At 41.5% G+C, this 144,179-nt stretch overlaps 4 protein-coding genes across 7 annotated transcripts; 1 reads left to right on the plus strand and 3 right to left on the minus strand.

Moving 5' to 3' along the window:
• Positions 1–884: 884 nt before the first annotated feature.
• Positions 885–62,916, minus strand: LOC139442966 (uncharacterized). Of its 3 annotated transcripts, none has more exons than XM_071223889.1 (5): positions 62,541–62,916; positions 22,817–23,830; positions 12,290–12,339; positions 9,779–9,919; positions 885–1,717 (listed from the first exon to the last, which is right to left on the minus strand). In XM_071223889.1, exons 2-5 carry the CDS (start codon positions 23,478–23,480, stop codon positions 1,655–1,657), a joined length of 918 nt encoding a protein of 305 aa, XP_071079990.1. In that variant the 5' UTR covers positions 23,481–23,830; positions 62,541–62,916; the 3' UTR covers positions 885–1,654. The 3 variants fall into 3 exon arrangements, with proteins under 3 accessions (XP_071079990.1, XP_071079991.1, XP_071079992.1); XM_071223890.1 differs by lacking the exon at positions 62,541–62,916 and adding an exon at positions 36,269–36,513; XM_071223891.1 differs by lacking the exon at positions 62,541–62,916 and adding an exon at positions 35,552–35,809.
• On the minus strand, positions 56,008–60,705 carry LOC139443605 (uro-adherence factor A-like). The gene is made up of 2 exons (XM_071224565.1): positions 60,589–60,705; positions 56,008–57,117 (listed from the first exon to the last, which is right to left on the minus strand). The coding sequence occupies exons 1-2, from the start codon at positions 60,703–60,705 to the stop codon at positions 56,008–56,010; spliced, it is 1,227 nt and encodes a 408-aa protein (XP_071080666.1).
• Positions 62,917–73,356: 10,440 nt separating the features above from the next.
• On the plus strand, positions 73,357–77,090 carry LOC139442489 (nuclear nucleic acid-binding protein C1D-like). The gene is made up of 5 exons (XM_071223298.1): positions 73,357–73,573; positions 74,654–74,720; positions 75,199–75,254; positions 75,442–75,586; positions 75,968–77,090. Exons 1-5 carry the CDS (start codon positions 73,436–73,438, stop codon positions 76,072–76,074), a joined length of 513 nt encoding a protein of 170 aa, XP_071079399.1. The 5' UTR covers positions 73,357–73,435; the 3' UTR covers positions 76,075–77,090.
• Positions 77,091–77,832: 742 nt separating this feature from the next.
• LOC139442042 (cilia- and flagella-associated protein 36-like) lies at positions 77,833–104,580 on the minus strand. Of its 2 annotated transcripts, none has more exons than XM_071222821.1 (9): positions 104,463–104,580; positions 102,875–102,939; positions 101,552–101,662; positions 99,300–99,514; positions 96,640–96,781; positions 96,285–96,413; positions 91,572–91,823; positions 90,537–90,810; positions 77,833–81,819 (listed from the first exon to the last, which is right to left on the minus strand). In XM_071222821.1, the coding sequence occupies exons 1-9, from the start codon at positions 104,566–104,568 to the stop codon at positions 81,806–81,808; spliced, it is 1,308 nt and encodes a 435-aa protein (XP_071078922.1). In that variant the 5' UTR covers positions 104,569–104,580; the 3' UTR covers positions 77,833–81,805. The 2 variants fall into 2 exon arrangements, with proteins under 2 accessions (XP_071078922.1, XP_071078921.1); XM_071222820.1 differs by lacking the exon at positions 77,833–81,819 and adding an exon at positions 83,959–87,048 and having other exon boundaries at positions 104,463–104,569.
• Positions 104,581–144,179: the final 39,599 nt, after the last annotated feature.

Raw genomic sequence — 144,179 nt, forward strand, 5'->3', positions numbered from 1 at the left:
GGCAAGATGTGTTACTTGTCAGTGTATAGTTTGTCGGGATATATGTTTTTGCTGGGATTAATTAAAATGATACATTGTCCCAGATAAATGAAATTCAGGCTTAAAGTTTTAAGTTGAAATATTATCCGGTTTTGCAGCTGAATTATTATCTAATCGTGACACAAAGTCTTAGCACCCCTCTCCGCCACACCCACACCCCACCACCACCGCCCCACTCACACCCACACCCACACCCAACCACCGACTGACCCGAGAATATCAAATACCCCGGCCCTTAGATATTACTTAGCAAACATTGACTCTCCCATGTTCACGCATATACTGCGTGACACGAGAGCTAATGAATGATATACCAAAATGAAGAACAGTACTGCAATGGTGACAATGTTGGAGGAACATGCACGTTCAACGACGTCATTGTAGAAAGGTGGCATATCAACCGAGAAACTGACACATTTAATTACAAAACAATATTCCAAGTAACAAACAATATCATAGTTCACACACAATATTTAAAGTTACATAATAATCTTTCTGGAAGATCTGAAAAATGATTTGCAGCGATTGGAATAATGTCAACGATTAAACCTTTTGGTCTTGTTAATACATTGTAGATGTTTTCACAAAAAATGCAATCCATATAAGGTATCATAAACGTAGATGACCAACAACACTATATATGAACAGCTAGCTTGTTGAATACGTTGTATCCTCTGCACAGACACTCGTGCAGTGACCCGCAAAATACAAATTGTAAATATATCTCGCAGTTTTGTACAATTGTCAACGGTGGTATTGTTTTGAAGACGTAGAAAACAATGTATTATCGTGACTTACGCTTCGGAATAAATGGTTTAGAATCATAAATACACTCAGACGTCATCGATCCTGAGTTCATTTATAAACTGTTTGATCTTCACTTTTCGAAGGTCCAAACACTTGGATGTTTCGCAATACAACGTATAATTTTATGGAATCTACTTTCGCCTTTGTGAATGATTATCTGGGATGATGGGACTGAAGTCACAAGACGTGTTGCTGCTCATTTGGTAGTATTCGCAAGGTGTTTCGTCATTTATGAATGACGTCAAAATCGCCGTCATCTCTGACGTCATATATATTGTGATGTCACAGACTGCTTGCAAGATGCTGATGGCGTAACATTATCTGGGGTGCGATGCAAACAGCAAATCGTTAGCAAGCGATGTCCAGCGATTCTCCTTACAACGGGGAGCAAACGTTCAGCCGCTTACAATCGCGCCAATCGTTGTCTGAAGTTGCTTCGATCTCAACCAAAATGGCGGCTGACGGAAGCTTGAGTTTGACAGCGGAACAAGAAATTCTTGACTGGATCAACTGGGAAATGGGCAAATACTTCTTCAAAGTAGTCATCTGTAGTCATACATTCACCTATGCTTGTATCACGTTCTTCATTAGGGCAAGGTAACCAAGCGGAAGTCAGTCGCGCCGCCATTTTGAAACAGTGCGCATGCGATTGGAAGTATTGCAGACCCCGGATGAGCATTGCTTTTGCTTACACTAAGCGATTCGTGGCTTGCAACGTGCTCCTGGACACTTGACCTTGCATCACATCGAAGAGTCCGTGATACAGATCCTCGGAGCCATCTTTATGCGTGACGTCATATAAGGCCTATCAAAACTCGTCATCAGACGACTGGTCTAGGAGCATGATGTCATCTGGTCGGGAAACGCTTGGCTGTGGACATAAAATATAAAGCCCTTTGTGTAATTCTGATCAGTAAATAATTCAAATACATAAATACTGAAGACATTGATTGTACATAGAACCGTGTTTGCGGTAGTCATGCCAATATCTCCGGCGATGACTCCTGATACACGTGTGAATGGAAGTAATTATAGGGCTGGAACATTTTCTTTGTTCACTAATCTGATTGCAGGAGGGGGGACAACTGCCGTCAAGCGTGTTCATTATAATGGGTCAATGTTAAATATTTGGCCTTATTTCCACGTAAGTTCAATAATATCTCTCTGCAATTGTTTCATTACCTCAAACATTTTGGGCCGGAACGGAGATTAATACAAAGTAACACATAAACGATGAAACTAGATCTGGTCGTAGCAACAGATCAATACAAGGGAATCAATAACGATATAATAGCTCTTTGGCTGCGTTCATAGTCATCCCCATGCATGAGTGAATATTAAGTGTTCCTGGTGATGGTCGATACACGAGAAGGGATGGACAGTCGATGGAGCGGGATGTGGGTGATATGGAGCTGGATGTTGGACACAGAAATGATGGAAGAACACGACAGGATGAAGGAGGCAAAGATGGGGTTGGGTGCTGGTCACGGGTGGGTTGGAAGCAAGGATGGGAAGGAAGGCGAGCGAATTGTGGGGTTGGGAGTTAGATGGGGGAGAGGAAAGGGTCAAGGATGGGAGGGATGGCGAGTAAAGAGTGGGGTTGACAGTTGGCCTGTGGGGAGAAGAAGAACAATGATGGAAGGGATGGCGAACCAGGGGTGGGGCTGGGAGTTAGATGGGGGAGAGGTAAGGGTCAAGGATGAGAGGGATGGCGAGCAAAGATAGGGGTTGGCAGTTGGCCTGTGGGGAGAAGAAGAACAGTGATGGAAGGGATGGCGAACCAGGGATGGGGTTGGGAGTTGGTGTGGGGAGAGGAAAGGGTCAAGGATGGGAAGGGATGGCGACACAAGGGCGGGGCTAAGAGTTGGATGGGGTAGAGAAGAAGAACAATGATGGGAGTAATTGCGAGCCAAGGGTCGGGCTAAGAGTTGGAAAGAGGAGGGTGGGTGGGGGAGAGGAGGGGGTCAAGGGTGGTAGGGACGGCGAGTCAGGGGTGGGGTTTTGAGTTGGACAGGGGAGAAGAGAGGGACATGGAAAGGGGTGGCGGAGAGGAGAGATGTGAGCGAAGGTGGGGTTGGGAACAATGATGGGAGGGATGGCGAGCCAGGGTGGGACTGATAGTTGGCCAGGGGAGAGGGTGGAGTTGAGCCAAAGGTGGAGTTGAGCGTTGGGTGGGGGAGAGGAGGGGGTCAAGGGTCGGAGAGATGGCGAGCCAGGGATGGGGTTGGGCATTGGAAAGGGGAGAGGAGGAGAGAGGAGAGGAGAGAGGGGGGTGGGATGCGGACGCAAGGCAGGGATGTGTCACAGGAGTAGTGATAAAGAAAGAAGCGTCGTAAAATATGCACTACATGTACATAAAATCGACTCTCCACAGCAGCATCGACCTGCGTGTTGTCAAGGAGTGAGTGAGTTGGTTTTAACGCCGCTTTTAACAGTATTCCTGTTAGATTACGGAGTGTCAACTTAATGTGGGAGGAAAGGCCGAAGTGATGCAGGTCTGAGATGCTTACGACTTCGGTGATGTAATGTAAAAATCACTATCTGTTAATTCTGCAAGTAGAATCAACGAGTCTCTTCTATGGAAAAATGGATTCAAGTGATTTCTCCGACTTAAAACCATGTTAAGGTTGATATTTAATTTCTCTTTTGCATAACGACATATATACTCAGATAAACACCCATCGTGTGCAAGTCTTACCCACTTTATGCTATGTATCTATGTAAACAATAATCAATGTCGTATGTTGCCTTCCAAATCTCCCCGGAGAGCGGAAGATCCGCGGTTCGATCCCCGGCCGCATCATACCAAAAGACGTTAAAAGATGGTACTTGTTGTTACCCTGTCTGGCGCTCGGCATTAAGGGGATAAAACAAGGACTGGTCGGCTCGGAGTCAGTATACTGTGTCTGAGTGGGGTATTCATGTTAAACTGCGGCATGGTATCTCAGTGAGCTAGCACTATAAATCGTCATCAGTCCGGACTAGTACAAGCAGCCACACAAACACACACACGTACATGCACGTCGCTATGTAAGTGCAATAATCTTGGACGCGACGTTGAACCCCATTTCCCCTCACCTCACCTACAAATCATGCGTTTCATCGTGACTGTGTGAATATGAAAAATATTAGCGAAAAACATGTGGTCCATAATTTGAAATATATTTTTTCCTATTTAATGGTTAATAACACCGATATTCAATCAATAATTATTAGACTAAAGTTTGAAAGTGAAACGCGCATATGAATTATGCCGAATTAGACAAGGTGGGTGCAGATATACCGAGGTGAGTGAGTGAGTGAGTGCCTGACTGGATGACTGAGTGAGTATGGTAGTACGTCGCTTTTAGCAATATTCCAGCAATATCACGGCGGGGGACCTCACACATTGTATCCATGTGGGGAATCGAACCCGGGTCTTCGGCCTGACGAGCGAACTCTTTAACCTCTAGGCTACCCCACCGGGACGAATAGAAGAATGGATGGATTTGGCGGACAGAAAACGAAGATGGTTGCATCTGCTGGAGTGTAGAGGCGTTGGTGTCAAAGGCGACACATAGCATTTCATACAGATCACGTCAAAGTCACGTCAAATTGTCGTCACATTACCAATGATCGGGCAATCATTTCCGATGTGCTTCCTTTACGATGTGGTGAATAGCTATTGCGTCCTATCAGGTATTCCCTCAATGACAGTTCGCTCTTAATAAGTGAAGTTATATACTTACTGGTATCCTGTCTGGAGAACGAATGTCTTCACTGCCCATGCGCGGTATTATTGAGATGTGTACTCAGTCTGAAGCAGTTTTATGCTTCTGTTTATAGATCCGGGTGAGACTATATCCGCAGCTTCCCCCCACTCCCCCCGCCTCAAACACTCCGGGTATCCGGGGCTAACAGTGTCAAGCGAAATGAGTGTGTGTACGACAAAAAAACGTCACGATGCTCATGGCAACAGTTTGTCTGTCTGCTTCATATACGCCGTATACCTGAAATATTGCTGACAGTAATCATAAAACAGGCTTTACTGATTCGTTTAAGTATTTCATAAAATCACGCCAAATATCATGTCCTTCTCTTAACTGTAACGAGACTATTCTCATAAAATTGGCGGCTACAGTGTTCCGAGGGTCAGATTCGGGGATTTCGCGTCACCGTACCCCGATTAAAGTGTCTCGGGGGTCAGGCTCGGTGATTGCGCATCATCGTACCACGATTAAAGTGTTACGGGGGTCAGGTTCGGTGATAAAGTGTCATCGTACCCCGATTAAAGTGTTTCTGGGGTCAGGTTCGGTGATTGAGTATCATCGTACCCCGATTAAAGTGTTTCGGAGGTCAGATTCGGGGATTTCGCGTCACCGTGCCCCGATTAAAGTATTTCGGGGTCAGGCTCGGTGATTGAGTGTCATCGTACCCCGATTAAAGTGTTTCGAGGGTCAGATTCGGGGATTTCGCGTCACCGTGCCCCGATTAAAGTGTTTCTGGGGTCAGGCTCGGTGATTGAGTGTCATCGTACCCCGATTAAAGTGTTTCGAAGGTCAGATTCGGGGATTTCGCGTCACGGTACCCCGATCAAAGTGTCTTGGGGGTCAGGCTCGGTGATTGAGTGTCATCGTATCCCGATTAAAGTGTTTCGGAGGTCAGATTCGGGGATTTCGCGTCACCGTGCCCCGATTAAAGTGTTTCGGGGTCAGGCTCGGTGATTGAGTGTCATCGTACCCCGATTAAAGTGTTTCGGGATCAAGTTCGGGGATTGCGCGTTACCGTACACCGATTAAAGTGTTTCGGGTGTCAGGCTCGATGATTGTGCGTCACCGTACCCCGATTAAAGTGTTTCGGGGGTCAAGTTCGGGGATTTCGCGACATCGTACCCCGATTAAAGTGTTTCGGGTGTCAGGCTCCATGATTGTGCGTCACCGTACCCCAATTAAAGTGTTTCTGGGGTCAGGTTCGGTGATTGAGCGTCACCGTACCCCAATTAAAGTGTTTGGGGTGTCAGGCTCGGTGATTGTGCGTCACCGTACCCCGATTAAAGTGTTTCGGGTGTCAGGCTCCATGATTGTGCGTCACCGTACCCCGATTAAAGTGTTTCGGGTGTCAGGTTCGGTGATTGTGCGTCACCGTACCCCGATTAAAGTGTTTGGGGTGTCAGGCTCGGTGATTGTGCGTCACCGTACCCCGATTAAAGTGTTTCGGGTGTCAGGCTCCATGATTGTGCGTCACCGTACCCCGATTAAAGTGTTTCGGGTGTCAGGTTCGGTGATTGTGCGTCACCGTACCCCAATTAAAGTGTTTCGGGTGTCAGGCTCGGTGATTGTGCGTCACCGTACCCCGATTAAAGTGTTTCGGGTGTCAGGCTCCATGATTGTGCGTCACCATACCCCGATTAAAGTGTTTCGGGGGTCAGGCACGGTGATTGTGCGTCACCGTACCCCGATTAAAGTGTTTGGGGTGTCAGGCTCGGTGATTGTGCGTCACCGTAACCCGATTAAAGTGTTTCGGGGGTCAGGCACGGTGATTGCGCGTCACCGTACCCTGACGACGTCATATGTTGCCCTGAACCACTGCTGTGACTCAGCTACTTGCCGCAGGGACAACTTGCATATTGCTGAGTGTTGCGTTAAACAACATTCGAACACTCACTTGGTGCCGATACTTGAACAGTGATTAATCAATACAGCACCAAGAGTGCGCATGCACGTAACATTATCCCTGACGTCAGATTAGGGAGATTAGGGCATAAAAACCAATAGCAAAGTGACAGTTTTACAAATGCATTTGCCCTTGACATGCGATGCATAGCTTCTGTACTCGCCTCTTGGGGTCTCCGAATTTCATATTGATTTATCAAAAACTTGCCTTCATGGGCCACGTTTTGTATCCAAACGTCGAATTTAAAACGTCAATGGTGAATTATGGCGTAAGGAAAGCAACAAAATCCCGTTTACTTTGTGATACGACTGTTTTCTTATTCCTTAATGTCCTATTATCTATCAGTGCGCAGTAAAACGTCAATGTAACGTCGACAGAAAACCCTTGCATGTTTGATCAACATCATTGTGTCAAATATCGAAATGTTATATTCCATTCGTCGACATTAAACATGAATTCTCAAGATTACGCGTTCAGGGAATTCTATCCACTTCGAGTGGAAACATGTGCGATATGTTATTTTTATTCTATGACATAACTAGATGTGACGTCAATGGGACGAAGACAGCTGACATGGAAGGAATACTACTGACTTTGGAATATATTTTTGCAACATATGGAGAACACATGTAATTTAATGTAAACTTATAGATCTGTATAATGGCAATACTATCCCACTCGGTACCTATCCGTAGAGGTGATTTATAAATCCATCACTCCAACTAGTTTATATCAAAAGAAAATATCTTGTCTCATTTGCCAATTATTTTAAAAGTTGCTTTATGTCTAAGGGAGTAGAAATACCGCTAAGTGACAGTCGAATGAGAATAATTGGGTATGGACCAGTATTGCAGCGATAAACGCCGCCTGGATAAGATGACATGCCAGCAGTCAGGTCACACCTGATCCCCACATTAGACAACTCTGGAGGCAATGAAAGATCGCTAAGGCCCTACTTTGAAGGAAGTCTCAAAATAGACAGTAGCGCACCAGCATGCATTGTATACTCTTCATGGGGGAGCGGTCGTGTTGACTGTTCAGGTGTTTGACAACGTCAACCTCACAAAGAATATAACATGTTTTGGGAATTTTTTTAAATGTCCCAACGAGAACGCTTTGCTACTAAGTGTTTTGGTGTCCAACTGCTTGCCTCCTGATGCTAACATGAGAGAGAGAGAAGGAGAGAGAGAGAAGGAGAGAGAGAGAGAGAGAGGTAGGAGGGAGAGAGAGGGAGAGATAGATAGAGAGAGAGAGAGCTCCCTTAACTTTTGGGGACACAAATATGTAATATGCTACTTATTTATTGAACTTGTGTGAGTTTTCACTGATTTCCCAGGTAGTTCTGTACGTACCGATTTCTGGGTTCACTCTCGCTTTTCACTAGACCTGAGCACAAGTTATAATTTCGTTGACAAACTTGCTAATTGAAGGTTTTCATTGCGACTTTTATGACATAATGTTCTTGCAAAACCCTTCTGTTCTTTGGACTTTAGTTAATATAATAGTCAACGCCAAAGAGTAACCAGTCTTGAAGATCCGCCGAACGAGATTCCAGTGGTGAAGGTTACACGAATGGATCACTGAAAATCATTGGTGACACCAGGTGTTCGCGAAAAGGGAAAGGGTGTCCTGCCCTATCTATAGCTAACCTTACTTTGAGTACAAAGTAACGGGAAGGCCAGAACAGTGTTCTAAGTCTGTTTCGAGCTCGACTAAGCTGTACATCCATATCAATGTTACGTAAATGCCTTTCCTACAATCAGCCAATGTGGTCACGTTGCTGTTCAATATATATAACACGTTAACGCAAGTGAATAACCAGTCGCCGAAACAGACGGGAGTAAAAGACGGAATAGAAGTGCAAATTATCTGAATGTATCACCGAGTATCAACACCCTTCTCGTGAACTTTATGTCAGTAATTTACCTCTTATCTAAATTAGGTTGCTGCTACATCTACCGCTTCTTATCCTGTCAGAATATAGCTTGGCTAGGTAATCAGATTACAGACCATCACACCATCTCATTAATAACCCTCCAGCTCTATAGTGTTTTTTTTCAGTTTATAATAATAACGTCTTATGGCGACGCAGATAACACAGTGACTGCTTGGCGCTTCTCTCGGTTTGGGAAAGGTATACGTATAGAAGAGGATTTTTCTGACATTCATGTTCTTTTACGTCACAGGTCATTACGTTAAAGCAACAAAATAACTACCATTTCACCATTGTCAAATTCTGTTACATAAGTTACAGCAATGTAAGGCCAAAATAGAAACAGAAAATGTTTTTTTGGCATCGGGGCTTCACATTCAATCCTGCGCGTCAGTCCATTGCCAATGAAAACATATTTTTCAAATTCCCTATATCAACGTCAGAGAATATCCAGTGTCCATTTTGAACAGATTCTATTGGGATTAAAAGGGATTATTAGTGGTAAAAATTATAAGATTAGATCACTGAAAATCAGTGATGACACCAGGTGTCAGTTACCTGTATTTACCTGTAACAATGTCCCCTTGTGCCAGTTACCTGTATTTACCTGTAACAATGTCCCCTTGTGCCAAACACCTGTATTTACCTGTAACAATGTCCCCTTGTGTCTTCCACCTGTATTTACCTGTAACAATGTCCTCTTGCGTCAGTCACCTGTATTTACCTGTAACAATGTCCACTTGCGTCAGTCACCTGTATTTACCTGTAACAATGTCCCCTTGTGTCATCCACCTGTATTTACTTGTAACAATGTCCCTTGCGTCAGTCACCTGTATTTACCTGTAACAATGTCCCCTTGTGCCAAACACCTGTATTTACCTGTAACAATGTCCCCTTGTGTCAGTCACCTGTATTTACCTGTAAAAATGTCCCCTTGTGTCAGTCACCTGTATTTACCTGTAACAATGTCCCCTTGTTTCAGTCACCTGTATTTACCTTTAACAATGTCCCCTTGTGTCAGTCACCTGTATTTACCTGTAACAATGTCCCCTTGTGTCAGTCACCTGTATTTACCTGTAAAAATGTCCCCTTGTGTCAGTCACCTGTATTTACTTGTAACAATGTCCCCTTGTGCCAATCACCTGTATTTACCTGTAACAATGTCCCCTTGTGTCAGTCACCTGTATTTACCTGTAACAATGTCCCCTTGTTTCAGTCACCTGTATTTACCTGTAACAATGTCCCCTTGAGTCAGTCACCTGTATTTACCTGTAACAATGTCCCCGTGTGTCAGGCACCTGTGTGTACCTGTAGCAATGTCCCCTTGTGCCAGTCACCTGTATTTACCTGTAACAATGTCCTCGGGTTCCTCTCAGCCACCTTCCTCCTGCGACACACACGTGTGGCGTACGCCGTGACGATAATGAGCATGGCACCAGTTATCCCCACGCCGATCGGGATGAGAACGCTCACCAAGTATTTCTTGTCCTGGTGGAAATTAAAGCAGTAATGAATGACAACGTCCAGATAGAGAGGGGCCTATTTGGGAGAAGGGCACTTATAGGAGTGCTCCAGAAAGCTGAGACGACAACATCGTGATGATGGAGGCGCGGCAGTGGGGGCCATTACTGTGTTCCTTATAAAACATATTATATTGTACATGGCACTGGCCTACATCTGTCGGGACACATCATCATGAACAACAGCATCACGGGAGACGTCCACTACGCCGATATAGTAGAAGGTGAAGGGGGCAGCTAGAGTCTTTGCGCCAGATCCAACTCCACCATGTGCCATGTGTAATATACATATGTATTAAACCTATTAAACCAAAAGCTTGTATCAGCAAAGGTACAAATACGTAAGTCCAATGCAAGTTTATTTCTAAGTGTTGGATCTATGACTTGATGTAAGCTTGATGTCAAAATGTTAAATCTGTGTCAAAATGACGGATCTTTGTCAAAATATTGGATCTATGGTTTGAAAATTATTTATTTAAGGTCTACGTGTTAGGTCAATGATATGTAGGTTACGTGTTAGGTCAATGATATGTAGGTTAGATACATGGTCTAATAATTGTACCTTGGTTCAGAACGTGGTTATAATCAATGTTGGATCTATGGCTGGTATGTTAGTTATATGATCCGTTAGATGTACGATCTGTTATATATGGTATGTAAAAAGTATGTACATTTGAGGTCAAATGTTTGTTAGATAATGACCTGTAAATTAATCTATGTGTGTTAGATCAAACGATCTGTCTCATAATATGCTATGCAAATAGACCCATGTTTGTTAGATATATGATCTGTTGGAAATATGGTATCTAAATTGATTTCTGTATGATAAATATGCGATCTGTAAATTGATATCTCTGTGTTAGCAATATTATAAGTAAATGGTCTACGTTCTAAATATGACGTATGTAGTCTGAATGTCCGATCTATAGTCTGTATGGCAAAACTATGGTCTGAATGTCATGTATATCAAAATAGACAGTGACATGTTCGGTGTTTTTTCGGCGTGACTTGTAAGGATATAACCACTAAGCTCTCCCACCGCCCCTCTTTCATTCAAGGACTTAAACCAAGATCTGGTGTTTGCAATATATGTGTGAATTGGCTGACTGTGTGCAATCATGCCACGATGTCTAGTATCGTTGTCTTTCCAATCACCAATCACTGCTCTGCCATAGATATGACTGAAGTACTGTTGACTACTGCGGCGTCAAACAACATTCACCCCGTCACCCAATCACGTACGTGATAGTAGGCTGGGAGGCGTACAGAAATCGTCCAGACTCGTGTTTCTAAAAGCAATAACGATACATGTAGGCTTGTTATACTTTGTGTTCCAATGGAAGACATCCGTGTTGGTCGATGCATTGCTATGATCACTAACCAGGAAACCATACCTCGGTCATCCACATTCAGACAACACTCTGGGGGTATATAATTACTTGTGTCTGATCTTGCAACAAGATTCACCTTTTCAGGTACACGCAGTAGCCATTATTGGAACAACTAGACGACGTGCGGACGTCACAATATGGCCGCTTCTTCAGATATATCAGCTGATACGTTTAACGTGGGCTGTTTCCAACAATAAACTGATCACGGGGATGTGCTTGTTGCGCTCATATCGCAGTAGCAGCTCCTTCGCGCGGCAATTACTTCCAAGACAGGAGAACATTATATTAGATAGAGCAGATGTATTAATTGTGTCCGGCGGCGGTGATCGTTGACTGCGCTCTGTGGAGATTGTAAGTTGACGCTGCTGGGAACATACATCCGACTGGCTATATGCCGAATTCCCTTTCTAATAGAAGAAACAGAATACGCCATTTTACATAACTAATTGGTGACATGGCATGTGGTCCGGGAAACCAGTCTCGCAGCACTCTTAATTACAAGAGAAATAAAGATGTGCCGGGAATCAGAGCTGACGAAAGAAACCTAATTGTGAACGCGACAGAGGTTGGTATCCGTTGAAACTAGACAGCCTGACGCTCCGTTTGGGGGTTGAGGATGCGATATAAGGAGGGATGGGTGAGGCAAGGGGTGGGTGGAGACAAGGCGATAATGACACAAGCTGAGATAGACACACGGAGAACGACAAAGAGGAGGTGAAGGAGACAGGAGTTCTATATGCAGGAGACAGCAGATACGTGTGGTCAGAGTGCCCTTGGGGTGTCATGGGCGGCCATTGAGATGATCGTGATAAGATTTATGATGGGAGTCCTGACTTTTCATGTGCTTCATCTTCTACTTAATGATGTATTAATAGGAGCGGGAAGATGCAGGAGCAAGGTGTATGGTCTCAGTTAGTAATCTTGTGACAATCAAATTTGTTTCTTACCCGCCATAGAACACTTCCAAAAGGTCCGTCATCAAAGTCTAGAGGATCAGCTGAAATAAGAAAGTCATCATTATACTTCCTAAAACAACATGGAAACAGTAACGACTCCGAAACATCCTGAATGTTCTCTTCGGCCATTTAAATGAGGGACTAAATGGATGTCAGCCATTCAGTCAGTATTTCAGCCACATAGCAAAGATGAATGGCTGTTCTGCTTACAGATGTATAGTTTCAGAGCAAACATTCTGTTTCATGTTTTTTTTAAAAAAGAATGGTCCTTGCAAGTATATACCTCCTTGTGTCAAATAGATGTCGACATACAACTTTTCAGGTCGATTCTACAAATCAGTCATGTATTGATTTTCATTCTGGGTTCATTGGAATTCATTGAACCTTTCTGAGAGTTAGGGCCAAACTGACTTAACTGCAATGAATTTGAACTTTGAACTTACACAAACTGAAAGTCTATTCTTATATTTTTTATATTTTTATTTCGTACTTCGAATGATGTTTATATATAAAATTTCATTTGGTAAGTGTGACCCATGTTTACACTGACGGTAATGCAACAACCAGTTGTATGGCGGGGGGATAGGTTCCCCAAACCGTGCGAACGTTTGCATGGCCAACATGCGCCACATTAACAACAGATATTATTAGTTGTGGTGTCTTCAGTTGCCGTATTCGGTGTCATATTACGTTAGCAGGAAAATATTGAGCGAGGCGTCAGCGATTAGCGTTTGTTATCATTGATAATTTGGCCGATCATTTAAAGATTTTTGTTGAGATGTGTTGAATGCGGTTCGAAGTTAATTAATAGATTGTTGCATCAAAATGGCCGTCGGATCAAGGTGACTGGTGAGATTTTCAAAGTTGTCAATGATCACGTGGCGATTACTGTTTGTCATCGTTGATAATTTTACCGATTATATAAAAGGGCTTATTAAGATGCGTCGAATGCGTGCTGAAGTAAATTAAAAGATTCTTGCAAAGTGTTGTTAACTGTCGTTGTCAGTCGAGTCACTGAGTGTAGTTAGAAGGTGCATTTTCTTCAGAAGGATAGATCGTAGCTGGAATATTCGATCATGGACATGCAGTCTGACATTTCCAATGTATGCAAAACAGTTCAAGATAAAAGTGTTATATAGTCAGAAACAAATGTTCTGTGTTTATTCATGCTGGAGAATGCCTTGGGGTTTCCCCGGGAACGCGATCGTCCGCTGGTGATGACGTTATTTAAAAAATACAGTCTCGTTCAAAATACCGTCCCGTCAAAATGTAATTATTACGCTTACGAAAGATAGTTTCCTGATCATCTGACGAGAATAACGTCAATGGATAAAACATATATCCTGGAAACTCAAATATTAAAAAAAAATATTGTCATTGTGTACGACTTTCGTCTTTCAGACGAACAGTAATTTCAAAATCATTTAAAAGGGAAATCAGTTTAAAATAGCCTTTTTGCTTATACACTGATTTTATCCGGACAATGATCTAGTTCGACAATGATACGGATGGGGCGAGATGAGATGGGTTTCAACGTCGCATTCAAGATTGTTGCACTTCTAGTGCGACGTGTCTGTACGTGTGTGTGTGGCTGCTTGTGCGAGTTCAGCCTAAGTTTAACACGAACACCCCACCCAAACACGTTACACTGACTCCAAACTGACCATTCCTTGTTATCTCCCCTTAATGCTGACGCCACCAGGCAGAGTAACAACAAGTACCAATGGTTAACCTCTTTTGGTATGATGCGGCCGGACAATATCACATAGAAACAAGCCATGTCCAGCAATATCACTGCGGGGTACACCAGAAATGGGCTTCACACATTGTACCAATGTCGGGAATCGAACCTGGGTGCTCGGCGTGATGATCGAACACTGTAACCACTTGGCTACCCGACCGTCCTCTCTCAAAATCGAAAAAAGTAACGAAAATCTGCTTATACTATTTTCAAAAGTAAAATTCATGGAAGGAATGTCATAATGTTTTTGGGGGTTATTTTTTTTCTAACTGATAAAGTGTCAAATGTATTTTATTGTTTTATTAGCGTTTATATATGCAATGGGTAGATATAGTTTTTATATTGCTGACGAAGAATACAATATTGCTCATTCTAGGCCACCCAGATATAGTGTGATGCGGCTGCTTGTGACACAAAGTCCCATTCATCCACTCATAGGATCAACGTCTTGCTGCCTCGCTCTCTCTTCTAGCAAGTTAAGCTCCTAGGATCCCAGTAGACGAGAACAGTCTCCAGGATGAGGCTGTGTGTTATAGCGATCAATGTACTGATGATTGTTATCTCGCTGACACAGTCGCGAATATTAGTATTCCTACATAATTCAATTTTTCTGGTAGATTTGCACAGCAAATGTGGTTACCTCTGTCGAAATCATGAAATATCCAAAGCGATATTGGCTGATCGATCGTGGAATGAGAATGTTATAGAGTGTTGGGGTGGCCATCGGGGCTGATTTGTGCGACTACAGGGCTGTGGATGCGAGTCCCTTTATGTGATGATTGAAGAGCCACACTGATAGGATCGGATCAAGTCCAGGCACTCTCATCACACAAACATCTTTGAAGTAGTAAAGACAAGATTTCTGTAATTAAAAGATGTGAACTGTGTTTGGACATCTCCCTTGTTTGTTTAAGGCTGGTAACCACAATGATTGAATTGGCTTCCAACACAGACAAGGACCCCTTCCAATCTCGTTGGTTCATCTTGCAGGCCAAGACCCCTGGCTTTCCACCATAGACAAATATCAACTTCCAACTCGCTGGTTTCGCCTTGCAGGCCAAAACCCCTGGCTTTCGTACATAGACAATGATCCTCTACATAACTCGCTGGCTTCGTCTGGCAGTCCAAGACCAAAGGCTTATAATTGACTGCCGTGGTGCACGTAGCTGGCGCACGTCATTTACTGTAATCCTAGAAATAATGTACACGGGTTTAACGATAATATCCTGCATTCGGAGTGAAACATTGTTATAAAACTGTCTGATAGTTAACTGCAATCTAGCATCTACCTTGAATCTGTTAACATTATGTTGATCTGTCTCTGGGGATGCTAAGTCTAACTTCGGTGTGGGGAATTGTTAGCATGCCTCTCACGTTTTATTTAGATCTGGGGAATTGTCATTTAACCGCAACAACACATCTAATTTGGGATCTGGTGAATTGCTGTATATCTGAAACCTCACATCTGACTTAAGTTTGTACTCGTTGCCCTGAGCAACCGTCCTCGACATTCCGACTAGATGTTTTAGCCCTGGGGCCTCAGGATCAGACACCTCGCTGTTCAACATTAGTACAATTCGAGATGTTCATTCCTACGGCTTTTGATGTTAGATTCTGTGTCTTGTCTGACTGTGTTTATTCATGGTTCCACAACAGGTGGTTGGTGCCATGATAAAGTACTATGACAAAGACTGTCATGCTGCAGCTCCACGTCAGAGGTTGCCATGCTGGAGCTCCACGGCAGAGGTTGTCATGCTGGAGCTCCACGGCAGAGGTTGTCATGCTGCAGCTCCACGGCAGAGGTTGCCATGCTGGAGCTCCACGATATATGTTCTCATTCTTCCGCTCCACGTCAGAGGTTGTCATGCTGGAGATCCACGATATATGTTCTCATTCTTCCGCTCCACGTCAGAGGTTGTCATGCAGAAGCTGTAAGATATATGTTCTCATTCATCTGCCCCACGTCAGAGGTTGTCATGCTTGAGCTCCACGATATATGTTCTCATTCATCTGCTCCACGTCAGAGGTTGTCATGCTTGAGCTCCACGATATATGTTCTCATTCTTCCGCTCCACGTCAGAGGTTGTCATGCTGCAGCTCCACGTCAGAGGTTGTCATGCTGGAGCTCCATGATATATGTTCTCATTCATCTGCTCCACGCCAGAGGTTGTCATGCTTGAGCTCCACGATATATGTTCTCATTCTTCCGCTCCACGTCAGAGGTTGTCATGCTGGAGCTCCATGATATATGTTCTCCCGCTCCCGCTCCACGTCAAAGGTTGTCATGCTGGAACTGCACGATATATGTTCTCATTCTTCCGCTCCACGTCAGAGGTTGTCATACTGCAGCTCCACGATATATGTTCTCATTTATCGGCTCCACGTCAGAGGTGGTCATGCTGGAGCTGCAAGATATATGTTCTCATTCTTCCGCTCCACGTCAGAGGTTGTCATGATGCAGCTCCACGGCAGAGGTTGTCATGCTGGAGCTCCACAGCAGAGGTTGGCATGCTGGAGCTCCACGATATATGTTCTCATTCTTCCGCTCCACGTCAAAGGTTGTCATGCTGGAGCTCCACGATATATGTTCTCATTCTTCCGCTCCACGTCAGAGGTTGTCATGCTGGAGCTCCACGATATATGTTCTCATTCTTCCGCTCCACGTCAGAGGTTGTCATGCTGGAGCTCCATGATACATGTTCTCATTCTTCCGCTCCACGTCAGAGGTTGTCATGCTTGAGCTCCACGATATATGTTCTCATTCTTCCGCTCCACGTCAGAGGTTGTCATGCTGGAGCTGCAAGATATATGTTCTCATTCTTCCGCTCCACCTCAGAGATTGCCATGCTGGAGCTCCACGATATATGTTCTCATTCTTCCGCTCCACGTCAGAGGTTATCATGCTGGAGCTGCAAGTTATATGTTCTCACTCTCCCGCTCCACGTCAGAGGTTGTCATGCTGGAGCTGCAAGATATATATTCTCATTCTTCCGCTCCACCTCAGAGATTGCCATGCTGGAGCTCCACGATATATGTTTTCATTCTTCCGCTCCACGTCAGAGGTTATCATGCTGGAGCTGCAAGTTATATGTTCTCACTCTCCCGCTCCACGTCAGAGGTTGTCATGCTGGAGCTGCACGATATATATTCTCATTCTTCCGCTCCACCTCAGAGATTGCCATGCTGGAGCTCCACGATATATGTTCTCATTCTTCCGCTCCACGTCAGAGGTTATCATGCTGGAGCTGCAAGTTATATGTTCTCACTCTCCCGCTCCACGTCAGAGGTTGTCATGCTGGAGCTGCAAGTTATATATTCTCATTCTTCCGCTCCACCTCAGAGATTGCCATGCTGGAGCTCCACGATATATGTTCTCATTCTTCCGCTCCACGTCAGAGGTTATCATGCTGGAGCTGCAAGTTATATGTTCTCACTCTCCCGCTCCACTTCAAAGGTTGTCATGCTGGAGCTCCACGATATATGTTCTCATTCTTCCGCTCCACGTCAGAGGTTGTCATGATGCAGCTCCACGGCAGAGGTTGTCATGCTGGAGCTCCACAGCAGAGGTTGGCATGCTGGAGCTCCACGATATATGTTCTCATTCTTCCGCTCCACGTCAAAGGTTATCATGCTGGAGCTCCACGATATATATTCTCATTCTTCCGCTCCACGTCAGAGGTTGTCATGCTGGAGCTCCACGATATATGTTCTCATTCTTCCGCTCCACGTCAGAGGTTGTCATGCTGGAGCTCCATGATACATGTTCTCATTCTTCCGCTCCACGTCAGAGGTTGTCATGCTTGAGCTCCACGATATATGTTCTCATTCTTCCGCTCCACGTCAGAGGTTGTCATGCTGGAGCTGCAAGATATATGTTCTCATTCTTCCGCTCCACCTCAGAGATTGCCATGCTGGAGCTCCACGATATATGTTCTCATTCTTCCGCTCCACGTCAAAGGTTGTCATGCTGGAGCTGCAAGTTATATGTTCTCACTCTCCCGCTCCACGTCAGAGGTTGTCATGCTGGAGCTGCAAGATATATATTCTCATTCTTCCGCTCCACCTCAGAGATTGCCATGCTGGAGCTCCACGATATATGTTCTCATTCTTCCGCTCCACGTCAGAGGTTATCATGCTGGAGCTGCAAGTTATATGTTCTCACTCTCCCGCTCCACGTCAGAGGTTGTCATGCTGGAGCTGCAAGATATATATTCTCATTCTTCCGCTCCACCTCAGAGATTGCCACGCTGGAGCTCCACGATATATGTTCTCATTCTTCCGCTCCACGTCAGAGGTTATCATGCTGGAGCTGCAAGTTATATGTTCTCACTCTCCCGCTCCACGTCAGAGGTTGTCATGCTGGAGCTGCAAGATATATATTCTCATTCTTCCGCTCCACCTCAGAGATTGCCATGCTGGAGCTCCACGATATATGTTCTCATTCTTCCGCTCCACGTCAGAGGTTATCATGCTGGAGCTGCAAGTTATATGTTCTCACTCTCCCGCTCCACGTCAAAGGTTGTCATGCTGGAGCTCCACGATATATGTTCTCATTCTTCCGCTCCACGTCAGAGGTTGTCTTGCTGCAGCTCCACGATATATGTTCTCATTTATCGGCTCCACGTCAGAGGTGGTCATGCTGGAGCTGCAAGATATATGTTCTCATTCTTCCGCTCCACGTCAGAGGTTGTCATGCTGGAGCTCCACGATATATGTTCTCATTTATCGGCTCCACGTCAGAGGTTGTCATGCTGGAGCTGCAAGATATGTGTTCTCATTCTTCCGCTCCACCTCAAACTGTGGGGTCAGGCAACACGCATGGCTAGAACTGTGGAGTCAGAGAACAAGCATGGCAAGAACTTTTGGGTCATGGAACAAGAATGGAAGGAACTGTGGGGTCAGGGAACAAGCATGGCAAGAGCTGTGGGGTCAGGGAACAAGCATGGCAAGAGCTGTGGGGTCAGGGAACAAGCATGGCAAGAGCTGTGGGGTCAGGGAACAAGCATGGCAAGAGCTGTGGGGTCAGGGAACAAGCATGGAAGGAACTGTGGGGTCGTGGAACAAGCATGGAAAGAACTGTGGGGTCAGAGAACAAGCATGGCAAGAACTGTGGGGTCAGGGAACAAGCATGGCAAGAACTGTGGGGTCAGAGAACAAGCATGGAAGGAACTGTGGGGTCGTGGAACAAGCATGGCAAGAACTGTGGGGTCGTGGAACAAGCATGGCAAGAACTGTGGGGTCAGGGAACAAGCATGGAAGGAACTGTGGGGTCAGGGAACAAGCATGGAAAGAACTGTGGGGTCAGAGAACAAGCATGGCAAGAACTGTGGGGTCAGAGAACAGGCATGGCAAGAACTGTGGGGTCAGAGAACAAGCATGGAAGGAACTGTGGGGTCGTGGAACAAGCATGGAAGGAACTGTGGGGTCGTGGAACAAGCATGGCAAGAACTGTGGGGTCAGGGAACAAGCATGGAAGGAACTGTGGGGTCGTGGAACAAGCATGGCAAGAACTGTGGGGTCGTGGAACAAGCATGGCAAGAACTGTGGGGTCAGGGAACAAGCATGGAAGGAACTGTGGGGTCGTGGAACAAGCATGGCAAGAACTGTGGGGTCAGGGAACAAGCATGGAAGGAACTGTGGGGTCGTGGAACAAGCATGGCAAGAACTGTGGGGTCGTGGAACAAGCATGGAAGGAACTGTGGGGTCAGGGAACAAGCATGGAAAGAACTGTGGGGTCAGGGAACAAGCATGGAAGGAACTGTGGGGTCAGGGAACAAGCATGGAAAGAACTGTGGAGTCAGGGAACAAGCATGGAAGGAACTGTGGGGTCATGGAACAAGCATAGAAAGAACTGTGGGGTCAGAGAACAGGCATGGCAAGAACTGTTGGGTCATGGAACAAGAATGGCATGAACTGTGGGGTCAGAGAACAAGCATGGCAAGAACTGTGGAGTCAGGGAACAAGCATGGAAGGAACTGTGGGGTCAGGGAACAAGCATGGAAGAAACTGCAGGTTCAGGGAACACTCATGGCAAGAATGGCAAGAACGGCAGGCTCAGGGAACAATCATGGCAAGAACTGTCGGGTCGAGAAACAACCATTGCAAGACCTGTGGGGACAGGTAACAAGCGTGCCAAGAACTGTGGGGTCGGGGAACAAACATTGCAAGACCTGTGGGGTCAGGGAACAAGCATGCCAATACCTGTGGGGTCGGGGAACAAGCATGGCGGAACAATCATGACAAGAAGTTACGGAACCATCATGGTTCGAACGATCGAGTTACGGAACAAGGATGGCAAGAACTGTCGGGTAACGGAACAAGCATTGCAAGAACTGTCGGGTAACGGAACAAGCATCACCGGAGGATACGGATCCACGAGGGGCAGGACTCTCTCATTAGCGAACTGCGGCGATGAGGCTTGCCTGACTACGAAATGAACACGGGATTAGTAGACGTGGCATGCAGCAACCCTCCATAGCATCCCACTATAGACTTCCAAACAACAGCGTGGCCCTAATTGATGGCTATCTCAGCGGAGGAGCAATTTCCACTTAATTAGGGCATTTAAGTTACTGGCACATTTTTCTCGTATCAGTTTGATGAGATGTCCCATCGGTTTCATTCCACAGAAGAATGAGGTCAATAACACTGGCAGACTGATCAATCAGCAGTGTGTGTTGATATGGGTCTGTTAATACACGTATATCCCAACAACCAGGACCACGTCGGCACCTCCACTAAGTGAACAGAAATCTTCACGCATTAGCCTCCCCTTCTATATTTAACCATTGTTCATCTCAAAGTTCCAGCTACATGCTAAGTGTTCCTATTGCCCTCTATCCCCAGATTCCGATTATCCCAACTCTAAGCTACATGTTTAGATTATCCCCTATCCCCAGATTCCGATTATCCCAGCTGTAAGCTACGTGTTCATATTATCCTCCATCCCAAGATTCCGACTATCCCAAAGTCCCAACTGTAACCTACGTGGTCATATTATCCTCTATCCCAAGATTCCGACTATCTCAAAGTCCCAACTGTAAGCTACGTGTTCATATAATCCTCCATCCCAAGATTCCGACTATCCCAAAGTCCCAACTGTAAGCTACGTGTTCATATAATCCTCCATCCCAAGATTCCGACTATCCCAAAGTCCCAGCTGTAAGCTACGTGTTCATATTATCCTATCTTCCGCACTACTGTCGGGTGTATCTTCCGCCTGATTAAACAGTGCGCATCAACCACTTTAAAGGCACCTTCTTCGACGCTACTGTCTGGGATGAGGTTGTTATCAGTCCCTGTACACATTACACGAACATGCACTGATATTCATGAGTTGGTACCCGAGAAGATCCGGGTTAGAAGTGATGTTCAGAAACCCATGCTTGTCGTAGGAGGCCACAGACAGGATCGCTGACTTGGTTGATGCATGTCATCATATCTCAATTGCGTAGGTCAATGCTCATGATGCCAATCACTGGATTGTCTGGTCCAGACTCGATGGTTTACAAACCGACGTCATATAGCTGGCATATTGCTCAGTGTGGCGTTCAGCAACAAACAAATAAACAAATTTCATACAAACATATTTTTTTAGATTTCCATTTGTAATAGGATTCAGACAACAGGCATGATGATTAGTTAAAATCTTTTTTCCCCAATCTTTGAATTCCAAACTGTAATGTTTCGAAGTTTATACTTACTCCTTAATCAGGTGGATGAAGGAGTAAGTTTAGGGGCCGAAACTTTGCATGTCTCATAAGAAAGGAAATTGACATCCCTTTGTGTTTTACCTCTAATTGCCATTCAAAGACAAGTAAAGTGGCATTCATAAAATATTCCTCCAGGAATCATTGGAACTTTAGGAATGGTGCGTATTCGCCTGAACTCGAAATATCGACTTTACCGAATTATATTTTATTCCCAAACCGCAGATTTTAGCATTATTTTCCAAATGAATATGGATGTAAATATGTCTAGAGCACATCGTATCTTATCAAAGCAGAGAACGTAATGGATTTATTCGGTATTACGCGTTTTGCCATACAACTGATTCACAGCAATACAAACATGAATATAAAACGTTAACATCAGATAATAACCAGTTTTGATTATCCACCAAAACACATTCCATTGGATGTAAAAGGAAAATCATATGAATGGATAACTGAAAATCAGTGATGACAACCCCCCCCCCCCCCCCCCCCCCCCCCCCCAGCACCCGGTAATCAAACAGCAGACACGATAGAGTGTTTACTGATTTTGTTAAAAATAAAAACGATATGATAATGTTCAGTTACGTCTACTGTGTACAAGTGCAGATATTCTGTTACATGTAAAGGATCATCTTGCATCTTGCGTGTCCACTACCCTGAATCGAAACCTGAAGACTTTGATAAAAAGGCTAATGGACGCTCTTGCCTCGGGAAAATGGTAAAGGACCGACCATTTGATATTTTGGGGTTTGGATTTTGTATAGAGACTAGATATTGTATCAGATACAGCTGCAAACACAGACATCTTTTTAATTAAAACCATGAGCCGAAATATTTTTTTCTAAAACACATTTCAATGATGTAATTTTTGTGCCAACAATTGTTTTTCAACAGTCTGAAGCACAATTATTTTCTTCAAGAATTTTCAGGGACATTTATTTTTAGAGATAATATCACAGCCCTACTACCCCCTATCCCTATCCCCATCCCCAAGAATATCACATGGTCGGTCCCTGACTAAACACTTTCTTTTATTTTAAATATGTAAATATAAATTCTTACCTAAACTATTGGGCGTGGCATGTCCTACCCGGAGATGCTGCATGAACCCCGTGAAGTGTCGTACCAAATACTCGTACTGCGCTTTTGTCATATGAGGCCGTGGTTTCTTGGTCCTGGTGACTGGATTGTCTTTCTTTGCTTGTGACGTTAAATTGGTAGTAGTTGAATTTTCATAAAATAGGTCAAAAGATTCTGTAGTTGCGTTGTGACTTACACTGGAACTGTTATCAATATTTGGCTTGCTTTCTGTAATATTTGTATTGGAAACTTCTTTTGATGTTGTTTCTGTCATCATCCTTGATGTTGTTGCTGGTGACGTTTCCGCTGTCGTCGTCGATGTCGTTACTGTTGTATTGTGGTCGTTGGTGTACACCCTTGTGTCATTTACTTCAATATCAACATCACTCATATTCCCTGAACAGTTGGTGCATGCGATTTCAATCTCTGATTCATTCCCATTAATGGTTTTGTCTGGATGCTTAATAGTCCTCTCATCAGCAGCTGTGACAAAATTGTCATGTGAGGAAGTCGATGTTGTTGTATTATCCCACATCGTGACGTTCCCAGCGGAGGCAACGTCCCAGTGCACGTGTACATGAAGGACCACTACCAGCAACACCGCCACCCAATGTCCTCTGAACAACTGCATCCCAAGATTCTTCATTCGTGCAATCTGGTCACACAATTATGTACAATAGATAGCTTGCATATATCAGTAGGTGATGGTTCACACCTCCTTGTCCTAGGCCGAAAGATCACCTTTTTAATGTCGATCTCTCTTGCTTTCGTGGACCAAAGGATCACCTGTAGATCAATCTTGCTTTCGTGAACTGAAGGATCACCTACATAATGTTGACCACAATCACGTCTGTTCTAGACCAAAGCATGACTAACTTGGTGTTTTGAAAAACGAAGACCGCTTGTGTGGCGTTTCCTTGCAACACAATATCGCTTACACGAGGCTGCTCTAGAAACAGACATCAGTACAAGTTCCTTCACACACAAGAAGCGACCCTGGAAGAACAAAAGACACTTTTGCTACAGAGATGAAAAAAATGCGTGTTTAAAATGACAACTATTCTATTGAACAGAAGTAGAAAAATGCAAATCAAAAAACGAACGCTGTTTGTCCTCGGGGATAGAACTAGGTTGTGTATAGATACTGATAATTGATATCCTTATATGGATGACAGCAAGATACTGTCCGCGTATATATAATTATGGTGTACCAAGTACACATGAATGGGGATATATATTTTATCAGATTTAAGATGCCTTTAAAAACATGAATGTAAAAAGATGCTGTCGACGTGTTTTTTTTACTGAAAGGTTCCTCTCCACGAGGGTGAAACCAAGATGCCTTATGTATCTCTCAAAACTCACCGTTCACATAACAACAAGGCTTCTTTACCATATGATCCTGAATAATGTCCACTTTACCGTTAAATATTATGGCAAACAGTTCCGTTACTTGGGTGATACAAGAAGTTGACCACACTGATAGTTGAAAAACGGCTCATAAACGATCAAAGAAGTCCTTTATAATAAGTCAGTCCATTAACATTCCTCAGGCTTGTTGGTGCAGGGATGCTATGGGTGAGTGAGTATGGTTTTACGCCGCTTTAGTAATATTCCATCAATATCATGACGGACACTCCTGAAATGGGCTTCACATATTGTACCCAAATGGGGAATCGAACCCGGGTCTTCGGCGTGACGTGTGACCACTTCAACCACTCGGCTACTCGACCAGCTGTGAGAGCTGGTTTACTGGGTATTTCATAACAAGTAAGGCCACTCCTCTTTAGCCGTGGAAGATATCTTACAACCGCTCATTACAACACATCAACGTGGCGTCAGCTATCAGCCGCACAACAAATCACACAACACAGACAGGTGCGCGGCAACAGGACTAAATGAAATTGCCGGATAAACTTCAGTCATCTGACAGTTGGCAGTCCTTTTATCCATGTAGGGCATCTTGCCGCAACCCAAAGAAATGATGGGGATACATTGCCTTTTATTGGCAGTGGCAGGAAGGGGGTTGGTGTAGAATCGATAACAGCACATATACCGAAATGAGAGGCATATTATATGTGACTGGTGAAAGCACAAGAAGAGTACTTGATGAAACAGGCGCTATCGGTATAAACGTGATATGGTAGAGTTGATCTCATCATCCTAAAGAACATTAGAGGTGATAAAGGTTCCCATCGGTAGTAAATCACGAGCACGTTTTAAACTGATTTGATACCCCGCAGTGTTCAAACTGATTCACGGTTCAAATTAAATGAGGATGTCACTTTCTGATAGTCATGTTTTACGTTTGGTTCAGTCGATTAGTTTTGTGTGATATAAAGTGTAGTCGTGCTATTCAGTGAACCTGAACATAATCTTGTAGAACATTGGGATTGATATCTGAATGTCATTTGCACTTTGGGCATATGAAGCTCGTTTCCAAAGGTCGAGATCGCGAAAATGTGAGATCGCGAGAATGTCCCTTACAGTATTCCATTGTCTTCTGTCCATGACCTAATTGGAGCATGCAAACAACTACAAATAACGCATGCGGTGTGAGCCTTGAAGACGATCAGTTACTGAAATGTCCACAGCGTCTGAGAAAAACCCAACACATTTGTTGTCAGTATATTTGAAATATTATGCACATATACCAAACTGTCAAATTAATCACATTCTGAATGATCAGACAAGCACCAGCACTGGTTGTTTTTTTATCATCTACAACTGCCGGCAGGAAAATATACATACGTAGGCTTGGTTATATAAGCGTGTTTCTTATGACTGGCTGTAGTTAACGAAACAGGTATTATTAGAGTTGATTTAAAACAGCTGTGCGCCAACATTGGTATTGCAACATTGCGATTCTTCTTATTATTCAAAGTTTCCGAAAGGACTTGCATTGTGCATTTCATTGTCAAATAATGCCTAGATGATAAAAAATAATAATATTAAAATTGTCAAAACAAGAAAACAACATGTCTAGATAATCAGATTCCCGAAACTGCCGAAACAGTGAAGTATGGGGACGTCTTATGATGTGAATCTAATGGTACTATGTTTGTTTGTTGTTTAAAGGGCAAATAAAGTGAACAGAATGATTCCATGTTTTTGCAAATATCAGTTTTCCTAGATACATTACGTCAATTTCTGAGAGAGAGAAAAATTCATAAGATTCGTAGAAAATATTGACATGTCCAAGCGAAAGTCATGAAATCACACGCTACGCAATCGGCTTCAAAAACAAACCTATTTGCAGCGGGGACAACCGTTTTCATAGGCTGTTATGCTTGCCGCGTTTGTTTATCTCGTGATTATTAGCCGTTATACATATACAAATGTACTGTTTCTTCTATTTCTGTCAATACATTGTTGTATGTGTGACACGACCCTTGAGCTTGACGTTGTGAACACTAATGATGGGAAAACATCAGATGCCATCAGCCCTAATTCCATAAAAATGAATTCTGTCAGGGATTAATCCCCTGAGTGAAAAACTGAAGGCATATTCAGTGATTTTGCTAAGGTGATGTAAGTTGTGGACGCGGTAATCAAATGGATGAGCAGACAAAAAAGACGTGTATTACAAAATCCGAGGCAGAAACAGTCAGGCTGGGCGTCGGCTTAATCGTCATGATAGTATCTGTTAAAATTGCTCAGCGCGTCAAACACCGGGAACCCGTTTTAACCCCAGTTAGGCGATTCCTCCCGGTGGCGGACTATTTGGTTTCGGGAACGATTTCGCCTGTCGTATTTTATCGTCTCTTTTACGCTATTTCCGTTTTCCAAATTTAATTTTGGTCAAGCATTTGTATTTCAGTATGCAAAGCTGCTATGTTGACTTAACTTGCCCTCTAACGCCGTACTATAGTCAAGCTATATGACAATGGTCTGCAGACAATCGTGTCTGGACCAAGCAATCAAGTGACTGATATCATGAGTATCAATCTATGCAATTGAGTCAGCGAGTCTGACGTCCCGATCCCGTCAGTCGCCTGTTACGACAAGCATGGGTTGCTGAAGACCGGTTCTAATCCGGATCTTCATGAGTGAGTGAGTGAGTTGGGTTTAACGCCGCTTTTAACATTATTCCAGTTATATCACGGCGTGTCAGCTTAATGTGGGAGGAAAGCCCGAAGTGATGCAGGTCTCAGACGTTTACCACTTCGGTGAAACCCACGAGCACGGGTATGGTGCTGACAAGCCTAGAAACATAATTGGGGCGAACCGGATCTTCATGAAGAAAGGCATGTGGGTGATTTAGATTTACGTCGCTTTGGGCAGGAGATGGGCTTGGTGCATCACAGGGATCATGATAAGGAGAAGTTTGATTCGAATCTGCTATCATCGAATCCCTGCACACACAAGGGACGCAATTATTGGCAATAATGGAAGGGGGCGGTCGGGTAGCCTGGTGGTTAAAGCGTTCGCTCGTCACGCCGAAGACCCGGGTTCGATTCCCAACATGGGTACAATGTGTGAAGCCCATTTCTGGTGTCCCCCGCCGTGATATTGCTGGAATATTGCTAAAAGCGGCGTAAGACCATACTCACTCACTCACTCACTATAATGAAAGGAGTTTTGTCATGATATGTACGGACATGACTATTCATCTTCATAAGTATTTATATGACATCTTCAGACATGAATAACGCAATGACATACCCAGACATGGGTAATGAAATATGAAACATCAATGCAACAGTCTTGATTATCCGCCGAAACAGATTCCAACTGGCGTAAAGGACAAAATAACTGTGAAAACTATATGAATAGATGACTGAAAATCAGTGATGACACAGGTGTTCGCGAAAAGGGTAAGCATGTCCTGCTGCACCTGTAGCACCGGCCAGTCACACAATTTGTATCAGAAACGTAACTATGTATTTATTGCCTTGGGCTGCCTGTAAACAAACCAAGACATCTCAAGACACGGTAACAACAGGACATGTATGTCATGAGTAGAGGCCCGTAATGACATGGCATCAAGAGAGTTTGAAAGTTATTTGTGTTTCAAGAACGTGCATTTATTTCGATACACTTTACAGAGCAGAAATTCTGCGAACCAGCGTGCTAGACCCTGGAGGCAGCGCAACCTCGCATGTCAATGGTGTTACCACATGGTGTCAATAGTCATGCGAATGTGCAGCTAAACATTGTTCAAAGGACAGAGAGCGTTGTGTTGGTGTAGCCTACACGGTTTAGCCCCAAAGGGCAGATAGGGTTATGTTGTTGAAGCCTACTCGGTTTAGCCCCAAAGGGTAGATAGCGTTGTGTTGGTGTAGCCTACACGGTTTAGCCCCAAAGGGAAGATAGGGTTATGTTGTTGTAGCCTACCCGGTTTAACCCCAAAGGGGCGACAGCTTTGTGTTGTTGTAGCCTACCCGGTTTAACCCCAAAGGGGCGACAGCTTTGTGTTGTTGTAGCCTACCCGGTTTAACCCCAAAGGGGCGACAGCTTTGTGTTGTTGTAGCCTAGTACCCAGTTTAACCCCAAAGGGTAGATAGCGTTATGTTGTTGTAGCCTACCCAGTTTAACCCAAAGGGTAGATAGCATTGTGTTGTTGTAGCTTACCCAGTTTAACCCCAAAGAGACGATAGCGTTGTGTTGTTGTAGCTTACCCAGTTTAACCCCAAAGGGTAGATAGCGTTGTGTTGTTGTAGCCTAGTGCCCAGTTTAACCCCAGAGGGTGGATAGCAATGTGTTGGTGTAGCCTACATGGTTTAACCCCAAAGGGGCGACAGCTTTGTGTTGTTGTAGCCTACATGGTTTAACCCCAAAGGGTAGATAGCGTTGTGTTGGTGTAACCTACTCGATTTAACCCCAAAGGGACGGTGGCGTTGTGTTGTTGTAGCCTCTCGGTTTAACCCAAGAGAGACGATAGCGTTGTGTTGTTGTAGCCTACCCGATTTAAACACAAGGGACGATAGCGTTGTGTTGATGTAGCCTACTCGGTTTAACCCAAAGGACCATATTTGTGTAGCGTAGCCAAAGTACCGTCATATGTTAGTGGTGATGTTGTAGAGTTGTCGTGTCACCCTCGTTGATGTGGTGGTGTTCAAGTCGTCGTGCCGACTGATAGTGTGTAATCCATTCCTTGATCTAGGATATGTCAGGCCGGGAATGACTGCGTATAATGTATTGCTGGGGCTGGCCGTTTCTGAGACGTGTGGCTGGCGAGTTGAGCCCACACATACGTGTTGCAACAGGAAGTCAGAAGGTTGGAGTCGCAATATCCACTAATATCCGGGTTATTGGAAGAAAAACTTACATCTTGTGTATGTCTGACATAAAAAAGGCTACAATCCGCCGATGTGATGCCCCAACTGTGACTGGAGTCGGGTTAATGGAAAACAATAGGAAGTGCCGTGTGCTGTTGTGTAATTGGATTTTTTAATGTGTGTAAAAGGAAGGTGTTTGTGACAAGTCTAAGGAAAAAACTCGAGGTTGTTCTTTATGCTCTTGGAGTTATTTAATGTAAGATCTACGAAAAGGCTTCTGTAATGTCACTTCGACAGTGTCTCTTACGATATATCTAATGCATACATAATGTCCATCCTCTATATCTCCAGGACGCCCATTTCAGTAAAGCTACACTAACCCCTGGTTCCATACCCGAGGTTCTCGCGATCTCAAGTTACCTGCCATTGATATTCATGAACATTTTATCGACCAATCAAACGTCGAGTTAAGGAAAAGGGAAAAGGGTAAGTGGTGGACATGAAGAAATCCTTTTCATCAAACAGATTTTGTAGTTTTGCGTTTAAGTCAGTTTTTAAATGTTGAATTTCTCGCAAACGTGTTGACCGTCATGTTGTTGAAATCGCCAACCCAACAATGGGGCTGGTTTGAAACTCCCATTCTGATCGGTCCCGTTAGGCTGAGTAGAGTAGCAATTGCCGATTACACGAGAAAATATTGTTACAAAAGTCGATAATTTGATACCAGATGATACTTCTACGTAGAATATATTTCTTGGATAAACGTATCATCCACGTAGATGATACTGGTAAATTCTTTTTCGACTGTGACACTAATGCGCTTCCATATTGTTATTTTAAGTTGTGCTTTGAACTTTATAAACCAAGGGATTTAATCGAAAACGTCCAAAGCGTCCAGAAATGCATGAAATGCCAAGTGTAAATACACACACCACATAGTCAGCTTTGTTTAACTTGTACCCCGTTGACATGCACAACATGTACTACAGTAATTTTATTTTAACTATACATACGAGTACGTGTGTATATGTACATTTACTATGCGTTCACACGAAAATCGACTTAGGTGTGTAAATAAAGTATGTAAATTGTGTAAGGCACAAATATACGTCAGTCTGTTTACGACTTTCAACACAAAACACGTTGCTTTCCAATCAAAGTTGAATGAGAAGAGAGTTACTTCACCGAAAATTGAAGCAACATTCGTTCGATTTAATTTGTACACAAAGTTTTGACCCTTTGAAACCAAAAGAAAACACCGTCCGCTCAACTCTGTATATACGCATAAAAGTTGGCAACTGTTGACAATTTGTTTGGTGTTGGCAAAAGAACAGATATTAATTAGATCATCCTCTTATGTTGACATAAACGTTCACATTGCAACATATACACATGGTGCAGATTTATATTTACATTTGCACCTGCTCTAGAGATGATGCAAATTTGCTCCTGGTGTAAATATCAACACTAGAGTAACGCGTTCACATGACAAGTATACTCACGTATGTATTTCTACACACGTATGCACATATACACACATATGTATAGAGGCTCATGTGAACGAATATTATCCATAGACATATGAATGCATAAATGTGTAAATGAATCGTATACGTCAATGTAGCTTCTTAAACCAAGTTTCAAGGATCTTAAGAATGGTTGTACGCGAGGATCAAATGTTGCAGGAACTCTACACTCACGTCTAAATAAACAATAACTTGAAATAGCATAGTATGGATCACTTAAAATTAGCAATGACACCATATGTATAGAATTCTAGAAGGGTGATTGTCGCGTTGTCGCCTTGACAAAAACAAGCAAAAATGTCAAACTTCACCAAGGCGCGCACGGCGACAATGTCCCCCCTAGGATTCCATACTATGCACATGTGGGTAAGCACCGGTAGCACCGGTAGCATGTCTTGACATTACAATATTACTGCGGTCTAGAATCACAAAGACAATTAAACACCAATAAACCTCGGGGTTTAAGGTTATATGGTGAAATCATTTCAGTCTGATGATCGGAATCAAAGAGTCGTGATGTTTGGTTCTGTCGAGCGATAAATGAACTTGAATGGCAGCAAACTACATAGATACTTCTTGAAGACCTCATTATAGAAGAAACACTCGACTAGCAGTTACTTTCCCCTAGAAATAAACAAATTAACCTTGACCCAACGTTTGTGTGGGGATTTCTGGTCAGTTTAGGTCCGAAGACGTCATCATAGAAAAAATACCCACAAGACTAGCAGCTCGTTTCCCCATGAAATAAACATTAACTGTCACCCAACGTTTGTGTGGAACTTCCTGGTCAGTTTAGGTCCGAAGACGTCATCATAGAAAAAACAATAGACTAGCAGTTCATGTCCCTGTAAAATAAACATTAACTTTGACCCAACGTTTGTGTGGGAATTGTTGTCAGTGTAGATCCGATGTCGTCATTACAGAGGTGAGGTGAGGTGAAATTGGGTTTAACGTCGCGTCCAAGATTATTGCATTTATATAGCGACGTACATGCACGTGTGTGTGTGTGTGTGGCGGCTTGTACTAGACCGGACTGATGCCGATTTATAGTGCTAGCCCACTGAGATACCATGCCGCAGTTTAACATGAATACCCCACTCAGACACAGTATACTGACTCCGAGCCGACCAGTCCTTCCTTTAACCCTTTAATGCCGAGCGCCAGACAAGGTAACAACAAGTACCATCTTTTAACGTCTTTTGGTATGACGCGGCCGGGGATGGAACCCGTCATTACAGAACACACACAAGACGAACAGCTCATTTTCCCTATGAAATAAACATTAACTTGACCCAACGTTTGTGTGGAAATTCAGTCAGTTTAGGTCCGAAGACGTCATCATAGAAAACACAATACAGTAGACTAGCAGTTCATTTCCCTGTGAAATAAACATTCACTTTGCCCCAACGTTTGTGTGGGTATTCCGGATCAGTGTGGGTCCGAAGTCGTCCAACACGAGGATCAGGTTGTGGGGTCATGTGACATGGCTGATTGCGTGTCATGGTTGATAGATTTGCCTGATCCAGATTAAATTATTTACAGTGAGTGAGTGAGTTGGATTTTAACGCCGCTTTGAACAGTATTTCAGAAATATCATGGCATGTCAGCAAAATGTGGGAATAAAACCCATGTGATGCAGGTCTCCGACGTTTACTATTTTGGTGAAGCCCACTCGGGTATGGTGCTGAAAGTATTTACAGGCCTAATTGGGATAGTGTTTACTGTTGCGTTAAACCCCATTCACTGACTTGAACATTTGATGCCTGTTGTGTACATGCTGTACCTGATAACACCTTATCTATATATCATCGCAACATCCCCAGATGATAGCTGCCCATGTACAGCGTCTGCCTCAGCAAGCAATGCGTGTACTGGACGTCGAACACGGCCGTTTAATATGTTGATAGACGCCTAGACCAGTACACACAGTTCCTAGGGGAACCCTTTAACTACAAACGAGATCTTGTCGAGATCAGAGAACCCAAACCTCCAACCACTCTTCTGACGATTGCTGCAAGTCACCTGCGCGCAGACAACACTCTCTGACAAATGGCCCTCCTCCACATAGCTGCCCAAACCTACAAACTAAAGGTTTTACTCAAAGGCCGTGTATTTACCCCATGCTTCAAAACCCACATGCACCTGGAGTCTGCATTTCTTCCGAACGAGATCAAACAAACCCGATCAACTAAGACGGGCAATGCTTTGATATTTGAGACAGTAAAGACAGATGTAATCCATTGATGCCGTCTGCAGTCAATTCCCTTGGCGCCTGGATGCTAAACGATGATTATTCCTGTGTAGGAAATACTTACTTGATGTATATGCATTTCAGTTCGCTAGTTGGTAGTTAAAAGCAAGCGCATATGTTTATGACAAAGTAAGGGCCGGCGTCCTGAAGACTGATATTTAAACCAAAATTAAAAGCTTCCCATTCTGTGCAAAAGTAGAACATGTAGTAACGTCCTTCCCTGCAGGAAATATAGGAACATGTAGTAATGTCCTTCCCTGCATAAAAATATAGGAACATGTAGTAATGTCCTTCACTGCATGAAATATAGGAACATGTAGTTATGTCCTTCCCTGCAGGAAATATAGGAACATGTAGTAACTCCCTTCCCTGCAGGGAATATAGGAAAATGTCGTAACGTCCTTCCCTGCAGGAAATATACGCACATGTAGTAACGTCCTTCCCTGAAGAAAATTAAGGGAACATGTAGTATCGTCCTTCCCTGGTGGATATATAGGAACGCGTAGTGACGTCCTTCCCTGCAGGGAATATAGGAACATGTAGTAACGCCCTTCCCCACAGGAATATAGGAACATGTTGTAACTCCTTTCCCTGCAGGAAATAATGAAACATGTAGTAACATCTTTCCCACGGGAATATATGAACATGTAGTTACTCCCTTCCCTGCAGGAAATAATAAAACATGTAGTAACGTCCTTCCCCACAGGAATGTAGGAACATGTAGTAACTCCCTTCCCTGCAGGAAATAATAAAACATGTGGTAACGTCCTTCCCCACAGGAATATAGGAACATGTTGTAACTCCCTTCCCTGAAGGAAATAATAAAACATGTGGTAACGTCCTTCCCCACAGGAATATAGGAACATGTAGTAACTCCCTTCCCTGCAGGAAATAATAAAACATGTAGTAACGTCCTTCCCCAAAGCAATATAGGAACATGTGGTAACTCCCTTCCCTACAGGAAATGATAAAACATGTAGTAACGTCCTTCCCCACAGGAATATAAGAACATGTAGTAACTCCCTTCCCTGAAGGAAATAATAAAACATGTAGTAACGTCCTTCCCAAAAGAAATATAGGAACATGTAGTAACTCCCTTCCCTGAAGGAAATAATAAAATATGTAGTAACGTCCTTCCCCACAGGAATCTAGGAACATGTAGTAACTCCCTTCCCTGCAGGAATTAATAAAACATGTAGTAACGTCCTTCCCCGAAGGAAATAATAAAACATGTAGTAACGTCCTTCCCCAAAGAAATATAGGAACATGTAGTAACTCCATTCCCTGCAGAAAATTATAAAACATGTAGTAACGTGCTTCCTCACAGGAATATAGGAACATGTGGTAACTCCCTTCCCTGCAGGAAATAATAAAACATGTAGTAACGTCCTTCCCCACAGGAATATAGGAACATGTAGTAACTCCATTCCCTGAAGGAAATAATAAAACATGTGGTAACGTCCTTCCCCACAGGAATATAGGAACATGTTGTAACTCCCTTCCCTGCAGGAAATAATAAAACATGTGGTAACGTCCTTCCCCACAGGAATATAGGAACATGTAGTAACTCCCTTCCCTGCAGGAAATAATAAAACATGTAGTAACTCCCTTCCCCGAAGGAAATAATAAAACATGTAGTAACGTCCTTCCCAAAAGGAATATAGGAACATTTAGTAACTCCCTTCCCCGAAGGAAATAATAAAAAATGTAGTAACGTACTTCCCAAAAGGAATACAGGAACATGTAGTAACTCCCTTCCCTGAAGGAAATAATAAAATATGTGGTAACGTCCTTCCTCACAGGAATATAGGAACCTGTAGTAACTCCCTTCCCTGAAGGAAATAATAAAACATGTAGTAACTCCCTACCCCGAAGGAAATAATAAAACATGTAGTAACGTCCTTCCCAAAAGGAATATAGGAACATTTAGTAACTCCCTTCCCTGAAGGAAATAATAAAACATGTAGTAACTCCCTTCCCCGAAGGAAATAATAAAACATGTAGTAACGTCCTTCCCAAAAGGAATATAGGAACATGTAGTAACTCCATTCCCTGAAGGAAATAATAAAACATGTGGTAACGTCCTTCCCCACAGGAATCTAGGAACATGTAGTAACTCCCTTCCCTGCGGGAAATAATAAAACATGTAGTAACGTCCTTCCCCATAGGAATATAGGAACATGTGGTAACTCAATTCCCTGCAGGAAATAATAAAACATGTAGTAACGTCCTTACCCACAGGAATATAGGAACATGTAGTAACGTCATACACTACAGGAAATTAAGGAACATACAGTAACGTCCTACCCCACATGTAGTAACGGTCTACCTTGTGGGAAAGAAAGAAACATGTAATTGTGTCCTACCCTGTAGTCCTGGAACGTATGTTATGTGATATTGATGTGAAAAAGGCATAAATCGGTTTCTTGCTATTATATCCTGGTTAACATACCGTCTCAGGTGCAGCCAACATACCTCCTGAATAACCCTGCTCTCATCCTCGGTACCCTAGGGTATGATGAGTTGACCGTGTCGCGATCGAACCCCGGGTTGACAGGGGCATATATCAAGTAGAATTGTTACATTCGAGGTAATGTGATTCGGGAATAAACAGTCCGTAATTCCAACAATACATAGCAACACAGACATGCCGAATTCAAGGAATTGAGGTCTGACAAAGATTGAAAGAAACCAACCTGAAGGCACGAATACTACTTACTGGCACCAAACACCGCTCACTGTAGAAACAACCTCATTCCCGCTAAGCTATCAATGGCATGAGGCTTCGCTGTTACATCACATTAAAGCCGCCAGTGTTGTCGAGCGTCTCAAGGTTGAGTTACCACTCTCTACATGGCAAGGGGACTCCTCGGGCTTCAGTGTCCCAGATAAACAGGCACCTCTCCTCGCAATGTGTCAGCGGCTGCCAGGAAGTTCAACTCCCCCCGATATCTACATTGATTTGCGACTAATGATCTAGTACCACCTCTCCGCTCTACTACACACGGTGAATGGCTCTCCCCTAAACGTTGAACTGTTGTTACCGTGTGCACAAACGTTCGTTCTGGCAGTGATTGTTTCTATAGCCATATAATAAATAATCTCTTACAGAGGAAGTTCGTGGGTTTCACTGACAAGCGCGGTAGATTCTAGTACGGGGGTGCTCGGTAGATTCAGGTATGAATACCGCGGTACCGCCACCGAATAGCAGAGTAGCTAGTACAAGTACAAGTACCGTGGTACCTTCCATTTCCTGGTAGACTCGAGTACCAGTGGTACTATGAGTACCGAAGTACCTAAGTACACCGCCAATCCTAAAGTACCATCAAAAGAATTCGAAACGAATAACGATACAATTAAACATCTATTGAATGTTGTACATCTGAAAGTACGCGATATAATGTGGTATCAATATTAGACAGAGTGATTATATTACCTGGTGACTGTCATCTCTCAGTCGCTTGCTGTGACCCGGGGTGCGCTATCGAACTCAAACTGGACAGGCCCTCGTGGAGCACACACGCTGGACAAGGAGTCTCTAATCAGGGGTGGTCTATGGCTGGAGTGCCTCTCACGAAGGGGTCTGTTGAGCCAGCTGACCAATAGAAGGACAATTAAGCCTCTCTCTCCCGGACAGGTTAGTCGTCTCACAAAGCTGAGACCATGCTCAAATACGGCCAGTCTTACTGCCATCGATCACGGAATCCAACTAATCTTTTACGGAAGGTTTCGTTTCCTCAAGTGCGATTAGTTTGTTGAAGCACTTAAAGGCGAGGATTGTTAGGTGTTTTAGCCGGGGGAACGTTGCGAATGGTAACCGTACGTGGAGGAGAAGGGCCCAGTTACTGGCTGCTAGGGGTACAAGGGTGCCATGGGAACAGTCAGTATCTGTTTTGAGTCGAACAAAAGAATATGAGGACGTGTTTTGCAGAAACCTCGAAAACACACCATAACCTGTTCTGCATAAGGGATTTGGAAATGAGGAAATGTTAATACGTAGAACGCCATTAATGCCGACCATCTGTGACAGGCAGTGGGGTAACCCAACGGTTGAAGTATGCGCTCGTCACTCACGCTGCAGATGCTGTCAATTTCACATGACCTCACAGCGCTGCCTTCCATGTTATAATGTATGCACTCCCATTTTCTGTGGGTGAAGGTTTTTGTAGTACTGATAGTGGTAGTAGTTTCTAGTTTTATAGATAAATTAGGTTAAGTTTATTTCGACAACAGAGACTGATAACAGTCTTCTAGATCATTGTACGTTCTGTGATTGTCATTGTCAAATGACTGACAATATACGTCAACACCAGATAAAAACCAGTCTCGATTTCCCAACGATATGAGAACAAACCAGACACCCATGTGATGGATCCGAAAATCAAGTTACACCATAGCGCATTTACTATTTGTTTTAAAAACTTACAACAACATGCTTATCTTGAATTGTATCCTTTGTGTACACGTGCATATATTCTGCTGCTTGTAATTAAAGAAAAAACTTTTAAGAAATATGTTTAATATGCAACATATTGGGGCAGTTTTAATGTCTCGGCGCAAACATTTCTTTTGTAGTTGACTCCGCATGATAAATACTTGCTACTGAGCTTAATATGTAACTCGGGTTTCCAGTCAACCAACAGAAAAGTCGAATTAAATATAAAACATCAACACGATAGAACAACCAGTCTTGATTATCCAACGAAACAGATTCCATTGGGTGTAAAAGGCAAAATTGTAAACAAATACACGCGCAACTTCGAAAAGCAAACCGATGCAAAGTGCGAAGTTTCCCTGGACAGAACAGGTCAAGGGATTCCTGGTATTCGCGAATACAGACGTTTGAATGATGTGTGGTAGAGAAGTGCTGATTCGTCCCTGGGCGCTGAGGCATGAGGTACTTTAATAACTTCGGCTCTGTGAAGAGGAAGGCTTCCACCACACTATACAGACCACTGTAGGCGATTTGGACAGCCCAACCCTGAGCAAGACATCCATCAGTCCCTGGCTTTTGTCGTTCAGTTGGGAGATTCGCTTCGGCAATAAACACCCATGACTGAGATAAACCAGTCGGCAAGGACGGGTAAGAGTGATTGCTTGAAGAAAACCATCATACTCATAGCACACTGGAGTTTTATGTACACAGAACACTTGCCTCTTCCCGGCTGTGTGCCGGCACTATAAAGTATTACTACTGCCTCTTCTGCATATCAACAGAGATATATACATAGAAGGAGTGAATAGTCGAAGTCAATAAACTATCAGATAGAGCCAGTTCTGTGTACACAGAGAGTGTGAATAGCTGAAGTATATAAACTGTCAGATAGAGCTGTTTTGCGTACATACAGGGCGTGAATAGCTGAAGTTTTAAACAGTCAGATAGATAGAGGTTATCACGCGAGTGTGTTTGGGGATGGTAAATATCCTGCATCAGGAATAAACATTGTATTTAGTGAGCCTTGGCGAGCTAAATACATAGTGTTTATTCCTAATACAGGATATTTACCATTCCCAAACACACAAGCGTGATAACCCCTTCATCATAGAATGTCATTCTTTAATTCTGTGCTTCAAAATCGATTTCCCTCTCTCACATACATTACCGAAACGTTGGGAGTTTTCCTGGAATGCGCGCATTAATATTTATTACGTCACAAGGTAAGTGATGTGTCAGTCGGACAGTGACAGTAGCCTTAGTCTTATACAGTGGCGAAGCAGCATATACGCAAAACAACAATTGTTTTTATTTGCCTTTCGCGGCAATCCATCGGTCTGTCCGCTAGAGTAACTGCCCTTTGTCAAAGGACTATGAGACGTCACGGCCACGGTCAGACGTTGTTGACAGTCGGTCTGTCCTATCATAGCGTTAAAAAGTGTAGTCAGATGTACACACAGCGACAAAACGAAACAAGGTAACATATTTCGGCCAAATCAAACTATTTTAATTTGTGGAGAAGGTTTCAAGCCGCAGAGGTCTACAAGCACAGATATTGCTACTGATCCCGTTTGGCTAGGCCTCATGCCCTCGCAATATTATTTCGAAATTTATATCTCTGAAGTTGCCAAAACTTATAAAATGCCTTAGCTACGTCACAGTTAGACACTGATTTTCAGTAAATTAGACTGTTCTTTTGATAATGATAGCAATTATCCCCAGATTCCCGATGGTTAATTCTGACTCGATCGCCGAATGACGAGGGCGACGCCATGTTTGTTTTTAAACAGTGAAAGTAGTCCCTACTTGACCTTTGATATTTGCATCTCTATCCGCATATGACCCCAACGGATGTCGTTTTTATCCGTTGGCTTTATCCTGCCGAGAAATCTACCTATTATATGATAAAACAATTTCTGTGTACATAGAGGGCGCTAACAGCTGAAATATCTAACTTAATGTGTAACTTGTATGTGTACAAGGAGGCTGTAAGTAGCTGAAGTAGTTTGCATCGAGATACGACAACCAGAAAACAAAAACAGAATATTTTTAAAACTATAAACCTGAATGTTTTTGTTGTTGAGAAAAACACTTTGCAAGAATGTAAGTTTTGTCGCAGGCAATTTCTTTCTTTTTCAACAAAGTGAAGCATAATTTTCTAAAAATCGGAAACAATTTATATCAAATGGTCGGTCCCTAATGGGGGACAGACACCTCTTCCTGATACGTGTGTGAACATCTATGAACATCTTCTCCTGAGTAACAGTCTTGTCAGTGTGTGCTGTGGGCACCATGTGTTCCGGTGGGATTGTCTCCGGTGAACCTCTAGACTGCCAAGTTTGACACATGCTGCAACTCTCCATAGAGTGGGCGAGTCAGTCGCTGCTGGTTATGTCGTGTCAGGTTGTCCTGACAGAACTGAAGTAAATCTTAATTTGCAAGGGCGTTGCAAGCATAGCGCTTCATCTAACCATATTTCACAGATTATTTCATCAACCAATGCTACTCACAGACGCTGCTGCTCATCTACCCGATTTCAAACAGACCACTTCATCTACCCGTCTTGCACATAGGACACTTCATTCACCCGATTTCAAACAGACCACTTCATCTACCCGTCTTGCACATAGGACACTTCATTTACACGATTTCAAACAGACCACTTCATCTACCCGTCTTGCACATAGGACACTTCATTTACCCGATTTCAAACAGACCATTTCATCTACCCGTCTTGCACATAGGACATTTCATTTACCCGATTTCAAACAGACCACTTCATCTACCCGTATTGCACATAGGACACTTCATTTACCCGATTTCAAACAGACCACTTCATCTACCCGTCTTGCACATAGGACACTTCAGTTACCCGATTTCAAACAGACCACTTCATCTACCCGTCTTGCACATAGGACACTTCATTTACCCGATTTCAAACAGACCACTTCATCTACCCGTCTTGCACATAGGACACTTCAGTTACCCGATTTCAAACAGACAACTTCATTTACCCGTCTTGCACATAGGACACTTCAGTTACCCGATTTCAAACAGACAACTTCATCTTCCTGTCTTGCACATAGGACACTTCAGTTACCCGATTTCAAACAGACCACTTCATCTACCCATTTTGCACATACGCCGTTTCATCTACCCAAGTTGCACACAGACCAACGCTGCATACATACAGACCGCTTTATCTATCCGAATTACACACAGACCTCTTCATCTACCCGTGTTGTACACAGACCCATCTATCTATCCATGCTGCACACAAATCACTTAATCAAGCCGTGTACCTATCTCACAGACCACGTCACAGCACACAGACCACAGGAAAGTCCTGACTCTTACTGGTGGTATACTGTGTGTTCTAGAGAAACATATAGTCTATGAAATCTTTTATTACACAATCAAAAACAATATTAAAATTAAAACAAATAATTTTCCTGATGCTGATTTCAAAGAGTTGGGTAGACTTTCTATATATATATAGTAATAATTAAATAAGTGGGGTAAGATTGAACACAGTTTTGATTGGCTAGCGCTTTCAACTCATCTCATCAGGCCATAACTGACCACTTCATCTACCCGTATATATGTATTGGTAAATAAATGGTAAAATAAAAAATAAATATATTCCTCCGTCATGATGTAGGGATATGTATTTACTGACTTTCACAGACAGCACGCAGTAGGTCCGGACTCACTCACAGCAGTATGTTATGCTTAGCTGGTTGTAAAACACCCAATCACGTGCATGTATCTCCACGTCTCGTCGGGACAGCACGTAGATTTATCTCTAAAACTCGCTGTCACATCACGTGCACACATCTCCAAGTCTCGCTGTCACATCACGTGCACACATCCCCAAGTCTCGCTGTCACATCACGTGTACACATCTCCAAGTCTCGCTGTCACATCACGTGTACACATCTCCAAGTCTCGCTGTCACATCACGTGTACACATCTCCAAGTCTCGCTGTCACATCACGTGCACACATCCCCAAGTCTCGCTGTCACATCACGTGTACACATCTCCAAGTCTCGCTGTCACATCACGTGTACACATCTCCAAGTCTCGCTGTCACATCACGTGCACACATCTCCAAGTCTCGCTGTCACATCACGTGCTCTCATCTCCTAGTCTCGCTGTCACATCACGTGCACACATCTCCAAGTCTCGCTGTCAAATCACGTTCTCTCATCCCCAAGTCTCGATCTTACATCACGTGCACACATCTACAAATCTCGCTCTCACATCACGTGCACTCATCTCCAAATCTCGCTATGATGTCATCACTGGAAACAAATCGGGGCAGTAACACTGATCAGATGAGACAACTTTTGTAACAGTACTGACGGTGATATCAATAATGTTCGAAAGTATCGACAATTTAATTTGAATCAAATTTTGAAATGGAGTGCGATCACTTGAAACAACTCTGTGCTTAACGGATCAAAAAATAATGACATGAACTATTTGCCTCTTGCCGAGATTAGAAATAGATTTCCTCCTGGTATTTTTCACTGTAAAGGGTTGGCACAAAGAACGAGCGTGGATGTTTTTCTCCGCTGTCTCCTTCCAACGGTGTGCGTTTAGCAGGGGTGTAGATACTTAGCCTAAAATAACAAACTTGCTGTGTACGTAATCACGTCTCTAGACAAGAACTATCGGATTTTTAAAGACATGCCGCAATCTCAAGGTTGAACTGACAAAAAATGTTTGATTTCAATCTGTGTTTTCCCTTGGGGAAGAGTAACCGCGCACTATTTCTGTCAGTAATCTGGGACAAATTGAATGCGAAAACATCCTCCAGTGGCTGCGCAGGTCAGAAGAGGTGGCTGCTGTGGTCGAAACAGCCTGTTTGGCAGTAGGATGGCGTACCACACCGGCAGCAACGTTCCGTGAAGTTATCACCACAGCCTTACGTCGACTGCGATGAAGGACTACTAACTCACGGATACACATGCGCTGACATTTCATAAGAGAAAAATGACATTCAATTTCCATTTTTACGTGACAGACATTTACAAGTTGTTTTCTAGCTTCCTGCATTTGTGTTTTCGGCTTTTTAACCATTCAAAGATAAATTATAGATGAAATAGTTTTCCCCGGTCCAGGATTAACCCGGATTTACCAGCATCTGAATCCGGATAACGCTGCCACTAGGTTCTGGATCTGGCAAACGCGCATACCCTGTGGAACACGATTGCGTGTTACAAGTTCATTCGCAGACGGTTCTATAGACCCCAGTGACCGTATTATTATCTTGCAGACAGTATTATAGAATATGACAAATTTAATGACTGACTTCAAAGTACCAATGTTTATCAAAGGTCATACCCACATCATTGTGAGTTAAGTATTCATTTATGAATCTTTTCTGAAACCGTAATAAATATATTACTCGCGATATAACACGAATGCATAATACACACAGTAGACGAGATGTTTGTTTGTTTCTTATTCCAGCTTTATGACGGCGGTCTGTGGATAATCGAGTCTGGAGCAGATAGTCCAGCGATTGAAATCATGAGCATCGATCCAAATCAGCGAGCCTGACCACCCGATCCCGTTAGTCATTAGAGAGAGAGAGAGAGAAAGAGAGAGAGAGAGAGAGAGAGAGAGAGAGAGAGAGAGAGAGAGAGAGAGAGAGAGATGGGTATGGATCGGTAAGGAGATAGGAGAGGCAGAGAAATGGAAGTTGCGGTGTATCTGTCTGTCTGTCTGTCTCTCTCTCTCTCTCTCTCTCTCGTTCTCTCTCACTCTCTCTGTAAAGGGGTATAGGAGAGAGACAGAGAGAGAGAAAGAGAGGGAGACAGAGAGAGAGAGAGACGGAAGGAATGTGGAAGGGAGGTGTAGAAGGAACACAGAGCGGGAAGAAGTAAACCTTCTACGCTAGCGAGTACAATACAAGCATCACACGTGGTATTATGCATGTAATCTCGAGCTGTCGTCCACGACGAAAGTCATCCATCACGTTGCAGGTACAGCGATAGCCAGGGGTTGAAGGAGGCCACGGTCATCAGCGTTATTGGACATCAATACTGTGATCAATATATGACGGATCGGGATGTCATAAATGGCTAGTTGAGTCTGATATTGAATGCTGTATTCGACTTGTCTGCCTCACACGACATGGATACATATGTATAACGGGGGCGTTCATTCATAAATAAGTTAGCAGAGGTATCAAGAATACGTGGGAGTTTTTAACCAAACGCGCATGTATCCAAAATACGCCACCACAGATAGCCTCTAGGTGTATACAGTTCTATTGCCGTCAGGTACCAAAATAGTCAACCAGTCTTCACAATCAAACACACTCGGAGGGTAACCAGTCTTCACAATCAAACACACTCGAGGGTAACCTGTCTTCACAATCAAAAACACTCGGAGGGTAACCAGTCTTCACAATCAAAAACACTCGGGGGGTATGCAATCTTCACAATCAAACACACTCGAGAACAACCAGTCTTCACAATCAAACACACTCGGAGTGTAACCAGTCGTCACCACAATCAAAAACACTCGGAGGGTAACCAGTCTTCACAATCAAAAACACTAGGGGGGGTAACCAGTCTTCACAATCGAAAACACTCGGAGGATAACCAGTCTTCACAATAAAAAACACTAGGGGGGTAACCAGTCTTCACAATCGAAAACACTAAGGGGGTGACCAGTCTTCACAATCAAACACACTCGGGGGTAACCAGTCTTCACAATCAAACACACTCGGGAACAACCAGTCTTCACAATCAAACACACTCGGGAACAACCAGTCTTTAAAATCAAATACACTCGGGGGTATAACGTGTCTTCACAATCAAACATACACTGCGTTAACCAGTCGTCACTATCAAACACACTCGGAGGGTAACCAGTCTTCACAATCAAACACACTCGGAGTGAAGACTGGTTACCCCCGAGCCAGACATTCAAATCAACCTCACTCTGGGCTACCAAATATGACGATCAACCTCACTCATGTTGACTTTGACTTTGAGTTTGATCTGACGCTCAAGGTTGAGTCCGAATCGCGACACAAACCGATTGATAGATGAGCGTTACGTGCTTGACTTGAGGTTCGACTTGACTTATGGATGACTTGGGGACTGCCTCACATGGAAGTCAATCAATAAATGGTATTATAATGAATCATTTACCGGAACATGAGTTCTGATTGGAAAAGTTCCATAGCAAAACATCTTGCCGCTGTCATTAATTAATCGGTTTAATTAAAGCGGTCCTTGTAAAGATATTCTTTTACTTGAAAACATAAACGAGCAAGGATCAAACTTCGTCGCCGGAAGATGCCATTAATTTTCTTGACTCTCTCGAAGACACGTTATTCCAGGAGTCGGAGTCTTCATTTCATGGAATGTAGAACTATTTCAAATAAAAACAAAACCGAGCGGGGATGGAACTTAACATTCCATGAAATGTGCGGCTGAAGACTGTCCCGGTGGATGGAATAGCGTTTTTCAAGGTCAACGTTATTGATGGCAACTGCTGGGACGCCTACAACGTACGTCCTACCAAGTAGTTGAAACAGCTGCAGTAGGATTTTGGGCCACAGATGCAGAAAATGTGTTTGTTTTAGGTATATTTGCAAGTGGGGGCAAGCTGCCTTGTGTACAGCGCCCAGGTCACAAATCAGGTGAAGTTAACAACGTTGGTCTCAGAATTAGGTGATGGGTGGATGGGTGACCATATGGTGAGCGTTTCCAGGGATTCGGTTCTGTCACATACTGAAGTTCACGTAGCACATGTGGTGTCGCCTTGGATGTGACTTTTAAAAAATATGCCTCTGTTCATCCAGCAGGGAATGGGTACCCGGTAGGATGAGATGGTAATCTGACTGTAATACGGCCTTTTCCAAAGAATTTTGTATTTAGTATTTTCAATGACGCCCTCAACATATCCGGGGTCGTACCATGAACCTCTTTGTCAAAACCACAAGCAGATCGAAGACGGTAATAAAATGATCGCGCCACTCCATCATGTCGCTTAAGATACTGTGTTTGTGCCAAAGCTTGGCATCCACTGACAATGGTTTGGGACATTCTCATTAAATTCATTGCATAATCTACATTTCATATTTATTTTGATGCAAAATCACATATTGACGGTTTCCAGTGGAACGTGACTGGTCCTGAGCAGCAAACAGAAAGTCTTCTGTTTCACTTTCCAGGCCAGCCGACTTCATCCAAGCGAAAGACTCCACGGGGTTGCATTCCTTCTCAACACACTGCACCTAAACTCGATGCAGTGGTCGTTCAGATAGCCTGTCCTTGAAACCATTGAGTCTGAGCCAATTTGGTATAGCACTTCGCTTGGTTGACACTCATCAACCATCAATACAAACAACATTGAAAATGAGATCATGTCTCATATCCTTGGCTTGTTTTAGAAAACTATGGAATGCCTTGTTTTCATCATGAGTCTTGGCATGCTTTACAAGATGATCATCACACAAATAAATGTGCAAAAGTACACAATACAATTCTATAATGAAGAGCATATTGTTATTATTATTATTATTATTATTATTATCATTATTATATGAAAATATCGAAGTGTCACGTGACCTCTGCTTGCATTCCTTTGACCCCACCTACACCTACATTTAGTTCATTTGATGGAATAGAATATGCATACTGTTAGACTATATAGTTGTACTTGGACAGTGTCATTTAAATTGTGCTCAATCGTCAGACATTACCCTCAAAGTAGTCTTGCGGCGATGTTCTAATGACACGTGATAATCCATTTCTTAATGGTTGTGTAACCTGCCCATATGTGACACCACGCATTCCAACGCGAACTCGCTGCTAAGAAAGAAGCCGAAATTACCAAGGCTGTGCCAGATCATGGTAAAATGGAGGAGAACAAACTGTTATTTTCGTTCAACGATAACAAATTTTCCAACTGTGATATTGACAGTGTATTATGCGTAGACACGTAATGTGTTCGGCGTGCACGCTACAACCTATAGTACTATCTGTTGAGAATTACATCATGAGCAGATCAATTATATCCAGCGATGATACAATCCAGCTACCAGTTTGTGTTCAATGGGTGTGTTTTCGCAAATCAGCAATCACATTAACGAAAATATATTCCATGAGTCCGAGAAGATTCAGTGGCAAGCGGTAGACCGGAAGTAAACATGGTCACATTTCCGGTTTGCTCGATTTGATTTTGTGTCATGTCATGCCCAATGGGTTCCGTTTCGGTGGTAACCCGAGACATTTTTCCGGCGTTGATGTTTTATTTTCACTTGTGATTCATCATTCACATTGTGATTCATCACAAACCGTCTCAAACTAAGGACATGACACCATATCTAGAACCATTCCGCTCTACCATTGTACACACTCGACATATTCAGATTGAGGGTAACCACTGAGGTCAAGGTCAGCACAATGGCATAGAGCTGTAATAATTGGTTGTGTTATGCCAATGCCGAATGATTGATCTCGGGGATTATTATAGGGACCCCTTTTTCTCGCCTCAGCAGTCACATGGCATCACATTGACGCCTCCATCATGGACGCCTGTTTCCCCGTAGCCTGTATCAACAACACTTGGTTGGGATTACCGCTTGACTCTCCAACCTCTCTATGTTCCGTGAATACCATAATCAGAATTCAATAACATCAAGACTAATTTCGCAGCGAATGATCAATGCAGTTTTCGAATCGTGAACCCACTGGCGAATGATGCTTATGTAATCTGAATGACTTGCTAAACAAATTTATAGCCAGGGCTCTATGTGTGTCGGACAATCGACGAGTGTGGGGCGAGCAATGGCGTGAGGATATCGCAGCTACTTTGAGCAGGCTAGCTGGGAACATAGGAGAGCATACATAATGGCGCGGTTAATGAAAACCCGGGCCAACTGAATATTACGGTTAATAGATCAATTTGTATTCAGCGATGCTGATTAACTTCGTTTGTTACCAGGAACACAGCAGTTGATGGCGCGCGGCCTGCACATACAAATATTGAATAAACTTTCTTTGAATCTTCCTTGATTGAATTGTTGTGCATCTTGATCTTTCGATTTGCTAGTAAACATGATTTATAGATTTCCATTGAACAACGTGTGCTGTGATAAAATGTGGACATTCCATAGTCACGAAACTGGGACCCGTATTCCTTCCCTGTGTTGGAGACACGTACAATTGTAAGATGTCGAGGAATGAATCTGAAATACGTGTCGGTAGTGAGTGAGTGAGTCAGTATGGTTTTACGCCGCTTTTAGCAATATTCCAGCAATATCACGGCGGGGGACACCAGAAATAGGCTTCACACATTGTACCCGTGTCGGTAGTATGTACTTGTTATAAATGTCGGTAAATGTGCCTCCTGTATGTGTTGATAATGTTCCTGCTATATGTGCAGGTGATATGTGCCTGTTATATGTGAGGGTAATGTGTTCAGGCTATATGTAGGGGCGGTAGCCTAGTGGTTAAAGCGTTCGCTCGTCACGCCGAAGACCCGGGTTCGATTCCCGACATGGGTACAATGTGTGATGCCCATTTCTGGTGTCCCCCGCCGTGATATTGCTGGAATATTGCTAAAAGCGGCGTAAAACCATACTCACTCACTCACTCAGGCTATATGTGTCGATACTATGTATCTGTAATATGTGTCGGTGATATTTACCTGCTACATCTGTGGGTAATATGTACCCGCTAAATGTGTCGGTAATATGTACCCGCTGTATGTGTTGGTAATATGTGCCTGCTATATGTGTCCGGAATGTGTACCTTTATATGTTTGGCTAATATGTGTGCATAATATGCGTTGTATGCGTGGGTAATTGTGTACTGGTAATGTGTGTATGTAATATGCATCCGCTATATGTGATGGCCAAAGGTACTCACCATATCCGTCGGTAATATGTACCTGCTCTATGTGTTGGTAATATGGACCTCTTGTATGTGTGGGTAATATATACTCACCATATCCGTCGGTAATATGTGCCTGCTATATGTGTCGGTAATATGGACCTCTTGTATGTGTGGGTAATATATACTCACCATATCCGTCGATAATATGTGCCTGCCATATGTGTCGGTAATAAGGACCTCTTGTATGTGTGGGTAATATGTACTCACCATATCCGTCAGTAATATATGCCTGCCACATGTGATGGTAATATGGACCTCTTGTATGTGTGGGTAATATGTACTCACCATATCCGTCGGTTATATGTGCCTGCCATATGTGTCGGTAATATGGACCTCTTGTATGTGTGGGTAATATGTACTCACCATATCCGTCGGTTATATGTGCCTGCTATATGTGTCGGTAATATGGACCTCTTGTATGTGTGGGTAATATGTACTTACCATATCCGTCGGTAATATAAGCCTGCCATATGTGTCGGTAATATGGACCTCTTTTTGGGGGGGTAAGATATACTCACCATATCCGTCGGTAATATGTGCCTGCCATATGTGTCGGTAATATGGACCTCTTGTATGTGTGGGTAATATATACTAACCATATCCGTCGGTAATATATGCCTGCAACATGTGTCCGTAATATGGACCTCTTGTATGTGTGGGTAATATGTACTCACCATATCCGTCGGTAATATGTGCCTGCCACATGTGTCGTTAATATGTACTCTTGTATTTGTGGGTAATATGTACTTAACATATCCGTCGGTAATATGTGTCTGCCACATGTGTCGGTAATATGTATCCGCTATATGTTTGGGTAATATGTTGCCGCCACACAATATTTGTTTGTTTGTTGTTTAACGCCACACTTAGCAATATTCCAGCTTTATGACGGCGGTCTGTAAATAATCGAATCTGGAGCAGACAATCCAGTGATTGACATCGTGAGCATCGATCTACGCAATTGGGAAACGATGACATGCATCAACCAAGTCAGCGAGCCTGACCACCCGATCCCGTTAGTCGCCTCTTACGACAAGCATAGCCGGCTTTTACGGCAAAAATGGCTTGTTGAAGACCTACCCCGGATCTTCACGGGTTGCCACACTATAGGTAATATGTATCTGTTATATGTGTCGGTAATATGTTCCCGCTATGTGTACTTGCTATATATGATGCCGTGATGTAAGCGAAATACAGCTATGATATAGCAATGGTATACTTGGCACATTGCTGTGATATCGCGGCTGACGGTGTTACCAACTCGCGCATTACAACACCGAGTGTCTAACGCCTGGCTGTCACGTATTACTGATCATTGTCATATATATAAATTTGAGACCATAAAATATCAGGATACAAATATACGACACGACAATTGTGTAGGAGCTAGATATAAACTGAGGCTAATTTATTAAACAACCGCTCGGTCTTCAACGCTATGGCGACGTTTCAGTATGTACTGCATATCAGAACGGACAAATAGGTAATACCGGGTGGTCAGTCTCGTCATAGAAATACCACTTCATGTGAAAACGACATTTGATTCACGTCAATATCTGGAGGAGGAATATGGAGGGGAGTCCGAGTGCATGGGTCACAATATCTCTTCCACTGGTGTTATATGGCAGTATATTTTATTTTTAGCAATGATTGTAACTGTTACATTGTTTTGGTTGAGAGTCGGTAGACCCTCATTGCATTATATTTGGACAGTGATCAGTCGTCAGGAAGTTACTATATTTAGATGATAGTGTGGTGAGTACACTTTTGGTTCGGTATACCACGGACAGTGATAGTATGTAACAGAAACATATGGAACGTTTAGTAATGTTCTTGTGCTGCTAGAATGGCGAGGATACGGTTTAGAAACTTCCAGTATCTTGTTAGGTTGTATATAAAGTGGGACAATATATGTTTACGTATCACTCACGCATTTTCATCGCTTCGCTACCCGCTTTCATGTGAGGATTGCTCATCATCCCTGATTCCCTGCCACGGAAGCTTGACCACTGACGCCGCTGGGAGAATATATATTATTTTCACTGACTTTTGGTATCACGACTGTATTTTTGTATTTTATACTGATCACTGCCATCATATTATTCATTGCTATTCAACAGTGTACTAGCAGTGTATTCTGAACTGCCATTGTGATTGCTATGCAGTGTTGATTTGTAAATTAACCTAGTTGATTTTGTAATACAACTGTTAATTGTATACCATTTGTTGTTTGTTGGTTTCACACAAGGTTCTTTTACGTGCAGTTTCTTGGTTAACATTGTTTCAATTTGGGAATCGACACGTATCGCTGGTCAGGCTGGTGACCCGGATACATAATGGTCACAGTATCTTTCCTACACTCTTCAAACGGGAAACCAGGGTACATGGGTCAAAATATCTCTCTTCTACTGGTCTGAGGGAGACCCGGATATAAGGGTCACAGTATCTTTCTTCTACTGGCCCTTTTGAAATCCTGGTCTAACGAGAGCCACAGCTTGATAAGCGACCTCATCCCTTTTCAAATCCTGATCTCATGAAAGACAGTTTCATGGGCGACCTCATCCCTTTTGAAACTTTGATCTCACGAGTGACACAGTTTCATGGGCGACCTCATCCCTTTTGAAACTTTGATCTCACGAGTGACACAGTTTCATGGGTGACCTCATCCCTATTGAAAATCCGGTCTAACGAGTGACACAGTTTCATGGGTGACCTCGTCCCTATTGAAATTCCGGTCTAACGAGTGACACAGTTTCATGGGCGACCTCATCCCTTTTGAAATCTTGATCTTACGAATGACACAGTTTCATGGGTGACCTCATCCCTATTGAAAATCCGGTCTAACGAGTAACACAGTTTCATGGGTGACCTCATCCCTATTGAAATTCCGGTCTAACGAGTGACACAGTTTCATGGGCGGCCTCATCCCTATTGAAATTCCGGTCTAACGAGTGACACAGTTCCATGGGCGACCTCATCCCTTTTGAAATTCCGGTCTAACGAGAGACAGAGCTTCATAAGCGACCCACCGAATTGGTAAACGTCTGAGACCTGCATCACTTCGGGCTTTCCTCCCAAAATAAGCTGACACGACGTGATATAACTGTAATACTGTTAAAAGCGGCGTTAAACCCAACTCACTCACTCATTCACTCATAAGCGACTCCATGTCAGCCTCAGAAACGATTGCCGTCCATGTTTCGGTGCCCCACAACGAGGTCGATGCTATTCTGTACAGTTATTTCATTAACGTGTTGTCTTATTAAATGCACTCGTTGCTGTTAAATGCACGCCTAACTGACACCGAACCCTTCTTGAACTATGATAATATGATTATGATTTGATGACAACGCAACATACAGAATATTGATAGAAGGCACTGAGAATAGCAATATCCATGAAAAAATATAATGAGAATCCTCCAAGCCCTGCTCGTGGTTTTATGGCATGATATGAAGATAACGAGGGTGATTAGTGTCCCGGAGCTCGTGCTGCGACTGTGCAGTGCTGTGGTCGTATTACGATGACTGTGGTTGGAAAATAGAAATCTGAGTGATCTGTGAACGCTATTGGAAACATGACAATGATCGTTATGAATAACAACTTTCTGTAGCCCTGTGTGCCGTTGTACAAAACAAACGTAGCGATACGACTGTCGTGTGTCTATGTTACTATATGGGAGTCACGATTACCTCAGGACTGAGATCGCTTTGGGCAACGGCACCCAAAACGTTGTGTATGCATTATGCAGAAGTTGTACATGATTATCCTTGTCATGGTTACATCCAACATCTAAATGTTTATGAAGACTCTCTCCCATCCGATATTGGAGTCGTACATAAACCATATTTGATTGATGCCAGAACAACATCTGAATGACCTTGTGAAACATAGTTGAATGATGACACATGGATACCATTTGCCATGTCTTAGTAGCATATCTGAACGTATTTGTAGCCTATCTGAACGTCTTGTAGCTTATCTGAACGTCTTCGTAGCCTTTCTACATGCCTTCGTAGCATATCTGAAAGTCTTATTAGTGTAAATGAATGTCTTAGCACTTTATCTGAATGTTTTAGTACGATATGTTAATCTCGCAGTCTAATGTCGTAGCTTATCTGAACGTCTTCGTAGCATATCTGAACGTCTTGTAGCCTATCTGAATGTCTTCGTAGCATATCTAAACGCCTTGGTAGCATATCTGAATGTCTTTGTAGCATATCTGAACGTCTTGTAGTATATCTTAACGTCTTGTAGCATATCTAAACGTCTTGTAGCATATCTAAACGTCTTGTAGCATATCTAAACATATTGTAGCATGTCTAAACGTCTTGTAGCATATCTAAACGTCTTGTAGCATATCTCAACGTCTTGTAGCATATCTCAACGTCTTGTAGCATATCTCAACGTCTCGTAACATATCTAAACGTCTTGTAGCATATCTCAACGTCTTGTAGCATATCTCAACGTCTTGTAGCATATCTAAACGTCTCGTAGCATATCTCAACGTCTTGTAGCATATCTAAACGTCTCGTAGCACATCTCAACGTCTTGTAGCATATCTAAACGTCTTGTAGCATATCTCAATGTCTTCGTAGCATATCTCAATGCCTTATCTAAACGTCTTCGTAGCATATCTGAACATATTAGGAGCATATATGAATGTCTTAACAGAACATTTAAATGTTTTAGTAGCATACCTGAATCCCTCGTAGAATATCCGAATGTCTTTGTAGCATATCTTTATGCCCCAGTAGCGTTTGTAAATGTTCATAACTTAACATAAATATTTCATTTCGACGAAGTTACTATTGTACCTTCGGAATATCATGACATCACTGAACAAATGAATGTCGTTGCCAATATGCTGTCGGGTTGGGAGCATCCAGACCTCTATTTACATTGGGTTAGTTCGGCAGTAGACGTGAATTACTTGATACACCTGTCGTTTATCAAGAAAGCGAGCATGTTAACTGAGGGGCAAACAAAAGTATACCAATTTTGTTTTTAATGTAATTGAAAATTGAAAGAACGGTTGGTGAAAGTTGACTATGTCTATTTAACCATCACTCATTCCTGCAACAGTTTGTAAAAAGTAATCTGAGGCTAGGTAGTTTTGTATAAAAATAAATAAGTTCAATGAACACTAGGTTTAAAATGAGTTTGCAACCAGATGCCCCCCTACCATGTTTGAAATGTTGTAAACCTGTGCCAAAAAAGTAAATTTATTGATCTTCAAAGATAAGACATCTAAGAATCCCATTAGCAATTGTGTATTGTGCGAGTTGTATTAAAAGATATGAAATTTTAAATCATTTTTTTATTTCAGATGTATTCTTTGATTGCTGACCAAGCGCCAGCACAGGTAATCTTTTGGACACAACATCGGGGTTTTTTCAACTGGAAATAAAACATGATAAAATCAACAGAGAGATATAGTTTTTTACTTCCTCGGTGTATATCGTTAATGGGTTTCATGGATTTATTCATTAAATCGCGACATCGCACATTCACCTGTATTGATAGCTGCTGCAGTTTCAGGAACATCATCATGCATGGAATTGTGGGTAATCAAGGGCAGTCACTGTGTTCCAGGAGTCTGTCGTAATCTGCCTAACAATCGGAAATAACGGTCAGTTCCTGGTTTATGTACCTTTGATCATTGGCACTAAAGTTCCTGTCTATCGATTGTCAAGTATTTCCAAGAATGCTTCTTTAGATTCACGATCGATAACCCGAAAGCTCACACTCCGTCTACACACTGTCCCTTGTGATATTTCCGACTCACTAATTTTCCTACGTCAGTTTCAGTTTTACTTCCAACATTGGCAATAAGGTGTTGTTCCTTCAACGAGCTCTTTCACACATATCTATAATCCAGCTCCAAATTATCCCGGGTGTTATTAGACATGCTTTCGCAGATTGTGTTTGCCTGTAATATTGCATTCGGTGTAATAAAACGTAGATACATTGTATCTTAATTCAACGTACTCCCATAAACACGCTTAATTGTCTAGACCACCTCAGGGGTTTAGTGGGTAGACTGTCTGCCCCGAGAGCGGAAGGTCGATCCCCTGCCGCGTTATTCCAAAAGACGTTAAAATGTGGTACTTTTTGTTTCCCTGTCTGGCGCTTGGCATTAAGGGGCTAAAACAAGGACTGGTCGGCTCGGAGTCAGTATACTGCGTCTGAGTGGGGTATTCAGATGCGACGGGATATCTCTGTGGGTTACAACTGTAAAACCAGCATTAATTCGGACAAGTACAAGCAGCCAAACACACGCGTGGATGCACGTCGCTATATTACTAGAGTAATCTTAAACGTGATGTTAAACCCCATTTCACCTCACCTCACCTTAATTGTCATATACAGTTGGATACAGTTGTATGTAACATGATAATTGCTTTCTTGGCCATTACAGCTACATTTTGGACAGTTTTTCTAAATACAATTGGACACTTCGTGCCAAGCAGATAGATGCCCAGTGTCTTTTGTGTACATTGAGCACTCCGTCATTGCCTATATGGAATAAGTTCATGGTCATTAGTCGATGTACATTTGCTTCTGAAAGAAGACAGTGCTATCTGTAATGTTTACGGTGCTAGTGAACTTATTGTTTTCATGCTGTCAACTACATCAGGGAGAGATATTGATTGACACTGATAAGTGTAAGTGAGTATGGCTTTACGCCGTTTTCAGTAACATTCCAGCATTATCACAGCGGGGGACATCAGAAATGGGCTTCACACACTGTACCCATGTGGGGAATCGAACCCGGACCTTCGGTGTGACGAGCGAACGCTTTAACCACTAAGCTACCCTACCACCTCTGACACTGAGAGGAATCCGTTCTTAGGGGGAAGGCAATATGTCCTTAAAGTCATACATAGTAATAGTACACACTCTCTGTAACGAGTTTTTTGAATTACTAAAGTCGAGAAGTACTGGACATAACGCTATTTCTTGAGCATTATTCAAAATACCAACACGTGCCTCTTCCCCGACCCCGCACAACAAAAATACAAAGAAATTTCTAATAAGCTTCCAATGATAGCCATAACTGCCACTCAAACTTTGACGAGAGTACGATATGGTGTTCATATGTAAGGTGTTCGTTGTGCGCGCTGTCAGATGTTTTCCCGTCAAAATGCCACGTGTGAAACGTGTTTACCAGCGATTGTACTTCTCTTCACCACAGCTTTTTTGGACGTCACTCAACGCATGAGTGTTCGCATCTTGTAAATCTACCGTGTATGGTATAACCTAACGGGGTCACCATTTCCACACAGCCAAACATCAACCAGGTGGTTGGACTTTCTACTTGTTGTGTACGAGCAGCTCACCGGAAACAATGTTACTTCTCACAAAGATTAACAAACGGGCACATTTCGGCTAAAAGTTGTTTCTTTTTGTTAAACTGGAACTCCCTTGTGTCCTGGCTATTATACCCATTATAAACGTCATTTCGTATAGGCTATCCATGTTACATACCAAACGTCACTCTGTCATATTTGACAGCAACAGAAATAATCTCGGTGACAGAATCTTGGGAATACGTCCTCGAATGGATTTCAGATTTGAGTCACATGACCTCGTTAGTTGATACATCCTCCTTCCTCGTTAGCGATATTCCACATATAGCGTTACATCCTCCTTCAGTGATAGGGGCACAGGTGCCCTTTGGGCACGGCAGAAACCTATGATTGTGGGTTCGAATCCCGGTTCGCCCCGATTATGTTTCTAGGTTTGTCAGCACCACATCCGTGCTCGTGGGTTTCAATAATGTTAAAAATGGCGTTAAACCAACTCACTCACTCCTTCGGTGATATGTTCTTGTCCTCCTTCAGCGATACATCCTCCGTCAGAGATATATCCTCCGTCAGAGATATGGCCTCCTCTTGTAATATATCTTCCTTCAGCGATATTTCCTCCTTCTGTGGGACATCCTCCTTCAGTGGTACATCCTCCATCAGAGATATATCCTCCGTCAGAGATATGGCCTTCTCTCTTAATATATCTTCCTTCAGCGATATTTCCTCCTTCAGTGGTATATCCTCCGTCAGAGATATATCCTCCGTCAGAGATATGGCCTCCTTTCGTATTATATCTCCCTTCAGCGATATTGCCTCCTTCAGTGGGACATCCTCCTTCAGTGGTACATCCTCCGTCAGAGATACATCCTCCGTCAGAGATATGGCCTCCTCTCGTAATATATCTTCCTTCAGCGATATTTCCTCCTTCTGTGGGACATCCTCCTTCAGTGGTACATCCTCCGTCAGAGATACATCCTCCGTCAGAGATATGGCCTCCTCTCGTAATATATCTTCCTTCAGCGATATTTCCTCCTTCAGTGGTACATCCTCCTTCAGTGCTATATCCTCCGTCAGAGATACATCCTCCGTCAGAGATATGGCCTCCTCTCGTAATATATCTTCCTTCAGCGATATTTCCTCCTTCTGTGGGACATCCTCCTTCAGTGGTACATCCTCCGTCAGAGATACATCCTCCGTCAGAGATATGGCCTCCTCTCGTAATATATCTTCCTTCAGCGATATTTCCTCCTTCTGTGGGACATCCTCCTTCAGTGGTACATCCTCCGTCAGAGATACATCCTCCGTCAGAGATATGGCCTCCTCTCGTAATATATCTTCCTTCAGCGATATTTCCTCCTTCAGTGGTACATCCTCCTTCAGTGCTATATCCTCCGTCAGAGATACATCCTCCGTCAGAGATATGGCCTCCTCTCGTAATATATCTTCCTTCAGCGATATTTCCTCCTTCAGTGGGACATCCTCCTTCAGTGGTACATCCTCCGTCAGAGATATATCCTCCGTCAGAGATATGGCCTCCTCTCGTAATATATCTTCCTTCAGCGATATTTCCTCCTTCAGTGGTACATCCTCCTTCAGTGGTACATCCTCCTACAGCGATATATCCTCCGTGAGAGATATATCCTCCGTCAGAGGTGCATTATTTAAATTGTGTGCACAGTTTTCACGACAAAAATATATGCTCAAAAATATTCATGATCCCTAACCTTTTTTCAGTACATGACCGAGAAGACAGCAAATAGGCAGTATTGATCAGGGTGGCTCTGTGCTTGTTCCAGTGTCACAAATGAGGCAGGAAAAAACCCAAGGGAGGTTTACATCAACAGTACGAAAGAGAACTGTAAGCTCGACAACCGTTATTTTGAATTGATGACTTAAAAGTTTGTTACGTATGGATAGAAGGAATAGCAATAAGATTGGGACTTTCGTAGTGCTGGCGCTTCATAGCACAACACAATCCCTTCCCAGTGTGGAAGCTGTCAAGTTCACCAGTACAGTAAGTTAACAACTCTCCTGCACACTGACCTCTGTCCCTTTGAACTGGTGTCCATTACCTCACGTTAATCTGTGGATAGCCTCCCTTTGATTGCACCGGAAGGTCGTTACTGTGTTGATACTATGGGGCTTGAGATGTGATCCGTGGACAAATAGGTCAAACCCTGGTAATTAAGTTGGCATTGACACTGGTGATGTTGATACGAACTGGCTGTCCACTCCAGTCAACCCTGTTGCTCAAAGTAACAAGGCCGCGCTAGATGTGCCATCATTTCTATATTAGGTCTATCGTAAAAATATGTCCTTTGCTCTTTTACTCGAAATACGTCCCCTTTTAATTTGATCTAATTGAGGACTCAAATAACGAATTCGAACATACTGGAAGGCATGTGTTCCTCCCTGAAACTCCGATATCCTCAGTCCGTGGTCTTCACTGATTCCACGATGTCTTCATGCTGCGTTCCCCCTGATTATGCAATGACTACACCCTGCGTTCCCCCTGCTTATATAATGACTACACCCTGCGTTCCCCCTGATTATATAAATAACTACACCCTGCGTCGCCACTGATTATATAATGACTACACCCTGCGTTCCCCCTGATTATATAAATGACTACACTCTGTGTTCCCCCTGATTATATAATGACTACACTCTGTGTTCCCCCTGATTATATAATGACTACACTCTGTGTTCTCCCTGATTATATAATGACTACACCCTGTGTTCTCCCTGATTATATAATGACTACACTCTGTGTTCTCCCTGATTATATAATGACTACACTCTGTGTTCTCCCTGATTATATAAATGACTACACTCTGTGTTCTCCCTGATTATATAAATGACTAGACTCTGCGTTCCCCCTGATTATATAATGACTACCCTCTGTGTTCTCCCTGATTATATAATGACTACACTCTGCGTTCCCCCTGATTATATAATGACTACCCTCTGTGTTCTCCCTGATTATATAATGACTACACCCCGCGTTCCCCCTGATTATATAATGACTACCCTCTGTGTTCTCCCTGATTATATAAATGACTACACTCTGTGTTCTCCCTGATTATATAACGACTACCCCCTGTGTTCCCCCTGATTATATAAATGACTACCCCTGTGTCCCCCCTGATTATATAAATGACTACACTCTGTGTTCCCCCTGATTATATAATGACTACCTCCTGTGTTTCCCCCGATTATATAATGACTACCCCCTGTGTTCCCCCTGATTATATAAATGACTACCCCCTGTGTTCCCCCTGATTATATAAATGACTACACTCTGTGTTCTCCCTGATTATATAATGACTACCCCCTGTGTTCCCCTGATTATATAATGACTACCCCCTGTGTTCCCCCTGATTATATAAATGACTACCCCCTGTGTTCCCCCTGATTATATAAATGACTACACTCTGCGTTCCCCCTGATTATATAAATGACTACACTCTGTGTTCCCCCTGATTATATAATGATTACACTCTGTGTTCTCCCTGATTATATAAATGACTACCCCCTGTGTTCCCCCTGATTATATAAATGACTACACTCTGCGTTCCCCCTGATTATATAAATGACTACACTCTGCGTTCCCCCTGATTATATAAATGACTACACCCTGTGTTCCCCCTGATTATATAATGACTACACTCTGTGTTCTCCCTGATTATATAAATGACTACACTCTGTGTTCCCCCTGATTATTTAAATGACTACACCCTGCGTTCCCCCTGATTATATAATGACTACACTCTGTGTTCTCCCTGATTATATAAATGACTACACTCTGTGTTCTCCCTGATTATATAAATGACTACACTCTGTGTTCTCCCTGATTATATAAATGACTACACTCTGTGTTCCCCCTGATTATATAAATGACTACACTCTGTGTTCTCCCTGATTATATAAATGACTACACTCTGTGTTCCCCCTGATTATATAAATGACTACACTCTGTGTTCCCCCTGATTATATAATGACTACACCCTGTGTTCCCCCTGATTATATAATGACTACTCTCTGCGTTTCCCCTGATTATATAATGACTACACTCTACGTTCCCCCTGATTATATAATGACTACACCCTGCGTTCCCCCTGATTATATAAATGACTACACTCTGTGTTCTCCCTGATTATATAAATGACTACACTCTGTGTTCCCCCTGATTATATAAATGACTACACTGTGTGTTCTCCCTGATTATATAAATGACTACACTCTGTGTTCTCCCTGATTATATAATGACTACACTCTGTGTTCCCCCTCATTATATAAATGACTACACTCTGTGTTCTCCCTGATTATATAAATGACTACACTCTGTGTTCCCCCTGATTATATAAATGACTACACCCTGTGTTCTCCCTGATTATATAAATGACTACACTCTGTGTTCTCCCTGATTATATAAATGACTACACCCTGTGTTCTCCCTGATTATATAAATGACTACACTCTGTGTTCTCCCTAATTATATAAATGACTACACTCTGTGTTCCCCCTGATTATATAAATGACTACACTCTGCGTTCTCCCTGATTATATAAATGACTACACTCTGCGTTCTCCCTGATTATATAAATGACTACACCCTGTGTTCCCCCTGATTATATAATGACTTCACTCTGCTTTCCCCCTGATTATATAAATGACTACACTCTGTGTTCTCCCTGATTATATAATGACTACACCCTGTGTTCCCCCTGATTATATAAATGACTACACTCTGTGTTCCCTCTGATTATATAAATGACTACACTCTGTGTTGTCCCTGATTATATAATGACTACACTCTGCGTTCCCCCTTATTATATAATGACTACCCCCTGTGTTCCCCCTGATTATATAATGTTTTCACCCTCTGTTACCCACTGTCTCTTCCTTGCCTCGTGTTTTCCATAGTCCAGAACCTTCACCAGCGTTGTCCGGGCTACGCCAGTGGTGGACGAGGAAACCAAGAGCGCCCCCCCCCCCCCCCCCCCCCCCTCCCCTCCTTGACATCTCCCCGCATGCATACGCATCCCTACTGAGAAATCGTCAGCATCAGGAACCAACACCGCATGCCGCTGTCAGGATCATGAGCATAATGCTGGTGCCATTCTCCTGGATTATCCAACCAGGGCGTGATTGCCTTAGTCTGTTACGTGCAGAGAGGAACGGTGGCGTGGCCATGGAGTCGAATCAAGAAAATGACTCCAGCCTGATGTAATTATTGCAATACACGTAGCGTAACTGAATAACAAGGGAATCATAAACAACACTGTCACGGAAAATTATCATCAATAACTGATTTCATTTAGTGCTTGTTTTTCAACTGGAACCTAATTCCCTTCTTATAAAGTAAGTTGGTTCCAGTTATCGATTCTCTCTTCATCACCAAGCACACATTCTATGTACTGTTTTATAAGTATTCGTAGAGCCTTCATTTGCATTACAAGAGATATTTATAAGGAAGGATTAGCGATCACATGCTCAACATAGATACTGGTTGATATGAAATTCATGTGAGTGATTATTCATCAATTATTAAATTCAATGCTACAAAGTAGAAACTGTTGTACTACATTCAACTCCGGCAGCGTGAATTGATGAGTTATTGTTTAAACATGAGTCCATATTAGATTCCCATCAATTAATCTTACGATAGATAATATTCCCATCTTGTTCACCCGTTCAATCCAGGTTTTGAACAGGCCTGTCCATCTGCGGTGGACGAACTGTAACCTTTCAAATCCTATGGGTGTGCTACAGTTGCATTGCCATCGGATGGCTGCGTGGTTAACTCATACGGAACTGATGGAGTTGCTGATTATTGGCAATGTTGCATAATCGAAAATTCCAAGTGGTACACCGGACCGAAATGATCAGGAGGAACATGGAGAATGGTCTCGGGATCAATGAACTTATCACATATGGAGTTATGTACATGGCTGGTGCATGCATCTTGGGATTAACTGACTTGACCTGGACTCTGATATGGCGGATATCATCTAACTTAAAATGTGTGGCCCCGAAATGGTCTCCGATATTGTAGGTATAGATAAAAGCGACGAAACTCTTTCCATATTCTTAAGAAATCTCTTCTAAAAGTGACAAAGTCCTTTCCATATTCTTAAGATACCTCTTCTAAAAGCGTCAAAATCCTTGCCATATTCTTAAGATACCTCTTCTAAAAGCGACAAAATCCTTTCCATATTCTTAAGAAATATCTTCTAAAAGCGACAAAATCCTTTCCATATTCTTAAGAAATCTCTTCTAAAAGCGACACCATCCTTTCCATATCCTTAAAATATATCTGCTTAAAAGCAGAGTTGACTGTACGATTCCACATGAGCACGTGTTTATGAATCACTATCAAGTAGGGATGATACCTGGTGTTAGCGAAAAGGTGCGCGTACGCTGCCCCACCGTCACAAACACATGCAAAGGCAAATCAAATGTTCACCAGAAAAGTACAAATTGGGGACTGCTTGGGACATCATTTTAGTCACTATAATATGCTATAGCTATATGACGCCGGTCTGTAAATAATCCAGTGATTGACATCATGAGCATCAATCCACACATTTGGGATACGATGACATGCATCAACCAAGTCAGCGATCCTGACCACCCGATCCCGTTAGTCACCTCTTACGACAAGCATAGCGCCTTTTACGGCAAGTATGGGTTGCTGAAGACCTATTCTATCCCGGATCTTCACGGGTCCTTTTTGACTGTATACAAATTGCATAGAGCGATATTTGACGATACACCAATGTGTAGGGGAGTTGGTATAGTATTACGCCCCTTTTAGCAATATTCCAGCAAAATCACTCCGAAATTGGCGATACACCGATGAGTGATTTATTATGGTTTTACGTCGCTTTTAACAATATTTCAGCAATACCGCGTCGGCGACAACAGAAATTGGCGACACATAGCTAAAATAATGCACTCTCTACAAACATGTAATGTGTATTGTCTCTAATTCCTGATTAGGAAGGTGAGAAAGGCGAAGTACTCACTTGCTATGGCGCTGTATCCATACCAAACAGATATCAGATCTATCAGGTATGACCACCCCGTACACAGCAGGGTCACGTGTACAATGTCCACCCAGTGTCCGGCACAAGAGGACAGGGGAGAGAAATGTGGGCCGGACAGTACCGCTGAGTCCTGGGACAAGTCTAGATCACCCCTTCGGCTCCCCGTCTTACACCTCGTGGTGGAACTCACAGCCACGGACTAACACCCCAATTGATAGTCAACCGTGTCGCCGTCCTCTGAAAATATTGGGCCATGCCCTTGGGTCCTTTGCGGAAATTATTTTAGAGTTCCGAACGGCATCCGTAATGCCTTACTTAATGTGCATCAAGGGAAGCTGAGAGCGGACAGAGGAGGTTCGCTGTGGCTGTTATACCGTCCCGGCGATCCTGCCGCCGGCACTCAGTCAACACAGTCAACGCCGATATACCAGCGGCTGATATATGGGCCGAGATGTCCATCTCTTGAGACCTTGAGTAAATAGGTTTATATAATGTTGATGCACATTTATCATCATACTGAAGGATGTTCGTATGATAAATGTTTCACCTGGCGATTTTTAAAGACGAGCTGTTTTATTTTCTACAATAAAAGACGGGATATTATTACTTCTTTATTGCTTAAAGGATAGACTGACAACAAATCTAAGCATACTCGGCATAAGGGTCAAGTCGTTTCATTTGAAAAGCCATAATAACACTTATATGATCGCGTGTGGCTTTCGTTTGGGACAGATATGTGGGCGAAGTGGGTGGTTGGGAGACAAAATCTGTCGTTTGGTGGAAGAAAGTGACACGTTACTGGAAATGACATTTGTTGAGGCCAGTTGAAGGTCAGGGACCTGTTACACAAAGCGACAAGCAAAACTCTCATACTTTAAAACAGACGGTAGTCGTACTGTTAGGATCAAGTCATCGTATCCCAATTGCGTAGATTGATGTTCATGGGGTCAATCATTGGATTGTCTGATCCAGTCCTGATTATTTAAACAGAGACTTGGTCTCCTCATGATGTTATTTACCTCATTTTCAAGTAACTGTTACGTGTTGATTCCCTAATCTAAAAAAAGTTAAAAGGCTAAAGAATACCAAAAAGGACCCCAAAACATCAACCAACAAATCGTGTACAATTAACAATCGTATTATAAAAATAAATAGGCTTGCAGGTTAATACAAATTATTGCAAAGTAATTACAATAGCTGTATACAATATGATAGCAATGGTAATAGTATTCATCTAGCAGCCACAACGGTCAAGCTTCCAAAATAGGCCTAGGCTGGATATTCAGGGTAAAAAATATCTTCACAAACAGCTGGTCTTGATGTAATGTGAGATCAAAGAAACACGCTAGTGTCCCATAATATGGTCTAAATACCTCCTAGACGTTTCTATACAGTGCTTGACGAGTCTAACTGTTTCGAAAGATTCTAGATTACACTTGACTCTAAACACATCTAAATATAGTAACTCCCACACAACTGCTTACATTAGATAGTACTATATTCCCGACAACTAATCATTGTCAAAACACAGTGCTATGAACTTCTACTGAATCGTAACAGAAGCAATGTAATACAATTACAACATTGTTTTACAACAAATTACACTGTCATATAACATCATAACTACGTTAATTATTCACATCCCTACCAGCGGGCATTAATCCCCCGTGTAAAGCTGATACAAGCTTGTCACGTGTTTGTCTGGCACAGTAGGCGCCTGCCAGAAACCTGCCTGAATTCACAAAGAACAACGCGGAATCTGAAAGCGTTACAAGTACGTCGCTGGTCTGGCGGGTGATGCAATATGTAGAGAGTTGTCCGGGATCACGCATCGCAGTTCGGCTTCCTGTCATGTTCAATGAACGGGAGTTGACAGAGGTTAAGTATGGGCAACCTCCCTGTCAGAACTAACTATATCGTTGAAAGGAGAATGTTCAGCGACCTTGGTATCGGCTCGCCTCCTGTGACACGACGGCTGACTTATCGATGTAGAAACGAGCATGCTCCTCACATCACTAGGTATCAGCGGTGAAATATTTCCCATGTACACTGACAAACCTGACACGCTCTTAAAACGCGACATATATTGGAAAATCAGCATCATCATCATCATCATCATCATCACAATTATTATGATTTCTATTATTCTTATTATTATTATTATTATTATTAGTAGTAGTAGTAGTAGTAGTAATAATAATAGTAGTATATAATGGACATATTATACATTGGCTAATCTAATCTTATGTCCAGCAATTTCCGGGGTAAAATAGGTCTTCAGCATATCATGCTTGCCGTAAGAGGTGACTAACGGGATCGGGTCGTCAGACTCGCTGACTTGGTTGATGCATGTCATCGTATCCCAAATGCGTGGATCGATGCTCATGATGTCAATCACTGGATTGTCTGGTCCAGACTCGATTATTTACAGCCTGCCGTCACATAGCTAGAATATTGCTGAGTGCGGCGTTAAACAACAAACAAACAAACTCTAATGTCCAGCACCTATTGTTACAGGTGCAAATACACCCGAGCGGGCAGACTGATAAGACATTTGGGGATTAACGTGGGCATCTCACATACCATACAACTAATTGGTGAGCTTCTCACAAAAAAATTATAAACGGAACAAAAAAATTATTCAAAGAGAAGACTTGGGCTACGAGACCCTCGTCTGACAATTTACAGCTCCATCCCGGAGGTACTCAGCGGTAATCAATGCAAGCAGGATTTGATGTATTTTGCGCTGTACGTGATTTACTGTTACATTTTAACACCTGTTTCATTTTATCTCTACTTGGGTTTTGCCAGTAATATTCAGTAATACACTTAACTCTATCATTGTTAAACTTTGGACATATTAAAAAGAAATGATACTCTACCTCGATAGTATATTAAATAGATTGTTAACAAATATCAATCTACAATCTCTATTTATATTAGTGTAACGGCCATAAGACATATGAAAAGTCATCTCGTATATTTACAAAGCTATATTTTTTTAACGATGATTGTTGTATTTTGAAACAGGGTAAATTTATAATGTCTGTGTAAACACTGACAAATCCAGCGGAAGAAATTCATTTTATCGACTTGTTTCGCGAAGAAGATTCAACTGTCCAATATTCGATCACCAACATAAATGAGCCGCCACTTTCAAAATGTTAGAAAAAAGCAACTATCCAGTCAATATCGGGTGTGCCTACTCCTCCTCCTCCTCCTCCTCTCAAGAAATGGCAGTACAGCTGGCGTTAACACTTCACTGGTGTAACGTGCAGCGGTAAGATTGCTATCAACAACAACCAGATCCGTCTTCATGTTTCCACAAATCCCACCCCAGACCATCACACTGCCACCGCCGTTTGGTTCAATTGCCTTCACGCAACAACGTGCCGTCCATTCCCCTGGCCGCCGATAAATACGCACCCTGCCATCTGTTTGAAGAATTGGAACCTGCTCTCATTTCTCTGCTACCATCGCTCGACATTCCTCGCCCACCTCATTCTCCGACGTCGATGTTCAGGCGTTAACGTCATTTATTTGAACGGTCGGTAGGCTCTCAGACCATAATGACGAAGTTGTCTGGATACAGTCTTTATGCTGATGAGATGACCAAGAGCATGGCGTCCTGTGAGGTATCTGTTCCTGAGGTGAAGCAGACGTAAATGGTGGTTTTTATTGAGGGATGGTAACTCTGGGTCTGCCGCTCCTGATATATACAATGTCATTCGTGTATATAATTATCTATAAGGCTTTGTTTAAAAATTGCGCAAAAGGTAACTGGATTAACAATAGTGAATTTAACAATCCATCAGCAAAACCACCTGTACATAATAATGCTTTAACATTAAAAGCCCAAACGTTTTGAAAATCAGACAATGAAATATCATATGCTAGTGCTAATAAACAATTATTACTCTTTATAATTTTGAACCAATGTTTTATTATTCTTACATATCTCGAAATATACACCGTAATTCACCGTATATTGCTGCATGTAGAATGGACATTTAAAATTATTTGACAAAACACTAGGTGAACACGCTCAATATCGGGTGCATTTTAACACCCCAAACTTCACATACGTTACACACTGTGAAAGTTAAAAAAATGAATTAAAACACGCTCTATATCGGGAGCATTTTAACACTCCAAACTTCACACAAGGTACACATTGTCAAAGTTAAAAAATGAATTAAAACACGCTCTATATCGGGAGCATTTTAACACCCCAAACTTCAAAAAAGACATTGTGAAAGATAAAAAAAAAAAAAATTAATAAAAAATTCACAACATGTCTTCGGCGTAAAATTACACGACTTTATATTTGAATACAAGACATCCATGAATGGCATTTAGATCTTTACCTGATAACGCCTTTTGGCATACAGGAAGTTACCCGTATACGTAAATATATTTCCAAAGAGACAAAATTCATTTACCAGTTCTAGCTCTTTACCATTTACAAACCACCATTACGTAAGATTCCTCTTTTGCGAAACACCATTACTTTAGGTTTACTAATATTCATATTTAGCCTCCATTGTACACAATTATCATGGAGATTGTCCAGCAACATTTGAAGGCCAGTCACGCTTTCAGAAAACATATCCATATCATCTGAAATAGAATCATAAATAAGTGAAAAAAATCAATAACCAAACCAGTATAATGGCACCTCTAGTTGGGGATCTATATTCACATACACTGTATTGCATTATACAAGGGATTACAGACAAGAAAAAGTGTTCCACTGTAGTAAATGCACAGGCTGACGTACAGTTTATTTCTAATCCTAAGTTTTATTGCCTGGTACATGTTTATGATTAAGACCCGACGTCAAACTTCCATTTATTGGAAATGTTCTCAAAGAGGTTTTCAAACCACCATGTACGACGAAGACTTTGTCACTGTGCAGCGGGTTGATACCGACACCCGTGATACTCATGGACCCGTCCATAACCCCTTCTTGGCATGCCGGAACCGTCCAGCTCTGGTTTTTGGTAGGGCAGTTGGAATAGGGGTTGGAGAGTAACTAAAGACACCTTTTATCTTTTTTCTTCCTAAATAGTCATTATAGAACACAGCAGCCTACATAGATGCAGACCGCATCCGTGGTCTAGTGGAAGAGCGTCCGACGGGAAAACGGAAGGCCCGGGGTTCGATCCCCGGCCGCGTCAAACAAAAAGACATTAAAAGATGGTACTTGATGTTACCCTGCCGGCGCTAGGCATTAAAGGGCTAAAAGAAGGGGTATTCATGTTAAAACTGCGGCATGGTATCTGAGTGGGCATGCATTTTATAATCGGCATGAATCCAGACGAGTACAAGCAGCCACACACACACACACACACACACACACACACACACACACACATACACACACACACACACACACAAGTGACAATATTATATTTATTATCTTATATTGGGTGTTAAATATGCCATTAAGAATTCATATATTTTTCAAGTTGTAATTTATTCACAGATTCATGAAACATTCCTCTTGATGGTGGCTAAAACCCAGAACGGGGCCAGCAGTTGACGTTGTATTAAGGCGTAACGTCCCAGGAGTTGACAGGGCTAATTGATACATATAGACATGCGGCCTCCTTCCACATGATACACCTGGTAACACCAGCTGGCGACTAATGCTGTAAATTTAGACCTTGGTCGGCCTTTAAGTATCCATGAAGTCAGTACTTATTTACAGTGTGCATAACCACAGACTTTTAGAATATTGGTATTCAAGCTAGTCCTCACAGAGTTGTGCCCCTTCACTGGCTCGTGGGAGTGTCACTACGCTCAGATACTCCAGATTTCGATTCGCACAGTGATGATAACCTCATCTGCGCGGCATGGTGCCCAGTAAAGAATAAAATTAGAGAGATATTTTTTTCTTATTTGGGCCGCCTACTTTGAACATATAGCTATTTCTCATATCCAACGATATGCCATGAGTGCGACCTCGGCGCTACCTCAAAGCGCTCCGAAAATACTAATATGCTATTCTGCTTCGCACAATTCAGTTACCAGTGAGAGAGTGAGTATGGTTTTACGCCGCTCTCAGCAACATTTCAGCAATATCACGGCGGGGGACAACAGAAATGGGCTTCACATAATGTACCCATGTCGGGAATCGAACCCGGATCTTCGGCGTGACGAGCGAATGCTTTAACCACAAGGCTACCCGACCGCCCCTTCAATTACCATAATCGAAGCATTACAATGTACAATTGGAGTTTTTTTCCAGGATATTTTTTAAGGAACTATCTGACCGCACGACATACTTCAAGCTGTGTATTAAAGGTGTTAGTTTTACGCTGCGTATGTAAATAGACCAACCACTGGGCGACCTAATTACAAGACCTGATAGATTCTGTGACAAGCTGTTGACCGTTCACTGGAACCAGATACAATTTCTCTGCTGGAACACGGACTGCACAACAAATAAAACCTGAATTTATCTCTCAGAATTCATTTTTAATTTTTTCAACAACGCTCTTTTCAAGTGTGTTATTTAAGAAAATACGACGAGTGGGAGTTGTTTATAATAGCCCAGAATGGTTTATTCTCCATGCAGTGTTTGTTTATTGTACGATAAACAACGACCACGAGTCGTTATATGAGATATCAAAATTATGTACAGGCTCTTTAAAGATGTTGATAAAATGTACAAGCTTTAAAAATGTTTACCCAAATTTTAATAATGACTCCCTTAATAGAATCCGATCTCGACAATGTCGGACAAGTCCATTTTATGAATAGGTGGGTTAAATTTGGTATTTCCCGCATATTCTCACAATCCTCACGTCGCTTATCTGTACCTTTTCTCCTAATATCGATGATATGTTAAGGTAACTATTTTTAAAGCTTGTACATTTTATCAACATCCTTAAAGAGGCTGTATATAATGTTGATATCTCATTTAAGAAATAAACGACTCGTGGTCGTTGTTTATCGTTTGCGCCCCTCCTGGTTTATTCTCCCCGCAGTGTTTTATTGTACGATAAACATCTCCCACTCGCCGTTTATTTCTTAAGTATAGCCTTAAAATAAACGACTTATCGTGGCGCATTGCAAAATTATAGTGTGGTCGTTGTTTACCTTGAATTTGATCAGAGGTCTGCCAAGATGTGCTGTACGACCCTAAATATTCGTCAGCCATGGGGACTTAAGACAATGGCAATTAAGGAACCGTTTTACGTGGAAGTGTGTGAGGGTTTATGGGAGATACAATTTCATTTTCAGCTGATTTCACACATTTGGACCATAGGTTGCTGGCGTGTCTATAGACTGCTACTACGGCCGTGTTTGCGAAGGTTTAGTGAGTGTGTCCGGTTTAACGCCGATTTTAATAGTATTCACGTTATATCACATCGTGTCAGCTTAATGTGGGAGGAAATCCCGAAGGTGGTCTGCGGCGTTTACGAAGAGAAACCCACGGGCACGGGTATGGTGCTGACAAACCTAGAAAAATCGGGGATAACCGGGATTCGAATCCACAATCATAGGTTCCTGGCGTTCCCAAGAGGCGCAACTCTACACAGCGAAATGTGGCGCTTTAGACGACTGGGCCATCTGTGCCTTCTTTCGTAGGTTGACAAACGATGCCATTCTGTGTCGCGGGACGTACACAGCAGGTTTACTGAATCTATACAGTGCGTTTTCCATCGTGTCTTTCTCAGCAGCATCACATCGAAAACCTAAATCTGCTCCACACATATTACAATGTAGGAACCGACATGAGCACGCCAAGCTAGACTTACTCACCGTTAAAATCCAATAATAGATGATGCTTAGACTAACGCTCAGTCGCTGAAAATATATTAATTTTATAGAAACAAACAACTCCATTTAGATTGAAAAGGAGCCCCAGTGACGTGGGAGTTTCAAACATGAACCTTTGTCAAATCTAAACTTGCTTTATTTTGAGCGTTTACAGTAAGGGCTAGGCGGAAGGGAATATAATATGGTTCGGGGACTGTGAGACAGGCAAGCTGGTGCTATCCCTAGGCGTCCGCTACAATGGCGTGTGTGGTAGATTCGCGAGGATCTGTAATCATCTGAGTGACTGAGTTAATGCAATGAAGGGGGCAAGAAGATTAATGGCCTATCCCGGTTACTGCAAAACAAATACAATCTGTCGTTCCAATGCCCAGTACATCATTCTAACTTGTCTCCAGGAGCCAAAACAAATACGACCTATCTAAATGGAGTAGAAACAGTCCGTACCGATCTATGGTGAAACTGGGCATGTGTCTACAAACTTCAGCTCTTCTGTTGATGCGGTTTAGCCACTGACCTCATCGGGAGATATATGCGCATTATATCTGTCATATGGAATGCTGTATGGCGCATTCTCGCGATCTCGACCTTTGGAAACAAATATGCCAAAAAGACGAGATGGCGTGATTTGGCAAAAATCTCGCGTTCTCGCGATCTCGCATGTTCGTATTTTTTTGGGCATATTCAGCTCGTTTCCAAAGGTTGAACAACCTCAAATCGCAAAGATTTTGCATAGTACCATCAAGTGAAATGTATGTATTTCATAAAAAAAAAGACTTGACGGTTCTTCTGTCAGCCGTCACTGACGTAGACATCATTTATGTTCAGTATTCAGGGCGAGTTTGTCGGTTAAATTGTTAATTGTTAATTGTTTGTTTGTTCTTAACGTCGCACCAAGCACTATGCCAGCTATATGACTGGTCTGTAAACAATCCAGTCTGGACAGGACAACACAGTGATTGACATCATGTGCATCGATCCATGCAATTGGGATGAGATGACGTGTATCCCATAGCTGCCTCTTATGACAGGCAAGGGTTGCTGAAGACACTGAACCTCAATGGAATATACAGCACGCCTACCGACATAGGTGGTTCTGTATGTAAGACTGTTGGTACCAACAATAACAGTACGCGTGAAACCAATCAGATATTGCTGTTAATGTAAGTCACGTGAGACAATGGTGTCAATGTGAAACAAATCAGACATTGGTGTCGATGTGAAACAAATCAGACAATGGTGTCAATGTGGGACAAATCAGACAATGGTGTCGATGTGAAACACATCAGACAATGGTGTCAATGTGGGACAAATCAGACAATGGTGTCAATGTGAAACAAATCAGACAATGGTGTCAATGTGAAACAAATCAGACAATGGTGTCAATGTGAAACAAATCAGACAATGGTGTCAATGTGAAACAAATCAGACAATGGTGTCAATGTGAGACAAATCAGACATTGGTGTCAATGTGGGACAAATAAGACAATGACAATGTGACACAAATCAGACAATGGTGTCAATGTGAAACAAATCAGACAATGTTGTCAATGTGGGACAAATAAGACAATGACAATGTGACACAAATCAGACAATGGCGTCAATGTGAAACAAATTAGACAATATATGGTGTCAATGTGGGACAAATAAGACAATGACAATGTGAAACAAATCAGACAATGGTGTCAATGTGAAACACATCAGATAATGTTGTCAATGTGAAACAAATCAGACAAGGGTGTCAATGTGAAACAAATCAAATGTGACAATGCGAAACAAATCTGACAATGGTGTCAATGTGAAACAAATCAGACATTGGTGTCAATGTGGGGCAAATAAGACAATGGTGTCAATGTGTAACAAATCAGACAATGGTGTCAATGTGGGGCAAATAAGACAATGGTGTCAATGTGTAACAAATCAGACAATGGTGTCAATGGGAAACAAATCAGACAATGGTGTCAATGCGAAACAAATCAGACAAAGGTGTCAATGTGAAACAAATCAGACATTGGTGTCAATGTGAAACAAATCAGACAATGGGTGTCAGTGTGAAACAAATCAGACAATGCTGACTGACAATGTGAAACAAATCAGACAACTGTGTGAATAAAGTATAGTGTTTAACGCGGGCAGCCCTGAACGGAAGTCCTGTTATATCCCGGCAAGTCAGCTTAATGCGGAGGAGTAAAACCCTGAATGATAACATACACAATAAACATACACTGCCATTAACATTTATTTCATTCATGACTGAATTTATTCCATGGGTGGACCTGAATATATATCACGTGACTAAACTATTTCGATACATGATCTTTATTTATCTAAGTAACCATCTTTTTAACTTTTAGCATTCATAGCTTGTAGTGATGTACTCACATTGCCTTAAACAATGTGTTCACAGATAAAATCCGGTGTGCAGAAAAAGTGCAATAATTCACACAAAATTGAAACGTACACTTCAGCTTCTGTGATTTTTTAAAAACATATCATGGTTGCATGTACCACATACAGAGGTCGAATGCACAACTTTATACCGGCGTCATGTAACTTAAAAGGTGTGATATGTAACATTCCGTTAATATAAAATAAATCTAGAAACCGTTAAAACAAAGAAAGTGTGTAAATTTCGAATGAATCTCAGAAGTGAGACCGTTTTGTACTATTCAGGAACGCACCGAAAGAAAATTATCCAACAAAACTCTCATAAAATCCTGATATAGTAACTTTTAGTGATCAGCGCATATTCACTGAAGAGTTGAGTCCCCTTAACCGGTGACGGTTCACATTGAGAGCCTATACAATTTATTTCACCAAATAGTATTCTTTTGGTTCTTTATTGTAAAGTATCATTTCCAAAAAATTTCTTATACACTGTTCTTTTACTTTGTTTAATAGTAATTCAGAATGTGGCATATACAAAAAGTATGAATATGTGTTATAAAACAAACATACAGGCGAAGCCATTCGGATTATTGGAGTGATTCAATATTTGTGACACCGTCTTGTCACAACATGTGGTGAAAGAAGACGACGTGTAAATTTGAACATTTTGTCGTGCTCGGCCTGGTAATCAGCTGAGAATGACGAGTGGGGAAGATGGTGGTGGTATTCCGAGTGAAATGAAAGAAAAGCTGGCATCCTTTGATTCAGCCCTGACCAGCCTGGAGACGGAGTTGAAGCCGCTTCTAGCGAAACCAAGAATGGAGTTCTTCGAAAAGGTGGCACGGAGAACGAGATATTAGAAGGCTTTGTATCTGTTAGCTGTTAATGTTATTATTATTATGTCGATGATCACTGAAATACAACCATCCCACAGTCACGAAGTTATCGACTTAGATACTAGACAGACACCAGCTGTAAAATAGGCCTAACTTGTTTAATTGTTTCTTCAAGGTCTTGATTTCCAATGTAAAGAACCATGGCTCTTATCATGCTTATGGGTACTTTCGTATTCATCAATGCCCCCACAACGATTGCCGGTGTTTTTTTTTCTGTTTCTTTGTGTTTTCTGTGCAACATCGAGTAAATAACATTTAATTCAATGTGGATTGTGTTTAGGTATAGTGTAAATATGGCAGTCTAACAATGCGAGGGTAGGTATCTCAGTCTGCTTGATGTGACCAGTACAACACTATACAAGAAACAAGATGAGATGACTGTGATCATGAGTTAGTTGACTGAATTATTTAGTGTTCATACGGATCAGCCAAGAAATAAATGTAGTTTATTTTCATGCTGTGTGTCAGCCAATGAACATGAGGAATGAATATATTTGATTGTGAATGTTTCTTTATATATTTTATGAATTAGTCCCCTAACCAGTATACACCGTTGTGTCCCCACATCACCCGTTTTCAAACCACTTAGCAATACATAACCACTTGCTTAATGACATAATCAAGGCAGACGCTACAAAGCCCACTGAAGACATCAAAGTGTTCGCCACTGGAGTTATGTTTCAAATAAATCTACATTAGGAAAGGTTTTCAATAAGTAATGAAAACATACATCAAAACTTACTTTTCGCAAATGCACGTTTTAGTAAACTTAATCTGATGGTAATTTTGGATCAGAACAATAGGCTTGAAATATTACATGACAGTTTCTTGTGTGATGACCATGATCACTGTAACACAGTATTTGAAGTGGTGATGATACGTTTGTACCTACATTATTTAGGCTGCCGAATTTGCATCATTGCTGAAATCAGTGCCAACACTTTCAGTCTTTTGAGTCTGGGCTTAAAACTCATTTTTTCCAGCTGACTTCTTCTTATGCCAGTGACTGTCATGTTTCAGCTGGAGCCCCTGGACATGGGGAAGATGGACTTGGTGGCATCGTATGCAGTCAACTCATTGTTCTGGAGTAAGTTACCCCTGCAGAGTTTCCAGTTCACGTTGTACACGTCTTGCTGCTCCTCATCACAGTCCTTCGCAACACCAGATAACAACTCCAGTTAGACCCATCTCAGATAGAGTCATCAGCATGTTCAGACACTTCCAAGAATGACCTCAATTCTGATCAGTGTTTGGATTCAAATAAACATGATAAAAGATTAAACATGTCGAGAAGTCATCGTTTTCACAATTCAAATGTTCAACATTAAGACTTATAATAGGATTGTTTAGGTCCTTTGGCAAAAATATGTAGCCAAAAGTCTGATGCTGTTCAGCGACAAGTAACAAATCTATCTGACAGTTGTGGGAAAATTTCCTGCAGCCCAAAAGAAAAGTTACCAGCCATGGGCAGACAGGCAGGCAGTTATTTCACACACACCCACAGACTAGGACTATTGACTATAGTACTTTGTTCACTAAGTAATTCTGTGCTCCCGTTGTTGCAGTGTATCTGAATGTGTGTGGAGTCAACCCCAAAGACCATGCCATCAAGCAAGAACTGGTAAGAAGGGATTTCTCAGTTAGCATTTCAAGAGTTGCCTCCCTGTAAGCTCTTCTCTAACTTGTAGAAAATCCGTTTTTAAAATAATGCAGTTTTACTGCCAGATACATCATCTCCAAATTTATGGTGCATACAATTTGAAAGTATATTGTGAAGGGTTTCCATTTACCGTTGTATTGTGCTCCAGGAGCGTGTGCGTGGATACATGAACCGCGTGAAGGAGATTCAAGACAAAGCAAAGGCCCCAAAAGTTAATGCTGGAGCTGCCAAACGTATGGTGAAGAGTGCTCTTTGGCAGGCAGCACAGAAGAAGGTCGAGCAACAGGGTAGAGGTGAGACTACTTACGAGGTTGGGTCGATTCACAGGGTAGAGGTGACACCAGTCACATGTTTTTGGCTAGTTACTTGGCTGGAGTAAAGCCAGTCATAGACTGGTCACAGTCACATAGCCTGTCACAGATTTGATTCCCAATGGTCGGACCTACAAAAATAAGTCATTGGATATACCCAAACAGGCTTTAAGCAAAAGAATCATGAGTGTGAGTGAAATGAACTCAAAAGAAAAACTCCAAATCACACAATTAATTTGTGTAGTACGTCCCTAATGGTTCAACTGTGGTTTAACTTATCTGTGCTCTTACTCTACATATTTGTGGCGAGTAGAAGTTAATAAGGGCCAAAGCAGTGTTACATAAGTACTCTCTTCTATTCAGACGAGGAAGGACCTTCGCAGTCACGACATTCCCTTAATGCCCCTGGTGGGTGTAGGAAGAGGAAGTTGGATGACATTGAGACGAGGAAGGGGAGGAGAACCAGGTGACAGGATGCCAGTCAAGTGAATGTTGAGAAGATGCTCAGATGCTGGTGTACTTCGGGAGACAGGCAGCAGTATACGCTAGGATTGGGATACACTGGTTTCCTGGGCTAGTTGTCCTATCTCACTCTTGATCTGATGTGTTTCCATTGGTGAGAACTTGACTTACCTGGTCCTTGGCAAGTTCAAGACAACATGAATCATTGAATGTTGTGATAGTCCCTATCCAGACTCGGGGTGCAAGGACTGTATGTTGGATAAGTGTTGATGATGTCTAACAAGATGCAAAGTTATGTATTCAAATTATTGCTTGAAATCCTGATAAAATGCTTTTGCAGGAACATTGATTACGGGAGTTGAAGTGTGTACCGCTGTTCAGTGAAGACACTGGGAAGGTCAAGCTGCTTATTTAGTGTGAATAGTTGAATCCTATTTCTGACATGAGACACACTGGTCACTTTGTTGGAGAGGTGCAAGACAACAAATCACCATTTAATTTTCAAAAGTATATATGAAGGAACTTGCATGTGTTGCAGATAAAAAAATATATTAAATCTCATCACATAGAGCCAGGCCCTGCTGGTGGTTCAAAATACCATGGAAATATAGTTGAAATACTGTTAAAAACCAGGCTTAAACCCCACAATAACATTACCCTATTTAAGAGAGCTGTTGACATAAAAGTGACATTTTTGGTCATGGTGAATAGCACTAAAGGGATTTACCTGTGTTATTTATTTTGGGGTTCAGGGGACACACAATCTTCAATTGTAGAGGGCGGTTGGGTAGCCAAGTGGTTTAAGCGTTCGCTCGTCACGCCGAAGACCTGGGTTCGATTCCCGACATGGGTACAATGTGTGAAGCCCATAACTGGTGTCCCCCGCCGTGATATTGCTAGAATATTGTTAAAACCGGCGTAAAAATCTCAATCACCCAATTGTAGGAGTCCCATGTTTAAGATTGGGATTCCCAAGAAATGACAAATATTGAATATATCAATGTTGATTCAAATAAAGTAGCTTCTTCACTTGCTGGTTTTTATCATATTTGATATGTAATATCATATGGAAGTTTCTCCTGTTTGTTTGCACTTATTTCAAAAGATGTACTCAAACTTTCCCCACCAAAATAACATTCACTTCTCGTTTTGTCCTGCTTTGAAGCACACACTTCACCCCAATCAATACAGAGATAGTACTCTACCACCTGACCAAAGTTGCACATTCTCAGAGGAAATGAATGTATTGTGTTTGTTTGTTGTTTAACGCCACACTCCGCAATATTCCAGCTGTATGACGGCGGTCTGTAAATAAGAGTCTGGACCAGACAATCCCGGATTGACTCCATGAGCAATTGATCCATGCAATTGGGATCACTGACATGCATCAACCAAGTCAACAAGCCTGAACACCCGATCCGGTTAGTCGCCTCTTACAAGCATAGTGGCCTTCTATGGCAAGCATGGGTTGCTGAAGACCTATTCTACCTGAATGTATTATGAAGTATCCAATTAATCGTTCCTTAAAATGCGTACAAACCTGTGGTTGGGTTCTGTATATCTTTCCAATTTTGTGTGCATTGGAAGCAGGATTTCCCATCCTGTGACTCCCTGCACTATCTAAAATGAGCATTAAGCTAATGTTGTCAGACTGTTCACATTTAACAGTGTGATGTATGTTCCTGGTACAAAACATGTAGGACAAACACTGTGTTGATGTGTAAAATATTTATTGCACAGGATGATATAAACAGGTATATCACAGTGGTTGTGGCAACAACGAAGTGCAGAATAACAGAAACTGTTATAGAATTCAGTAGTGTGAACACTGACTAAAAGTGTGCAGTCCTCCGAAAACAAAATATTTTATACATTATTAAAGTGTATGATCCCCGAGAGATATATAGTTCATCATGACATTTCAGGGCAACCCCTTCATCAAATGACCAAACCATTCACAGGGTGAGCAAAGCTGATTAAGGGGCAGGAAGTAGCCCTGAAACGTCGAAACAAGCAATAAAGAAGTTGTTATACAACCTTTCAACTTCTGAATGCCCATCAAAGGTTGTATGACACACAGACATGTTTAATTGCATTTCAGGCCACATGACCAAAGTACAAATAGTATTACAAGTACTTTTAGAGTTACCACTACTCTCATATTGACTTATATTATGCATATAAATATTAATGAGGTTTAGCAAAAGAAAATACATTCGAGAAACTTAGTAAATGGAACTAAAATATTGATATCTTTTGAGGTACACAAACTTTTAAGTGAGTAGAACTGGTTATTTGTTAATCTTGGTAGTAAATCCTTACGCTTATCTTCATAGAACATGCATACATATACAACATGTGCTTCATCTTCAACTGATCCACAATGTTTACAAAGAGTCTTAGGATCACCTAAACGCAATATTAAAGGTTGTATGATGCCACATCAGTTGGCAGACTAGCACAGAGCTGCTCTGTAACAAGCCTGGCCAGGTGTCTGATAAGTGCTCTTTCCCCAGTGCCCAACGTGTATATCAGTAGGAAAATAACATGGAATGTTAAAGAAGTACAACAAATTTAATGACAACAAATCCCTTCAGAAGTAACTCATTAAACATAAGAAACAAACTGTATTGGACGGTTTTACATCACATCTTCATACATGTTCCTTATGAGAGGAATACTAGTATACAGCCAATTCTTGAACATGCTTAACATATGGGAGCTGAGATCACCGGTCCAGTTCTCCATTAGTCTCAGTTCTGGACCATGACACCAGTAGTTGAATGTGCTGTCAAAAACAACATCACAAAGTAATCTAAGAACTCCAAATTCTAGTTTAGGAGTGCATCACACAGATCTAGTTCAGGAGTGCATCACACAGATCTAGTTCAGGAGTGCATCACACAGATCTAGTTCAGGAGTGCATCACACAGATCTAGTTCAGGAGTGCATCACACAGATCTAGTTTAGGAGACAATGTAAGAGTCTTGCCAAGTTTGATGACGCAGGCAATATCACTTTGTTTTGTCAAAGGAAAGTTTCCTGATCCATCTAGGTCCCAATGGTACCAGGATCTGTGCATGCTCCTATAGGACTTAGAACATCTGAAGTTAAATTTGGATTTCATGGAGAACGGTATATGGGAATATCCTTCGACCCCATTTGAAACACAGTTTTAATTTTATGGAGTTTCACAAGATATCTAGTATGAAGGTGAGAGGTTGTTATGAGCTTTCTCAAACTTTAGGCAGACTACTAACATTGACCACGATGACTGGTGTTCCAGGCTCACGTAGTACAGAAGGCTTACTGTATGCAGGTGTGAACGTTACAGTGTGAATGAACATCCGTGATTATCCAAAGGCAGAAGGCAGCAAATTTGTAACCATGGTTACATAATACTGAAGCAAAGGAGCCAACTCTAGGCAATTGTTTGTGTTAGTAGTTGTACTCACTGATGTTAACCTCATTGGGGTTCATCACAGTCAAGAACACATGCAGAATCATGGGGTTTCACAGGACATAAATGACCCTCACTGTATATTGTGCGTTGTAAAGTGACACTCTTTGGTACATTTCAAAGCCTAAATTTGTGGGATTCCGTTTTTGAACTGGTCCCCTGTAACCTATGCCATTTGTAAGAGGAGACTAAACCGATTGGATGGTCAGACTCAATGACTTGTTTGATTTGATGTCATCGTATCCTGATGGCATGGTTTGTTGCTCTTACTATCAATCACTGGATGGTATGGCACAGACTCGATTATTTACAGGTCACCTGAGTGCAGCGTTACACAACAAACAAAATGTCAAAGCGTGAAGCAGGTTGTGTAAGATAAAGCTCAAGCAGGGACAGGGTTGGCCGTCCAAGTGATATATACCTTGTATTCACCCAGTGCATGATAATATCAAACTGAGACTGGATCCACCAGCTCCTCTCAATCTCCCATGTTTCCTTCCATTCACACATAACAACATGAAGCTTTCATCATACACAGAACACATTATGCTACCTGCATTGATCATTACTCTCTATGCCACTAACTCCATGCATGGGTAGACACAGGTCCCCAGCAACACATTCAGTAAATAACATGGTTGAAGTAGGAGTGAAGTAATCAAGAAGTTTCCTCAGCGAATTCAGGGCTCGATTTGTAGAACTTTGATTTAATTTGCACCAGGTTCATGTTGACATGAAAACCAAATTGCACCAAAAAAATCCAGGTTGCACGCTGGTTCCATATATTAACAAAGTTGAAACAGGCCAGACTGCTGCCATTGTCACATACATATTGTCTTTAAAATCGATGCTAATTTATATAACCTGTCTATAAAGCAAATCGGAATGAAGACTGTCACCACTGCATACACAATCCCTACATTTGCAATAAAAACGTGTTTGTCTTCCGCAGAAAAAATTACACTGTATCCCTTTAGTGAATTCAGGGAAACGGACAGATGATAACAAACTTGGTCAATACAAATTTGAAATTTGAGAGTGAGTGACTGAGTGAGTTTGGTTTTATGCCGCTTTTAGCAATATTCCAGCAATATCACGGCGGGGGACACCAGAAATGGGCTTCACACATTGTACCCATGTCGGGAATCGAACTCGGGTCTTTTGCGTGACGAGCGAACGCTTTAACCACTAGGCTACCCGACCGCCCGAAATTTGAGAGAAAACATCACTACACATGATGATTTACCAATTAAAATGTATTGGGTTGCATTTTCCAATAATAGGTTGCACTTGTGCATGTTCCATGCAGCAAAATCAAGCCCTGGAATTTGCTATGGAAACTCTGACCCTGAGGATTATGCTGAATATGATACAACACTGGACATCAAGCTTCGTCCTGAAAGACATGCTTGGTTTGCACTTGTTGAGATTACAGCTGTCATGCATAATCTGGACGGTTTTATCGTAAAAGAGATTATGTTCTAAACTCATCTTTAAAAGACAAAAATATTGTGACTATGAAAAATCGTCTTGCCGAGACAAGGGAGATAACTGACTATAAAAGTCCCATTTCCACAATTAGCAAAGTAGGATGGAATTTCATGGCTCTGTCTTAGTCTCACCAGTAGCTTTTATGAGTGATTGATTCCACCTCTCATGTCACTTGCATTTGTTTGAAACAGAATAGCTGCGTCCAGTCAAGACATTCTCATTGATAATCAAGATCTGAATTATCAATTAATGAAACCTGGAGAAATGCATCAAACCACTTTATCAAGTTGATCAAACATTAAAAGATTTGGAAAATATCTTTCGATGCCCAGTTGGTGGTTCATATGCTTTGCAAATCCTGCAATCAACCGAAATCTGCATGTCAGTCGCCATATTGTTTATGAATAAGATGTTGATTCTTTTCCGTGATTTTGATTGAACTATGTATAGACTTGTTTGGCCAACCAAAAATATATCAATAATTCCATCATAGTTCGGCAAGGGTGGAAACCGGACTTGTATGGTCAGTTAACTCCCTTGACTCAAGAAGATGCCAAATGGACAGGAGTTTGTATCAAAACTGATACATTGTTAGTTGTGGTACAGCAGTGTACCAGGACGGATGATTCTCCTGCAGGGTGGCGTCAGTGGAACATTGTTGTCTAGGTGTGATCCTACCTAGATGGCAGGCTGTAGCCTGCTGGTCTGTCCAATATGGTGCAAGACAACACAGTTACAACATATGGTTGGCGGTTGTTTAGAGTAGGTGATAGTCGTTGCAGCGCCATCTAATGGTGACGATCTGTGAACACACAAACAGTAGAAATTCATATAATGGTTCCTGCAAATCAATATCTACAAGCTTTTTACACACTCTGATTTATCTAACAAATATTTCTTTCTCTGAAACGTTTACCTGCATCTCAAAGCCTGTAACTTTGATTTTGGACTAGCTATTCTATGTACCAAGATGAGTCCAACAACTTGGATGCGTGGCAATGTTGAGTTAGAGCTGGGGTATTTGAACTACAAGGTTCTTGAATGTACATAGATTTTGGCAGAGAATTTAGGCTTTTATTGACAAGAATCACTCTCACCCCCTGATACTTCACAGCTTAGGGACAGCTGATTCATTAAAGGTGGGGGAAGCTTTTTGGTTCACTAACATACTAAAAATAATGACGAGCCTCTCATGCTTGTCAAATTGTCAAACATTTCAATGACCCTTCCCATATGCTTGTACATTTTTTTCATGACCCTCCCTAAAAAGACAAAATGCAAAAGAACTTTATTTTTAAAATAAAATGTTCATTTTTGTCATGACCCTCCCATAATATGTGTCTCATTTTTTATTAACCTCCCCTAGGGACTGTCAAAATGAGGTGATCACCACCCCCATCATTGTAAATGACCGGTTCCTTACACATAATAGAGGGCAAACAATCTGTGACAAAGACTGTATAATGAAATTTCAATCCAGGTCGGAGCTACACACTGTCCAAAGGATACTTGACAATAGTGTCATAGTAAAAGTGTTAGAGCCTGTCTTGATGCTTTAATACGGAACTAATGAGGAACAGTAGGTCAAAGTGATGGCTGTAGTGCTTCGGGCCAGGAGCAGCAGAAAGGGAGCGCTTAGTGAGTGAGTAAGTTGGGTTTAACGCTGCTTTTAGCAGTAGTCCAGTTATATCACGGCGTGTCAGCTTAATGTGGGAGGAAAGCCCGAAATGATGCAGGTCTCAGACGTTTACTACTTCGGTGAAACCCATGAGCATAGGTATGGTGCTGTCACACCTAGAAACATAATAGGGACGAATCGGGATTCGAAACCACAATCATAGGTTTCTGGCATGCCCAAGGGACACAACTCTGGGAGAGCTTAGACTTTGAATGGACACAAAAAAAGTTGACACCTTAATATTTCATACTGATGATAATGTTTATTATGAAAATATCATTCAAACATGACAAAAACATACTTCAGCGGGAAAAAATCACATGCATATAGTCAGAGATATACTGAACACTCAGTGGACACTCAGTGACAATAACAGAAGACAGTGGTACAGAGAGGACACTCAGGCATCAGTGACCGTAACAGAAGAGAGTGGTACAGAGTGGACACTCAGGCATCAGTGACAGTAACAGAAGACAGTGGTACAGAGTGGACTCTCAGGCATCCGTGAGATTAACAGAGGACAGTGGTACAGAGTGGACACTCAGGCATCAGTGACCGTAACAGAAGACAGTGGTACAGAGTGGACACTCAGGCATCAGTGACCGTAACAGAAGACAGTGGTACAGAGTGGACACTCAGGCATCAGTGACAGTAACAGAAGACAATGGTACAGAGTGGACACTCAGGCATCAGTGACCGTAACAGAAGACAGTGGTACAGAGTGGACACTGTGGCATCAGTGACAGTAACAGAAGACAGTGGTACAGAGTGGACACTCAGGCATCAGTGACCGTAACAGAAGACAGTGGTACAGAGTGGACACTGTGGCATCAGTGACAGTAACAGAAGACAGTGGTACAGAGTGGACACTCGGGCATCAGTGACCGTAACAGAAGACAGTGGTACAGAGTGGACACTCGGGCATCAGTGACCGTAACAGAAGACAGTGGTACAGAGTGGACACTCAGGCATCAGTGACAGTAACAGAAGACAGTGGTACAGAGTGGGCACTGTGGCATCAGTGACAGTAACAGAAGACAGTTGAGACAGAGTGGACACTCAGGCATCAGTGACAGTAACAGAAGACAGTGGTACAGAGTGGACACTCAGGCATCAGTGACAGTAACAGAAGTCAGTGGTACAGAGTGGACACTCAGGCATCAGTGACAGTAACAGAAGACAGTGGTACAGAGTGGACACTCAGGCATCAGTGACCGTAACAGAAGACAATGGTACAGAGTGGACACTCAGGCATCAGTGACCGTAACAGAAGACAGTGGTACAGAGTGGACACTCAGGCATCAGTGACCGTAACAGAAGACAGTTGAGACAGAGTGGACACTCAGGCATCAGTGACAGTAACAGAAGACAGTGGTACAGAGTGGACACTCAGGCATCAGTGACTGTAACAGAAGTCAGTGGTACAGAGTGGACACTCAGGCATCAGTGACAGTAACAGAAGTCAGTGGTACAGAGTGGACACTCAGGCATCAGTGACAGTAACAGAAGACAGTGGTACAGAGTGGACACTCAGGCATCAGTGACAGTAACAGAAGACAGTGGTACGGAGAGGACACTCAGGCATCAGTGACCGTAACAGAAGACAGTGGTACAGAGTGGACACTCAGGCATCAGTGACAGTAACAGAAGACAGTTGAGACTGATAGGGAGAGGGTAGGCATGCAAGAAGCAACAAGGACCATCAGATAATGATAGAGAGAAGAAAGGTAATATCCGATGAGTTAAATAGGATTCAGCAGATGTGGACTTGAGCGTCAACAGGTAGTTGTCTGAGCAGTACAGATGATGTAAAGCGTGTGAAAGACTTGGACGGCATATCATCATTTAGTATTATGTAAAACACAGTTGCAAAATTACATTATTCATTTGAGTCATCATGGCTATACGACAACAACAAAGTGCACAATAATACAACAAAATCATGGACTGATTACTGATAGAGATGACACTCATGGGCCAGACATGATCTCACCTGCTACATCAGTGGTGAGATTATTCTGCCCCTCAATAAATAATAATGTGGACAGTACTGATCTCTCAGTTTTCAAAAGAAATTGGTCAGGAATTATGTCCTCATGGCTGTCTTTAGTGCCGAATAATGGATCGTTCTGTGTTTTTAAGTCACACATGGAACAATTTCGGAGTGTGATGTCACACTTTTAGTTCATGCCTAATTCAATTCTCAAACCAAAACAACAGAGCTCCACACAGAAAAGCCGACAACCCAAGTGCTGCGCAGAATAGTCATGTTTTAGTTTGAGGCAAATTAAAGAGAAAGGGTTACAAAAGACTAATTGCCAGCTTTATTGGATCAAAAGCCAGTGTTTATCAACGTCAATACTACAAAATAAATGCCTCGGTCAAATGAAGCCATCGAATCGATTATCCAGAGTTCCTTGCGGCCAGCTCGCCTACTATCATCAAAGTCAATGACAGTCCATTCATGATATTGCAGGTTTTTCATGTACACATCTAGATAAACATGTGTCATGAAGTGTTTAACTTTCATAGAGAAAATATCCTGAAGCGTCAAAAACTGTTTCCATTTGCATATTTATTCTTTGTTTACATTGGTTGTACAGCTCCACAAGCTGTCATTGAGGCCCTACGGAGAGCTAGCAATACTCACTCACTCAGTTGTAGTAGTATATCAATACAATTATACAAAACAATATGTAAAGCATTGGGTCCGCCTGTTCTTATTTCAGAATAAGTGCATTTGTTTACAAACAAGAGAAAAGTCTGGGTCACGTGATAGGCATACACCCGCATTGTGGTCACTGGAGCAGAAATTCCTCTCGTGGAATAAGGAGAGCCGAGTAAGTTCAATAGGGTTATCGGCTTATGTTTACAAACAAAGCTTCAGAATGGTCAACCTATTGGCCCTTTAATGCTGTCTGTGAACCCTATTCAGTCAGCATAGCAGGTGCTGATCTCGTCTGTTTAAAATTTAATCTGATACATATCACAACTTCCCGAGGCAAGAGGGTCCACTAGCCTTTTTTTCGAAGTCTTGTTTCAACCCCTGCCACATCAAGCCCACTTTCCTGTGCTAAATATGACTGGACTATTGCACATATAAATAGCGCAATCAGGGAACCTTTCATAAAATCAACATCCACGACTGGTACACCTTGTTATGTGGTCATCTTTGTGAAGGTATACAAGATAAGGACAGCGGTCTGATTGGATATCGCATTTTAATTACAAGGGGCACAACTCATGATGGCCAGGGTCGAGCCAAGAAAAGTGGCCTTGATGTGGCAAGGGTCGAAACTAGGCCTTAATATAGACTAGTGGACACGCCTGCCTCAAGAAGATGCATATATAATGGCATGTTCTTTTACCCAATCCATGATATGTATTCATTTAAATTGCATCAATCAAATTGCCACGTTTGAAATTAGATCAGACGACAGTGACGTGTTAGAGAGTTGAGTTGCCTCAGAACCTTGGTAATTATGAATGGGATGGAAATCACAAAAATATCATACATAGTTTTCTTCAAGTAGATCTATAAGTAGCTGACATCAGTGTTATCTGTAAATAAACTTAGTAGGGTGGCAAAAAACATGACGGTCAGTCCGATGAACAAAACTTCAACAAACATTTTTAGAAGTTGGTTACAATGGTGGGACGTAGGTGCAGACTTCCAAACAATTGTGAACAAATTCAACAATATGTGATATCAAACAACATCATGATGGTACAAACTGGTTAAGTCATAAACATCATCACACCACAAAAATAAGGACATAAAACAAATTATTACGAAATGAATATATCAAGATCACACGGCAATAATCACAGAAATGCAAATATAAAACATATTAGCATGACTAACATTTAGTCCCAGAATAAAGTCCTCTTATCTACAATATATATCTACAAAATAAAAAATAATATCCAAATGAAGCCCAGAATAATGCTCAATTTCAGGCAATGTTGAGTTGGATTCATTTTATTTATTGTCTAGGGTCTGGGTGACTATGACACTTGTAACCAGAGCAATGGCCTCCACTACAGGATTCAACAGCAGAAGGACCTTTGTTTTCAATACCATGTATACAAGCATTTATAGTGTCCAGGATGTCTAGTGGTTGGATGTCAAACAGATCTTCTCCTAACTGATGCCATCTACACATAATACGCAATATGTTGGTTAACTTCATGTAAATGGTGAATTGCTTTGTCCCATATTGTGATGTGACTTCAAGTGCATGATATCAGCAAACGGTGCACACAACCTCAGTCCAGTCACGGACCTACTTCACTCCAATCTCACCTTCAACTCCAGCATCAGAGGGTTACATCACTACATGCTGATCTAACCTGAATCAAGCAGAGAATGTCAAGACATGATTGTTTGGGGTTTAAGGCCACTTCAGCGTTAGAAATTGGCACTAGTCCTGTAATCCTTGCCAAACTGTCCAACAGTTAATGTATCATAAGGACTAGTAGAAATTTGCCATTTTTAAGGGTTTTACTATATGTTATCATTATAAGGACTAGTGGACTAAAAATGTTAGTTTCTACCGCTGCACTTTGACCATTGTTTCTGTTGCTGTTAGAAGCCTGTAGAGATGCAGGTCTCAGACATTAACCACTTTGGTGAAACCCACAAGCACAGGTATGGAGCTGGGAAACCGAGAAACATAATCAGGGCAAATGAGGATTGGAACCCACGATCACAGATTTTTGGCACGCTAAGGGAGGCAACTCGGCGCTTTGTAGCACCTAGATGACTGGACCACATGTGCCCCCATAACGCAGGAAGAGACGGGATGAGAAAGTACTTGACAAAGATGGCAGATCACATGTTAAAATTACATTACAATGCAGTCCTTATAAATGAACACAGTAAGAGAAGGTGTGGTACAAGGTGAGGATGTGAGTCAGTGTGCAGCAATAGGGGATGTGAGTCAGTGCAGTGCAACAAGGGGATGTGAATCAGTTCTACAAAATGGGGATGTGAGTTGTAGTCCAAGGTAAGGATGTGAGTCAGTATTGTACAAGGTGGGGAAGTGAGTGAGTGTTGTACAAGGTGGGGATGTGGGTCAGTGCTGTACAAGGTGGGGATGTGAATCAGTGTTGTACAAGGTGGGGATGTGAGTTGTTGTCCAAGGTAAGGATGTGAGTCAGTGTTGTACAAGGTGGGGATGTAAGTCAGTGTTGTACAAGGTAGGGATGTGAATCAGTGTTGTACAAGGTGGGGATGTGGGTCAGTGTTGTACAAGGTGGGGATGTGGGTCAGTGTTGTACAAGGTGGGATGTAAGTCAGTGTTGTACAAGGTGGGGATGTGGGTCAGTATTGTACAAGGTAGGGATGTGAATCAGTGTTGTACAAGGTAGGGATGTGAATCAGTGTTGTACAAGGTGGGGATGTGGGTCAGTGTTGTACAAGGTGGGATGTAAGTCAGTGTTGTACAAGGTAGGGATGTGAATCAGTGTTGTACAAGGTGGGGATGTGAGTCAGTGTTGTACAAGGTGGGGATGTGGGTCAGTGTTGTACAAGGTGGGATGTGAGTCAGTGTTGTACAGGGTGGGATGTGAGTCAGTGTTGTACAAGGTGGGGATGTGGGTCAGTGTTGTACAAGGTGGGGATGTGGGTCAGTGTTGTACAAGGTGGGATGTGAGTCAGTGTTGTACAGGGTGGGATGTGAGTCAGTGTTGTACAAGGTGGGGATGTGGGTCAGTGTTGTACAAGGTGGGATGTGAGTCAGTGTTGTACAAGGTGGGATGTGAGTCAGTGTTGTACAAGGTGGGATGTGAGTCAGTGTTGTTGTACAAGGTAGGGATGTGAGTCAGTGTTGTACAAGGTGGGGATGTGGGTCAGTGTTGTATAAGGTAGGGATGTGAATCAGTGTTGTACAAGGTGGGGATGTGGGTCAGTGTTGTACAAGGTGGGATGTAAGTCAGTGTTGTACAAGGTGGGGATGTGGGTCAGTGTTGTACAAGGTGGGATGTGAGTCAGTGTTGTACAAGGTGGGAATTTTGGTCAGTGTTGTACAAGGTGGGATGTGAGTCAGTGTTGTACAAGGTGGGGATGTGGGTCAGTGTTGTACAAGGTAGGGATGTGGGTCAGTGTTGCACAAGGTAGGGATGTGGGTCAGTGTTGTACAAGGTGGGGATGTGAGTCAGTGTTGTACAAGGTGGGGATGTGAGTCAGTGTTGTACAAGGTGGGGATGTGAGTCAGTGTTGTACAAGGTGGGGATGTGAGTCAGTGTTGTACAAGGTGGGATGTGAGTCAGTGCTGTACAAGGTGGGGATGTGAGTCAGTGTTGTACAAGGTGGGGATGTGAGTCAGTGTTGTACAAGGTGGGGATGTGAGTCAGTGTTGTACAAGGTGGGATGTGAGTCAGTGTTGTTGTACAAGGTGGGATGTGAGTCAGTGTTGTTTTACCAGGTGGGATGTGAGTCATTGCACTACAAGGTGTAAATATGAGTCAGCGTTGCAAGGAGCGGATCCAGCATTACCCTGGACGCCACTCTGGATCCGCCTATGGTAGTGTACAAGGTGAGGAGTACACGTGAAAAACCTCCACCATAAGTACATCCCGAGAAGGGCACCAGGGGTGTGCACCTCAAACTTGAAGCACACAAAACATGTAAACATATCAAAACAAGGTATATGGTGTTTTCAAATCGTTTCACAAATTGATTGTATTCATCTTTTTATCCAGCATGTTGTATGTCAAGTGAAAATATTCTTTCTAAAAGTCTTATCAATGCTTGTCTACACATAACATACATACACAACCCAGACATGCGCAGATCAGTAGAACCTCATTAAAGTCAACTTCTTTCCTTTACAGCCTAACCTCAATAACTAGTGACTGAAAAGACCTACTGTTTCTTCAGTGCTGAAACACATTTTTTTTGTTAAGTGCTGAAACTCTTTTATTGAAAAGAAGACGGTTTAAACCACTAATGAGGTTCTACTGTACAGTAGTGTACCTGATTATAAGGTTGGATTGTCCATACAGGTCCATCTTCCCGAGGCAAGGGAGTTAACTGTCTAAAAGTCCAATTTCCATCCTTGCCGAACGAGGTTGGAATTTCTGGACTCAATCGTAGTGCCACCAGTGGCTATTATGAGTTATGACCTTTCTATGTCTCTCCTATTGACCAATCTGATTCCACCTCTCCTATCACTTGCATTTGCTTCAAACAAAATGGCAGCGCCAAGTGAATGCAATCTATAATCAAGATCTATATTTTTATAATAAAACAGGTCTTACTTCGCGAAGTGCATCAAATCACGGGAGCAAAAACATAAAAAAAGATTCTGAAAATATCTGTTGACAATAAGTTGACGGTACACATGCTTTGCAAATCCTGCCATCGATCAAAATCTGCATGGCAGTCTGCCTACCTGATGTCAATTTCGTAATGTGATTTGGATTTGACTATGCATAGACTTGTTAGTCCTGCCAAAATATAACTCTGTAATTCCGAAACGTAGCTCTTAATTATAATGAAGAAGTTGTTCATCCATAAATTCTTATCCTTACTCTGTAATTCCAGACCTTTATAGTCAGTTAACTCCCTTGCCTCCTACAGACGATACAGGTCAAGCATACATTGTGTGAGAGGACCACACAGTTGGTGTCTGGCATATATACCACAACATTGATAGCCACAGGTCCTTGATTCAGCCCCCTGTAGAGAGTATACAACAGTGCAGCACCATGCAGGAGGTCTCTGAGGGTCACACTCTGGATGAGGCAGGGTGGGAAGGATGAACATTCATGCAGTGGGCAGCCACCAGTGTCTGAAGTGCAAGTTTCAGCATGCTCACAACATCAAAACTTCTTACCAATCACTTCAGATTTGAGTCTATCAGCTATAGCTTTTCTCATAGCAAGTCTTTTCTCCATCTCAGGGTCTCGTTTCTCAGGTTCAGCCATTTTGCCGGACATTGCAGCGCGAGCTGCCCGTGCCGACTGTGGCCGCTGTGGCTGAGCGGACTCCACCCGCCTAAGCTGCTTCTCCCTCTCATCCTTCTTCATCTTCACCAGCTTGTCCCTCTGCTCCTTTAGGAACTTCAGACGCTGTTGTCGCTCATCCATTGACATTGCTTCCATGGATTTCTGCAGGGAGAAAAGGCATTACTGTGCACATAATGATCAATACAACACGAACTGGATATTAAGCAAAATGAACTTCCATGAACAAATTCAAGTACAATTGTGATACACATGAAACCAAACTTCTTCCCGTTCCTTGTTGTTATGTGTGAAGCCAATTTCTGGTGTCCTCCATCCATGACATTGTTGGAATATTACTACAAGCAGTGTAAAACCATACTCACTCACTGACCTTGCTGTTCTTGAGATAATGAATCTCAAAGATTTTCCCCAATTTGTCCAACCCATGAAGATCCGGATTAGAATAGGTCTTCAGCAACCCATGTAAGGAGGCGACTAACGGGATCAGGTGGTCAGACTCACTGACTTGGTTGATGCATGTCATCGTATCCCAATTGCGTGGATCGATGCTCATGATGTCAGTCACCAGATTGTCTGATCCAGACTTGATTATTTACAGACTGCCATCATATAGCTGGAATATTGCTGAGTTCGGCTTTAAACAACAAACAAACCAAACCAAACCCCAATTTGTTCAATTGGTTTGTTTTCTCTTTCTTGTAAAGCAAAAATGCCAATTACAAAACTGTGTTCCACAATGGCGAAAGGCATCCCTTTAGTCAGTCGGGATAAGGAGTTGTGAGTTAACATACTGATGACGGACAGTGTCCTCTGTACACTACTGAGCTTTAAATAAAGAACCAACACCTTGCTTTGTCCAACTGAAGTAGACAGACAATGTCCCAACTCTTTCTTCCACCTACCTGCATGGCCTGGAACCTCTCGGACTGCTGCACGCTTGTGCTGGACTCGTTCTGGGCAGACTTCATCCAGTTGGCTGCAGCATCAGCGTTGCTCACCCCACCTGCCTTTGGCACATCGCCTTGCTTTGGACGCACAGGAGATGTAATGGGGGCAAGACCAGTGGCAGAGGTTGGGGATTTCTGGGTAGCAGCAGTGGCTTGTGATGGACGGGAGGCAGCAGGCACGGCAGAAGGCACGGCAGCTATTTTGGGCTGAAATACAAAGCAAACAGATCAATAGCCATAAAGTGTGAATACAATATAACTATACCTGAACATATGACAAGAGTCTTAAATTGGTTGGTTTGTTGTTTAACACTGCAATCAACAATAGTCCAGGTCTGTAAATAATCAAATCTGGGGCGGACAATCCAGTGGTTGATATCATGAGCATCGATCTATGCAATTGGTATACAATGACATGCATCAACCAAGTCAGCAAGCCTGACCACCTGATCCCGTTAGTCACCTCTTACGACAGGCATCAGTTGCTGAAGACCTACTCTATCCCAGAATCTTCACAGGGACATGATGCTTTTAGCAAGTCCACCTTGCTGTGCTGAGTCGGGTTCAGATTTGCCCAGCCCTCACATAATGTAATCACATGAGTAACCTCACATAGTCTTGCCAAAACAATTTTCAATAAATGAAGCAGGAATAACAATATGTCAGTCATCCATCAGATTCTCAATAAGCCTATGGCTAATAGTCGCCGGCCACTGGCTGACAAACAAGTAGACGATATGTTTCCCTCTGAATTGGCTGTACTACAAACACACAGAATGTTGTACCAAGCAGTCTGTGACTTTAGTCACTAGTCAGCAGCCAGTGTCAAGTAAACTTCTGTCCAGTCTTGTAAACTGAGTAAGATCTAATTTTTTTTACATTTGTATTCTTATCCTGCATTATTCCTTATTTACTGCTTACCTTACGACAAAAGACGAGACAACGTAACGGAGATGGTCCTGGGTGAAGAAATAAAACTGTTGTTTGTAGTCTCACTTTTGGTGACCACCGCTGCTGTTATGTGACCTTGATGACCTGAGGTCACATCACTGCTTTTAGAAAAAAAATACTTTTGAGGTTTCTGAAGCCAAAGTGGGGAGGCAAGTCTGCGATGGGTGGGCCTTAGACGTAGTAATGCAGGATATGTATACAAATGCATAAAAAATTTAGATATTACTAAATTGTTTACTTATCCTGCATTACTCCTTAATGCATCTGTATGGAGGTCATGGATGTAGGAGAAACACTGATTTCTTGGTGAGGTCATAAAATGAGGATGCATAGAGGGTAACGAAGGGGGCCCTCGCAAACCTCGAAGTACCACATTCAAGCCCCAAGCAGGTGGGCGGAACTTGGCCTTTTGATCCTCAAGCCTGAATGAGCGTAGTTGGGCCAGTAGTTCCGTGACCTGAGTCATCTTGCGATTTGGCCAACACTGAGTTAAGTACAATCCAGTAAGTAGTAATGGTGCTACCTTCCAAGTGTCTTTGCATACGCAAATGTAGGAGGTATTCAGCTAGGAATCGTGGTGACACAGTTGTAGGGTCTTGACTTTTTGCCTTGCAAAAAGTTTCAAATGATCCCCACTTGTCATCGTAGACCTCTGGTAGAGGAACAATGAGCTGACGTGACAGCTTTTGCTGCCCGTGCAGAATAGCTCTTTGCACTTAACGCCATTTTAGACAACCAAGCCCGCAGACGAAACCTGTCTGGTGTTGGATGAGGCAATTTGCTGTGAGGGTGGATAAGTAGGTTATACCACTGTGGGAAGGGTAGTGGATCGTCCTCTGCTAGATTTCTGAGCTTGGGTCTCAATGGCTACCTGGGCGTGACCAAAGTCAGAGCAAGGCTCCTTGTCTCCTTGATCTTTTGTATTACCTTGGGAAGTAAGACGAGTGGGTACGCTTTTAGTCCTTCCCAAGGAATGCTGAACATATGGCAAGTTGCAAACAGGTCGATGTTTGGTTGCCCGAACTTCTGAAACAGTAACTGGAATGCTTCTGTGTAAAGTTTCCACTTGGTGGGGGCCACCCCCTCTGGACGCGATAAGGCATTGACCAGAATGTTTCAACAACCGGGGATGTGCTGAACTATGAATTATAGTTCCAGATGATCCACTAGATGGAAAATTCTGAATGTCTGTTGAAGCAGGGAGTGGGAGTGCATTGTTCCCTGAGTGCAGACACCACACCACAGTGCTGTGGATATTGCGAGTTGGGCTGACTGTAGCTGATTCTGCTAATGTGATATGGCCAGAATTAAAGCTTCCAACTAAAAGTTGATTATGTGCCACTTTCAATGAGCGCCAGACCATAGCCCTGAGGCTGTCTGGCCTTTCAGGTGAGCACCCCACCCCTGAAGGGAGGCATCTATGAACAGGTGTAGATGCGGGGATAACCCGGATAAAGAGACTACCATCCACCAATTGAGGTAAGGCCAAAGATGGAGCGGTAGAGTGATGGCTTTGAGTGGATCCTGACACCCAATGTAAGGATTCAGGAAATGTGGAATTTGGCGTAATTGTAATCTGACTCTGCTGGTTAGGTCCTGTGTTGAGTTGAGTAACAATTGCCATTGGTGAAGTCAGCGTGGTTGATGAAGAGCCGGTGACAGGAGGCGTAAAACCTTGTGCCATCTGTCCCTCGGAACTCATAGTAGATCCTGGTCTGTTTGGAACAGGCCTCCTATGAATTTGAGTCGATAGGATGGAGTTTACTCCAACTTCGCCTCGTTGATTATCCATCCCAGTTGATACAGTAGCCTTCTGGTGAAATCCCATTGGTATACTAACTGTCAAGATCACAGATAATCTTGTATATTTTAATTATATGTTAGTACTTCAGATAGATGTATTACGGTATGGTTACATTAGTATATTAAGCTTAGCGAGTTGTTTTTAGATATTGTCAGGTAATACTATGGGAACAGGTTAGGTTCAGGGAAGCGTGACTGGGTACGGCTGATAGCTGGGGAGTTAATTGGTGTAACAATAGGGAGGTCAGGGGTAGCTTGGGCTTTGGGGTCAGTTTAAATAGCGGGGCAGGGTAATAATTTGTACAGTCAGCCAGAATCAGCATGGTCATGTAAGGCATGGACTAATATTGTGGGAGACTTCTACTCTGGTTGGCGTAAGTTTTTACATTTATTGTTTCATGTTGAATTGTATTTTAGAGGATAGAATTTTGAGTTATGTATTTTTTCCAAACGTAATTATATACACATATTGATGGTAATAGCGTAAAGCCACTGTAACAAATAACCACAACATGATCAAAGTATAAACAGTTCAACTCAGTAATATGTAAATCGGAGTATTGGTGCATGGCTGTATGTATTGTGAGGTAGTGACACATACCTCAGTGACTGTAATTGCTTATATTACATTGTAGTGTCCCGGAACTGGCCGGTTAACCTTAGAGTGCGTAGGAGGGAAGAACCTCCGATATTACGTAGGAGGAAGTAACAACCTCCAACATCACGTAAGGAGAGAAGTTCTCCGACCCAACGTAAGGAGAGAAGTATCTTCGTCTCCGTGGCACATCGTAGGATGAACACAGCCGTGGCATCCATGTAAACAGGCACCCCTAACTCCGTGGGGACAACATCGCCTGGGTGGAAAGATCACCATTCGTTATTACGAGGAAGAATTCTCGTATGAACTGCTCAATAACATCAGAGATTCTAAAGTTCTGTATAGAACTTTTGTGACAGTGACAGTGGAGTGGCTTTGTATCTTTTGGTTTTTTTTTTTTGTGGTTGTGTGTTGTTGTTGTATATATATACACACACAAAGTTTTACTGTGTATTAGTTGTGTTATTCTTAGAACATCTGTATTAGTGTTAGTATTTTTAGAAGTAGACTATTAGTATTAGGATAGTGTATCGTGATAGTTGTATTGTTAGTAGGAGATAGTTGTATTATTAGTAGTAGACATTTGTACTGTTAGTATTAAGATATTAGTATTAGTAGTAGGTGGTAGTATTGTTATTGGTAGGAGAAGCTAGTTTAGTTAGTTGTGTTAGTTAATTTGGTATTAGTTTGAATTTAGATATTGTTATTGGGATTTAAAATTACTTTAAGGGAGGGAATAAATCTGTATTACAACTTCATTTGTGTTTGTGGTTGATTCAATACGTGACACTAACGTCTGCTTGAGTTGATGACACAAGAGACCAAATGTTCCTCAGGCGTAGAAATGCAGTTATGGGCTTCATTAATCGTGTAAAAAGCAAAAGGGGCCACTGAAATGCCAAATGCATAAAACCCCATTAAACTTGAATCTGAAGAACCTGCAGTCGGAGGGATGGATCGTATATGCAGGTAGGCATCCCGCAGGTCGAGACTGATCAAGGAAACGAACGCCTTTTGGTCATCAAGGTCACAGGACAGCGGCAGTGGTTACCAAAAATTTTATTTCTTCACCCTGGACCATCGTCGTTACGCTGTCTTTGGTTGTAAGGTAAGCAGTGAATGCATTAAGGAGTAATGCAGGATAAGTAAAAAATTCAGATAATAATAGTCCATATAATAACACTTAATTCTTCTGAAATCATGCTAAGAGCCATATTCGGGTTGGTAGTCTCAAAAGTGTTAGTTCTGGTGGTCCTTATATTTATAACTGGTCATTTGTCCAACACTAAGCATTGCTACAGTACATGAGGACCTACCGCAGATCTGAGGTCAGTAGCCATCTTGGTAGGACTGGCTGGCTGGGCTGTTGCATCATGGGAGCCAGCAGAAACAGGGGGGACAACGGCAACATTTCCAAAACCACCACTGGATCCACTCTTGAGAGCCTACAACACATAAACGTTATCACATATGATTTTTTTTGTTTGTTTGTTTGTTTGTTTGTTGGCGGTCAGTAAACAAACGAGTGTGGACCAGACAATCCAGTGACTGACATCATCACCCCAGTCTCACCACGTCAATAATACACCCTCACCCCAGACTCACCACGTCAATAATACACCCTCACCCCAGACTCACCATGTCAATAATACACCCTCACCCCAGACTCACCATGTCAATCTTCTTCTCCTCTACCTGTCTACTGTCACTGAGGCGCTTGGCTTCACACATTGAAATCTCCAGTACAGCCTTCATCTCCTGCTCCTCCTTGCTGCTCCTACGTTTTTGACTCTCAAACTCCTGGCGTGATTTCCTGACATTAACAGAACAAATTCACCCAACTAATGTACGAAAGAAGATGATATGACAATAACTTCCTTGCTACAAGAAGAATTAAACAAGACAGTGATGTTACAGCTCCAGCTACATCCTGAAGTCCAGAGATGTCCAGAGATGTCCAGTCACATCAAACTGATGCAGCATCAGATTCCAGGGCTCGATTTAGGGACCTTGATTTAAAGTCTACCAGGAGCATGTTAACATGAAAACCTAGTTGCACCAGAAAAAAGCAGGTTGCATCCTCAAAACTCAAAACATAAACATGACAGATGCATACACTGGTCAAAACATATAAAATCTCAGACTTCAGATGACTGGGTCGTGATTTTATATCCATTAATAATGACTTATGTATTGTTGTAAACAATAATAGGAAAATGGGCACATAATCTTGCAGTAACCACATTTTGATGACGTCAAGTCCAAGAAATAACACAGGGATTTGTAATGTAGTGCGGTACATAAAGCTTAAGAGGTATCGAGTGTGTTCACAAATCATTTTTGTGAGGGAAAGTATGGGTTTAGTCTGACATAAAATTGAAGTTTTTTACAAGCACTTGGTTCATGTAGACAAACAGATTAGGTTTCACTTTTCAATTATAGGCTACACTGGTGCATGTTTCATATAGTTAAATCAAGCCCTGATGATTCATTCCATCAGGGAACAAAGCAGTGTTCGAAATTAAGGGGGGTCCTGGGGGCATTGAGGTTTTCTATGTTTTCTTAATCTTGGTACCCCCTATATCTGTTACTATTAACAGTAATGACAAAGGCACCTTGACTTTTATGCTTAATTTCAAACACTGTAAAGGCACTGCAAGACAGCCTGCACCAGGAGAATGGGAATATCATCATGGAGTGAGTTGGGTTTAACGCTGCTTTTTAACAGTATTCCAGTTATATCACGGCCTGCCAGCTTAATGTGGAAGGAAAGCCCCATGCGATGCAGGTCTCAGATGTTTACCACTTCGGTGAAACCCATGAGCACAGGTATGGTGCTGACAAACCTACAAACATAATCAGGGCCAACAGGGATTTTGCACCCACAATCATAGGTTTTTGGCGTGCCCAAGGGACGCAACTCTACACAGCAAATCGTGACGCCTTAGACAACTGGGGCGCCCATGCCCCTATCGCATCATGCATGGAACCCTCCTATGACGTTAGTATCTGTGACCGATATTTACCAAGATCAACATTTGTACTGAATTTAGTTAGCTGTTGATGGAGCACTGGTAGTGTTGTAATACACTTCATTTAGATACAATACATGTCAACACAATACAATACACATCTCCATTGGGAGATTGTACTACAATACATATCTCGATCGTGAGATCATAATACAATACATATCTCGATCGTGAAGTCTGACACAATACATATCTCGATAGCATGATTGTAATACGATACATATCTCGATCGTGAAGTCTGACACAATACATATCTCGATAGTGAGATTGTAATACAATACATATCTCGATCATGAAGTCTGACACAATACATATCTCGATAGTGAGATTGTAATACAATACATATCTCGATCATGAAGTCTGACACAATACATATCTCGATAGTGAGATCATAATACAATACATATCTCGATCGTGAAGTCTGACACAATACATATCTCGATAGTGAGATTGTAATACAATACATATCTCGATCATGAAGCCTGACACACTACATATCGCTATAGCAGTATAGAGAGATCGTAATACAATAAATATCTCGATCGTGAAGTCTGACACAATACATATCGCGATAGTGAGATCGTAATACGATACATATCTCGATCGTGAAGTCTGACGCAATACATATCTCGATAGTGAGATCGTAATACAATACATATCTCGATCATGAAGTCTGACACACTACAAATCGCTATAGTGAGATCGTAATACAATACATATCTCGATCGTGAAGCCTGACACAATACATATCTCGATAGTGAGATCATAATACAATACATATCTCGATCGTGAAGTCTGACACAATACATATCGCGATAGTGAGATCGTAATACAATACATATCTCGATCGTGAAGTCTGACACAATACATATCGCGATAGTGAGATCGTCATACAATACATATCTCGATCATGAAGTCTGACTCAATACATATCTCGATAGTGAGATCGTAATACAATACATATCTCAATCGTGAAGTCTGACACAATACATATCTCAATAGTGAGATTGTAATACAATACATATCTCAATCGTGAAGTCTGACACAATACATATCTCAATAGTTAGATCGTAATAGAATACATACCTCGATAGTGAGGTCATGATACAACACACATCTCAATAGTGAGATCATAATACAATACATATCTTGAAAGTGAGGTCGTGATAGAATCGATGATACAACACACAATAAGAAGCATGAAAATTGGACACTTGGTTATTGCTGACTTTGGTGCTACACAACCAACCAAACATGCTTCCACTACCCTCACCAGATAAACCCACAGCACATACTTACTCCATGGCAGCTGCAAGCACTGCGTCTTCCTCCTTCTGCCTGGTGTTCACCTTCTGTGCTTCCGCCGCTCTGCCGTGAGTCAGGCTGCTGGGCAGGGCTCCGAGGTTCTTCATGATCATTTTCAGAGCTTCCTCCTGGAGGACGATATTCTTATGGGCCATCACTCTCACAAACAGTCCAAAGTCGACCGACGACATCACCTGCTCCAGCACAGTCTACAACAACATCCACGATGCATGTAGGACATAAGGGTGTTTATTCTGGCTCAGCACAGTTATTCACAATTTGTCTAACTGGTAATACACATCAATCTTTGCTAGAAACGGGAAGAGGAATAGGGTGTGAATGATATGTGGTTAAAGACAACTCCAATTAGTGTATTTAGTAACATCACACTGTGTCAGCAGTCTGCGACTTTATGCACTGGTCCAAAGCCCCTGTCTAGTCAAAATTGTTATGGTCTACTGGAAATAATGTCAAAATACAAGTTGACTAAAACATTCTGGGCACAGGCTGTGTTGCATATTCAGTGTGTGTGAGTGAGTGAGTGAGTGAGGTGGCACAGGCTGTGTCGCATATTCAGTGTGTGTGAGTGAGTGAGTGAGTGAGTGAGTGAGTGAGTGAGGTTTTACATCGCTTTTAGCAATATTCCAGCAATATCACTGAGGGGGGGGGGACACCAGAAATGGGCTTCACACATTGTACCTATGTTGGGAATCAAACCCAGGTCTTCGGCGTGACATAAGCACCAAAGTTACAAAGTAATTGAGGTTGTCAATATATACTGCTTTGATGGAAACCTCAATCTCTTTAAAATTAGATCTTAGTTTTCACTGCCACTAAACAAAGATCTGAAGACGTCCCATTACGTGTCATGTCAGACCGACCTTTCTTTAACTTTGACTGACCAATGGAATGACTGACGAGAAGTCGACATTAGCCTATCGGAAGGCAGCAGTCTTGTGCTTTACAGCACTAATACAGCTAATAGATGGCCTAGATTGTTAACTGTCGTTTGGGATACCCTGTGTTAATTTTTTTGAGGTTGCATGATTAAAAAACACATTCCGACTGCCACATTCCTGATTTGGTAAGTGACGCTCTGATTGGTCGAGTGAAGGTCGTTCTGACGTGACCCGTAATGGGATGTCCTCTGATCTTGGTTTAGCGGTAGCGAGAATAAGAACTTATTGTAATGAGATTGGTGAAACCTAGGGGGTGACAGTTTCGCCACAGCTGAAAAATGAGCCACAGGCTCTGCAGTTCACTTCAATTTTTCTGGAATATGTTCGATCAGAAAGGTCATAAAAGCACAAAGAAGGATAAACAGAAGACAACAGAAGCTGCTACTAAACAGAGTTCCTCACATCATGTTCATGAAATTACTCATGATTTACCTATAAGCAGAGCACTAAATCATCAAGACAACAATGGCACTGTCGGCACCCACAAGGATACAAGGTCAAACGTTGCAGCAAATATGACAATACACAGCAAAATTTAACACATCATATCATATTATCACTGTATACCAAATTTGATAATGACACATGCTCAGGTGGCCATGTTTAAATTAGATCAGAATCCTGTGAGCGTGGCGAGTGTTTCTTTTTTAAAACAAACACCATAACTGGGATCATTCTTGCAAAGATTCAGTTTTTTAGTCCTTGCAGTTTATATGATGGCAGTACTTCCCACAAGCTATGGATTTCTTTTCCATTTCAAACTTAACAAAGGTTTAAACCATTTGAAGCAAAGGTTTAAACCATTTGAAGCGACCCGTGAAGATTCCGGGGTAGAATAGGTCTTCAGCAACCCATGCTTGCCGTAAAAGGTGACTATGCTTGTCGTAATAGGCGACTAACGGGATCGGGTGGTCAGGCTCGCTGACTTGGTTTATGCATGTCATCGATCCCAATTGCGTGGATCGATGCTCATGATATTAATCACTGGATTGTCTTGTCCAGACTCGATTATTTACAGACCGCCGTCATATAGCTGGTATATTGCTGAGTGCGGCGTTAAACAACAAACCAACCAACCAACCATTTGAAGCAGACGATAGACAATGAGTTTGATGGAATCAGTCGTATAGGTTGAACTGTTGTTCGGAATACACCACGTTAACATTATGGAGGCTGCAAGATTCGCTCCCTGATCTCGGATGTCAGGTCATTCTGACATGACCTGTAATGGGACAGGTTACAGGATGTCCTCAGATCTTTGTGTAGATCTGATTGGGAGTCACTGACCTGGAACACAGTCCTGATGTCCTCCTTGTCATTCATCTCCTGCACTGCCCCCATGATGGCCTTGTAGTCAAGCCCTGTGTCCTGCTCGAAGGACAGCAGCATCCGGTCCACCTAGCAGACGTAACCATGGAAACAATAAACTGCATGCCCATTTTATTATTTTAATATCCTATATGATATGTATGATACATACCAAAGCAATACAATATGATACATAATGATATCTAGAGGGGACAAGATTACTTTCATGATGAACTAAAATTTAATATTTCAGGTGAAAGAATGTCTTCACAGTTTGAGACACATTTTCTGACATATATATATATCATAAGTAAACATGAAAACACTCATTACTATATTGTATTTTGATAACACCCACCACCTATTATCCAAATTCACCGAACAGGAAACTACCAAATGCTGCTATGGAAATTACATCGGGGATGTTGAGCTGAGTTGAGTTTAAATGGGGCTTAACGTCACGTCCAAGATGATTGCACTTATATAGCGACATGCACGGTGTGTGTGTGGCTGCTTGTACTAGTCCGGACTAAGGCTGATCTTTTAGCACTAGCCCACTGAGATACCATGCCACAATTTAACATGAAAACCCAACTCAGGCACAGTATACTGACTTTGAGCCGACCATTCCTTGTTTTAGCCACTTAATGCCGAGCCCCAGGCAGGGTAACAACAGGTACCATCTTTTAACATCTTTTGTTATGACGCGACTGGGGATTGAGCCCCGCAACGTGAGTTGGGTTTAACGCCACTTATAACAGAATTCCAGTTATATCACCTTAATGTGGGAGGAAAGCCCGAAATGATGCAGGTTTCAACTGTTTACCACTTCAGTGAAACCAACGATCACGGGTATGGTGCTGACAAACCTAGAAATAATCGGGGTGAACCCACAATCATGGATTTCTGGTGTGCAAGGTTTCATGCAGACATATCGAATGTTGATGAACTATGAATGCACCCAAAACAAGACAAAAACGCGATTGATGGAACCCGGTCTCATATTCCCAGCAAAACCTTGTTTGGTCGTGGAATAATAAATTTATTTGATATGAAGTTGCACATGTTGCTCTATTGGTCCATAATTCTCAACTCAATCATACTGACATAAGACTGTTACAAAAATTAACTGACATCAGGTACGATGATCACCTGCATCAGAAAACCATACCAGCAGACCTCCTTAACATGACAATCTAATCATTATAATGACAATCTCATTGTTAACATGACAATCTCATCATTATAATGACAATCTCATCATTAACATGACACACTGGGATAAAGATGATCAGCAATTACCAAGCGCTTGTAGTCTTCATGGCTCTTGCGATATTCTGCCGAATCCTCTATTTCTGGATCAAATACTGCAAAATAGGGAAAAGTAGGAACTACATATGCTCTTGCAGCATTCGAAAATAAGCATGAAAACTAAGAGGTCCTTGTCATAGCCCTAACATTAAACATTAACATGTTAAGGTCATCAGATTCAAATATCATAGGAACAGACCTCAAGGACTCCATTTAATTTCAAACACTGATCTTGCAAATTACAAATATGACACAACAATGGCTACAATCTTACTGGACCAGCATATTCATTTCCTCAAGTACGAGCAAAATTATGTTGCTCTCATATGTTACACTCTGTCATTAAGGATTAAGTAAAGGAGTATTTTCTTCAATGACTTATGAGTAAAGGGCAAAACATTATGTGGAACCTTCTCGTTTGCTCAAAACACAGGTCCTCACAGTCACAGCAGAAGTCCTAATAATGTAATGACCGCAAAAGAGCTTAATGTACAAAGTCCATCTAACAAGGTCTCCAGCGTTGAGACATATATTTTTTATGATAATTACATAACATTATTTCTTACTACACTGTAAATACTGCCACAGTGCAGTTTTGGAAATTAAGCATGAAAGTCAAGGGGTCACTGTCACATACTTAAGGTGGGGTGGGGCGAAATGGGGTTTAATATCGCATCCAACTTGTTGCACATACAGTAAACTACGGTTATTACAAACTCGACATGCTCAAATGGCCCACTACTTTTAGTTTGTTATAAGCAAATGCCCGGAACAAAGAAACAATTTTTTATATCCATCAAGTTTAGTGTATATAGCAACATACATACATACATACATACATGTGTGTGTGTGTGTGTGTGTGTGTGTGTGTGACTAAAGGGTAGGGCAGGGATGGGTAACTCAGGTACCAGGGTCAGGTGGGTACTGAGTAGGACCTGGGTACCCACAGGACTACCGGGGCCCGTGGTTATTCACGTGATATATTGTTAAATGACAAAAATTATTTGGAACTCTATGGTTACACTACAAAGTACAAGTCACTAATGTTCACATTTCTTTCTGACTATGCACCCATTCTTTCTGACTTTTCATATTATGTAATGAAGATGTAACTTAAATCATCTTCAGTGTATGCATGACCAGATTGTTTAATACATGTATCTAAATACGTTTTGCCAGGGCTATGGTAAAAAAAATTCCCAATGGGACATTTCATGCCTATCTCTTCAGACCAACAGTGGGTACCCGGGTAGGGTCGAGTAATAGGTGGGGGTTGGGTATCGGGTATTAAATTTGGACTCGTCTCAGCCCTACTGCATTATTTAAGTGCACTAGACCTACCCTACGAACTCTTTATCAAATATTTCAGGTTATAAGATAATGAATATAGGTTGAAAAGTGATTACTGTGTCATGTGGAATCATAAATGTGTGTTTCTGTAAATAGGCAAGACACGATTTGGAATTGGAATTAGCAGATTCGACAGTCCGACAGCGATCGAAGTTTATTCTCAGGGTTGTGGGCTTTTAACACTGACAACCACAAGAAAATGGCTGGTCTTGTCAGTACAGTTACTTACTCAAGCACCGATCTTCCATAAAGGTTAAAACAGGTACTTGAAATATTGGGTTGCTTAGGAAACAAAGCAACTCATCCAGAACATATTCTCTGCTTCTCGACGCCATCTTGAATCCATATGACGCTTTGACAGTTCTCGCGAGAGACTGCGAGTTTTCCCAACAAACTCCGCACTCCATACATGTAATGACATGAGTTCAAAGCGCTTCCTTTCCCTGATACATTGTATTTCTGAAATCAAATATGCTAAACCATCATTCCCGAAGAGGCGATGTAATTTCAAGATATCAGAATTAAAACACTACTGTGATACTTATTTGCGATTATCACTATTAACTTCTTTGAGAGGCATTTAGAAGTTGGAGAACTATACTATGTAAAGATAAGATTTATGGATGAAGAACTTCTTTATTACAATTTAGGAGCGACGTTTCAGTGTAGGTTCTAACACCGTTATCAAGCTCTTGCTTGAAGTTGTTCATCCATAAATCTTATCCTTACTTGATTATCAGTATTGTTTGGTATTAGACATTATTTATTATTATGAAAAATATACAATGTAGTTTAATAACAAATCTTTTCGGAATATCTTAAAATGACAGTCATTTCCAGGTATTTTACATCCGTACATAATATTAACTGTGGACCACCTATTTAAAGAAATCCAAGCAAAAAGGCAAAACATTTTGGCAATAAAACTTGGCAGTTATGGCAAATGATTGAAGTATATTAAGTCGCCCATTCAATCTAAACTAAAACTATTCTTGATGGAAATTGATAAATAGAGAATATTATATGACTGTTCATGTCATGCTATGTTTACGACACGAGTGTCTAAATTCCGGTATATCCTACAAGCGAGTGCGAGGGAAATACCGGAATTTAGGCACGAGTGTCGTAAACATAGTATGATATGAACACTACGGTGGCGCATAAGGGACATGGAGTCTGTTTTTCAATATTTTGATGTTTCACTTACTTTTATCGTAATCTTTTCCAAATTAACACAATTTGCCATACAAATATGTGATAAATCATGTATAAAAACATCCGAAAACATGGAAAATGTACTTTCAAGTAGCTATTTAGTCAAAAACTAAAATGGAAATGTCAAAAACCAAAACAAAAAGGTCATTTTCGTTTTTGTTTTTGACATTTTCATTTTAGTTTTTGACATTTTCGTTTCGTTTTTCAGGGATTCAATATCTTCCTTACACATGATTTATCACATATTTGTAAGACAAATCGTGTTAATTTGCTAAAGGTTACGATACATGTAAGTGAAATATCAAAATATGGAAAAACAGACTCCACGTCCCTTATGGGCCACCGTAGAACACGAATGTAATATTCTATCTATTACCACAGAAGATGTCTACATAAAGAGACGAATTTTAGTGTTTACCTATAAGACATTCCGACCTCACGTCACAATGAGATTTGAATGACGTCAACAATGCCGTCCGGGTGACGGCAACAATACACTGTTGTCTCATGACGTGATATGACCCTAGGGCACATAAATCTTTGCCCTCGTAGGGTTGTTTGTTGTTTAACGCCGTACTCCAGTTATATGACGGCGGTCTGTAAATAATCGAGTCTGGACCAGACAATCCAGTGATGCATCGATCCACGCAATTGGAATACTATGACATTCATCAACAAAGTCAGCGAGCCTGACCACCCGATCCCGTTAGTCGCCCTTTACGACAAACATAGTCACCTTTTACGGTAAGCATGGGTTGCTGAAGACCTATTCTACTCCGGATCTTCACAGGTCGCCCTCGTAGGTAATAATTAGTAGTATTTTCTTTACTTGGAAACAATACCTCCTGGTATTGTACAGGGGTGTAAAAACGAAAAATCATGACGTAATAAAGATGCTATAATTGTTTTTAAAGAAATACAATGTAGTTTGCTTGACATTTCATCAATCAATATAATGGCTTAGAACTGTTATAATCGATGGGGCCAACCCACTTTTGGTTCGCCGGATACCCTCTTTAAACTCTTTTACTGTCTGATACAGTTGGTGCCATGAGACCACTATGGTGAACTTCTCTCGTCTACGTGCTCTTATAGCTCGTTCACATGCTCCTGTATACACATGTGTGTATATGTGCATACGGGTGTAGAAATACATACGTGAGTATACTTGTCATGTGAACACGTTTACTCACATGTGTATATTTACACCAGGAGCAAATTTGCATCATGTCTGGAGCAGGTGCAAATGTAAATGTAAATTTGCACTGTGTATATGTTGCAATGTGAACGTTTATGTTAACGTAAGAGAATCATCTAATTAATATCTGTTCTTATGCCAACACCAAACAAATTGTCAACAGTATTGCCAACTTATATGCGTATATACAAAGTTGAGCGGATGGTGTTTTCTTTTGGTTTCAAGGAGTCAAAACTTTGTGTACAAATTTAATCAAACACATGTTGCTTCACGCGAAAATTATCGATGAAGTAACTCTCTTCTCGTTCAACTTTGATTGGAAAGCAACGTGTTTTGTGTTGAAAGTCGTATGACGAATATATGTGCCTTACACAATTTACATACTTTATTTACATACCTAAGTTGATTTTAATGTGAACGCATAGTAAATTAACATATACACACGTATGTATAGTTACAAATGTGCACATTAAATGTGCATTAGTAAATACATGTGAACGGAGTATTTGCTTACATGCGTAGAATATACACGTATGCAAAATAATATACATGTCAGTATTTTTTGACATGCAAACGCAAATACACACCTGAGCAGAGTTGTATGTGGTGCAAAATAACCAAACTACTTTACATTTATGCAATTTTACACCGCGAGTAATTCTTACCTTGTATTTTTAAAACGGGTAGGAAATTTGCTCGTGTGTGAATTTCTTCTGATTATGAAAATTATGAATTTATTGTTCCCAAGACTACTCGATTGTATCTGATGTCAGCTACATTTCGAGATATTCTCCCCCCGTTGTAGTCCAAATTCGAGGTTCAACATAATGCGCAAGGAAGCGTTCTCCTGCGTCGCTACTAAAAGAATGCATTCTTTCCATCCTTAAACAGGCTTAACAGCTGAATTCACCACGACTTGGAACTGACAGTTATAGGTCATGTAAACGCTAAGTAAATTTACTCATCTTAACTGTTAATTACATACATGTGTAAAATTGTGTAAATTATACACATATAGGCAAATATGAGCATATAAATGGGGCACTATAAGTTATGTTATTACTTCAGTAATGCTCCCGAAATACTCGCCACGAAAACAATGTACGTTCACACACAAATTGTAAATTATACACATATAGGCAAATATGAGCATATAAATGGGGCACTAAGTTATATTATTACTTCAGTAATGCTCCCGAACTACTCGCCACGAAAACAATGTACGTTCACACACAAATTGTAAATTATACACATATAGGCAAATATGAGCATATAAATGGGGCACTAAGTTTTATTATTATTTCAGTAATGCTCCCGAACTACTCGCCACTAAAACAATGTACGTTGGCAAACTGTCGTCCAAACAGAGTGGCTCAGTCATCTTGACACGAGGCGCCGCTATTCACTGTGCGGTGTTTCGCGCCTTATCCGTTGTCCTGGTGTCCATGAACGGGGGTTCGAATCCCATATTGTCTCTAATTATCATCCTTGGTTTGTCGGCACCATGTACCTTACTCTGTCATTTCCGTCATATTAAGCTGACACGTCGCGACATGTAACGAACATACTCTTGATCGATGGTTCGAATCCCAGTTCGCCCCGAATATGTTTCTAGGTTTGTCAGCACCATACCCGTGCTGGTGGTTTCACCAAAGTGGTAAACGTCTGAGACGCGCATCACTTCGGGCTTTAAATTCCTCCCGCATTAAGCTGACACTGTGACATAACTGGACTACTGTTCAAAGCGGCGCTAAACCCAACTCACTCATGTAGTCATTCAAAATCCATTACATGCACCATCTTCAGATACACAGAGGTGGCCAGGAACGTTTATTGTTTATGAATCTCTTAAAAGAAGATTTAAGCATTTTTAACATTCTTCTTCCTTCACTAGACGTTGACAAAAGATCTGTTTTGAAGTGTCATACATCTGATGCTTATCGGGATAGTTGCTACTGCGAAGTCAATGATTGTCAATATTAAAGTATTAGCAACAAAGACTTCTCCCATTTTAAGCGTTTGCTGTAATTACAAGCACTTACCGCGCAAAGAGTATTCACTCAGAGAACCAATACCCGTGCCTGGCCGCACCGCTGGGCTTCTGGGCGGACGACGTCAACCGAGCGGCTCGCCATCCCACGTTATAAGACTATAAAGTCATACATCAGTAGTGTCACTAAAGGGTTCACTACTAAAATCGAAATACTAGCCAGTTCTGACATGATTAAGTATTTTGTTTTGGACGCTACTCTTTGAAAGGTTGGCAGAATATTTTGGCGGTGGTCTGTTGATGTCGATGATGGTGTGTTTCGGTCTCTGATCAAAGGTGTGACATTTTCACCGCTATCATAAGCGTCATTGATAGTTAGTAAAATGTACGTAGTCATTAGATAGATGAATAGATAGATAGATCGTAGGATAGATAGAGAGTAGCATCTAAATAAATAAATAAATAAATAAATAAATAAATAAATAAATAAATAAATAAATAAATATATCTGATATCATTGCTTACAAAATATTCCAAATCTAATTGAAAGTAGAGATGCAGTAAGTAGAGACACTTTAATCCATTTAGAGGCGAGGGAGTTAACTTACTTTAAAAGTCCAGTTTCCAACTTTTAAAGTCAGTTAACTCCCTTGCCTCGGGAACATGACTTTAATCAATTAATCATCAGCTTGTGTCATATGTAGATAAGAATATATATCTTGAAAATCACATTCGTGATTGAGATCGATAATAATATATATCTTGAAAAACATGTACGTATGATCCCGCACAAAGTAGTAGTGATGGTGGTAAAGGTAACAGCAGCAGTAGTAGTAGTAGTAGAAGTAGTAGTTGTAGTAGTAGTAGTAGTAGTAGTAGTAGTAGTAGTAGTAGTAGAAGTAGTAGTTGTAGCAGTAGCAGAAGAGGAAGTAGTAGAGGTAATGGTATACTATCAGCGGTTTGGTAGAAGTATTATTAGAGGTATTATTATTATTAGTAGTAGTAGTAGTAGTAGTAGTGGTAGTAGTAGTGATAGTAGTAGTAGTAGTATAGTAGTAGTGGTAGAAGTAGTAGTAGTGATAGTAGTAGTAGTGATAGTAGTAGTAGTAGTAGTGGTAGTAGTAGTGATAGTAGTAGTAGTAGTAGTATAGTAGTAGTGGTAGAAGTAGTAGTAGTGGTAGAAGTAGTAGTAGTAGTGGTAGAAGTAGTAGTAGAGGTCTCAGTAGTAGTAGTAGTAGTAGTAGAAGTAGTAGTAGCAGCAGCAGTAGTGTTCGAAGTATTAGTAGAGGTCGTAGTAGTAGTGGTAATAGTAGTAGTAGTAGTAGTAGTGGTAGAAGTAGTAGTAGATGTAGTGGTAGAAGTAGTAGTAGAGGTCGTAGTTTTGAGGGGTTTGTTTTGTTGTTTAACGTCGCACTCAGCATTATTCCAGCTATATGACGGCGGTCTGTGATAATCCAGTGATTGACATCATGAGCATCGATCCACGCAATCGATGACATGCATCAATCAAGTCAGCAAGTCTGACCACCCGATCCCGTTAGTCGCCTCTACGACAAGCATGGTCGCCTTTTGCGGCAAGCATGGGTTGCTGAAGACTTATTCCCTCGGGTCAGAGGTCGTAGTTGTAGTAGTAGTAGTGTTCGAAGTAGTAGTAGAGGTCGTAGTAGTAGTAGTAGTAGTAGTAGTGGTAGAGGTAGTAGTAGAAGTAGTAGTAGTAGTAGTAGTAGTAGTAGTAGTAGTAGTAGAAATATTACTAGAGGTAGTAGTAGTGGTAGTGGTGGAAGTAGTAGAGGTAGTAGTAGTAGTAGTAGTAGTAGTAGTAGTAGTAGTAGTAGAAATATTACTAGAGGTAGAAGTAGTGGTAGTGGTGGAAGTAGTAGTAGTAGTAGTAGTAGTAGTAGTAGTAGTAGTAGTAGTAGTAGAAGTAGTAGTAGTAGTAGTAGTAGAAATATTACTAGAGGTAGTAGTAGTGGTAGTGGTGGAAGTAGTAGAGGTAGTAGTAGAGGTAGTATCGGTGGTATCACCATCCCTATATATAATCTTCTTGAATTCGAAATATAGACTGGATAATCTTTTTGTCAAATCAAATCTCAATTAACAATCTGCGAAATAAAAACAAATTGAAATGTACAAATGTTCCTTGTTCCTGCACGTGGTCGTCTTCCCTGAGCCATACGCTTGTCCCAGGGCTCGACTCTTCCTAGGAGCTTCCAGTGAGGGTGCCGACAGAGTCCCCCCATGCGTCTGAGGAATGTTATCGTTGGGTAATCTGTCCTCGTGTCTACCATATACGTGTAGGGTATCACGGATGAAAGGGGTAACGTGTTGAGATATTCGAAGCTGAGGGTTATAGGGGCGGGCGTTATGAAGGCTGTGATGGGAACAGTGTTAATAGCAGGCAAGTGATCCCACTAACTCAACGCTAGTCGCGTCTTCCTGTAATACAGTAATCGTGATATACCTTTGTAATAAACCCCTCACTTGAATATGCCGTTGCTGCTAGAAGTGTCTACTGCTGTGATTGATGGTATGGTTGACAGAGACCGCACAACCCCACCCCCCTCCCACCCAGCCCCATTCGACGCTACCCCATATACCAAACACACCGCCCCTACCACTTATACCACACTACCCAACCCCAATACCATACCACTAGCTCATAGCCCCCATACAACGACACCCACTCGCCCTACCACACCTTTTCCCCACCCCGACTTCCTCTCCCTATCTCACACACGTTTTTCAAGTTTCAGTCATCTGAATAAAAATATACCACCGGCCTATCCCTCCATTAGATGATTTAGTTAATTAATCAATCTTGTTATTAATGAAGACCGATCTCGTCTATTTAATTTTCACGTAGGTTTCTTGTACTTACATCCTTCTTTCTCTTCATCTTCTCTCCAGTCATCACCCCCTCCCCTCCCCTCCCCTCCCCTCCCTCATCAACTTCTGACAGTATACATCAATCTAGATAGCAACTTCCCCCCCCTCCCATCCCCCCACCCCCCCCCCCCCACCCCCCCACCTTCCCCGTCTCCCTTAACGTGTAGTATTTCCACATAATCTCAGTGACGATCTTATCAGTCGACTTTAATTCAGATTTCTCGTTTACTTTTTATACCATTTCACTTTATAATTATTAAAATGTATACAAAAGCAGTATTTTCCGCAGGAACACAGCGATCGTTTTAATTCCGGCGTTTAGGGATAAAAGCGTTGGTGAATGAGTTTGTGTGGTATGATCGGAGATGTCGCGGGTGGAGTTCACTTGGACCGACCCCCGCGCCACTTTGATCCCCTCGGCCCGACCCTCGACGTCAATATCAGGTTTCAATATGGAATATGGAACGCAAAATAGCCAGCATCATTTCAGTGCAAAAAGTGTTTTATTAATCGCCATAATTGCTTTTGACAAGGCCCTGTCTACACATTGAAATCCCATTTCTCCACAAACGCTAGATGGCGTCTCAAGATAACGCTTCAAAGCAGCGCGCGCATCTTACTGGTCCCTTCACGGGATATTTATCTGGGTATCAAAGTAGCCTCATAAAGGATCTTAGCACGACTTTACAAAATATTTCTTGTTCAGACGTCTAATACTTGTGTGGTGTTGTTGCCATGATTTATATGACCATCTATAGACTACTTAACGCGAGACACCTGAGAAAGGTTGTAAATAAAATTGTCTTTCAACACTCTCCCCAAGTAAATGGAAGACAATCTCATACACAGCTTAAACGAAGATGGACTTTGTTAACACACAATTATTGTGGATTTTCCTGCTCGTTTTTATTTGCCCTGTATTTGTGATCGGCGTCAAACACGACACGTCGCTCCATCTATGACCACTCCTGAACGTACACAAGCAGGTATACGGCGTGGGACCATTTGTTCTTTTTATGCGATGATTACAAAAGATTAAGTGTTTTGTATACAGAAGGCCATGCAAAAAACGAATTTGATTTATTTAAATTACAAATGAAGACTCGGAAGGGGGAGTATATCCTGTTCGTTATCTTGTGTGGAAATGCCCTGTTAGCTTGGTTAAATATGGCCTATGAAATCACACTAGCAATCTTAAGCATGTCAGATTGAGAAAGTATTTTGACAGAATTAAAGCGAGCCATTCATTCCTACTAAAGTCAGTTTTCAACAGCGTTTGTGTGCGGATTCTAGCGAACGAATGTAGATCAGTTTACAATACAATTATCTAAAAGGATGTTAAAAACTAGAACACGCAAAGCATATTATATAAAAAGTATGAAACGTTGATTCATTACGTAAAATTATTGGGATTTTTTAGTTTTATTGTGTTATGTTCTGGACAAAAAAGAAACAGTTGGTGCTTTTACGGCCACTTCGCTCAGTTTCAGGGAATGGGATTTTCATCCCAGAATGTTCATCGGCAGAATTTCAGCGGGTTTTGCCCCTTGCTGAGTCAGACATAGCTTAATTTACTATCACGGATTAGAAAAAAGTTCCTGGAGCTTACTCAACCCTTTTCTTTTCTAAAATACAGAATGATTGATATATCAACAAATGCAACAAACAGTATTATTTACGACAAACATAATTGGACACAAAACCAGGAATTCGTTAAATCTTTTAGTTGACAGAATGTAATTATGTACAATTTTTAAAAGGAATTCATTGACACTGTCATCTGAGTTTGGGTAGCCGTGTAGAATAATATTATGATCGTTTAAAACTGTGGAAAACTCATGTGATAGTAAAATAATCGAGATCTGATGTAATTACCACATTCGAGGAGATCACACAAACCACTTCCAGAGGCTGAAGCACAATCACAGATATGGTTTTCTATAAGGACTGACTTGAATAAGTCCACTTTAAGGTTACCGCGTGCATGCCTAACTCTTTAACGTGTTATCTCCACATAAATACAGTGAAAAGGGATGAATAAACACATGAAACCTATATAAATATATCTCCCCATCACATTCAGACATAACAGGTTTGGTACATATTATGCCACATGAAATATATGAAAGCTAAACAGTTGTTGGTATCTATATAAGAGTAGATTTTTATACAAATCTTTTTTTCACAGTGACGACATTATGTTCAGAATCAGTTATATCAAGAAGTGTTTCATTATCTGAATCTAAATTGTGGAAGGTAGAAATTATTTTCTATACAATTCAGTTCGTGAGTTAGGCTCATGAAGATCATTATTGTTTCGTGTTTGATACTGTGAAGCATCAGAATTGTTTCTTGGTATCATATCAGATAAATATCTTGTTGTTATGCCAGTTCTTTTTTGATGAAATGTGCCTAATTTGTGGAAGTGCCTTCTATCTGCCAAAGAGGATAGTACGGTTTCGTAATATTATTTTAAATTTCTGTTTCCATCACAGAACCGAATATTGTCCGAAGTGCATCATTTCTAAAGACAATGCAGTACAATTATTCCATATATGGACACAATAATCAAACAGAGATAAAATGAATTTTGACCCAGTATGTAAAATATTTAGTTCTAGTATTTCCTGTCATATATAAACAAGGCACAAAATTATTATTTCTGGCTAACAGAAAGTTATTATTTTCTGTCGAAATATTTTTAATTAACTTGCCACTTTTGACTACTGATTGGAGCTGATTCCACATGTAGCTGTGTCATAAACGAAGGCTTTGTGCAGAACGGTTGTCATAGATCTTTGGATTGAAAGAATAAATCTGTTTCGTAGGTTTTTTCAGTGAAACGTTTCATTTGTTGAAGGAATTAAAACATGAAGTTAATATGGAGCAATTTTGTGGAATGCACAGAGATATTTTTTTCGGTTTGCGTATATCACTTAATGATAACCATCCTGTTTCATGATATAAACTAGCTTTAGAAGTATACTTTGGATGAAATGTAGCGATCATTGCTCTTCAAACTGTACCAATTTTAGTCTATCAATATGTTTACTATGCTACACAGAAATCAACTTTAGACCGATAATTATATTTATTATATTTCTTGTGGCATTTCCGTGTAAGGAGTTCTTTTTCAATTTTGGTTTATGGATCCGCCAGAATTTCACAAATATGGAATAATATAAGATTCGGGATATATATTTTCCCTCTGCTGACATCTGTAACAGTCACCCGTTTCCAGTATAGGAAAATATTCAAAGTAGATTTATATTGGAAGCAAAGTAACCCTGCATAAGTCATTTACACTTATTCATTTCTTTCTCATTTCTCTTAAAAAACCCAATATATTTCGTTGAAGAGAAAGAAAGTCGGTAAACCAAATGATTAAAATAGGAAGCCATATATTCCGAATATTCCAAGTCATCACTTATCAATCCTAAGTATTATGTCGACCATCGATTGGTCACGGTCCAGCTGTCCATTGGCTTAGAAGTTTGAATTGCGGAAAGCTTATTGGCGGATTCTTCACCTAGGTTGCTAGGCTGCCATCACGTGACCCGCCCTCGCGGCGACGTGAATAATTGTTGATTATTCGACATCAACGCACCGTGACAGGTAAAAGTAAATGAATCTAGAAATTCCATTAAAAGAGGTTTACGTGCCTGTAAGCGGCCAGATCCTGGTGACAGAGCAAGGTTTAGCGTATCGATAAGCCAAGTGATATCGCCCTGTCGTCAAATCCCCTCCGTTTGACGGGATTTTCACATTGAACTGTCTGAGTACACGGCTTGATTGCGATTCTATCTAAACTCGCTCAATGGAAGCCAAACAACGGACGCATCTCTCAACTGGCGCCTTTTTCTCTATGAAATCTCACGGTCTCTCGTGCGTGACGAGAACACAGGATTAGAATCTGTTGCCAGATCTCGTGGAAGCGGGAGACACTCTGTTAAATCAGTAATGCTTTTAACTTCGTCCCACGGGAGTGCTAAACATCGAAAGTGGCGATATATTATAACTAACTCAAACAATGAACATACATGGTTAATTGTTTGTCTAACTTGAACAATTTTTCCAGCAACTTTTAACACAGATAAGGCATGTTCGTAGACTGTATTGATGAATGACAACAAAGGCCTATCGTGACGAATGCTTAGTCAAGTTTTGTGTTCTAAACTATAGCACGATGCAAATAGGTTGTAGGTTTTTCACGCATTTTCATCACAATACAAGGTTCAAACATTCATTGATTATGTCATTTCCTTCATAGTCGTTACAATGTAAACACGCCAGCCTGTTTGACATGGTTGTTTGGGCGCGTGTGCATTTAATAAAGACAAGCAACTTATTTATATTTCCCTCTGAACAATGAGAACACACACACAGAGTTGACAGGTGAAGGAAATGTAATTTTCGGGTTTACAATGGTGTGAAAAGAAACATTTGAATAAAAGCATATATGTTTACATTTTCCTTTAAATGTATGTATGTATATTTGTGTGTGTGCGTGTGTGCGTGTGTGCGTGCATGTATGCATCATGAATAATATGTTATGCAAGTGTTCGGTGTACAGATGGATAATATGAAATAAATTCAGAAATTTATACAAAACATTGACATTGAATCGGGTAATATTTAATGTACACCGTGGTTTGGAATTATATTTTGATGCTCGATTTATCTGTAAATTTCCAGAATAAGATGGATGTATGTCAAGCGTTACAGAATGACGTGGACTATTCTGTGATGTTCAAGTGACATTGTACTGATCTGGCACTGTGTAGAAAGTGCTGGAAACTGGCTAGACTATATCAGTGAAGCGGGCGCGTCCCTGTCTCATCTCACATTTCATCTGACATTACATCAAGACCAGTTTTTGAGTATTGACCGAATATTATTAAAACCACTCTATTGCATACTGTCATTGCTGTGCAGTAATTTGTATTGATTTGAAAACCTAGTTATTTGTTTAAAACATTTGTTGACTGTATACAATTTGTTGGTTGTTGGTTGGTTTCACACTAAAATATTTTACCTACAGATTTCTGGCCTAACATATTGTTTCAATTTGGGAATCGACAGGTAAGAACATACAACAGTTTACCCTCATGAACGTGATACCTGATATCACAGATTAACCCCAAAAGTGTTTATTTTTTTAGGATCATTTTAATATCAACAAGGAAATTAAGTCTATAGAGCGAATATTGCTGCGTATTGCGTTAAACAACAAACAAACATATTACAACGAATAAAAGCTTATATTATCAACGTAGGTATATTTGAAAATATTGACCTATAATAGCTCGGCTGTTTTCATGGTATCATCGTTTGTTAGACGATAAGACCATTATGTAAAGATTAGTCTTGATTCAAACCGTGCCGGCAGTCAACCCGAGACATCTATTCATGTTTGACCTAAGTTTGACTTGATTCAAACCACTGAGCCATACAAACACAACTGGCGTGTGCAGATGCTTTGTCAAAGCGTATTCAGATTTAATAGAGTGCAAAACATTTTTAAAACATGTTTTATCACAATTTGTTAACATCAAACATCCACCCCACACACAGAGGCGCCACACAGGTAAACATACCATCAGGTTGAAACGGGTGGAGAGTTTATTGGTCGCGTACAAGTCTGAGAGGGGTTCGCGAGCTACCCGGGCCGCTGTGTACATGGCTCGCAGGCTCTTGTAACAATGAACACTATTGCGCACAATTAGCTGGGTACCGATATCATTTACACAGATTACAGTTTTTACTGTTGATAATCTACTCTCAATACACAAAGTAAAAAGTTTACACGGCAAATCACATAGAGTATTCCTGTTGTTATATGTGCGCTGAGGAGAAGAGGTCTCTCCGAGTACGGGGGTAACTTGTTAATCCTCCATGGAATTAATGCATCTATTCGACGTATCTACAAAGGTATCATTTGATACATATCACACATCACACACATTGACCCGAATTTTCTTTATGGCTATAAATATGAATTTCCGCTCGCATTGATAAAGTCAAAATAAAGGAATTTAGCCAAGATGTTTAACTTACACTTTAGGTTTATCGATGATCTAATACAGTAAATTACGGTTGAAACGAACTCAAAGGGACCACTAATTTTAGTAGTTCGTTATAAGCATATATACAGCATAAATACAGCCAATATACAGCAAATGGACGGGATCAAAACATATTTCGTTATATCCGCCAGTTCGTTATAAGCATGTTCGTTATAAACGTAGTTCACTGTATTGTTCAATAATGGTCAAATAGCCAATTCCCTGTCACTGATTTACCAGCATGAACTAGACAGAAACCAGTGAAACCGCCTCATCTATTTCACATTTATATCAATGCTTAAAGATTAAGAAAAATACTTTGCACAAGACTGTATGACAATAATTACTTTCCCGTTATGTAGAGCAATATTCCAACAGCTGCAGCTTTTGTTGTCTACATTTCACTTCTTTTGAGGTACAATATATTATGCTCTTTGTACAAAGATATTAAAGAGCCTCCTGCGACTCTTGCTCAAATGGGTTTTTTTTATCATGGTTACAACATCAAATGCATCAATGCATTTTTCAAAAAGTTTTATGCATAACATGTGAGGGACATTTCAAAATATGACATATCAGTGACGAAAATTATGTCTGATGCAATTCCCTATTTTGACATGTACCATATGTTCGTGTGTTTTGTCAGCTATACAATTGACCTGCCCTTGCATGTGTTGCGACGGATGCCACCGGTTTTCGCGAACACCTGGTATCATCGCCATTTGATAGTTATTCATAAACACATGCTTATGATATAATCGGAATGGGAGAATGGACCCTGCTTTCAGTAGAGATTCCTCATGTCGTTTCTTTGCTTTTGTTAGTTGAAACTTCACAGAACTGCACTCTCAGTAAAAGAGTACTTTATACGCTGGTTCTCTAATGACACCTAAAGAGAGTAAGAGGATCACAAATCATGCCCCACAGTGAGACGTACCATTGATTCTCTCAGAGATATTGCATTATAAGCGTGGAGACTTAATTCACTGGCATCTATTCAGATTTGGCGTCGTTTGTTCTCCCACACGACCTCTGGATTGTGACCTAAGTATGGTCAAATATATTACCAAAAGGACATGCTAAATTAGAACTATTGCAGCGCTACTTTGCCAGATCAACTGATGTACACTGCACAAACTCGTGGTCTCGATTGACAAGACTAAACTTGCCTACCTTGGTAGACTTTGTAGATGTAAAGCAGGTTATTTTGTTAAAATTCTATTTTACATCAGACTGATACCGTAACTAAACAAGTGTCTTAGATCCACTCTCATAATGATAAGAGGTACAAGGTATCTTATTTAATAAAATTAAATCGATGAAACCCTTTTTTATTCATAAGAAATCGATTGCACGATAACGATTATATCGTGAGCATGTGTTAATGAAACACATCACACTGGAGGACATTTCCCACTGAAGATAACGCGGAGAAAGATAGTTAATTACACAGCGGCTCGACTTGAACGACAATGAAGGACAGAAAAGAAGGTCTATCAGCAAGATCTGAAACGGTTTCATATGCTACATGAAAGGCTAGCGCCACATATGTTGGTGAATATGTGTGACGTCCACACAATGCATACTCTAGTTAAAATTGGTATTTTACCTGTAACAGCTGATATATGTATTATATGTGACGGAAATATGTCACGATGTAGTGCTTCACCAGTTAGTGAACTGTGACAGTCTGGAAGAAATCTCATCTATTAGAAACGTTTTAATATCTGAAAATGAAGTTGTGAGTTGAGGTGAGATTAAATTGGTTTTAAGGTCGCGTCCAGGATTATTGCACTTATAAAACGACGTGAAGGCATTCGCGTGCGTGCTTACGTGCGCGCGTGCGTGTGTGTGGCTGCTTGTACTAGTCCGGACTGATGCCAATTTATAGTGCTAGCTCACTGAGATACAATGTCGCAGTTTAACATGAATTCCCACTCAGACACAGTATACTGACTCCGAGCCGACCAGTTCTTGTTTTAGCCCCTTAATGCCGAGCGCCAGACAGGGTAACAACAAGTACAATCTTTTAACGTCTTTTGGTATGACGCTACCGGGGATTGAAACCCGGACGTTCCGCTCTCTGGGAGGACGCGCTACCACTAGAGCACGGAGGCGGTCAAATGTAGTTGTGAAACTACTTGGTAGCATCACGCGTCTTGCAGAGATGACATTAGACACACGGGCACAATTCATAAGTTTCTTTAAACTCACAATATGTAGATCATATTTGTAATAAAAAACTTTGTTATCATGAATGTAGATTTTGACTATTTTCCTTGTACGAAGTCTTGATACCAATGAAGGAGATACAGATTAACCATTCAATATCACACACATACGCTCGACGCATCCCACACACGCGAGCTATATATGAAGGAAAACCTTTCCACCATACATTTAGTTTGAAGGACACCTTGACATCCTATTTTCAGTGAAATGAGTTGCCAAAGTTGCAAGCAAAGCTTTATCAAGTATTTACACTTTGTATTATGAAGCTGGAGTGATGACTCAAAAAACATTTACAAAACTATATTAGATGGTTCAATTCAAGATAAACAAGTATGACAGAACAGTTTAAACTATTTCAATGCCTGATCAAAGAAAACATTGGTCCCAAGAGTTATCTCCCGTGGTGTCATTTCAAAGAACATGTCAAACAGAGATGTTGTCGTTGATTATTGTTTAAGGCTGCATTCAGCAATATTCCAGCTATATGACGGCGGTTTGTAAATAATCGAGTCAGGACCAGAGATTCCAGTGATTGACATCATAAGCATCGATCCACGCAATTGGGATACAATGACATGCATGAACCAAGTCAACGAGATCTGAACCTGGCCACGCGATCCCGTTAGTCGCCTCTTGCGACAAGCATAGTCGCCTTTTACGGTAAGTATGGGTTGCTGAAGACATATTCTACCCCGGATCTAGACGAGTCATGAGTCATGGTTCTACGAACTTTGGAAAGTTAAACGAAAATTTTGGCTATGTGATGAAGTGGAAATGTCTTTAACACATTAAAGTTGTTTGTGATTTACAACGATGGTGGAGTGCCTGGATACCTCTACTGTAGTAGGTTTCCTCCTTGCTGTGTGAGGTGAGGTGAAATGGGGTTTAACGTCGCGTCCAAGATTATTGCACTTATATAGCGACGTGCATGTACGTGTGTGTGTTTGTGTGGCTGCTTGTACTAGTCCGAACTGATGCCGATATATAGTGCTAGCACATTTAGATACCATTCCGCAGTTAAACATGAATACCCCACTCGGACACAGTAGCCGACCAGTCCTTGTTTTAGACCCCTAATGCCACGCGCCAGACATGGTAACAACAAGTACCATCTTTTTACGTCTTTGGGTATGACTCGGCCGGGGATCGAACCCCGGACCGTCCGCTCTCCTTCTTGCTGTGTAACACGTCCTCCACACCAGAAATGGCGCCACCACTTACATATTATTAAAGTAACACTTTAGTGGCAATTTTCTTTTAATGATATATTGGTCTCTCGTACGGGTGGTTTCTGTACAATATGTTTGCAGAATGCTTTATGTATCCGTGTATATGTATGTGTATCGTAAATATAAACGGAGGGGCCAAAAAAGCATGCCAAGTTTTTTCAAGTGATTGAAGATTGAAACTGTTGGTAAAGTTGATGATTTAATCATCACTCATTCCTACAACAGTTTACCAAAAGTAATCAAGCCACGGTTGGGTTATTGTGTAAAGTAAATCAGTTCGATGAAGACTGGAGTAAGAAATGCATTTGCAGCCACATGACTGCTGCCATGTTTAAAATGTAAATTTGTGTTGAAAAGCATATTTATTTTCAAAGATGAGATGTCTGAGGTAATTGTATGATGTGAATTGTCTTGAATTTCCGATGTTTTGAAGCAGACCTAACTGAGTTTGTTTCGGGGTTTGTAAACGTGGATGAGTCTTGGGTTCACCGCTACCACCAGAGACTAAACAACAAATCGGTGAAAATAATATCCGTCTCCTACTCTGAAGAAGGCAAAGTCTGTTCCATCAGCTGACAAAGTGATGGTTTTGGTTTTCTGGAATTCCAAACAATCCTACTGGTGGACGACCTCGCAAACGGCCACACTATTAACAAAGTGAAAGTCAATTCTTTACTAAACTGCCTGAAAATACCCAGAATAAACGTCGGGGACAACTTACTAAAGATGTGTGTTGTTCTACAAAGACGATGTACCTGTGCACAAGTATATTGTCGCCATGGTTGCAATGCATAGGATCGTGGTTTGGGATTTCTTGAACATCCTCTGTATTCAACAGATTTGGCACTGCAGATTTTCATCTCTTGAAGAAAGAACTGTCTGACACGTATTATACAAATCTCTTACACCGGTTGGATCCAGGCACTGATGTACATCACGCACGCATGCACGCACGCACATCACACACCTGCACGCAAGAACCGTTAAGATCCGGATAATAATTAACCTCCAGCAACCCATGCTTGTCGCAAGAGGAGATCGGGATCGTGTGGTCAGGACTTGCATGTCACCGTATCCCATTCGCGTAGATCGATGCTCACGATGTTAATCACTAGATTGTCTGGTCCAGAGTCTGATATTTACAGATAGCCGGAATATAACTGAAATATTGCTGAGTGCAGCGTTGAACAACAACAACAAAAATCTACGCGTTGTGTACATAAACACACACACACACACACATGCACACACACACATGCACGCACACACACACACACGCACACGCACACACACACACACACACACACACACACACACACACACACACACACACACACACACACACACAGACACACACAGACACACACACACACACACACACACACACACACCCGTTCTTGTCAGGCGCCCAACGCAGCTGGCCAGAGGGGAAAACAGCCATCAATTGAATTAACGAGGCTTGTTAAAGTGATCAGTTCCATGCAATCTCAGAATGTTCTTTCTTTGCTAATAAAAAAGAGAGAGTAAAAAAACAACCTTTATAGAGGGTCAAAGACTAATGAAATGAAAATGTCTTCCTAGTGTCATTAAAATATAAACCACTTGACGTGCTACAAGTCGACTGTGTTGATTCAAGCTATCTCCATTAAACTACTTAATTATTGTTGTGTTTCTTTGTACGTGCAGCCCACGTCAGCAGTCGTGTATGGAATCCTAGAAGGGACTTTGTCGCGTTGTGGTCCTTGGCAATGAGTGAGTGGGTTGGGTTTAACGTCACTTTTAACAGTATTCCAGTTATATCTCGGCATGTCAGCTTAATGTGGGAGGAAAGTGATGTTTCTCAGACGTTTACCACTTTGGTGACACCCACGACCATTGGTATGGTGCTGACAGACGTGGAAAAGAAATCGGGGCTAACTGGGATTCGATCATTTGTCGCTTGTTGCGTTTTGAACAATACTTTTTTGTTTTTTTACCAAACGGCAACAATGCAATAACACAACACTTTTTCAAAATAAAAATATGTCGCGTTTTCGCATTATTGTCCTATTTTATATATAAAAAAATTTAAAAGGTGAGAACGCGACTATGTTCCTTCTAAGATTCCATACACATGGGCTGGTGGAAATCGCCTTGAAGCCACCAAGTCCAACTCTTTCTCCACTAGGAATTCCTGCAGTCATCACATTACCTGATGTCTTCCTTGATTAACAATCACACTGACATGTTTTAATTCGGGTGATGAAAGTAACTGCCCTCCGTGTCGTAATAATTCAGACCCAGTCAGATTCGATTACAGCGCGATCATGACACTCAATACTGTAATTAGTTAACTGAAAAAAATAAGTATAAATATTTGATACCCTACCAATAGGATGATCATAAGTCCGAATACTGCCATAAAACTTACTGAGGCAGGACTCCAGGTCTCAGGTGATGAGGATGGGGAGGAGGCGGAGTCTCCAGCGTCCCCTGACTGGCCAGGGAGGGGTAAAACAGGTAGCATGCTTCTGTAATGGCTCCGCTGGGAATACCGGTAACATATTGAATGTATCGTATCCAGGAGGTAGTATTATCTGTGGCCGTGTTCAATGATTACCTAACATATGCCAGTAATTAGACCCTAATACACCGTCACAATCAGGCGATCCCACTTCTAGCGTATTGTTTTTCATTGGACATGTAATGAGATCTTTTCAATTACATGTAAATAATTAATATTTTCAAATATTTCAAGGCGCCAAACCCTTTCGTCAGCAGCTTGTTTTGACACGATCTTGCTTCACTTTCACGCTACTGTGCCTCGCCCCATTCCCTGTTTAAACAATTAGTTTCAATATTTCATCACTTGATAACAATCACTTCCAAAAGCAGTCTTAGATTAAAGTGTTATAAAAGTAACAGAGGCGATCTCCCCCGGAGATTGCCTGACACGTGCTCGTTCCAGCCACTTCCATCTCCTGGTCGGTAACCTCGTCTTTGGAACGTTGATTAGGTAGGTGTTATACAACTACTTCGACGACGATCTAACGCCTGAGCCGGGTTTCTTAGTGTCTGTTTTCACACCAGAAAGAAATAAACGACACCAAAATATACACGCTTTAAATATTTTAACATTAAAGATGTGATTTATGAATAGAAATGGTTTGATCAAGTTTGCATTAAGTGGTTCAGACATTGTCTTCTGTGTGTTGTGTTATAATGAGTGATATAACATGACAAATTAATATTGAAGAAAAAAATATGATAATTCCAGTTTTAACTTATATTAAATTGGTAATCAAAATGTCATGCAATTTAGCCTGTAACGGTCCATCAACACTACAGAGACTATGGTGTTACCGACAGGGTGAACGCTGCCTTCAGAGTATGCTGTTAGTGGCGTTAACGAACGTCGCCGTCGGAACATGGCGTTACTGACGAGGGTGAACACTGCCTTCAGAGTATGCTGTTAGTGGCGTTAGTAACGTCGCCGTCGGAACATGGCGTTACTGACGAGGGTGAACACGCCTTCAGAGAATGCTGTTACTGGCGTTAACGGACGTCGCCGTCGGAACATGGCGTTACTGACGAGGGTGAACACGCCTTCAGAGCAAGCTGTAAATAGCGTTAGTAACGTCGCCGTCGGAACATGACGTTACTGACGAGGATGAACACTGCCTTCTGAGTATGCCGTTAGTGGCGTTACCGAACGTCGCCGCCGGAACATGGCGTCACTGACGAGGATAAACGCTGCCTTCTGAGGATGCTATTATTGACTTTAATGAACGTCGCCGTCGGAACATGGCGTTACTGACGAGGATGAACACTGTATCCAGGGGATGCTGCTATTGGTGTTAACGAAGGTCTCCGACGGAACATGGCGTTACTGACGAGGATGAACACTGCCTGTAGAAGATGCTGTTATTAGCGTTATGAACGTCGCCGTCGGAACATGGCGTTACTGACGAGGATGAACACTGCCTGTAGAAGATGCTGTTATTAGCGTTATGAACGTCGCCGCCGGAACATGGTGTTACTGACGAGGATGAAAACTGCCTGTAGAAGATGCTGTTATTAGCGTTATGAACGTCGCCGTCGGAACATGGCGTTACTGACGAGGATGAACACTGCCTGTAGAAGATGCTGTTATTAGCGTTATGAACGTCGCCGTCGGAACATGGCGTTACTGACGAGGATGAACACTGCCTGTAGAAGATGCTGTTATTAGCGTTATGAACGTCGCCGCCGGAACATGGCGTTACTGACGAGGATGAACACTGCCTTCTGAGTATGCCGTTAGTGGCGTTACCGAACGTCGCCGCCGGAACATGGCGTCACTGACGAGGATAAACGCTGCCTTCTGAGGATGCTATTATTGACTTTAATGAACGTCGCCGTCGGAACATGGCATTACTGACGAGGATGAACACTGTATCCAGGGGATGCTGCTATTGGTGTTAACGAAGGTCTCCGACGGAACATGGCGTTACTGACGAGGATGAACACTGCCTGTAGAAGATGCTGTTATTAGCGTTATGAACGTCGCCGCCGGAACATGGCGTTACTGACAAGGATGAACACTGCCTGTAGAAGATGCTGTTATTAGCGTTATGAACGTCGCCGTCGGAACATGGCGTTACTGACGAGGATGAACACTGCCTGTAGAAGATGCTGTTATTAGCGTTATGAACGTCGCCGTCGGAACATGGCGTTACTGATGAGGATGAACACTGCCTGTAGAAGATGCTGTTATTAGCGTTATGAACGTCGCCGCCGGAACATGGCGTTACTGACGAGGATGAACACTGCCTTCTGAGTATGCCGTTAGTGGCGTTACCGAACGTCGCCGCCGGAACATGGCGTCACTGACGAGGATAAACACTGCCTGTAGAAGATGCTGTTATTAGCGTTATGAACGTCGCCGTCGGAACATGGCGTTACTGACAAGGATGAACACTGCCTGTAGAAGATGCTGTTATTAGCGTTATGAACGTCGCCGTCGGAACATGGCGTTACTGACGAGGATGAACACTGCCTGTAGAAGATGCTGTTATTAGCGTTATGAACGTCGCCGCCGGAACATGGTGTTCCTGACGAGGATGAAAACTGCCTGTAGAAGATGCTGTTATTAGCGTTATGAACTTGGCCGCCGGAACATGGCGTCACTGACGAGGATGAACACTGCCTGTAGAAGATGCTGTCATTAGCGTTATGAACGTCGCCGTCGGAACATGGTGTTACTGGCGAGGATGAACACTGCCTGTAGAAGATGCTGTTATTAGCGTTATGAACGTCGCCGTCGGAACATGGTGTTACTGACGAGGATGAACACTGCCTCCAGAGGATGCTGTTATTAGCGTTATGAACGTCGCCGTCGGAACATGGTGTTACTGACGAGGATGAACACTGCCTCCAGAGGATGCTGTTTCTGGTGTTATGAACGTCGCCGCCGGAACATGGTGTTACTGACGAGGATGAACACTGCCTCCAGAGGATGCTGTTATTAGCGTTATGAACGTCGCCGTCGGAACATGGTGTTACTGACGAGGATGAACACTGCCTCCAGAGGATGCTGTTTCTGGTGTTATGAACGTCGCCGCCGGAACATGGTGTTACTGACGAGGATGAACACTGCATGTAGAAGATGCTGTTATTAGCGTTATGAACGTCGCCGTCGGAACATAGTGTTACTGACGAGGATGAACACTGCCTCAAGGGGAAACTGGTATTAGCGTTATGAAAGTCGCCGACGGAACATTGTCGTTACTGACGATGTGAACACTGCCTCCAGAGGATTCTGTTTCTGGTGTTATTAACGTCGCCGCCGGAACATGGCGTTACTGACTTGCGTGAACGCTGACTCCAGAGTATACTGTCACTGGCGATATCTCACCCAAAGCAATATTTCCTATTTCAGCCAGGCTTGATGATAGATACATATAGGTCAGGGTATCACGTTAGCCCGTGTACATGCTCTTATTTGCTTCATTTGTATAATTTACATGCACAGTAAAACACATGTAAACGTAAATACACACCTGAGTAGTTTTATGTATGATATAAAATTTCATCTCATCTCTAAAAAAATATCATGACATACATATAAATGTATATGCAATTTTAAACCAGGTGTATATCTTACCATGTAAGTTCAAGGCGGCGTTAAACCCAACTCACTCACTCACTCTGTAAACGCGTAGCAAATATGCCCATGCCTTATTTCTTGAAATCACATTGCATCATCAATGAATGTTACCAAGACTACTCGATAACACGTATCTGTTGTCCGCTACCTTTTTTATGTCCCTCTCCCGTGTTTTTCCACCTTCGAGGACAAAACAGAGTGTATAAGTAAACATTCTATGTCGCCACTATGGCAACCTAGTTCTGTGGAGGGCGGGGCAACTTGGGTCTATGACGGGGTTGGGCAATCTGGGAGGGACGGGTCAGTCCGGGGTTTGTTGAAGGGCTCTTTGAAATCATAGCGGAAAGAACATTACTCGATTGTATCTCAAAAGCTTTGAAATGTAGACACAAAATACTGGCGCTGCTGGAATATTGCTCGAATATTTTCGAAATGCAAGTTGCTTATTGGAAAGCAGAAGTCATAAAACATTACTGTGCTTGCAAATAATTATTACGATAGTTCCATATTGTGACAAATTATTGTTGTGCTTACATGTAACTAAAACAATAATTCCAAATTGTGACAAATCATATATGTGAATTATTGTGCTTCAAATTATTTTACTTTAAAACAATTGAAAATAAATCTTCAAGTCACAGCGGACACTTCAGAATCGCCAGAAAGCAAGCAAGAGTTATATTCCCATATAAAATATACTATTTTAGCTACAGAGGTCTGCCGCTTACCCTCCCCATTCATCGACCCTCTCCCTCCACCTTCACAGGTGTGTTCGGTCGAGGGTAAGCCTTACAGACGCTCTCTACCCCCGGTAAATATTGACTCCACACTGTAGAGAATAAGTCCTCTATTCACTTTCTATTAACGGGATTTTGTCAAGATTTTACAGCTTTATGATCATTAGAGCGGACTAAGGCACACACACTTACTTTAGATTAACAACAAATAGGACAGATTTTGATCCCAATGTGTTTGTGGCCAGTGTTTGGTGTTGGACTTAATGTAGTTCCCTAGTGTCGTGGTCAGGCGGGACATAATGAGGTGTTGACCACTGTCCGAGAGAGCACACATTCACATCCATAAGTTGCTGGGACAATACCTTGCATCTTGGCAATAGAGTAAGCCGGCCATTGTTATGCGTCCACAACGGCTTCCTCTTCGATATGGGATTAGACGTTACGTCAACCTCCACTGTTCGTCTGAGGCAGGTGCGTTTAACGTATACGGGATGTTAATACTGTGGGTAAATACTACACGACATAAACTGACAACATTCAGGAAACGCGCTAATTAATGAGGTAATACCTATGACAGATGGTAATGTGGCTATTACGCTGCAACAAAACCTCTTATTTAGATAATGTTACACACAAAAAACGACCTTTAATGTATTAACGCAGTTCCAGAATACAGACTCTCTCTAAGCGTTTTCCATCATCAACAACCATTGGGACTTGTGTAGGGGGAGACATGGCGAAAGAGAAAATCCTAGGCGTTAGACGTCATGTGATTTCTGATTTGTGCGTTTCATTCAGTATTCGATGCCCGGAAGCAGGGTTTGTGTACATGCCCTCAGGTTCGACACAGACCTCAAGAGCTTTGCTTCTTTTTTTCATAATAATCTGTTACAGTAATCTACGTTTATAACGAACACGCTTATAACGAACTTCCGGATATAACAAAAACTGTTGGTCTTGGTCCCGTCCATTTTGTGTGTATATGTTGTACATATGCTTACAACGAACTACGGTTATAACGAATTAATATTAGTGGTCCCTTTAAGTTCGTTATAACCGTAGTTGACTGTACATGGATGCAATGGCAATAGGTATACAGGCGTACAGGTCGCTACACAAGTGCAAATATCTTGAACGTAACGGTGAATCCCAATTCTCCTCACCAAACAGACCTCAATGTATAGAATATATAACTTGGCAAGATGTTAAACAGGTTTCATCTTTGAGATTGAAATGCGTGGAATAATCAAACGAAAATGTTTATCAAATTGACACAGAACGTCTTTATACTTTCTCTGAAAAAGCATCGCACGGAAATTACCGAGACCTGCTGAATACGTGTCAGATTTGGCTGCTTAAATTAAATTGAGTGCTTTCACGATTGTGACTTCAAAAGTAAGAGCGCGAGTTCCTCATTGGTTTAATATAATGTCCAGGCGTCATTATCCTAATGATTTTCGAGCACAATAAATATTTTCACACATTCATTTCCCTTAGATCTCTGGATTTTCAATTAAATACATGTCGATATTATCAAAAGAAGATTTGATTGTTGACTCGGACGGTCTCCCAATAGCAGTCAGCGAGCGGTCGTCACGCAATGGCCGAAGCTTTCAGCGCCGAGGCGTCAAACCAGATTGGTGGATGATCCAACAGTGACAATGTACAGGTAGAGATAATTCCCACCCTCTAGACATCACACGAACATTAATCACGTGGTCGTCAACACATAAAGTCAAATACATGCTCACCAAACGCCTATGTCTCAGTCAGCGCTGTTCAACAACTTATTTGGTACAGAGTCGGGAATATACATAAAGCATGATACAGAAAGTTAAGAAAAGTCTCAACAAATTATGTATTTGTTTGTAGGATTCGTTTTTCAAAAGTAAGAAATTGGAGAAAACCTTTTTTTCTTAATGAAAATATTTGTTTCATGTGCGATATTACAAGCACATCAGACCGCCTCCGTGCTCTAGTGGTAGAGCGTCCGCCCGGAGAGCGGAAGGTCCGGGGTTCGATTCCCAGCCGCGTCATACCAAAAGACGTTAAAAAATGGTACTTGTTGTTACCCTGTCTGGTGCTCGGCATTAAGGGGCTAAAACAAGGACTGGTCGCCTCGGAGTCAGTATACTGTGTCTGAGTGGGGTATTCATGTTAAACTGCAGCATGGTATCTCAGTGAGCTAGCACTATAAATCGGCATCAGTCCGGACTAGTAGAGCAGCTATTCATCCATTTTCACGGCTTTTTTTGCCTTTTACGCCCAATGGAATCTGTTTTGTTGGATATTCGAGACTGGGTTTGCTATGGCTTTGACGTTTGTTTGTTTTTTAATGATTTTTAAAAAAGTAGTATGAATGACGACTGAGTTAATTTAAAAATCACTTCCTTGAAGAAGGAACCATCACCTGTACCGACACGTCTCATTTAAAAAACAAAAAGGCTGAAGACTGTCTTCATCGATGTTTGGGCCTTTTGTCTGTTGTCATATACGCAATTCCTTACCCAGAATTTAATAATTAAGCATTTCGTTTTGATGAACGCTGCCGATGTTTTTTTTCCAAATACCTGTTTGATAAAATATTGTAATTTGTGAGTTACACAAATTCCCAACACCTTTCTCCACTCACACACAATGAACACACAACAGCTGATGCGTGATGTATTCTGTGTAATGTTTTCGGAAGATCGACAGAAGATTGTAACGATGGCCGCTTGTGATAGATACAGTTTCCGTGTAACAGCTGTGAATTAAATCCAATGTTCAGTTAGTTACTAATTATGGTCAGATTAAAGTTGGTGATCACAACAATGTCACTGTAAATCTATTAGGAACCATGTAACAATGTTATCATGTAACAGTTGGTGAAACAAGAGTTTCCAGTGTTGGTTTGACCGTGAGCGAGGTGCTGAAACACCGGCGCTGTCAACTTAATATTCACAGGAGTGAGTGATTAAAGTTTTACTCCGCATTTAGCAATTTTCCAGCAATATGGCGGCTGGGGACACCATAAATGGGCTTCACCCATTGTACCCATTTGGAAAATCGAACCCGGGCTTTTCAGCGTGACGAGCGAACGCGTTAACCGCTGGGCTTCCCCACCGCCCTAATATTCATAGATACATCAATGACACAATGTTGTTTTGCCTGAAAAAGCTATCTCAACCTTTGATTTCTGAGAATATACAAATGTGAGACATTGCGTTGCTTTTAAAAAAAAAAATCACATTGTCAAGCAAAACTTTATATACGCTCCTCCTAATATCCGAGAAACACGTGAAAACAACTTACAACACATTTTCTATTCTGTCTACCAAGTAGGGACGGTCGAGTAGCCTAGTGGTTAAAGCGCTCGCTCGTCGCGCCGAAGTCCCGGGTTCGATTCCCCACATGGGTACAGTGCGCGTCTCCCGTCGTGATATTGCTGGAAAATTGCCAAAAGCGGCGTAATACAATACTCACTCACATCATCAAAACGTGTTGGACGTTGTAAACAATGTTGAGATGCAACGTCGATAACAACGAGCAACGTTGATCTTGCAGATCATGCTGACCTCCTTGAACCTGAAATACATATTGTCTGTTTATCCATACAAACGTTCGTCTTTCCAAGCCTGCTGATTTAAAAGTAAAACAGTAAACTACGTTTATAACGAACACGCTTATAACGAACTTCCGGAAACAACGAACTGTTTCTTGGTTCCCTCCATTTTGTGTGTATATGTTACACATTTGCTTATAACGAACTACGGTTATAACGAATTAAAACTAGTGGTCCCTTTGAGTTCGTTATAAACGTAGTTGACTGTATTACAAATGTTTTCAATTAATTTTAATTTTAATGTATTGAATGTATTGGAGGTCACTTCTGACCCTGAAAGCGTCACAAAGCATTTAGCTATGTGTACAGCCGAAATAGTGATAATAATGATTGCAACGTCAACATATAATAAGAATGAACTAGCAGCATTGCATGACGGTAGGTGGACTATGCCTCAGCGACATGGTATCATATAGGTACACCGCCGGTGGTGTCACGTAAACAAATTAACATTGTGACCAACGGCTCCAACGTTTTGTTATTTTTCTTTTCGTTCAAAATAATCCTTTCTTTACGCCGCTATTATGTGTATCTTGTTCCATGCTCGCCTGAAACCCCCACCGTCACCCCCTAGCCCGGGGGTGGGGATTAAAGCAAGCGTGTAAACACGCCCCACAAGTAACAAAGACATTATGACACACATAATCGACTTACTATTGAGGACAATTAAGTGTTTGCGAGGATTTAAGATTTGTTTCTGTGCTTCGTGGGAAATATGTTAAGATTTTCAAGACTTCTTTGCTGGATAATCGCCCAGAAGGCTTTTATGGTTTAAAGGTGTGTAGCGGTAAATAGGGGGGATTCTTTGAAGGTGACGGGAGGAGTGTGATTTTCATCATAATTACCATCCGCAGCGTCACCGATCTTTATGGGTATTCTTCGCGTGGCTTAGTACCTGCATATTCGAGGTTATTCTCTCGCATTCGTTCGCTGGTTTGTAAGCTCCACACCCGGGTTCTGATATTTAGTAACAAACGTCTGAGACCTGCATCATTTCGGGCTTTCCTTAGAAAAGTAAGCTCATACTCCGAGATGTAACTGAAATACTGTTCAAAGCGGCGTTAAACCAAACTTTCTCAAAATGAGACGGATAGCTACGTGTGCCAATAACTATATATGTTTTAATACAGATTCAAAACGCCGTTCAACAAAGCGATGCTACAACTGTAGCCGTTTTAGCATAGACTTACGAGCGCTAAGATGGCTTCGTGTCTCCGAGCCCTGAATTTCAAACAACTGTTACCACATTGTCAACACTATGTCCGCCAACACATGAAGGATTTGCATCTCTCCGACAAACTTTAACTCCGATAAGAAACCGTAATTTTATGGATAACATATTCTGCTTTATTGTTTATAGCGACTTTGCGATGTCGATTTTTTACACGTTATCATCGAATCTACATCCATACGTGGCTATAAGCAATTAACCAAAGCTTTTATCCATAACGGTGACGTTTTCATATTAACTTACCAACTTCTCGAATGACAATGAAACAGATGAACCTTGACTACATCATCGCTAGTTTAATTCATTCGGAACACACCCGTGACGAGAATTAAAATATAAGGCTTTTGGTATAACAGTTTGGATAATTTATTTGAGAGAAAGAGCCTAACCCATGTCAACGCAAATCCCTTCCATTGCTATTGCAATACATTTCAAAGTCAAAGTAGACACAATTTATGGATAACAACTTCTTTATTTACTGTAAAGGCGGCGTTACGGTATAAATCCTTATACCGTTGCCAAATAAGGCTACCGTTGCCATTTCCAAATCTTTGTGAAGTCATGCTAGAACCTTCATGCACGTGCAGTTGGAGATATGGCGCTACAGATTGAAGGGGTTGGACACAAGGCTGTCACAATCGCGGACAATTCCTCCAAATGTCTTGTGACAACAAATATTACTTTAGCCGGCTTACTTGGTAAATCTCAGCTCAGTGATCAAGGAGCTGTATAGGGCCGTTCTTCTCCGTAGGATAGGATTGGGTGTAATCAGGATAAACCACTTCAAGTGGAGGGGATAAATGGTTGTTTTTACAAGGTACAATCGTGTATTGTTTGCGGCCTAATATGTTCAACTTCAGGGCTTAATGCTAGAGCTTCACACTCGAGAAGAGATTTCAATTAACAGAAGAAATGAATTAAATAAACAAATCTGTTTTAAAATAGTTTTTGTTGTTGATCAATATAAATTGTAACAAGACTAAAATATCTAGATGTAAATATTCTTTATGTTTTTTCCTACTATCTAACATCTAGTCACTGAAATGAACATATTTTACAGAAAAAGACGGCTGTAATTATAGTTATAAAATATGATAAAAGGAGCCCGGAGACTATCTTCATTTCCTGATACTGCAGTAATATAGACTTGTCACACATTATAGATTTGCGTGGACTGAATTAGATATATTATTTTCAGGATCTGTAAGACAGACTATGTTTCTCATTCAATGGATGTTATGTGACATGACTTAACAGCTGGGATTATATTACGTTCAACTAAACTCTCGGGCAAAACAACTTGAAAATTGGATTTGGCCCAAAATTTACAAAACGATATGAAAACGTCACGAGGCTGAAAACAGTGGTAGAAACACTGCAAACTTAAGATCCAGACTTAAGGTCCATAACAAAACTATGATACTCGTATTACATACATCCCCATCTAACAACCATTTCTTGTTTGTTTCAAACACACATCAAACATGGGTGTGTAATTTTGTCTGGCTGTTTACTAACAGAAAAGCTTTACTTGAAGCGAAACCGGTTATATATCTTTGATTCCCGTTCTTTAATCCCTTTATGTACTACTTTCTCTTCAGACAATCTTTGTGACGTTATGAAGAGGCGATGTTTTAAAGCACGATGACATACTATCAAGTCCATCACTTTTCTATCACCCGATCAGAAATATGCAGCTCTTACAACAAGCATAAGTGCATAGATACCAGAGACCTAGTCATCCGTTCAGCAACACGGGGTTTCAAGATACCAGTTGAGAATATTAATACATGATAACTGATGAGAGAGAGAGAGAAAATATTTTATTAAGATGTCACGTGCAAATAACATATACAATATAAACAATTATCATCATTATTGCACCCAGCCTTTACAGACTTATGAGACATCGTATGTACATTAAAACATGTATAAAAGTATCTAAGTAAAACATTGTAACATCATCCTTTCTTATTCCAGCAGCCAAAGAACTGTCAATTTTGTTGGACACCATATTTTAACGTTATATGTGCTTATTAAGATCGTAAGTTACCAAATGGCTGACTATTTTTAGTACAAAATAATAGGAAAAATAACCATCAAAACACCTATTTATGTGTATGTTAACACCAGTATGGTTAAACCATTTGATTAGTACCTACGAGCAAGTTTTAAATGTTAAGGAATATCTTCTAGTAAGAATACCAAATGTTAATTTCAAAAGACATAGTTTTAGACTGTTGTCGATGTGTAGATATCTAATAATATGAAGACCGTTACTTTTCAGGGAAAGTGACTTTACATCTCAGACACGCACGTTTTTAGTCTGCGTCCTCCTGCGAAACATTTGTTGTAGCTAAAACACTTTGTATATGTGGGTTATTCATCAAGAGCTTAAGTTTATCTACATCATGTACGGTACTGATGTAAATAATGACTTAGTGTAAGATACGCTATGTACCCTATTATGTTTGATGTTTAACGCCGTACTCAGCAATATATTTCATCTATATGAAGGCATCTGTAAATACTCTGGACCAGACAATGTAGTGATTGAGTGATAAACATCATGCAATAAATAAATAAATAAATAAATAAATAAATAAATAAATAAATAAATGAATGAATGAATGAATGAATGAATGAATGAATGAATGAATGAATGAATGAATAAATAAATAAAAAATAAATAAATAAATAAATAAATAAATAAATAAATAAATAAATAAATAAATAAATAAATAAATAAATAAATAAATATACAACAAACTACATTAAACAGTGAGTTATCTCAGAGACGATCTAAATTTTCAGTATTTTAGATATCAATTATTCCATGTATAGAATAGGATTGCTTTCAGTTTAAGTTTAAGGATCTTGTTTTCTGTTTGTCGGTTAAATATGAAGACGCTAACACAGTCCTAACACGGGCCATTCGGGATACTGCAGCAATTGCTATCCGATTTGTCAGCCCTACATTCAAGTCAGTAGCCTCGGGATAACAAACATGTGATTTTATACCAGTGGACAAGTATTTGAACCAGTGATGTTGTATATGAACCAGTGAACACGTGTCTGAACGAGGAAACCATAATATGAACCTGTGGAATGTATGCGCCCATACATACGCATTCAGAACAGCTCCGTTGTTTTCCGGATCCGATAGAAACGGATGAAGCTCTCGTACAATTCTTTCTCTTCCGAACCCCGCCAGGTGACTCACCAAACACATTACTGACAGATCAATAGCCTGATCAGTTGCATCCCCGTCACTGCTCATGATGTACAGCATCCCATCCCGTCAGTCGGCAGAGCTGTAAAGGAGCAGGACAGCGTGATGTCGATGTACACGTTAAACACAGCAATGTACGGGTTGTCATGTATACATCTGGCCCCCTGTGTTCCAGATGCGTGGAGTGTGATCAATGCATAGAGGATGGCTAGCATTGGAACACATCAGGGGGCGTCACAGCAGCCCCATATGGTGATCGTTGTAGGATACACCCCACACAGGGTACATGTCCGTAAAACAACATACTTGGGGCGTGGTTATGGCAGTTAACAAGATCCACGTCATGCAAAGAAGGGGCGTGACCAGCAATGGTAACAGTACAATAAGAAGGGGCGTGGTTATCGTAGTCAACAAGATCCGCATCATGCAGATGGGGCGTGGTTAACACATTACATACTATGAAGCAGGGGCGGGATTACCGCAATTAGCAGTCAGAAAGGCGTGGTATACAACAGTGGGCGTGGCTTTCGTAGTTAACGCGGGCCACATCACACAGGGGGGAAGCGTGGCCATTGTGGTTAAAACAGTACAAACATAGAGAAGGGGCGTGGTTATCGTAGTTTTACAAGATCCACGTCACGCAGGTAGAAGGCGTGACCAGCCTGTGTGCGGTAATCACGGTCAGTTGTGCACTGTACAGACCTGGGCGTGGTTATCGTTGGAAAGCTTATCCGCCTTCGGGAAAGGTCGTGCCCAGCATGCTTAACACAGCACACAAATCAGTGGATTGATAATCTTATACAAGATTAATGTTACGAAGAGAGAGGGCGTGGCAATCTTGGGTAACACAGTACACACAATAATGAAGGGGCGTGGTTATGATCGTAAACAAGATTCGCGTTATACAAGGATGTGGCATGACCAGTGTTGGATCACAGCGGGGGCGTGGTTACGGTACTAAACAAGCGTCCCATCATTCAATGAAGGGGCGTTGCTATCTTGAGAATGGGTGGTATGCGTGCACACGATACAAAGAGGGACGAGATGGCGCACAACAGCTTTATTAATGTACGATACTGCGACACGGCGTACACTATACAGAGAGCCTACCAAGGTTCTCGACCAACAAGTCCACTTTGTTCTACACGTCGTTCAGCTCACAGATGCTGTTTTACATGCATCAATTATCGCACAAATCTGATTGACCCAAGGTCGTTTTATCAAAACCATCGTGCGGTTTTATTTGTTAAAACGATACACGTGTTCTTTCTGTTGTGTTCTTTTTCTCAAATGCCCTTAAATGTTAGAGGGCGGCGAAAATTATCAATAAAACATTATGCATGATTTAAACATATGTTATTGTGAAATATCGATTAGATAAGCCACTTATGAGGCCTTTTCATACACACAATTGATAACATTGTAATATGTGAATAGTGAAAGAGCAGAATAATTGTATAGTTCATAGAAATAATATACAAGTAATGTGACCAATGTCATATGTGCCACATGTAGATAGATGCATTGTTGGAATGCATGAGTGATATACATTGTGCATCAAGCAATGGATTAAATTAAGATCAAACCGATCAAACATCAATGTACATGTTCAGTGGCGCGATGTAACGGAGCAAGATCTCCATCGATAACAGACGGATAACAAAGGCCAGTCATATTTGTTATCGATAACAAATGCACTTCCTTCAGTAAATAAGAAAAAAAGACGAAACAGCTTGTTGTAGGTTCAGCCTTTAAAATTATTGCCCAGATATTTCAAGACAGCAGTTTCAAAACATGAAATAGTAAACAAAACCCATATGCTTGTGTATAATGTTTAAATTATCCTTGTAGTGTTTTTGACTATGACAATATATCTCCAGGCAATGTAGTGGTTGTCGCTGACGCAAGACAAGAGTTACGAATGACGCTGGTTATCATCATCAGCAGCAGCAGCACCATCAGCACCATCAGCATCATCAGCATCATCATCTTGCGTCTGGATGTTCATACATCGCATCAGCTGCCATGTTGCGTTTTAATATCGACGGAAGATAGATGTAATATTGCTGTCTGCGGCGTAAATCAACATGAACTCACTTTGTGACAGATCAATACTACAGATATGTAACCGTTGATGAAAGACCAGAGGCCCGCTGCCAAACCGATTGTCTTCTCTTCTGTTGGAGACACAGATTCGTATCAAAAAGACATATCCTGCCAGTTCCATGTAAACTACAGGGCGAAAAGAAATATACACTTGAAAACTGGACTCTGCCCCAAATTACAAACGCTATCAAAACGTCACTAGGCTGAAAACAGTCACCTAATCCTGGCAAACCTGAGACCCAAAACACAACTATGATACCCGTATGAAATACATCACTCTTGAATATCCATTTCTTGCTTGTTACTTTTTTAGTGACCATCAATCATGGTGATTACCTTCTTTTCCCCGGCAGTTTTCATGAACCCCCGTTAATCCACGCGATAAAGTTCAAGTGAATTTGTCATGTTTAACGAATATCCGGATCAACTAATTAAATTTAAAGAGTAAATTTAATTGCATCACAATTGTAAGTGATTTATTTCCATTAACCATAGCCAGAAGGTTGGGATGCCGTCCACACATATGTTCACTGTATTTTGGAAAGGTTTATCTTATCAATTGAAACAACGCAATGTCATTTCTATAAACATATGAGATATTGAATGCGGAACGATTTAACTACGCGTGTTTAAAGGACTGTGACTTCGTGGTAAAGTGATCGTTATATTCACACTAGCCTGAAACTGTACAATAACAGTATTCCTCGAGAGGTGTGTGAGTGTGTGTGTGTTGGGGGGGGGGGGGGGGGGGGGGGGGGGGATATCACGTGACACCTGCGTGGTTGCAAGTCGGCCTATCGGACAATAACCGCACAATTCACTACTTATTAAATTTGTTTGATTTGAATCAAGTTCTAACAATGTAATTTCGTCCGGAGTTAGCATGCTCCCGACACGCAGGGTATTGTCAGATCTAGCTGATGCTGCAGATCGCCATTGATGAGCCTGATGATGGCCTGAATTGTGTTATAACGTCGGTAACATCTTTTGGGCGATGTGGCTGGAGACCAGCATGTTATCGTCCAACATGGCTCGACAGTTTGCAATCTCGCGATTGTATGTTGACTGGTCAGGATGATCCTGCCGAGAATATACCATCTCCTAGACCTGATTCGATAAGGGACTTAAATTTATTATTTTATATAATTTAATTAATTTATTTCGAGTTCTATCAAAGTTAAAGCATGAAAAGACCGATTTTTATAAATCTTTGAAAAAAACTATCTAAACTGCCGGGCAAAATTGAAAATTGGATTTGACCAAAAAATTACAAACGTTGTACGATACTCCGCATATGACATCCGTATCAAATACATCACAATAGAATAACCATTTCTTGTTTGTTGTTTCATTTTCAGCCACTATTTCCTAGCCACTAGGAACGAAATGCCAGTCAGTTTATGCAAAATTTACAAAATATCCGAAATGAATACCGAAATAACTTAAAGAAATCAGCGTGGGTCAAGAATTAAAGTAAATATATTGAAAAAAGTGTCAAATGCTTCCAGAAAACCTCGAAAAAGTTCTTGTAGTGTATTAAATAGTCTCCCTTTAGTATTTGATGTTGAAACAAGAAAATTATAAAAGTGTTAAAAAGAATTAGTATTTTCTGATTTTCCTCTAAATTTAAAATTTGGTATTCTAATTAGACAAACAAATCCCATGTGACACTTTGTTAATTAACTTGTACGTGGCAGGTGATAGTGTTACCTTTGTAACAACGTGACCATGTAACAAACCGCTCCGTCGTTTAACAAAGGGAATGTATGGGGCTATTTGATCTCTGTGTTTATTGAATGTTATAAGATGAATGTTTAATGTTTATGACTTCTTAAACTTGATTACTGTTATGGAAAACACACCTTGTGGTTGAGTGATCTCTTCAGAGAATCAGACGTTGTCCCAACAAGAGAATGAACAACAACATGTTTTAATGTTCTAAATTGCTTCTTTCCTCTACGCTTGCTGGTAATAACAGACACCTGGGCCCCGTTCCACAAAGCGAACGTAGCGCTAAGGCGACCGTAACTCCTATGCTTTGACATAGACTTACGACAGTCGTAGCGCCACTATCGCTTTGTGGAACGGGGCCAAGGTCACTGTCAAGCTACGACTGAAGAGAATACGTATACGAATAAATATTGCTGTTTAAGTACAGGGCTTTGTCACGTTTTTTTTAAAATAAGATATTGTTTCATACATTTTGAAGAATAACCGACACAAACTAGGGTACTGTATTATTTAGCAAAATAGATGAATTAAAAATGATTAGATTTATTTGGAATAGGATATTTAGTAGAACCTATATATTATTGTTTTTATTCACGGACATTTTACTTCATGGTGTTAATAATTGGCTAAAATAACCGAAGGTAACGCAGGGAATAACGATTATCCGATGAAGCAGATTCTGACGGGCGTAAAAGACAAAATAGTGCTGCAAATTATAGGAATAGAACACTAAACAATTCACTGTTGACAGCAGGTGTTGGCGAAAGGGTAAGCATGTCCTGTCCTAACTAAGAATTAAAGAATATTAACAGATCTTCTAAATACCTTCACTTAATTCACTGGATCGATAAAGCTGAAGCTATTTGTATATATGCCCCTACTGATTATTATGTCAAATTTGTTGAGAATCAGATATGTTAGATACGTTATAATTTTTAGCATTTTCAATTCAAACATATATGTTTTTAAATTTCTAGAAAACATGATATCTAAGAATTCTGAACAAGGATTTGAACCTTGGTATTAGTGTTCCTACCAAATCGTAATCACATCTTTCCTATCCATAACGTCAATACATCCATGATATTCCTATCCATAATGTTACTATCAATAATGTTCCTATCCATGATGTTCCTATTACTAATGCTCCTATCAATAATGTTCCTATCATAATGTTCCTATCCATGATGTTCCTATCACTAATGGTCCTATCCATAATGTTCCTATCCATGATGTTCCTATTACTAATGCTCCTATCAATAATGTTCCTATCATAATGTTCCTATCCATGATATTCCTATCACTAATGCTTCTTTCCATAATGTTCCTGTCCATGATGTTCCTGTCCATAATGTTCCTATCCATACTGTCCTTATATCTAGGATGTTCCTAGAGTACTGAAGATAAACTTAACAAGCTAGTTTTGTTAACTAAACCAACATCCCATTCATAACACAACATCTTCCATCAATGGTTTGATAAACTCCTAGTTAACAGGGTGTAACAGGAACGTTCTACTTTTTTCTGCATGGTCGTTATTTTTCATATCTTAATTCCTGATATCTATAATGTATCACAACTACAATATGTATTAGAAAGAAACAAACATTTCTAGCATGTCTGTTTCCCATACGAAATCCCCAGTTTTAGATATGTAATAATTAGTATTTAACTGAAGAAATTGTGTAGAAATAGCATAGTCCCTTTGAGGTTTAATAACCCAGAATACATGTACGTCACCCATTTAAGTGGTTAAAACACCTAATATGTATTACCTTAATTTTCCCATTACAATTTCATTTATAACTAAATGTTGTACTGGACTGGGAACTCCATCTCCCTCTCTCTCTCTCTCTCTCTCTCTCTCTCTCTCTCTCTCTCTCTCTCTCTCTCTCTCTCTCTCTCTCACCCCCCCCCCCCCCCCCCCCGGGTCTCTCTCTCTGTGCATAACTGCTGTCCTTGTGCAGTGTAATATGTAGGTTGTTCGTTACAGGGAAAAGTCCTAAGATTCGAATTCGAAATAATGTGTCCTCTTGTGAAAAGGTCGTTATCTAGAGATCCAGCCTCGTCTATCTGTACCTGTGACTAGCCATACAAAAATATCTCAAACCCATGTTAAGGTGGAAAAAATATAGCAGTATAGTTCTCTGTGACATATAGAGCAGTTGATGACTAAGTTTATATGTAAAGTGAACATGCAGATTACGCAATTTGATATTCAGCTGATATCAGACACCTTAGTTTTGAAGGTTGTCATGACAATCATTTTGAATTATTCAAAATAAAAACTATTGTGTAAATAAATACGAACACGCCAGCGAATAATTAATCTCGATTATTAGTCGAAATAAATTCCAATGGGTGTAAAAGACAAAATAGTGATAAAAATTACGTGAAAAGATCACTATAGATCATTGAAAAATCATTACAGAAGGGTGAGTCTCAAAAACACAAAACAAAAAACTTGAACCTAAGGAGACGAAAACGTTGATATGCACTTTGCCATCACACTACAATTTGCTCTTTGAATACATGACACATTTTATGGATAATAACATATTTTATCCTTTGTAACGATGTTTCAGAGCTTCCTCTTGCCCTTCGGATTCGTACAATGGATTCCGCTTCAGCAGAGGCTTCTTGTGATTACGGAAAGGATTTCTCGCTTTCATGTTATAATTATATATATATATATTATTGATATAAAAAGAGATTTGGGGTAAGAAGAGTGTTTTGGGGAACTGCTTCGCAGGAGGTTAATTTACGAATATCCCATGATAAAAAAATACATTTTAAGAAAGCCGAAAAAAATGCGTGAATGATAGCTAGGGGAAAGTTACGTTGACTACACCATCAGCATTATTTGCAAAAGAATCCCTTACCTATTTCTTACCTTGAAAAGCACTTTTATAACCACGAAAAATTAACGTTTGAAAAAGGTCGTCTGTAAAAATGCAGTGAATTCGGCCTTTTGTTTGATTTTCAGAATTTTTGTACAATCATGAGGGCGTTGGACACAAACTCCAATACTGGTTCTTCCTCTGCAATTGAAGTAAATGAAGATAATTTTCGTTTCCTGAGAAGGAAGACCAGGGCACAAATAGTTTTAGGAAGTTCTTTAGCACCGTTATTCAATGAACACCTTACACATTCAATATATACTTAGTTGATAATGACTAATCAGTAATTGATACAAGCTGATGTATTTACACTGTTATTCGTGGCATACATATGTAATATTCAACCATAATCACAATTAGGCGATTGACAACCACATAGAGATTATTATTATACGAGCATGTGTGTCATATTGATTTTACAAGCAACGGTAATACCTGAAGACTTACACGGGTTTCGTACAATTAGTATGAACATATGCTCGTATATAGAGGTTATCACGCGAGTGTGTTTGGGGATGGTAAATATCCTGCATTAGGAATAAACATTGTATTGAGCGAGCCTTGGCGAGCTAAATACATAGTGTTTATTCCTAATACAGGATATTTACCATCCCCAAACACACAAGCGTGATAACCTAATTATCATATAATGTCATTCTTTAATTCTGTGCTTCAAAATCGCTCACACACATTACCGAAACACATCTCTCACACACATTACCGAAACGTTGCGAGTTTTCCTGGAATGCACGCATTAATATTTATTACGTAACAGGGTAAGTGAAGTGCCAGTCGGACAGTGACAGTAGCCAATATAGTTCCAAATGAAATCTGTTTCTTATACAGTGGCGAAGCAACATGTACGCAAAACAACAATTCTTTTTAATTGCCTTTCGCGGCAATCCATCGGTGTGTCCGCAAGAGTAACTGCCCTTTGTCAAAGGGAAGCTACTCTAACCCTCGTCTATGAGACGTCACGGCCACGGTCAGACGTTGTTGACAGTAGGTCTGTCCTGTCATAACGTTAAGAAGTGTAGTCAGATGTACACACAGCGACAAAACGAAACAAGGTAACAATTCAAACATATTTCGGCCAAATCCAACTATTTTTAATTTGTGGAGAAGGTTTCAAGCCGCAGAGGTCTACAAGCAAAGATATGGCTACTGATCCCGCTTGGCTAGGCCTCGTGCCCTCGCAAAATTGTTTCGAAATTTATATCTCCAAAGTTGCCAAAACTTATAAAATGCCTTAGCTACGTCTCAGTTAGACACTAATTTTCAGCATATTAGACTGTTCTTTTGATAATGATAGCAATTATTCCTGTAGTTTATCCAGATTCACGATGGTTAATTCTGACTCGATGGCCGAATGACGAGGACGACGCCATGTTTGTTTATAAACAGTGAAAGTAGTCCCTTCTTGACCTTTGATATTTGCATCTCTATCCGCATATGACCCCAAC

The sequence above is a fragment of the Haliotis cracherodii genome, unplaced genomic scaffold (assembly GCF_022045235.1).
Source record: "Haliotis cracherodii isolate W230 unplaced genomic scaffold, xgHalCrac1.p SCAF_5, whole genome shotgun sequence".
NCBI classification, from domain to species: Eukaryota; Metazoa; Mollusca; class Gastropoda; order Lepetellida; family Haliotidae; genus Haliotis; species Haliotis cracherodii.

Bases quoted from the DNA above. Each gene is read 5' to 3' on its own strand.
- LOC139442966 (XM_071223889.1), bottom strand. From the start codon at position 23,480: ATGAAGAATCTTGGGATGCAGTTGTTCAGAGGACATTGGGTGGCGGTG. The intron at 12,340-22,816 runs GTAAGAATTTAT...TTCTTATTTCAG, and splicing joins TGCCACGCCCAATAGTTTAG to CTGATCCTCTAGACTTTGAT. The intron at 1,718-9,778 runs GTAAATACAGGT...TTATGTCCACAG, and splicing joins ACCCGAGGACATTGTTACAG to CCAAGCGTTTCCCGACCAGA.
- LOC139443605 (XM_071224565.1), bottom strand. From the start codon at position 60,705: ATGGCCACGCCACCGTTCCTCTCTGCACGTAACAGACTAAGGCAATCA. The intron at 57,118-60,588 runs GTTGGTTCCTGA...ATATCGCTGTAG, and splicing joins TCCTGACAGCGGCATGCGGT to GAGGATGTACCACTGAAGGA.
- LOC139442489 (XM_071223298.1), top strand. From the start codon at position 73,436: ATGACGAGTGGGGAAGATGGTGGTGGTATTCCGAGTGAAATGAAAGAA. The intron at 74,721-75,198 runs GTAAGTTACCCC...CCGTTGTTGCAG, and splicing joins AGTCAACTCATTGTTCTGGA to TGTATCTGAATGTGTGTGGA. The intron at 75,587-75,967 runs GTGAGACTACTT...TCTTCTATTCAG, and splicing joins GGTCGAGCAACAGGGTAGAG to ACGAGGAAGGACCTTCGCAG.
- LOC139442042 (XM_071222821.1), bottom strand. From the start codon at position 104,568: ATGGCGTCGAGAAGCAGAGAATATGTTCTGGATGAGTTGCTTTGTTTC. The intron at 102,940-104,462 runs GTAAGTAACTGT...CCTATTTTGCAG, and splicing joins TATGGAAGATCGGTGCTTGA to TATTTGATCCAGAAATAGAG. The intron at 90,811-91,571 runs GTAGGTGGAAGA...TTCTCCCTGCAG, and splicing joins AGAGGTTCCAGGCCATGCAG to AAATCCATGGAAGCAATGTC.